At 34.2% G+C, this 122210-nt stretch overlaps 2 protein-coding genes across 2 annotated transcripts; both read left to right on the forward strand.

Annotated features, from left to right (window-relative positions):
- Nucleotides 1–5982: 5982 nt before the first annotated feature.
- LOC113502286 (QRFP-like peptide receptor) lies at nt 5983–117729 on the forward strand. Its single transcript, XM_026883794.1, has 9 exons — nt 5983–6743; nt 22139–22394; nt 82510–82652; nt 86031–86257; nt 104387–104492; nt 109800–109897; nt 113368–113536; nt 115279–115400; nt 116006–117729. Exons 2-9 carry the CDS (start codon nt 22195–22197, stop codon nt 116201–116203), a joined length of 1263 nt encoding a protein of 420 aa, XP_026739595.1. The 5' UTR covers nt 5983–6743; nt 22139–22194; the 3' UTR covers nt 116204–117729.
- On the forward strand, nt 32068–36506 carry LOC113502285. Its single transcript, XM_026883793.1, has one exon. It carries the CDS (start codon nt 32189–32191, stop codon nt 36494–36496), a length of 4308 nt encoding a protein of 1435 aa, XP_026739594.1. The 5' UTR covers nt 32068–32188; the 3' UTR covers nt 36497–36506.
- Nucleotides 117730–122210: the final 4481 nt, after the last annotated feature.

A 122210-nucleotide genomic window follows, 5' to 3' on the forward strand; every position in this document is an offset into this window, starting at 1 on the left:
AAACGTTAAAGTTTAAAAGTTCAGCACAAAGGGCTGATACGATTGCTGATATTAATGAGTTTAACCTTTATGGCAACATCCAGGGCAAGTAACGAGGTCTAATTAGAAGTCTTATCTCTTAAAAAATATATTTTTTTCGGCGCTTTTAAAGGAGTGTTATGATCACAGCCAGAACTTTTACATGCTCAGAGGAGAATGAGTTAATACTAGGACTAAGTTATATTTGAATTTTTTACGCAGACTGTTAATTTATTTGCAAATATTAAATATTCTATGATTTTTCGCAGAAACCTTTTCGACCTCCTTTTCTTTACACATAAATAAATGTAATGAAACTTAAAAGTTTAAAATTTCAGCACAAAGAGAGCTGTCATGATTTCTAAAATTAATGAGTTAATTAGTCTAACTGTCAAGAAACAAATTCAGGGTGGAGTAAAAAGGTCTAATTAAAAAGATTTATTTGAAATATTATTCCAATGTGTATATTTGTCTGAGTTTGGACGCCTACTAAGCGTGTTGAATTACGTATTTTCTACGCTAAGATTAAAGTTCTTAATCCGTTCTTAAATTGGACATGAAACTTCTTTACCAAAAAATATGTTGATAACACTTTTGTGATCGCTAGTACTCATGTACGAGACCTCATTAGCTCGGCATTAATTTTGACCCTGATAAAGTCACACGATATAATATCGAGAGGGCGGTATGATGAATCAATCGAGAAAAAGCTTTGTAAAATAATTTTAGTAGGTGTGCGTCAGAAAAATCTAGTCCTTGTTTTCAGAGTATTTAAAAGATAGTAATAATTAAAACAGTATCATTGATAAGTGACTGAAACTTGAGTAAATAGTTAAGGAAATATTACGATATTCAGTTTTATCACCGGGTACATACAGCCCTTCCATTCCCTGGGGAACGCAGGCGGGTATACCATCCTCTTACCGGTTAAACCACCGGAGTGCTTCGTTCCTTATACCAGAGCTCTCGAGAGGACCAACAGTCAACAACGATAACTACAGATGTTGTATCATAAACATAATATTAACATACTCTTAAGGCCGTCACACACGGGCCGCCGGCCACAACTATACAAAGTCTCCATCGGCATATTTCCAGCATTTCTTATAAAATTTATATAGAAAAGCAAGCAGCAACGCCTTGTAGCGTATGGCGACCACCAGTTTCGACTGTGTGTGGGACTGTGTGTTAAAGGGGCTCGCCCTTTAAAATGTATGATTCAACTGGAAATATGTCGATATACTTATGCCTATGCCTATGCATATGCCCCCCAAATATGTAGCGACGTTTTGTAGCTGTAGCCAGTGGTCCGTGCGCGGTTGCCATAGCAACCAATTAATTGTTTAAACATAACACCATATGAACGACCTTTAAATCAAAGACGTAGTGAAGCGTTGACGCGAGATGCAAAACAACTGTTTAACGCGACTGATTGATAGACTACAATTATATTTATACAATTAGAATTATTCAAGGTAAATACAACGTAGTTTCAGACTCAACTGTATATGTTACAGAATTAGTGTATTTATGTGTATGGATATCATGCTATTTATATCTAAGGTACATTCCAGAGTAAGATAGTGATTAGAAAGAGACGCCGCTTTACGTCGTGTATTCTGCCGTCACTTTTACACAACTGAACCAGTCCTACTTGAAGACCTAGTGGTAGGGTCCTGATCACAAACTAACGCATCGAATTTCAATTGTACAATTTCACCATCACCATGTTCCATCTCACCCAAGACAGAGAATCGTGGAAGGATTTGGGGGAGGGCTTGACCATCAATGGGACTCAGTGGGCTAGATTAAAAAAGTATTTTCATTAGGTAGTGCCTTAATTATGTTCATTGCAAATATATTTGACATTTCAGATTAGAATTTTGTAATTATCAAACTCGAAACAATGATAAAACCGTCCCTCTGGACGTCCATCGAACCGTCCATCTAATTTTAATTTGTAATTTCGGTGTAATTTGTAGCCCAAAATATGTTTACGAAATCCAATCGACACTATCGTATTTCGTAGGTATTTGTACAGAAAATCAGGTTGAATATGTTTCTATGAATAGGCGTAGAATATTTAATATATCTAGCAAATAAATTAATGTCTGTGTAGATTATTATAATATAACTTGGTCCTAGTATTAAGTCATTCCGTTAGTTTAGTGACTCAAAATATGTTATGTGCCGTCACCTCTGACACGAGAGCACACCATTTAGCTTTATCTTCGACAGTGGCTATCGAATTGCTATCTCTGAATGGCTAAAGGTCTGAAATAGGTTATTTTCTTCGGTTTTCGTTCGTGAGATAAAAAAACATATAACTATATTAAAAAGTTATCAAAAATAGTAAAAAAAATACGCAACCTTAATTCTAAACTCTTTTATACAAATTGACATCAGGCCCGACCATACAACGTGAAAACTTCAAAATCACTATTTAATATCTCCTATTGGATCCTCACTTAACTCTCTTCTTGGTCTCGTTTCAATTCGACGTGAGTTCTGTTCACGAATAGTCAATGTTTTACGTCACTACCTAAGGTCTGCCTTAGAACACAATTTATCGGCTGATTGGAACCGCATTTTGTTTTAAAGTTTGGCCTGTTTTCTTATTTTATTATTTAAAAAACTGGTCAAGTGCGAGCTGGGTTTGTGACACTAAAGGATTTGTATAAAAAATATTTTTGCAAACAAAATTATCCATAAAATTTATGACCGTACAAATTATACTGTCGCACCGATATTCATAATCGTTATTTGTTACTAAAATGCAACAGAAATACATCATTATCTAAAATTTCAACTGCCTACCAAACACAGTTTATAACATTCAACTTAGTGATACATGGACAGGTAGATGTCCAAACAGACAGGGAAGCCTAAGAAATAGAGTTCGATTTTCACCAGAAAATAGAGAACTCCATGTTTACAAATTGATACTTTGTATAGCTTCAGGAACTTCTTGAGGGGGTGGCAAATAAGAGAGCGCTCTTGAATAGTAACTATCGTGAGAATGATTAATTATTAAATGATATTTATCGGGATGACCCGACTAGTTTATCAGTTTAGTCAGCTATCGCGGAGGGGTGGAGCGATCGACTCATGATTAAGGACTGCTTTAGCGTCCGAAACTAACGCTTGAGTAAACCGTTGCATCAATATACAGAAAGCTCACATCTTTAATAACTGCAGAATGTACAACGTGACTGCTACACGAGACTTGAAGACGAAACACGAAATGTTTTGTATTCCTAATTAATAGTAGTTACGTCGTGACTTTGGAAATAGTTTGTTTTACTCGGAGAGGCTTCTTCATTAATTTCAGTTGTTGCCTAAAATAGTTTCAGTTATAATACCAGCTGTAACTAGTCACATTTTGAGTAATTTCAGTATATTTCAAAGTTTGTATATTGTCGATCAAATTTATAGAGTTATTGGTAAGTATAAGAAACGATATTTTTTTAGGGTTCCGTTCCGAAATAGCTAAGACGGAACCCTATTAACGACGCTCCACCCACCCTATTAACGCCTGACCGGAAAGCCGTTCGTAGAGAATGCCTCAGGCGTTAAATCCACCTTTGTACATAATTTCATGTAAAAGAAGCATGAATAAATAATTACAATAAAAATAATATACAACACCATAAAAACGCTACGAGTAATATAATATATATTTCGTATGTGTATGTTACGAAAATAAATCCCACAATAAAATTTTAAAATTCTTGGAAAATATAAACAGTCTTCTTTATTCGTATATCCTGGCTACAATAGTAACAATAAATAAAGTGGCCGACAAGTCTAGAGTTCTAGAAATTAAGTCTTCAAGTTGATGTTATTTTTGTGGCATTGTGCTCGTGAAGTGGTCCAACCTTGTTTCTATGCAAATGCTGAGATTGCAGAATGCAAAACTTTTTGCTGGTAAACGTGACTGAAAGAATTAGAACAATACTTTATGTATTTAGGGATCCGTTTCCATAGGGTCAAAGCAGAAACCTTTTACTAGACCGACCCTAATGAAGCATGTTAGAAAGGCTGATAAAAATTTCGATAGATTGATAATGTATTCACATTTTCCTTTAAATTATAATTGAGGTTAGGTTACGGTTGGAAGGGACATAAATGTGTATTACAGAATTTCTTTTTCAAAAAATATTTTCATTTACCTATACATACAGGACACTTAGTGTCGCGAATCCGTTTCGAATCTCGCACTTGACCGGTTTCGTATCCTCTTTGTATCTAACATTTTTTTGAAAATACGATTACTTCACGAGAAATAAGTCTAAATAAAAATCAGGATATAATCCAGTAGAAAATCTTTAATTCAGAGAGAATCTTGAAATTTAATTCCATTAAACGAACCTATGAAATTGCTGCACCTACGTGAGGTATCGGTACAGTCAGCAACAAAAAGTCATGAACACTATAAAATTTACACTTAAAACCAATGACTTAGTATTGGAAATTGAATTAAAATAGCTGTCTTTTCGTTTGGTTGACCTATAAAGTGGTGTCAGAATTTCGCCCTTTTGTGGTTTAACACCCCATTAAAACATTCTCGGATGTGCCGGTTTCCTTCATCAATTATAGCATGAGATAATTCCTTTGTAATATGTACATCAATTCTAAAAGATGCATAAGAGGTAAATAAGAAATAAAGGTACATAAAAGCTTGGCGGGATTTGAGACCACAACCTTTAACTTGGTAATCCAAAAAATCATACTGCAAGGCCGTCAAAATATGTTAAAGTTCACAAACACTAACATGCATGTTATAAAAAAAATGCAGTTTGAAAATCTGACTTTGTGTATCGAACTCCGTTGCTGACCATACCTGTAATTCAGGTATTGGTAAGGCACATCTAGGTTGTATTTCAAGTAGTTTCGAGCTATTTCACATGTGTGTTTCATCTCTATTCGTACAATACACGGTTCATAATATATCATTTATGCTGACCTTAGGGGTGCAAAACGTATAGAGAAGTATGACAGAAGTTTCACTACACGCAAACTTTTATAAAACTTAGATTCAAGCTTTTGGGATATAAATAAGTTAATATGCTATTTAAGCATTTGTTTTTGTCGATTTCCTTAAGTGGTCTAAGGAACAACATCGATTTATTTTTCTTAAGTAACAAACTACATCACTCTACAGATAAAATCATAGAACAAATAGGAAACAATCATTACGGTTATAAACCTACTTATTTTCTTAAAACCTGTAACTTGTAATTCAATACATTTTTTAACCTCAGATAGCTCTGCAATTCACTAAAAATATTCTCACTCAAACGTAATAAATGACTGAACTGCATAAACTCTCAACTCTTACACAATTTCCTATCTATGCATGCTATACCCGTTGTAAAGACCGTTCGGATAATGCCTCTCTGATCTGTACAGGAACCATGGCCTCGTAGATCTATTCAAGAGCAATGAATAGGAGAGGCCTATTGTGGTATTATGGCGTATTTTGATTAAAGAAGAATAGTAATAAATTGAATACTATATTTCCTGGACGTTGGAAGTTAGACGTTGAATATTGGACGTCGATTTAATAATAGTGTGTCAACCAATCTTTTATTTAATCAGTGCGATTCGAATGCAGATTTGAGGGTTGTTTTTGATATTGAGCTATATGGTTTGATTTACATGAAATTAATCTATGTGAATATTAAATGTTTGGCTTTTTTTAAGTGGGCTATGAACGTGCTTTTATTTTAAAATATTATTTTATACTTAAAATGTTCTCTAAGTGGGTACTACACTGCAAAACTACGAAAGCACAATTTAAAATGGATCATTGACACATGAATAAATCAGAAACAGCTTGTATTTGACTAGAACCCTATTGCCAGTGACTTGCTGAAAGTGGAACACAACTCGAATGAAAACGAAAGATCAGATTGAAAAAGTTCTTTTGACTGGATTATATCTCAAGCTCTCACTATAAAGTTATCTATTAAACTTTAAGAAGTTTGAACTTCGAATGCGACAGCACACAGCAAAGCGCGACTTTGAATTTTCTTTAAAAACCCGATAAAATTCCGTTCAAAAATCATCAAGCAAAACGTGTACTCAAAATTCTCAAAGTTATTTAATGCATGTGAAAAATATTTGTACACCATCAACAATGCTTTTACATCTGTTTGTAAGCGTCCACTCATCCTTTCCAAAACGCTACGAAAATCTTGCACTCACATTCCAAACAAAAAGAATTTAAAAGCAAGAAACGCGAGAACTCAAGTAAATATACACAGTGAACGTCCATTAAGAAGGAACATTCATAGAAATTTACAATGAACACAAAAATACATCATACATAAATAATATACACTTTGTGTAAACAAGTTTCAGATTCACAGCTTTCAGTCGCACGCGAACCAAGCGCCGGTGACGACGCACCGCCAGTATCCAGTGACGTCATAAAGTTTCACGTATTCACAAAAGAAAGTGATTTCGAAGAAAACTAAAAAGGAGTTTTTAGTGCTGTGTTTGTTCAAGGAAGTGTGTTTAAAAAAAATATAGTCACAATTTTAGACTTCGAATTGTAACTGACATTTTTTTTCGGGTTTATAATCTGTGTTGCATTGGACTTGTGAATAAAAAAGTGCAGAATTTTAATGGACAGAAAATTATACCTAGACGGTAAAAGTGACGGAAAATAACTTCAGTCGTAAACGCCTCAGACAGTGTTATCTAAAATACTTGATCCGGTAACTTTTTTAGTACTTTTTTAATAGTTTATTTAGCCGTCGCTTTGGGGTTAATGTCGCATTAACGGTATTGTACTCTCTTTTTAGGGCGTAAAAATATCAATTTTATTTTTCTCGACCTAGCTTCTTTACAAAGCCTTCTACAAAAAGAACGCGTGCTTTCTTTAATATTTAACTTTTTTTTCTGACAACTCGTATTATTTTATGGAAATAGTCCGACGACATCTTTATTTTTCTTATAAATTAAAAAAATCATGAAAAACTATCTGCCTTTGTTTAAAACGTGAGGCAAAGTGAGGCCATCTAAATAACGGTACATAAGCTTAATTTAACAAAAAGACAGACGTTCCAAAGAAAGTTATTTTATGTATGACTAGTACAAACAATTTTAAGATTATATTTTGTTATGTTATAGTCTGACGATCCGAATTGTATTTTGAACCTCAAAGAAAAAAAACCATTTAATTATCCTCTCATTAAAGATTTGGAACCATTGTTTTTAGTTATTTACGGTATGGTAGTACACTCATTCATAAATTTAAAGTATATTGTTGTCCACAATATACTTTAAATTTATGAATGAGTGGCCCAATGCTGGGTTAAAAATTGGACCAATCGAGGAATGTCGATATTATGACTATTTCTTTTGAATCTGCAAGGGACTAACATGAGAATTACAACTTAAATAAATAATTTATAATGACGATACTACTAGAAAACAATATGACAAAAAATTACAAACTCGTATACAGCACAACTCTCTTCACTATTTTTGGCATCGTAACGTTTTGTTTAAGTCTCAAGCCGACCCATAAATTCTATAAAAAATAATGTCGTACTTAATTTGAAAGTCTAGCCTGCGTCAATGCTAAGCAAACATCCATAGGCTTGGCTTCACGAAGTAGGTTCTACTAAAACTGTCTGTTGACGCCTTTACAAACCTCTTTGGGAGTATAGCAGTAAATATTTATGCAACTATTACGTTTAATGGAATGGTCAACATAGAAACTAGGAAATAGGGGGCTTGGGAGAGACATTACTGTGGAGTATAGGTAGTGGCAGTGGACTTCATAGTTTAAATGTATGGATGACGTGATGGCGGTAAAACCATTATTATTGAGCTTCACGGAGTCAAATTGTTTATAGTATGTAGTATTCCACAACTTTCAAACAACGCCATCTAGTCTCAAACTGAGGAAAGCTTGTTATAAATACTAGACAACTGATAAATATATATTTCTAAATACATCATAATAGAGAATTTACACCAAGACACAGAACGAATAATCATACTCATCACAACAACATTTGACTTAAGTGAGAATCGAACCCACGACCTGCTGTATAACAGTCAGGGTTACTAACCACTAGACCAACGGGCCAGTCAAGTATTAGTTAGTTACAACTGGGGACCTACACCTATCTCTTAAAATACTATTGTTGCAGTTGTGAGTGCTATGCAGTGGAATACACGATGTAAGGCGGCGTGTCACTTTGACAACTGAATCACGGTAATATTACTCAGTGACGTGGTTGGAAGCCCACAGCTGTGACGATTAAAAACTCATTTCTTCTTCATCGAGCTCGAAATGGCATTTATAAGAGATTGCATAAATCTTATTTACATATTAATAAATGAAAATTGATTTCATCGGTCACTTTTTTCCATTTTAATGTCTTCATGGGGAATGTCTTTTTTTTAATAGACAGTATGATTTTAAACAAACCTTTTCTTTTTTTCCGTTGAAAATGTACATTGGTCGCTTTTGTCTCTAACTGTGCATTTTTTTTGCAAATTTAATTAAATATTTAAACGAAATACCACCCAAAACGTAGCTATGGGTACAACACAACAATGTCAAAGTACAGCGAAGCTCATGACAATAATAAAAAGAACGCTCGAAAATTAACGTTAGATAGCAAACACGTTCGCATTGTTTTTAATCTTGTGACCATCGATTGTTTGGCGGACTGTACACATTTGGGAGATGTACCAAATTTCTTGTAAATCAATTTAATAGCTTCTGAATGTTTAATTACTTTCCCATATGCTGCCACGTAAAACAATCAAACATTGCCGATAAATTTAATGTCTGTAGTCGCTTAGTTCGCTATAGATTCTATACGAATACGTGTCTATACTGTTTTGCAAATGGCATATCTAGATAAATGAACATCAGCATGTGCCATTGTCGGTGACTTATTATTCATGCAGCGAAGGAATACGTATTAAATAGCACGTAATAAAATAAAATCCGGGACAAAAGAAGACACCATGTCACTTTCTTTTAGCACGCTATGATTTGAAATGAAAAATAATTGGAAATCAGTTACACAAGTAAGATGTAAGCGATTCTATTGACTTTTCGGTGCTGAGAAAAGCGAATGTGTACTGTATGTTAACTTAACTGTATCTTAGTACTGGGACGAGGGTCCCAGTTACCATTGATACATTTTTGACAGTTTTTATGGGTAGTTACAAGCTAGAAAGTCTAACAACATGCTTACTAAGTGGTGTCGCTCTTCGTAAAACACTAGTACATATACAGTTAGGAAAAGGCTAGGCTAATGATGATTATAAATGGCCAGTACACATTTCATGACATGTAGTCCAAACAGATTTATCATTCGCTTTATTTATCTACGACTAGTCATTAAGGGCAATCTATTTTCCTCTCTACTACTTAACTCTGAAACGTTTTTAACCAGTATCTTAGTTCTTCAGCCTAGCTTTTAAATACATTTTTATTGACTTTCATCTGTCTCTATATCTGAAATCTAATATTGCAAGTTAAACTTCGCCTTCTTTTGGGCTTCCGATTGAGCTGAATTTGTACATGCATAACTTAATGCGATATAATGATGATTAGGAAGTGATTTGATGCTGGAACTGGAATTATTGTAGGATCTCTACGATAAACGACGGGATTCTATCGATTTTGTATTCATTTGAATTAGCAAGTAAGGCAAGTACTATAAACCCAAAGCAAGAAGGCAAGCTTCAATGCTTTCTAAGCTTCTTTTATAATTCTTGTTTATTTTTATCCTTTATAGCACAGCGGTCATATGCATTTCAATAAACCACTCGCCTATCCGCATATTCGTATTTCCCTATGATTTCTGAGGTTAGGTTAGGTTATTCGATTTCCAGTTTCACCCGGATTTGGCAGAATACAGTGTTTAGAGACTGATCATTTTTCAGACCCCACAACATATTTTGATCGGTGTATCCCATAGCAACTTCACTGTATCCTTTATCTTAGTACGTTTTGTTGAATTTCTGTCCTAAAAAAGCAAAAGTTTTTATTTTAATAAAGCTTTGTATTTAGTTATGTCTGCTTTTGCTCGCTTACAGTTTTGGAATTTATGTATGAGTACACAAACGGTTGGCTGTTGATTGTATGCGTGACTAAGTTTTTGAATATATTTTGTCTAAACATAAATATTTGTCGAAAATGTGTTGTAAGCCTTTTACATGACTGTTATGAATATAATAATAGTCAAAATAGTCTCAAAAAGAATATGATAAAGAATATTGGTCAACTATCTAATTTATTAAATCTCAGATCCATTTGTTGCTGTTTTAGCAACGGATAAAATGTATTATCTGTAACAATGTCGACTGCCTAGCTAGCATGGTTCACGAGATACAGCCAGGTACAATAGGGATCCGTTTTTACCCTTTAAGTACGTAACCCTAAAAAGACAGCATGATTTTTCTTTCATATTTATTTAAAAGCTTCATCTAAGTATAATTTATTGGTCGCCATTATTATGATAATACTGTGGCGACGCTAAGACCAGCATAGTTAATACCTATTTACATTCTAGACTGCTAGCAGAATAATTAATTCCATTATTAATTAATGAGGACTAGGTGCCTTTGTTTACTTGTCTATTTGAGTTGTTATTAATCTTTGTGCGAATATTAGTGTAAATGGAAATCTCTGGGATGAGCTTTATTTGAGATTAAATTCTGAACTTCAGTTAAAAATAAAATGAGACAAGCTATGAAAAATGTAAAGGATTTTGTTTTAGTTTCGAAACTTGCAGTATTTACATTTTATACACCTTTTTTTTTTAGTTTGTTTATTTCTAAGCTTATATTAAATCGAGTTTTGTTTAGACAAGCTTCGTACATGTTTAAGACTTTTTAAAGTTGTGTCATTTTGAGTTCTAAATGTTCTTCCATGAGCTGTCACAACTTGTTCGTGTTATTGACATTATGGAGCAAAAAAGTAGAAAGAAATTAATCTTGAGAAACGCGTGCGTATCATTAATAGGACAATGAAATTCTTGTCCACCGCAAGACTGTCAAACTAGGCATAAAGATTTTTCATACTTATATCACAAGAGTCAAACAATTGATGCTTTATTTTAATTATTGTTTTTTGTTTTTTTATATACTACTTATTATAGTATTTAGTACTTATTTTAAGTGTATATATATCTAGATTGTAAATTTAGTAACAGTTGTAAATAAGAGTTATTATATTTTTCCATTTTTCCGGAAGAGTAGGGTACTTCCATTTACTTCTCTGTTCCATAAATATGACCGTAGCTCAAAGCTTCAAACAAAATGTTTAGCAAACAAGATGAGAACGCAATATGTAGATATAGATGTGTTTCACTTAAACATCGATATAGTAAGTCAATTTTTGGGCTGCGTCAGACTTTGATTGATTTGAGTGATCAATCAACGTCTTAACCCACGATACACTATATAAACAAGCTATTTGCCGCTACTTTATAGTAGTAGTAAATCTAAACTTTAATTAAACGAAGGTTCACGTTTATTTTGAAATGCGATGTTTATTATGTAACAAATTAAAAATCTGAGTACAGCTTGACGAATTAAAAACACGTCGGAAATAAAGGCTTAATACTCTTTTCACCCATTCAAGGAATTTATTTGAAGGGAAAAACTGAAGTTCTTGTTAAAAATAGCCCCAAAAGCCTGAGAGATATTCCACTTTTCGTCCCTTTCAAAAAAAGTTCCGTCCTTTTCTTGTAAGTGAGAAAAAAGAGCTTTGCTGTTAAAAAAAGAGAAAGCGTTATTCCACTTTTTACCCATTTTTGTACCCAGTACTACAACTCTGAATACCAGCAATATCAGCCATACCAGTTCTCGAAAGAAAGCTTCACGCATTCAAAGTTCACGGTCAAAGTGACACCAGGGTTGGTGCAAACATTTGTAAACTACGCCAATTTTGGTCACATGTATGACAATCCATCAGCTGTGGTGGCCGCTATTACATCATGCGGCCATCTGTACTGCTAAGCGTTACTCGTCCATGCATCATGTTACGTCTGGTCTTATCACTTAATATCTATATAACCTGGTGGTTTCTTAGGTTTACGCGAATGTTAGTCATTGAAATAAAACTACTTTTACGGATTTTATCGCCGTATAATTCGCGGTTTAATGTCAAAACACCTTTGTAGGTATCGTCAGTCTGCCCGTGACCATGATACCTGCAAAGGTGTCGAAACGTCGGGAACTAAAATCTAAAATTAAACCGCGATAAAATCCGTAAAAGTAGTTCTATATAACCTGGTTGAAAAATGTACGTGCAGCGTATTAACGCTGACAAAAAGTGCTCATATAGTTTGATGTACAACATATTTGAGATTCATTACGATCACAGGTTTGCTTTCATCTCAGACCAGATGTGTAAGATCATCGTAAAAGTGCTCTCGAGATAAACTTTTCTCCATTGATAAATATGTTGTGTATGTTTTATGTATATTGAGTTATTAAACTACCGGATTTTCGTTAGGGATCGAAATCTGAGATTTATTTGGGTTTAAAGAGTCTTTGATTATGCGATTTTAAGCGTTTTATTAGTAATTTAGGGTTCCTTATCCTATGGGGAAAAACGAATCCCTATTACTGGGGATCTGCTGTCTGTCCGGCCGTCTGCTCCCCATTAACACTAAAAATAAAGATTGAGGTTACGTTCATAAATTAGGTAAAATGGGAGAAAATGTATGAACCCGAATTATTTTATATCTACCTTTTTGAATGATGTCAAAATAAAAGCAATGTAAACATTCCCTGTAAAACATCCTCTTTTAAGTTATTGGGTCATCAAATGCTAATCTAAAGAAAACACGACTGCCTTGAGTAGCGAAGAAAATAAAATTATATAGCATTTTCAAGCTTATGTTCAAGGCATTTGGGATTAAATTCAAATGTAAAAAATAAACTTGTAGGCGAGTGCAATTCGCTCATCAGCATCAGCCATCTTATTACAAAGCATTAAAGTTGTTTTTGGTGATAATTTGCCATAATTTATAAGGTACTGACACAATTTGTATCCTACGCACTTTCTTTATAATTTTCCTGAAGTACACAAAGGCTCAAAGGTTATTATCACCTACTTAGTTGTGACTGAGCATATTAATAGGTTCTTTGCTGTTCATTAGACCTCATTTTCTTGTTTATAGACGAACTAAAAATATTATTAAAAAATATATTTAATTTTTATATTTAATTTTTCGCAATCTTCTTTAAATGAATTTTCCGTCAACTCTATTTCAAGGATTTAAGAAATTTAAATAACAAGGCGGTACATAGTTAGTATTAATTTGGTATTATAAAAGAAAAGGTTTTCGTACCCAAAGAGTAAAATGGAACCCTTTAATTAAGGCTTCGCTTTCTTACCATTTGTCACCAGGAAATTGTCACAGATGATGCATTCCAGTTTTTACTTGTAATGGAATAGAAATAATAATCGAGGTTAAGCGAGGGATAGGAATAGTCATAAATTTATTGGGTTACAAACCCCACACATTTTTTCACAATAATGGCTCTCCTTGTTTGAGCCTATTTGTACGGTTTTATTATTTATCAAATAACTTAAATTTACCTTAACTTCCTCTATTTATTTTTCTATTTTGTACTTATTTCTTTAAAATGTCTGTTGTTAGAAAACTTTTTCGTATCTCTCAGAGAGCCTTAGTCGTGTTATAGATATATATGCAAACGTCTTGTCTCGAAAAATTTATTGAGGTTTTTCCAAAAGTCCGGTTGGCAAGTAATAAATCTTGAGAAGTTAACTGCTGGAGACAGTTATAAAAATCTGACAAGGGAGAAAGGAAACGATTAGCTAAAAAATAAAACTGAAAGAAGGGAAAAAGTTTTTAATGATGTGCAAAGTGACCTCTTGAAATTTTTAGAAGCAGGAACTGGAATATCGTCAAATTTTCCCAGAGAGTCCAATTCATCAAAACTCTATTTTTTTCTACATTTTTTGTTCAGGATCTTGCACCTTCCTTTATTAGATTAACAATTACTGTGTAGCATCAAAGTGATTAAAAAGTAATCATATTATGCGAACTGGAGTAAAAGTCAACCCAGGAGGTACAATTGAAAATAGGTAACTCTGAAGAGAACTCCGTTTGCTATTACTGAATTTCTCCTTTTGATCATCTGATTTTGCTGTTGACTATATTGCTGCAGCTATTTGCAAAAGGAATTAAGTATATAGGAAATTGGCCAAAGTCTTTGCTTAGGTCGCTGTTCAAAATGTTGTAACAGCTGCTTCATTGGGCGAGGGTCCAATTGGGCAATTACCAAGTGGTTAAGGCGGTCGATTGCTTGACACGAAGTCACTTAGTATAATTTTATCTATTTATTATGAAATAAGGAAAAGTATTATCAAGAATAATATTATTTTTTTGGACAAAAAATATAACAGACGATTTAGTTATACGAGTACCTAAGAAGTGTCAACATAACTAGTCCCTAAAATTTATAGTGAATAATGCTTTCGACATAAAATTTGGCAATGCTATAAAAGTCGACACTAAGTGCTTATTATATAAATTGCTAATGAATGTATTAAACCACTCCCGCACTAAGGTTTTTAATTCCTGTATTTCGAGGGAATTCGAAACATCAAAATCATATGCAAAAAGACACCAAGATTTGGGACAGTTATTCCTAGATAACGTACATGCTCGTCCTGCTCGGCAAACGAACCCGAGACGTCGTGTGTAGTACCTGCGGTTTGGTGTGGTGACCTCAACCACTCGGCCATCCTTGCAGTTTTCAATTTTCTAATGAGAGACACAGTTTACTCGATACTAAGAAGTTTTGCATTGGTTCATACGTTTAAAACAGTGAGTAAAACTAGTTGAACATATTTCATAACACTTGAAATTAGACTGAACAAACCGTGGCTATAAAATGCATCGTAAACAATTTTTTGTTTTGAATCGACATGGAAACAAGACTAAATCGATCCGCTTACTAATCCATACGTCATTCATTTATAAAAATAGATTCCAAATTCATTTAGTTATCATTAAGAGTACATGGAAGAGAGGAAAGTAAAAGGAAATGATATTCAAGCTTCGCTCGCGTGTCACAATTGGATACGACGATCAATCTTATCATAAATAAATTTGACAGATTTGAAACGAGGTAAATTTTGTAAATTACCCAAGATTCTAATGTCGTATTTGCATGTTATTTAGTAGCTAGGATACAGAATCAAATTGGTATAATTTATAAAATGATAAATATGACGTAAAAAGAAAGGGCTACGACAATCAGACAACGCATTTCTTAGTTTGTATTGCTATTTGTAATATCAGAGCACTTAACTCAACTAGTCCTTCGTCCATGTGCAAAGTTAGGTATAGCGACTACATCCCGATTGAGTTAGGAATCACGAGATTCCTGTCACGACTCCCAAGGCCTTTTCCGTTACATTCAGAATTCCCTTCATAAGTAACATTGTCGAAGGATTTATTCATTTGGTCCCTCTTGTGCTATGCCAGGTTGTGGATGTATGTGTTGGTACAGATTTTTATGAATTCTGCAAGGTCAGCCAATAGCATAATCTACTGATATTTTTTAAATAAAAATGCAGTTTATGTGAAGTAAAGTTTAAGTATTTTAACATTTTCGGTAGGATGTTAAAACCAAAATAAACAAAACATCATTCAAATGAAAATGTTACCAGTAGCTTAGGTAAAGTCACCGACTTATTTATGATGGATTATGACAGACAACTCCAATCCGATACTAAAAATACACTGAATAAATATAAATTGAATACGGTGACGAGGCAGGGTCGTTTGTCGACCGTAATTCTTATCACCTCCATTCAGAAACATGACGTCATTGAGTAGTGACATCTGTTGGTGAGTTTACCGAAACTTGGCTCGTTTGTGTAAGGACTTTTTTTCAATTTTGTAATCTGGGACACTCTGGTGCTGTAACTCACAAAAGAGGTTGTTTAAATTGGAAATTCGACCCCTATTTGGATGAAGACTTGGAATTACATTTTCAATGACAATACTAAGTTTTTTTTCTGATTTACAATATGAAGAGTAATCCCCCTAAATTATTTAAATTAACAAATGAACGTAGCCTACCATGTTACATCGGCTATTTGGGAATCCGAAGCTCGTTAGTCTAACCTCAAAATTATCAACAAGAATCTCCCAATACAAATATTTGTCGTGACTTGACGTACACCCGACATAAACCATCCGTCCCTCAACACTCCTTCTAAGTGAATTTGTAAGTATTAACAAATACCTCGTATATTGTGCGCCGGAACCATTACCTGGTACTTCGACGTATTCCATTGTTCCCCTAATAGTTTCTCAATAGTTTGAGTAAATGGATTTCAAGCGGCTTCCTGTAGTTGAGTTATGACTGTTTATGTTACACTATTTTTCAATCGTTCAAAGAGTTATTATTATTGTTAAAGCCAGTTGAAGATGGTATGCCGTTATAGATCGGTTGCGGAAATTTCAACAATATGGGGACTATTGGGGACTTTTTGGCCTCCATAGTTACAAAAAAATGATTAATAATCATCATATTATTCCTTAGACATTTCTTTTGTTTTACATCAATGTAAGGTCAAACAAATTTTATCATTTTGGGAAAACAAGATGTTTTTTTTACATATAAGGGGAGGTAAAAAAAAGCAAAAGTGAAAGATATCCGACCTCTTTTATGGTTTTTAATCCGAGATACTTTCACAGTGGAGTACTTTCACCATAAAGAGAAAATACGCGTGAGAAAAGGTGGCACTTCATTTTTTTATGTTAAGGTACAGTGATAAGAATTTTACCGAACGTACGTAGATTTATTTATTTATTTATTTATTAATTAAAAGCATTATGCATTGACAAACCTTTAGCCTGAAATAAATAAAAGATTAATTATTTTACCTTACATTTTCGACATAAGCACAGATTACACTAACACGAAAGTATCAGGAATAAAAATATCGAAAGTAGCGATCTGTTCCGGGCTACGAAAACATTCACAATTAAATACTTTATGCTGGCCAGTGACCACGACATTGAGTATCATTCAAATTCAATAACTGCGTTCTTGAAATATTGTGCAAAGAATTTCTAACGGAAAATGGGATGGTCGTTAATCCTGTTACAAGCAGTTTTTCGAGATGGCAGCTATTTGCTCTGAAATTTGTGTAATTTTCGCGAACGGGTTATAAAAGCGTTGACTAAACTTTTTGCAGAGAGTGAATTATAATACTTCTTCGATTTAATTACGTAGAAAGTGATTTCTCTCATTGCATTATATTTACCAGAATTAATTCATTGATTGGAGAGTGGGTATACTTTCGTCGAACATCGTTTATTGTACCCTGCACGATAAAAGTATCTACAATCATTGGCCTAGCCTTTTCCCAACTATGTTGGGTTCGGCTACCAGTTCAACCGGTTTCAGCTAAGTACCAGTTTTTTACAAGGAGCGACTGCCCCTTTGACCTCCTCAACCCAGTTACCTGGGCAACACGATACCCCTTGGTTAGACTGGCTGTCAGACTTTTTCAAGCTTCTGGCTACCTGTAACGACTGTCAAAGATGTAGGAATAACAGCCGGGACCCACAATTTAACGTGCCTTCCGAAACACGGAAAGTATCTATAAAAGTATCTACAATATCAACAAGTTATTTAAATTTCAGCGGTCATTGTTTGCGAGTATACTAAATAATGTTTAGCTATAAGCAATATTTTCAAACAGTGTCACAGAGAAACATGTCTGTGGATTTAAATAGTGTTTTCTAAGGCGAATGTTATTAAATTATTTGTAAGATCCCTTTGATTTACTGTCGTTTTTTACTCAAGCTGTGTACCTATTAGTAAAAGGTAGTGTAAATTATTTAATTTACGTCCCTACTTGGGAAATAGCGCCGATACATTGTCGCATGTAATTAACGACGTCAAAGCTAATTACATCTTTAAAAGAATCCTCTCAGCTTAATACCCATGTTTGAGTTAGTTCCGCGAAGTTCTTAATCCAATTTAATTGGATCAACATGTGACGGGGAAAATTAAATTAATTGAAACAGAAGTTAACATTTTAAAATAAGCTTTCAGAGAATTTTATTATAGTCTAGTAATATTATAGTCGACATCATATTTATGAATTGACCCCACTACCCTAACTTATTATTGTTTAAACAGTGAAAATTGAAAATTTGTCAATGAAATCTACGAGTCAAAAATAATAGTACTATATGTGCAAGAAGTATTAAACAAATAAATAAATAAATAGTAGTTCACAATTTCGAATTATAAAATTGGATGTAATTGAAACTAATACTTGAATATCAGACATTGGCGATGAACCGTTTTCGATTTTGATTATTTCCATTAACATTTAAATCTCACTTTAAGACAATAGCAAAGGCACGTAAACTCCATAGTTACAACGATACCGGAACAGTGTATCGAACTACTAAACTACAGAGCGGAAGTTAATGTAAATACTCGGCCTTTAGCTTTCTTACTGAACTTTATGAACTCGACACTGTTTATATCAATACCTATTATATTTATCAACATGCCTATTTGTCTGGTACCAGCAGTAATCCATTGAATCACACCCACAAATAGTTCTAAATACGTTTTGGATGGTCACGTGGTCGAAAGTTCATCTGATTTAATGTATTTACGGACACGTGACTTAAAATCAATTTTAATAATTTAAAAATTTTTTTTTTTGAAGCTGACCTTTTTGGTTGACAAGTTGCCTTCCAAAAATTAGAATATTTATTTTTCATTTTATCAGATCATTTAAAAGTTTTGAAGATTAAAAGCACTTAATATGTAAAATGTATCGTAGTGGAGGCTAGTAACATCACTTTCTAGTAAAAAACATACTGGTAAGTGACGTCAAACGAAATTTTTATCGATTATATCCCCTTAATTATTTGCTTACGTCAAATCTGTATGACAAACTAAACAGTTATTTTTTGTCAATGTCTTACTGGTTATACTATTACCTGTCATGAAATTTAAAACGATAAATTGTGAGTCAAGCAAACGTTACATTAGAATATTGTAACATATCAATCAAACCTAATAATAACTGTTTAACGATTCAAAAAATTTATAACGATCGAATCATACTCGTAACTTCGTTCAAAAACATCATTTGATATTCATTTCTTGACAGATTTGTGACGTGGTGTTGAAAGATATAAAGACCTTGGCCTAGTGGCGAAAAGAAACTAGAAAAACATTTATAATCTTCATAACAAAATGTATGATTATAAAAGAAGATTTATTCTCAAATATAATTGCATCATTATTACAGACATTTCTTTTTTAGAATTGATACTTCAATACTGGTACCTACATAATGTTATGCCCTAAGATCTACTCTAGCCCAGGAGATGCATCTTGATCTTTAGAATTCCAGACACAATACATTTCTAACGTGAATGAAAGTTACAATGAAATCCGTTTTACGGGCGATTGGACATTATGAGAGCAAGGCTTGCAGTACTTTTTCTTCTCGTCTTAATTATTAGATTTGCTCTCGCTAACAAGTACCGTTTTATATTCTGTTTTTAAAGAAAAAACAATATTTTTTTTGTGGTATACGACTAAAATCCAATTCATTCGTCAGGTTGATTTGTAAAATAATATACGACTCCTTTTTTGATAAAGTAAAAAAAATCGAGGATTTAAGTAGAGACACGAACTTGAATACTCTTTCCTACAGTTATAAAAGGATATGTCTATGATAAGCTTTAAAGGACGCGATTGAAACCTAAGTTTCTGACTTATAAACGACTTTGTCTAAACCGATTTTTGTTAATCGATTTGTTGAAGTTAGATTTCAATTTCAGATATCTTAAGTGGTTAAGATAGTCTAGTATACACACTAGGTGCAATACCAATACTGGTTTAAGGGAGGATTTTATCAATCTATTTATTTGTGTTTATAAATACCGTGATTTGAATCAGAGAAGCGGATGCTGTTACATTTAATGGCTGCGAAGTCATTAATAAATATAATTAACGTAAACATTATCCGTGGATTGGTATCCTGACTCATGGACTAAGTATAGTGGGATCTAGGTGATGAGATAAGGTAATAAAATTGTTAAATTTGTACTATTTAAGTATCTAACTACGTATGTTGGTTTTACAATAAAGGCTAAAAGCGATGGTCCGCAGTCTGTCCGATCGTCTGTCTGTCCGACTGTGATCAGGCTGTATCTTATTAACCATAATAGTTTGAATTAAAAAAAACTGTTACTGCTATAAAAAAAAATACTGAGTATTATAAAGATGAAGGTTAAGTAGCGGATCGGTGGACGAACAGACGTACATTTAAAAATACCCATAGGCGAATAGGTTTCCGTTTTTACTCTTTGGGCGCAGAACCTTCATAAGGCGTATGAAGCCGAGAATAAAAAAATACAATAGTGAAGTATATTCTTCGAATCCTTTTCCCAAACTTACTCTGAGAGGACTCACTGTCTTAATAAATAATCGTTTCGTAGAAGATAATATAACAAGAAAAAACGTTACCCCTTTGTTATGATCATAACGAACCTCGTTTCCCTGAGCTCGTTAACTTTTGACATTACGTACCATAAATGTTTACAGCCTTCGACGGCTCTGCATACACATTTCCTGGATCTGAAAGCCAGTAGTAAACGCGAATGGATTCGGTTCCAATATTATTCGCGGGAGAAGGATGATTAGAATATGTACTGGGTCGAAATGCGAAATTTTAAACACTTTTAAATAGACGAGACTTTTTTTTAAATAGACGATAGTTTTGTTAGAGTGTTAAAATGTTTTATATTTCATGTTATACCAAAAGTCGTCCATATTAAGTTTTTTTTAGCTATGCTGCCGTACATATTTGGGATCAATAGATTTGGTATAAATTCGGCTTCGATTATACTCTTTCCTGAACTATTGCGCGCCGCCGTAAAGATATCACGAATTGTATTGTCAAATTAATTTTATCGTTGCCATTTATATCATTCAGACACTAAGGCGCCACCTTAAAAATTAAATTGGTTTTTGGCTTGATAAGGAATCGTAATTTCTTTTTGTAAGTTACTACCCACATGGACAGGCAAAAGCAGATTCCATTGAACCTGCTTTTGAAACAATTGGACTTTTATATGACTTCTATCATAAGTAATCATGGCACAGATACTGTTTTAATTAATCATTTTTGTTTTATTTAGATGAAACTATAATTTTGAAGTAATGTAGTGTGTGTTCCATTCGAAATGAGATAGGTATACACCACACTTTTTTTAAATAAGACAGTTGCAGTTGTGTAAGTGGGATGGCACATTATACGGCGTATCTCCCATCTCGCTTCCACTACTACAATCTCACTTAGATGGTCAAAGGCCTCCTGGTTCCGTTATCAGTGAGAATCGAATCATGTTTTATACTCGTACTAAGCTAGTGAAGTTGGATTTGGCCCGGGAAAGTGAATTGAGTGCCAAACGTTCTGTTTGAATTTATCCCAAATAAAACAGAATGCGTTCTGTTTTGGATTGCAAGTGATTCTTTCGTAGTTGCTTTTTTATTTTGTTGTGATTTTTTGCCTATGGGGCCCAGTAATATTTTCATGCATAGTTTTGATGGAACTCAATATCTGTGCTCTTTATACAGGTTTAATTCAATTTATCGTAAAAACAATACGTCATGTTTCGTAAAAAGGATACTTTGTGTCTAGACATCTTCAGCAGCGTTTTCCATTTAATTATAATTTGGATAATTCAATTTTAATAAAGCAAATTACTTTATCACGAGCTGTACGTAAGACGAAACTTTAATTTGGTTAGACTCTTTTTAGAACTTCATAAATCCGTATAACAAAGTTTTATAAAATAATATTGTTATTAAGTTCAACTTTAGAACTATAGGACATTTTACGATAAAGACTGAAAGAAAACCCTAGGTAAAGACTAAGCATTTTATTTCTAGCAAAATTGCTTTATAGCCGGTACCCACTGCACACGACACGCTATTTAAATGACCCATACTATAAACAAACCATTATTTAACCCCGAAGCGGCGATAAAACATTCGCAGATACAATACAATCATTTTATTTACATTACAGTTTCTAAAAATGGTCGAGAAATATTTCAACGTCAACACTTGAGTACAGTTGCGAACATGGCTTTGAAGAGCTTAAATACGAGTTTCGAAGTGGGTTGGAACGAATCTGAGGTGTGGGGTGTACCGCAGTTGGACTTGGACGTGTTCTATAGGCCCGATGTGGTGATCATAGTGTTGTATGTGGTGGTGCTGACGGCGTCGCTGTCGGCGAACACGCTGCTCATCTTCATCGTCATCAAGTTCCAGTATATGAGGAGGTGAGTCTAGGTTAAGTCTTAAGATCCATTATTGATTATAGAGTTCTTTACTGATTCTGCTGTATAGGAATGACATTTTGCTTGAATACTTTGCCAAAACTTTTAAAAGAGCCTGAAAAAGGTATCTTAGAAATTTTGATTTTTTATATTATTTATTCTACCTTGTTATTTATTCTATCTGTTTACTAAATTATATTACATCCGTGTTCCATGTAACAATATTATTAAAATAGTGTTTCACTGGTCTTAAATCCTATTTTTAGAAATTTAAAGAACACTTATTTTGTATCAGCTAATTTTCTACGTGCTTTGGAGCTTTCCACGAATCTGCCTCCAGTCTAACCGGATGCACCTAAATACCTGTGGTTTGAATGCTTTTCTGAATTTTTGAACTCAGTGACAAAGGCAACACAGTGCACCGATTATTCTGCATAAATGAAAGCAAAACTTTATACAAATTTTACTAGAAAATGTCCACTGCTTCAGTTTCCAGTGTTATTCATATGAATTTATAGTCTATTTAAATTGTATTTAATTTACTATACACAGGCACTCGTACAGTTTTATGTTCGAGACAATGATTTTAGTGAAATGTAATATGGATATCTAGTTAAATTTGTATATGTTGACGAAATCACAAAGATGGCAGAAAACCTTCGTATTTCTATTGCGTTAATACTTTGTTAACTCTATTAGGTAATAAGATTTTGGTTTATGAAAATCTGTCTGAAAAAGATATACAAAATACTGTAACCTAAATTCTGCGTAATACTCATGTTTACTATGATTACAAATTGAAGTCATAATTACATGCTACTATATTTTGAAAACTGTTTTTATAAGTTTCAAATCTTATAAGGTATTTTCACGTGAATATGCTTATATTAAGCCTACCTTATTTATCTATTAAGTAATGTAATAGTTCTAGTGTCGTATCAGTAAAGTTCTGCGGTTTTCAGGTCTCCTTATTTTGCTGAATAACCACACGTCCCTACTTAATATTCAATGAGCGTCCACTTACGTTTAATCAGCTTTCACCGATAACGACACTGGAACCATTGTAATGATAATTAATTATTAATTTCAGACTATTTTGTAACTTGCTGATATCAAAAACATGCATTCATTGTAAAAAATATGGTATAACGGTTTACTAGCTTACTTGAATATATCGGGATCGCCCGACTAGTTTGGTGAAAACGATTTCAATTGGGTTCGGAACTAGTTAGGCGATCCCATTCAATAAGTATGATATTTCTTACAAAAAAATGGAGGAAATATATCAATAAAATTTGAATTTTAGTACCGAACTTGATAGTAGTCTTGGAAAAAAAATATTTATTTCCATATGCAAAAACAGTATTCAGATCAAATACGACTGTTTTTGCTGAAATACGTGGAACCATTCTGAAACACAATTAATTATACTTTAAATTAACTAGAATAATTAATGATAACTGTTTATTTTAAGATATTTCGCTTTTGTTCATGGAATGGAATTACAAATAAATTCTATATGTATAGGTATATAGTTTTTATGAACATACATACAAACTATATGCCTATATATTCTCAGTAAATAATAATCTTCACATACTAATATACCATATATACAGTACAGTACACGTTTCCCAAACATAGTTATATTCGCTTCAATAACTCGGTTGTTACGAGTACATGACGGTCGGCGGTTGATCGATCAAATCATTGATTCCCTGAAATTCACTCGACTGTTAAAAGCTCCCAAAACTTTTATATTAATGTGGTTGACATGTTCGTTTTTATAATATCAAAGGATTGTCTGTTGTATTATGTTTTTTTTAAGGTTCGTTGAGGAGGGTAAAAACTTAAGCCTGTTATAAGGCTCCAATGTTTGCTCGTCCGTCTGTCCTAAGGCTGTTGGTCCTCATATTTGAGAATCGCTACAAAAATTCCTAACATACATATATCTTCTAACCACGCGGACAAAGTCGCAGGCAAGTGCCTCATATAGACGATGATGAAAATATCGTGCGAGCTGCATTACATTACTTTTGCTCATCGATCACTTATAATGTTGATTAATGATCAATTTGAATAATATTGACAACACCGATAGCCGACTTGTTTAGGTCATAACGCTAAATCCATTACCCGAGACGTGCCGCACGTTCGATCTCCGAGTAGGACAAGCATTTGTGTAAACCACGAATCATTGTTCTGAGTCTTGTGTGACTTGAATGATGGAGAAACCACTTGCAATACAAAACAGATCCTTTAGAGCAGGAGTGGTTTAAAAAATATAATAGTTACACTTCTCGGTAATATAACAACACGCAGGACATTTCTCACATCGTTGTTTAAAAGAGTCTTAAAACTATAAGAAACGCGACTGGCCACTAACAATCACGTGCTCGAAATCCAAACAACTCAATAAATCTAACAGTTCACTTGTTCACTGCACGTCACATCCGCTATCATTGGGAACTAATAAAGCTATTCATGATGATTTACTCGCTACACCCGAATAGGCGATGACGTCACACCAAACCATTGTAGAAATCTTAGATTATTACTTTTTGAAAGACACTGATGCATAATAATATTTGTAGGCTTACACAGCAATGTAAAGTAATAACGTCACCTTAAAAACAGTTACCTCTACTTAAAGATTAGGTACTAGGCCGTCTGCGTTTTGTCTAATTCATAAATGACAATTATCAATACAGTCAAAATACCTTTATATTGTGATAAAAGTATTTTCAAGAGTGTTGTCTATCAATGCCGCTATGGGATAATTCAGTGCAATTCATAAGCTTAAATTTAAATTCCTCTGTTTATAATAATTTTGGCAAATATTGTTGGCAAATAATTGAATGAATTATAATTTTTAGACAAACCACAGTAACTACATTCGTCTCATAAACCTAAGCTGTCTAATATGAATACGCCTAATCATTCCCTCATCAGTTTTAATGAACACAGGGAAGTTAATTAAATACTCTTTAGCCTAGGAAATAGGCTTGTAACATAATTACTTATCTTCATCAGTAATTAGGCTATAATGCAGATACTAATAACATTGCCTGTTACAAGCACATAAAAACGACAGAGATGATGAAAATGGAATTGATTTTCAGTTAAAATCCGTCGTTCCGTTTTTGTACTTGAATATAATATTTAGTACTACTACGATGCGAGATAAAACGTTAGAAGCAGTGACGGAAGACACCATGAGGATACCAGCTAACTTGAACTTGTTTCAAAGGTGTGTTAAAGGTCAAAGGTCTTCAGTCGATTTTAAAATCCTGACTCCAGGTAAACATTTACCTCTGCCGGGGCAGCGGGATTATCCGAAAGGGTTACCGTGGCCGTGGTACACGAAGAGCAAAGGAAAGAACATGGATGGGTTATAGTCAGTAGAAGTCTGACACTCCCTTCCGCTCAACCTAGATCGGAAGGAGTCATCTGATGACTTCACACCCAAAAAAAGAAAACTTCATCCTAAGGATAAAATGAAGAACAAGGCACTGAAGCAATTTAAACAGTCCCTTATCATCATAAAACTACAGGAGAAAATCAATTAAAATTTCAGACCAGAATTAATTAGTCTAAATACCTTTAAATAATGCGTAACTTCTTAACGATATTAATAACGAGAGGCCTTTCTAATTCGCCTGTCAAGAACAACAAGCAATTAACTTGAGTGCTTATTGAAAACTAATTTCATGAGATCTTCTGTGAAGATGATACTTAAAAATAATAATTATCTTACGTCGATTTGCGTTTGTTATAAAAAATGCTCATGTTTTAGTCTTGTTTCTGCTACCTTACAACAAAGGTGTATCAAAATTGGTCCAGTCGTTTAAGAGTGATGATGTTCATTATGTACCTACACATACTCACAAACCCTTGACTTTATAGCTTTATTGGAAATGACTCCTGCTTTATGTTTAAACACACAAATACCTGGAAGTCTATTGTTCTAAATTCTTTCCGCATTACGGATCCTGGGTTATTGATTTCACTATAAATTTCAAACTATCTATACTAACAATCGAAAGAAACACCTTTTTTGACGTTAATAAAGTTACTATAGAAATACAACGTACTCGAAACAAAGCAATTCATTTTAGAAATGTTTCCGTGAACACATTTTGAAGTCCGCCATGTTTACTTTGAGCAAACAACACGCCTGTCGAGATTGTGTTGTACATGTAAACTTAATTGACCCATTAATTTTGATTGATTGGTTCTCTTATGAAAGTTAATGTGATTTGGAAAAATATTTGTCGATTTTAATCGTATAGTAGGTACTATTGGTTGGTTTAAGTATGTTTGTCATAATATTTTTACTCAAAGGATGGATGGAGTTTGAAAAAAATGAAAGTCAAATGATCGTTTTTTATTACTACGACAAAGTTAAATGGACGGTGTGTATTTTAGTTACAAGGTCTCATAAAATGACCGATTGTAAGTCCACACGGGTGAAGTTACAAAATAACATAGGTACTCATACGTGGGTACCTACGACCCCCGGTGATTATCGTCGCTACATTTTGTGAACAGATCTATATCGGACTGAACAGCGTTTTAACTATTTCCAAATGACCATTAGACAGAAAGGTTGTCATTAAAAGTGTATTAGAATAACTTTTGAAATATTCGTTTTACTAAACAATACATTGGGAAGTAAAAGAGATGGCATGTGATAGACAGGGATGGAAACGCTACACCGATAAGTAGTCAGAACTAAAATTTTGATGAAAAAAGAAAAAAAATATATTCTATAACTTAAATCCAAGGCACAAAATCAACTTTACTTCTAAAAAATTTTAGTACTGCTAATAAGTACAGCATTGAAGCCTTTTTACGTCTCCTGTAGGCGTCAGAGACGCAGAGTAGAATACGGATGTCGAATTAGTCACACTAACCAACTAGTCTCTGACAACGGACTCAACCGGAGTCCTTAATCATGAGCTGACAGCGCAGCGGGTGAACGAGTCCAACTGACTTCTTAAATTACGAATACACCCACGAAAGTCTTCATGAGCTTTATAGCTTTTAAATTGAACAATTATTAGTATAGTCGTAATTTTTCTAAGGTGCTCTACCAACAAAAATACGTTTTTCTTCATCACGAAAACAGTAAGTAAAGTTTTTATTTTCCAAAAGTGAAATGACTCGATATACCAGCTTTGCTTTAACTACAAGTATAAGGCGTGGACCATATGAAACAAATAATGGGTTTTCTATGCAAATAGTTGGGATCTTTTATCTTTGTTTACTGGCAACATCTTCGCCCGCCATCTTAGTTCCGATGTCGTTTGAAACAGTGGGTGACTGTTTCTTGCGATTTAAGTCTGAACTTTAAAAACTATTTTCCCAGTTTTGCTATTTACTTGAAGACATGGGATTCGGAACTGGATCGTTATATTGTGTGTGTCTATTTATAAGATTCTTGCAATTGATTTTTGGTAATTAATGTTTCTTAATTTATCTACAGTGCGAGGAACTATACAAGATATCTTATGAAATAGACAACATTGTACATATGTTATTTTATGTGCTATTTAATCGGTTTGTGTTTATACAAACTTTTAAATACATAATTATAGATAACTGCCTTTCAATAGCCTAGTAGAAACTGTAGTACTCTAACATACTTTTTTTTTAATGTCATTATGATTCATTTATGAGGTAATTAATTACCTACCATGTAACAACCTACTTATAGTAGTATAGCTTCATGATCATTACAACCCACAACCAAAATAAACGTAATATTTCTTTACCTGCATTGCCCCCACTTCACTCGTACAAGAATTTGTAAATTCCTCCAGGCACCTTTATTCATGACATTAGAATGTGAGAGTTCGAAACGCACGACTTCCAATCCATAATCCCTCGGAATCTCGTCAGTAATCCTTGGGGCGATAATAATACAGATATATTGTCATGGCGTGGATTGCCAACTAGACCTTACCACCGACTCTTAACATAATACGACTTACGTTGTAAAAGCGAGATGGCGCATGATATTTCGTATAGCGCTTTCTCGCTTCGACAATTGCGACTGTCTTTATTTAACGTGCTGGGAGATCCTTTACTGAAACAAAGGGAAGCAGTACTAAACAAATCCGTTATGTGTTACAATTGAAATAGGATATCCAGTTCCTTATTTGCTCTTTACGTTAGCTTACTTTTGTGAAATGTTTTGTAAGATTTTTGGGTATTAGGCTGGTTATACAATAGGCAAAAAATATCTTTACTTGTACAAAGATAAATAGAAGTTTTTGCGCGTATAACGTGTTCTTCTGAGGTGCTTCTTGTCGTGTAAGTGACAAAAAGTGCTGTGGAACAACATCAAGGATACTATTCCATTATTTATCTTGGTCAACTACAAGGTGCAAATGTATTTGCTAATTTAATATTTTAATTTTTCTAGAACTAAGACAACATTTTACATTAAGTTCGTTTATTTTTATTTTTCTATTATTCACAATGAGTACGTGGGTTTATTTACTTTTAAAACACTCCCAATTACCTAATATTCCTGTAATCATATTATCCTTTGGCGTAAATATTAACTGGATTTAAGGAAACATTATATTTGCTAGTCCCTGTGTCCCGACTCTATAGACGTACGATGGCTTACGACGGGTCATGACGCACGTGGATGCCATATCAAAATAAAACACAAAAGGTCAATTGCCTTACACAAAACCACTAGCATTAGTTGTGCTTGGACATTTAGCAGTCAATACAATAAAATTCAAACTCTATTTACTCATAGTAAAACATTTTGAACGTTAAAGAAGATTAAAATGTTGCTTTATTCTGTAGATATAAGGGAGGTGTTGAAATTTAATACTTATAGCCTTTTTATTATTAACTAACAAGCTCTTGCCCGTGGGCACGCCCGCTACAATTGAAAATGATTTCACGGGAACATAAATGTGTTAATCCTGGTTATAAGCTATCCGTGTTCCTACTTACAAAGTTTCGTCTAAACCCGTTCAGTGGTTTTTGCGTGAAAGAAGACCAAGCACTGTGTATCTACGAAGTTTCGTCTAAATCGAAGTGTTTTTACGTGAAACAGGAAACAAAATTTCGCGTTTGTAGTATAAGGAGGATAGACATGTGACTCTTTTTGGTACTACTGCAATTACCACTTTACTGTGATCGCCATTAGTAATGTCACAGCATATACACCAGGTGGATTAATGAAGACCGAATAGTATTTTAATGTGAGATGAAGGGAAGGTAATGTGTAACTTAATGAAGATTGGGTATATTCTATATTGAATAACATAATATTATCACCTTATTAACGATCAAAGTAAATGCAACCGTGTGTGCAGAAAGGTATGGTTGATTTTGGTCTGTAGGGCTTGTAAGGATAAAATATTAGATATATATTGATTTATTGTAACGTGCATTAATATTAATGTTCGTCAACGTTCATTAGTGACTTTCACGGAAGTAATATTTATGTTTTATTGGTTAAGCATGAACAAACCTGCATGGATAGCCGATTTCTAGAGGTCTAAACCTTATCCTGAGTCTGCCCTAAGTCCTGAATGATAGTGACCCCCCCCCCTATACAAGGATTAGGTTCCTTAATGCGGGAGTCGTTTTTTTTTAAGAAAAAAGAGCAATAGTATTTCATACGTGATGTATATTTTGGGTGTGTGGTAAAAAGGCTGATTAATTCAAAACCATTATAAGATCAAAAAATATATACCTTAAAGGAATTAGGCATTAAAAAGTGCTACAAAGAATTATTCATGATAGAAACATCAATTATTAATTACAGGGTACTAATTCAACTTACTGAATATTAAAATTCGTAGAAATGCTTATTACGGTTTCCTAAATAAACCATCCCCTATAAAATATTCTGTTTCACTAAGCGGTACAATTATAATATCATGAGTAATCTTATCAACTTAACATGTAGGTGTATAATTTTCGTCTTTGTATAAAAACTTAGGCTGCCTTACATTATTAATAATGAATCAAAATCGATAATTGTACATAGACTATTGTCTAAATATTTTATCTCTTAGGTGTTACTCCTTTCAAACCTCCTTCGAGAATCGGACGTGTTTTTTTACACTTCCTTGAACAATTGTCTGGTGGTTCGTTTTCTCACATTAGTCCTTCTCTCGTCCAGACGATCGTTTACCAGTACCACCCAGTACCGGTTCCAGTAAAACCCAAATGGTAATACGCACATGAATGAACACCTTAGGAAATAGGATATAGAAAATGCAACAGTGTGTCAATAATTTGCAAAAAAAGCTCGTCCACCAACCAAATTTATGACCGTAGCAGTGCCTTGGCTTAACCCCGATTTTTATATTCATTATTTGTTGTTATAGTGGCAACTGATATAAAAATGTTATTTACGCAGCCTGGTGGTAGACGGGTGGATGACTTAGTGGTAGTATTCCGATTTTACACTTAGGTTATGTACCCAAAAGCCGTATAGGTAACAGAAAACATTACTTTTATTAAAAGTCTATTACAATGAGATTACTGGTCACATAATGTGAACATGACAAAGTGTCTCACTTGCTTGATACCAATTAATATGGTAATTTTTGTATGGGTTAATTTGATGCCGCCTATAATTACTTGGGTTTTTGTCAACACGGCGTAGTCTGCAAGAGATTGGCCTTGAGATAGGAAAATAATAAATTTAATTTGGAAAGTAAACAAATCATCATACTAAAAGGAAAAATGATTTAAAATTACAACTGAAATATGAAGGGACTATGGAATCTTCAGTAGGGTACTGTACCAATTATTAGACTCCTGGCGAAAAATGACGTACCTGTTAGCGACGATGACAACTACGTACACCTAAATTAAGTATGTTATAGTTTTTGCTTGATTAACGTTTCAAGTTTCTTAAAGTTAATGAGTTTGTTTACGTTTGCAATCAGTTATAGGTGTACGTAGGTATATATTGAAACACTGTTTATGTTATGTTAAGGTTTGTTCGCAAATGTTTAAGACTATATGATGTGTGCTAGGGACTTAGACTATGGTTAAGAACTAAGATTTAGTTACCTAAGTGTTGTCCATATACTATTTAACCCTGAAAAAACCTAGAAATAGGTTTTATTTAGAAACAATTATTGATAGGAGTTGTTTCATAAGTACCCGCAATTATTTAGAATTTGTTGTAACTAACTCTCGGTAGGTGGCGACGCACGTAGATTAGTTTTAAAAGTACCTACATAAAATTCACTTTTTAGTTACCGATTCTGTCACAGGGGGCAGCACCATGTTGTTGTCATGATTAAGGTGCGGGTTTTTGCAATTATCTTTATTTTAAGACATTATTTTATGTAAATAAAGGTATAAGGATAGGGTTAAATAGGGTAAAAAGGTCTATAACATTTGTAAGGGACGCCTAACTGCCGGGATAAGCCTCTGGAAGGGTTTCTTGCCGGCCAGCGCGGGAACGCGGCACGCCATGATTGGCTGGCGCCAAATACGCGCCCCCGTGATTGGTCGGCAGTCACTATAAATAGAGGGCCCTACCGGCGGTTAGGCATTCCACATCCAGTGAGCATCCGGAAAGGAACCTTGGAAGACTAGGAAGACTAGGAAGCCTAGAAATACTGGGGACAATAAAGAACTATGTAAGTACTGCACAAATTATCTTTTACTGCGTTGAACCCCTGCTTCTTTGTATCCCGCCAGTGCCCGGTCCGAACCCAACGGACCACCAACAAATACAGTCCACTCGCTGTAACATTTTGGTCCTTTGTCGAGCCGGATTGGGTTATAATACGAAGATGCCAAATACAAGATCGGGTTCGACGCAGTCTAAGACTGCAGGAAATAGTTCGTCGTCGGATTGGAGTATGAACACTCCGAGCGATACTGCAAGTATCGCAAGTAGGTCGACGCTCACGAAGAGAACGCCGACAACAAGCCTGAAGGGAAGTCAGGCTCCCGTACCCCAGTCCAAGGACGCCACCAGGAGGGAATCAACGTCAGCAGAGGCGGTGCGCCCCGCCCCCCTGACACACGCCGCCGCGAAAGAGGTTGAAGATTCAAAGCCCGCACGTCAAGAAGGCAGTCATACTACGCTACAGAATCCAAATCGAAGCGTTGGAATCAGGACGTCGTCGAGAGAAGGGACTCTGCAGCAGCCTGATCCTGGGAACCCGGCCCGGGACAGGGACACAATGTCTGCTCGCTCTTCGCATAGGAAGAGAGCAGAAGCGCAAGCAAGATTGACTGTGGCGTTACGGGAGCAAGAAATGGCGGAAGCACGACTAAGGGTGGCGCAAGCACAACTAGAGCTTGTCGCCGCTGAGTCGGAAGATGAAGATGGAGCTGGTGAAGAAATATACGAGCGAACTCATGAAGTGGAACAGTGGTTCATCCAAACCAGCGCCGGGTCAAGCAAGGAACAGAGGCCGGTCGAGTCACAAGATAAGAAGAGCGACATTCAGAAGCTGGCAGAAGCAATAGGCAAGCTGTCCGGGATTTCGCGTGACGTCATCGCGCCGAAGTACATCGAACTTCCTTACTTCAATGGAGCCTGTGAAGAATGGTTGGCGTTCAGAAGGACGTATGAAGATACGGCTGCATCCTTCAGCGCCGCACAGAACCTGGCTCGCCTCAGAAGAGCCATACAGGGGAAAGCGAAAGAAGCAGTTCAGAGTTTACTGTTTACCGCTGAGAAGCCACATGAAGTAATCAAGGGTTTGGAATCAAGATTTGGAAGACCTGGTGCACTGGCTTTAGCTGAGTTGGAAAAACTGAAGAACTTGTCGAAAGTGAGCGAAAGTCCTGGCGAGATCTGCGTGTTTGCAAGTCGAGTCAAGAACGCTATCGAGACAATCAAGGCATTGAAGAAACCTCAGTACCTCAGCTCGCCTGAAACATTGAAGGCTATTGTAGACAAGATGCCACCTACCATGAAGTTTCGTTGGTTCGCATATCATAGGGGTCGGAGAGATGAAGACATTCAGGAACTTTTACTCATTGAAGATTTCCTGGATATTGAAGCCGACATGTGTGGGGACTTTGCCCCGCCTGAAGTTCCATCTGATAAGAAGAGTTCAAGAAGACCTGTACACACTGTACAAGAAGAGTCTCAAGATAAGAAGTTTAAGAAGTCGTGTCCCGTTTGTGAAGAGGAACATTTTGCAACAGAGTGCAAGAAGTTCAAAGAAGCGTCGATTGATAAGAAATGGGACATCATCAAGAAAGCGAAGATTTGTTTCAAGTGTCTTCGCTTCAAGCACTTAAGAAGCAACTGTAAAGCGCCTGTCTGCAGGAAGTGTCGAAGATGGCATCACACTATCTTACACTCGGACAAGCCAGAAGTACAGAAGTCAAGCAAGGAAGGCGCATCAGAAGAGAAAGTCGCCTCAGTCCACAACAATAAGGATGAAGACAGAGCATATTTGAAGATTGTTCCGGTGCAACTCTACGGGCCCAAGGGTCAAGTTCGTGTGCTCGCGTTGTTGGACGAAGGGTCGACCGTCACTCTCTTAGACGCGTCGATAGCCGAGAAGATTGGAGCTGCAGGAAGTCGCGAAGCACTCACAATCGAAACCGTCGGCGGGAAGGTCATAAGGAAAGATAGCTCACAGAAGATCAACTTGAAGATTAAGGGGGTTCACAGAAGGGATAAGAAGACTATCACTGTTAGAACCATCGACGATCTGAAGCTATCTGAACAAAGGGTCAACAGGAGCACTGTAAAGAATTGCCTACACTTGAAGACAATTAAAAGGCAGTTGCTCTACGACGCAGAGCGACCGAAGTTGTTGATTGGGCAAGACAATTGGGGACTCATAGTCACAAGAAGACTGAAGAAGGGTAAGCCAACTGAACCCGTAGCCTCACTCACACACTTAGGGTGGGTGCTACATGGGTGTGAAACCGGATCGAACGCCGTAGTCAACTTCATGCACTACGGCAGGGCAACGTCAGAAGGTGAAGACATTGAAGAAGTCGTCCGGGAACATTTTCAGTTAGAGTCTCTGGGGATTCAAAATCGACTGCCATCAAACGACAGCGATAGAAGAGCATTGGAAACCTTAGAGAAAACAACGAAGCGATTACCAAGCGGTCAATTCGAAGCAGGCCTCTTGTGGAAGAAGGAAGGCGAGACCCTACCCAACAACTACAATCAAGCTTTTCGTCGCCTGGTCAACATAGAGAAGAAGCTGGATCGTGAAGAAGATGTCAAGGAATACTATGAGATGCAGATCCAGATAGAAAATGGTTACGCCGAGAAAGCCCCTGTAACCACCACTAAGGGGAAAACATTCTACTTACCTCACTTCGCCGTCGTACACCCGGTCAAGAGGAAGCCAAGAATTGTTTTCGACGCAGCAGCCAAGTACGAAGGAAGAAGCCTCAACGACGCATTGCTAGCAGGACCTGACTTGCTGCAGTCGCTATTTGGGGTGCTACTGCGCTTTAGAGAAGGCCCAGTGGCAGTCATGGCTGACATACAAGACATGTTTCTTCGTGTCAAAGTTAAGGAAGATGACCGGGATTGTTTAAGGTTCCTCTGGAGAAGATGCAGAGGAACAGGCAAACCGGAAGAGTACAGGATGTCGTCGATAATATTTGGAGCAGCGTCATCACCTGCGACAGCTATATACGTGATGAATAGGAACGCAGAAGACTTCAAGATCACGCACCCTGAAGCTGTGAAGGCAATAAGAAGAAATCATAACGTGGATGATTATCTTCAAAGTTTCTCGTCAACCATCGAAGCAAAGAAAATTTCAAGAGAAGTTAAAGAAATTAATTCAAACGCAAGAACTCCCCTTGAAAATGCAAGTAAATTGAAGAAAATAGACGTGTTCATCGGTGACGAAGGAAACGTAAAGCTACGAAGTAGAACTATGAAGTTTCGCGACGGAGGAGTAAGAAAAATGAACCCTGTCATCTTGGACGGAAGGCAGAGAATCGCGCAACTTACCATAAGAAGCTATCATGAGAAGTTTCTACACGGTAACACAGCGACCGTGATGAACGAGGTCCGACAGAAGTATTGGATTCTCGGTTTAAGGGCAACATTGAAGGCAGTAGCACACGGCTGCCAATGGTGCAAACTAAGGAAGAGTACACCCGCCATACCGCCGGCGGGCAACCTGCCTAGCGAGCGGCTGCAACACCATCAGTTCCCGTTCGCTTGTACGGCAGTCGACTATTTCGGGCCGATGCAAGTAACGATCGGTAGGAGAGTCGAGAAGCGGTGGGTGGCATTGTTCACCTGCCTCACCACCAGGGCTGTTCACCTGGAGTTGGCGCCATCTCTCAGTGCCAGCTCCATGATTATGGCCCTGCGACGGATGGCGGCAAGAAGAGGGACTCCAAGAACGTTGTTCAGCGACAATGGCACGAACTTCGTCGGGGCGAACAAAGAATTGGAGGCGGCCGCACTTGAAAAGGGAATCAAGTGGAAGTTTATTCCCCCGGGCAGCCCAAACATGGGAGGCGCCTGGGAGAGGCTCGTGCGCACCGTGAAGACAGCGTTGGCGGTGGTGCTCAACGAAAGGAGCCCACCAGAAGAGGTGCTCCACACGCTGATGACTGAGGTCGAACACATCGTGAACTCAAGACCTCTCACCCCAGTCAGCATGGACCCCAACGATGCAGAAAGTTTGACCCCAAATCACTTCCTGCTGGGGAGATCGTGCAGAGCAATGGCGCCGGGAGAGTTCGAGGACAACGAGCTGGTCGGCAAAGCAACCTGGAGAACAGCGCAAAGGCTCGCCGACCACTTTTGGAGACGGTGGGTGAAAGAGTACCTGCCGCTCCTCATGCCGCGGAAAATCGACGGGCGAACAACCGTCGACCCCAAAGAAGGCGACGTCGTATTGATAGTCGACGCCGCGCTACCCCGCAACTCGTGGCCTCGAGGTGAAGTTATCAAAGTCTACCCCGGGCCAGATGGAAGAACGAGAGTACTGGACGTGCGGACATCAGGAGGAGTGCTGCGCCGGCCAACCAGAAGGGTCGTCGTGCTCGTGCCTGCAGCAGCATCGTCGCATCCAGAGGAGGAGGTGCTACGCACCGCGGGGGAGAATGTTAGCGACGATGACAACTACGTACACCTAAATTAAGTATGTTATAGTTTTTGCTTGATTAACGTTTCAAGTTTCTTAAAGTTAATGAGTTTGTTTACGTTTGCAATCAGTTATAGGTGTACGTAGGTATATATTGAAACATTGTTTATGTTATGTTAAGGTTTGTTCGCAAATGTTTAAGACTATATGATGTGTGCTAGGGACTTAGACTATGGTTAAGAACTAAGATTTAGTTACCTAAGTGTTGTCCATATACTATTTAACCCTGAAAAAACCTAGAAATAGGTTTTATTTAGAAACAATTATTGATAGGAGTTGTTTCATAAGTACCCGCAATTATTTAGAATTTGTTGTAACTAACTCTCGGTAGGTGGCGACGCACGTAGATTAGTTTTAAAAGTACCTACATAAAATTCACTTTTTAGTTACCGATTCTGTCACAGGGGGCAGCACCATGTTGTTGTCATGATTAAGGTGCGGGTTTTTGCAATTATCTTTATTTTAAGACATTATTTTATGTAAATAAAGGTATAAGGATAGGGTTAAATAGGGTAAAAAGGTCTATAACATTTGTAAGGGACGCCTAACTGCCGGGATAAGCCTCTGGAAGGGTTTCTTGCCGGCCAGCGCGGGAACGCGGCACGCCATGATTGGCTGGCGCCAAATACGCGCCCCCGTGATTGGTCGGCAGTCACTATAAATAGAGGGCCCTACCGGCGGTTAGGCATTCCACATCCAGTGAGCATCCGGAAAGGAACCTTGGAAGACTAGGAAGACTAGGAAGCCTAGAAATACTGGGGACAATAAAGAACTATGTAAGTACTGCACAATTTCTTTTACTGCGTTGAACCCCTGCTTCTTTGTATCCCGCCAGTGCTCGGTCCGAACCCAACGGACCACCCAATAAATACAGTCCACTCGCTGTAACAGTACCGTATATCATATTATATAGCAGCCGTATCCTTTGACAAAATAAACATAGCCTTGGGTGACGCTGAATGATTTCCCATCCATCAAAATCGGATAAGGCGTTTACAAGACATGGTTGAGTAAATAAATTATATATTTTTCAGGGTTTAATGGAAACGTTACACATATATTTTTTTTATAGCAACTTTCGTGATAATTATTCATTATTAAATGATGCATCGGTTTAGTCAGGCGTAATTATCGGGATTGCCCGACTAGTTTCGGCCCAAGTAGTCGTTAACCATGAGCTGACACGGTGGAGTTTCGAGTTTTTTGGTCACTTTTGTAAAAAGATTAGGTAAAATTTCCGTATAACAATAATTTCTTCAAACAATTTTCATCCTTAGTCGTAGACGTCATTTCGGTCGTTCGCTACAGTCTACAGGTCAAAAGCATACATTAGCCTCCATTTATTTTCTATCATTAGGCGCTCTTTGTTTATGTACTAAACATTTTAACGGTCGCCGACTAAACATTAAGTGCGGTACTTAGAATATGTTAGATTTAAGTTTGTTTTACTTCTATTGTAGGTACTTGGGTTCTAATATATCGAGTTTCTTACTAAATATTTCTAGGGTTCCGTTACCAAGATTAAAAACGAACTCTGCTGTCTGCCAGAATGCAGTCAGTACTACAAAATCTTTAATACGATAAAAGATGGCAATTTAAATTCAATCTGAAGTACAATTAAAATAATTTCTCTCAAAACCGCTTACTGTTTAATTGCAAGGGGTGGTAATTGGTGATACAAAATAATGTTTATCGTTATAACGAGAATAAAGCACGATATTTAAATTTGACATTTAAAAATGTTTCCCATATAAATGTGTTGTGAGCTGATATAATAAATAGCAGTCTGTAGATGTAGGTATCATCCCATACAGGGAAGCATTGATCATTGATCACCACGCTAGCTCACTGCGGATTTTCGATCTCAGGTTGTAATATTTGGAATTCTGTGCCTTCTCAGATTGTTCTTCACCGTTTGTTGGAGCCATCTAGGAATTATTTAAAAAGTAAGACCAGCAACTTGTGCACCCATCCATAGTAAGGCCGCACTTCATAGTATTCTTAGATACTAATTATTACGATGAAACAAAAAAAAATGAATATCTTCAACAATCAATCAAAACCTTGAAAAGAACACATTGTTGTAACGAGTTTACCGCTTGGCATTGTTGCACAGTTACCTAGCTTTAGCGTTTCCCTGGCAAAAGATTATCTATCTAAATAAAGTAGCAAACCAGTCTGTTAAATAGAAATTCTGGAAAAGCTGACTGAACTCATCTGGCATTATTTCCGTCTCGCTCCAATTTAACTCGGAAAAGATTTTTGCATTAAAATTAATAGCAGCCAGCTGTGCTAAGAATTTTCGCGTCCACTTCTATTTTAGGAATAAAGGCTGTTTTCAAATCCATTTGGGTGATTGTGACATTTGAGGGCGAAAATTTTTATTGCTTAACAAGTTCTATTTTATCCTCAACATAAAGTTTTTTGATTTTAATTATTTATAAATGTAGAAAATCATGGGCGTAATAAGGTTTTATATGTATCCCTAAGCAGTAATTGAATCGTAAGACATGTTACAAGTTTCCCACTGGATCGTCAATTGTACTTCAGAATCATATTCCATATGAAATTATGTTTAGAATTGCATAAAACAACACAGTTACATAATTCAAAACAACTGCTTGAAGCGAAACACGGGTGGCCTTTTTATAGACGGACAAGGGAAGCTATTTATTTTCCATTTCGCAAATAAATTCCTGCAGCCAGCGACTTGCAACAAGTTAACAAGATTGTCGGCGACACTCGGCGGAGGAGGGTTATTATTAGCATATTATGTTTGTGTCGTAAGCCCCGGATGCATCGGCTTTCGATGTCAATGGGAAATCCGATAGCAGGGAATATCGGATGTCCATAGTTCTATGCGGTGGTCTACTAGGTATTTGCTGTTTTGTAGTTAATAGAGTTACATAAATCTGTACTAATATAATGCTAAGTAAAAGAGCTTTGGCTAAGGGCTAGTTTCAAGTACTACACAATTTTTTAAGCCTCTGTAATTTTGAATAATCTACTTTTAAAATGCTGGCGGAGAAATCGTTAATTTTCATAGTTATTTCAAGTTCGCAATACTTTTTTATGCGCATAGAAAACTTGCAAGATTCAGTTCAGGACTTCCTGTCTGATTGTTAGTTGTCCATGAAACGTCTTCAATTTTACTCGATCTCTTTTAATTCCTTATAATATAATGTTATCAGTTCTGCCCCTCCTTCTTAGAGCTGAGTGATGCCAAGTCTGATAATCTATCTAGTCTGACTAAATAATAAACCGACCTCAACTAAAATTAAAGTTATTTTTTTTGCACAAGTCGCAGGTATCTAGATAAAGCTATACCTAATATTTTGTCAACAATATTGAGCCGTAAATCAAACATGTAAAAGACATTCTAATATCCGTTCCAAGGATCCCCAGACACCTTTCAATACTAATTTGTACTCCAGACATATTTATGTTCTATTTAAATTGATAATAAAATTGATGTTTATAAGTCTGAAGACATTAATTTAAGAGAACATATTATAATTTACAATGTTGCCATTTGTGATATATATTTTGAATCTTCACTTGGAATTGAATGGCTATAAACAAAAATGGTAAATAAACGCTTATTAGGAATATACACCAATTAAATTTTTCCGTTTAAAAAAAAAATATAAGTAAGCTATTATACAGATAATAATTGAAATAAATGAATGGCCAAGTTAAAACATTGTAAACCACATGTTTCATTGATATGAACTGTAGTAATGGACTTTTACTAGTACTTCACGAACGCGATAGAGAACTTCACCTACCTATATTTAAACATTTCACCTACCTTAATTAGATAAACGTCAGATAATTTGAATCATCGAACTTCGCCAGTTTGGGTGCGGCGTGTTAATTTACAAAGAGGCTTTTTTATAACATTTTGATTAGTGGGAAATGTTGATTGAATTGACGTTTTGTTTTCCTAACGAAACAAATCAAAGAGGTTCTATACCTGTTGTCATATGCATGTATAATGTAGATCAATCTTTGTTAATCATGGTAACATTATGAACGAGAGGTTGAGTTCGCCACGCCAAACCTTCCAAATGCTTCTGAGCGGTTAAGTAAATCTGATATGGATTAACACACACTTTAAATATCTCAGTTGTGATGTTTTCTAATACTAGTTTGATTCAAACTCGCGCCCTTGGCGTTGCAACCCAACAGGCAAACCACGAGACCACGAGACCTATCACTGATATTTACAAAATCAAAATAATTCTTGACAGGGAAGAAAAAAGTAGCTACATCAACTAATTCTTTGTTCTTAATATATAGTATTCAAACCAGCAAACAGTTTTACAGAAAAGAGAAACAAATACCGATTGTAAAGTTGAAGAAACTGTTTGCATGGCCGGACTAATTGGCCAGATCAAAGGTTTCCATTCAATTCGAAACACAAACTTGAAACCGTTCGAAATAGAATACGTTTGTTTTGTGGATGTGAGCGAAACAAAAGATGGTATAATTGTTGTTTTGTTAGTGAGAGCAGACAAGAAACCTTGATAAGGGTGAATTATTAGTGGGGTTGGCTTGTGACGCCGAGAGAGTCACAACCTATTAATTAGATGCCTATAGTTGAGGGTATTTTGACGTGTCACTGACATTTTAGTAATTGTTTGTGTATTTTTACGAAGTAAAATTTTCCAACTTAATAACCGAATCCTCAACTAACTACCGTCCGATATTTTTCCATTGGTCGATCCTTCTACGAGTAAAAGACTTTCTTTCAAACAAATTTCAATACCATACGAACTTGCTGAAATTCGCATTTTTGAGGCTCCGCATCAGGCTGTATCTCATGGACCCTGATGGTTTCAGCTGAGAACTAGATGAAATTTCCAAAGATTATGTGTTTCGATTGAATAAGTCATATATTTTGTTACATACATATTTGGCTTATCGGTAACGTAACGTATTTGTACGTAACCCCTCAAAGTCACCAGTCCGACTCGCACTCAAACGGTTTTATTTATAATAAGTGGTTTCTTACGTAACGCAATAATAATTTCAACATACACTCTAGAAAAATATCTACAGGACATATTATAATCATAAAAGTTAAGATATTCTTGTCAGCCAGTAACGCAATCCTTTGGCAGACGAAATACTGGCAGCAATAGTGAGTACATTTTAATAATTCCGTGCTTAGAATATTTTGTTAGTCCTGTGGATACGAAAATATGTAGTTTTTAGTCATATTTCGATTGCGAATCGAATAATTTTTTTTCTTTAGCCCACTGTGTCCAACTGCTGGGCAAAGGCATCCCCCAAATCCTTCCACGATTCTCTATTCTGGGCCTAATGGAACCAGCCTGCGCAGTAAGCGTTAAGGTCCTCCCGTAGGTTATATATAGACGACATACTTAATTGAGTGTTAAAAAATACACTAGATTAAGAGAAAGACTGCGTAGTTTCTTATAAAGAACAATTTTCCTTTAATTTCTAAGTGATGTTAGCTTGATTGCTATTTGATACGTCAGTTCATATATGTTTTTTGTTGGTCTGTTACTTATATTAATTGAGTAATTATCTTTTGAACCAACTTCAATTCTTTCATCAGAGGCCACATTTTGGGTAATGGTACATGATATTTTTTTTCAAAATAATATTCCTCTTAATACAACTTATGAAATAAAAATAGTACTAAGTAGTGAATAGCAAGAAGTTAACTCAGTTTTTCAATTATTTTCAGCCCACACTTTTTTAAGATACTGCTTGTAGATAAATATATCTTAAAAGCCCTTTTAAATGACAAGCGATTAGCAGTTGGTTTAAAAAAAGACATGGCTTGAAATATTGACATTGAATAGTAAAAGCTTACATTTTATTTTTCAGCAATCATAACTGTTTTGAAACACCGCTTGTAGAAATGTTTATCTAAAAAGTCTGTGCGGTCTTATTCATGTTCTAAGATAGTTCACCAGCGACATTAAAAACAAAGTCTTTCCATTCTGTTTCGATAAGGTTCATTTCTCTTAACACTCAAAAGTGTAGTAAAGACACATTTGCTAATCTGTGAAAACTTAGCTAGATATAGTTAAGCTAATTAGTTCTTTTGCTTTTCTTTGGTTTTTATATCAAAAAGATTTTAACCCAAAGTGCATGACTGTGAATGTTCCTTGTTAATAGCTTCTTTAGCTCTGTATTATGAAGCTAAATAAGTTTTCAAATGTATCTTAATGCGACTAATTATTACGTTGTTCATGATACCGAAAGACCTATGCCGATTATCATTCAATTCATATTTTTTCAACAACAAAAACATACGACTGAATTCAAATAAAAATAATTAGAAAGACTTGATGATTTTTTTAGGATCAAAATGGTTATGAAAAATGAAAAAAGGATCGACAAGATCATTTCTTCCAGTCTGAAGTTATGAGGTAATAAATTTGACGGATTATGTTCGTTTGTCCATCTGTTGAAAGACGACTCGTGACACGTCTGCGGTTTACGAGCACTAACACATTATCAAAGAGCAGTAGAATGCAGTTACCCATTTCTAACCTTACGTAGGTACTGTCACCAATAGGGTCTAGATGATACAAAGAGATTTACAAAATAACTGTCCAATCAACAAGTTTAATCTCGTGATCAGTGACCTCGGCAGCTTGGCTTGTTGAGCGACTGGCGCGTTAGGAGGAGAGGAGACCCAGGTTTGAGTCCAGAGTGAGGTTGTTTTTTCATCATTTGTATTTAATTGCAAACTTTTTATGGTTAAATTAATACTACTTAGGACCAGTTTCTGTTTATTGCTAAAAAACCCTTCGTGAAAGGTATTGTGTCAACTTCCGTTGATGTTTGTACACAAGATGACAAAAAAAAGAAACTTTTACATCCTATACTGTTTCTGTGTTTTTATAAATAACTTTCGTTTTCTTTTGCACGAAATAACTATGCCTTTTGTCGTCCAAAATATGTTAGCTTTATTTTTTACTTTTGTTTTGTTAACAGGGAAACATAAATCATAAAATAACTTAAATTCTTGAATAAATGCGTTATATGCAGTATTCGGATCTTCTGATGTGTATACATCACAGAAACTTAAACGCGATATACAGGACCTAAATTTAATTATATTCTCTGGATGGTAATCTCTTCTAAAAATAAATTTTACTTTTTCTTCTGATTTAACGTTTTTATTAGTATGTATTAATTGGGCAGTGTGATCAGATATTTATAAGAGACATATCCAAAACATATCGGCGATTTACCTAAACTTGTTTAAAGAAGTTTTTACTTTCCGCTCTATCAAACCCAAAAAGGTTTTACACGTTTAGTCCAAGACCTGATAATTCGTGGAAGCTTCCTCTTAAGAGAGTAATCTGTCGTGCAATAAACTTATTTGTGTCTCTGAAGAGAAAAAAACGTTAAGAGGTCTTAGGAAAGACGTCCCTGCCATGGCTCTTAGCGCTTGTACAATATTAAAACTTTTACATTAACCTACACAGCTTGGTCGACGAAGCAACGCGTTTATACAGATAGAGGAGGGTAATGAAATGATCCTGAATTCAGTAAATAGATTATAGGACAGAGAAGAGAGAACAACGGAAAGTTAGATGCTCCAAAACTATTGGAAGCATGTCCCATACATGTCCAGATATACAAGTAAATTCAATAAAACAAATTTTTTAACAGGGTTTTGTCAAAAAAGTGTATTTTGGCAGTCAGATTGATTTACAAAATTATCGTATATTTGTAGTGCATTGTCTGAAAGTGGGGCTAATAGCGTCACTTGACAGAAGAAATGTACTGACAAGCGACATTTTATGCGATAAAATAAAAAATACTTGCGTGATGTCTTTCAGAAATGTACCGAAAGGCCTTATTAGATTTTTAATCAGATAACCCATATATTTAAAATTATTTCTATTGCTATAAAAAGAATTAACATTCAGGTCCTACAAAATGTCCTTAACGTCTGACACATCTTACCGCAAATTAGAAACAGAAAAGCATTGTCCATTTAAACTCGTTGAACCCTTTTTGGAGAAAGCTAATTATGACCGCAAACAGAAATTCTACTTGCAACCACTAATTAAGACCGATGCGGATCTATAACTATAAGGAATCTAGACCAAAATGAGACTTAATTAGAACTACACTTGTAATTACACTTGGACCCTTTTCACTCATTCTCATACATTAGACCCAAACGTTCCCAATATACGATCCTCCATCACAGTTTTGTGGTTTGGCAGCCCTAAAAATTTTAATTAATCAAAACTTTTACTCGACATCTGTGGTTCTATAAATAGAAAATATTGGCTTCCACGTTCAATATTTTTGATAAGAACATACGTATTTAATTAGATAAAAATATTAAGAACGATCTAATTAATCATACATAACGCATCATCAAACATAAAATCCAGGACCAGCTACTTCAAACAGGATACACAGATGGAAATTTCAATAATTTGCTACTGACGCTTTGTGTAAGGACAAAGTTATTTTCCTACCAACGGTTTACTCACGTGTATATGTCGGACCCTACCGGAGTCACAGCGTCAGCGTATGATGAACTTTTCGGGCGATTCCGGTAAATACGCGTGATTAACCTAGTATAAAATAAATAGTTATAAAACAGGACAAAATGCTGTATCAACAAGTATATGTAATAGTTACTCCCCTTTCCATACTCAGGGAGTATATTAGACAATTACTAACGATAACAGCTAGATATATCACACGCAATTTACACCGCAAACATGTTATTATAAATTTAGGCGTCGCTCGCTTGATATAGTGTAGTCTAGTGTAAATTAAATTTAATTTAATTTATGGACAAATACTTCAATATACGGTTTTCCAGTTATTTGAAAGAAAGCTAGCGTAATTATCACCTTTTCAATGCCTAGCATATTTAACTATTGCGTCTACTGGCGAGACAGAAAAATTTTACCTTCATTTTTTCGTTATCCGGAATAGGGCTGCCGGAATGGCTGTAATTGATCATTATAACTTTTATTAAAATTAAATATTCAACGTATAAAAATAATAAATAACAGCGTAATTAACAGCTTTCCAAGAATTTTGAAGTAATTCTAATTAGCTTACAACACTAGAATTTTGTTTGACCTGGAATAAACAAAATTTGAAAGGCAAAAATTTCAGTTACGACGGATTTTTCAGTGAAAACTGAAGTTTTTTCAAGTCTAAAACAACACTGAAAACAGCGCTGAAAATAATCTGGCAAAGTCAAAGCTCCAGTTTCCCAAAAATAAAACTACCATAGTAATATAATGAAACCGAAGAAAAAACAAATCAATGAAAATAAAGATTTCAACAGCAACAGTTGGGTCTAAAGAAGATACAGTGATGTAATGAAGACGTTGTGTGAACTAATTAAATGTTTACGAGCACTGTTGTAAAACTAAAACATTGCAGTACATAAAAATAACACAATTTTGCCAGATTCATGGAAAGCTTTGTGGGTAGATAAGTTCCTGTGCGAACAAGTCATTAACGAAACCATAGGAATAATAATGACTTTATTGAATCACAGTTTTGAAATAAAAACTCCTATATTTAGGAATTTAATGATTTTTTACCACGATTATACAAACAATCTAGTGATATGCACTCGATAGCTAGAGTCTAGATGAGACAAATGCGTGTCCATCGCGGTGTCTGAACGCGTGGCACGTGAATTGGCGTGGGTGTTACAACGTTGCTGTGCGTGCAGTCATGTTTAAAATTCTGGATTCTATCCTGGATTTTGCGGCTTGTAGACAAGTCTTAAATTTGAATGATAACGCTGATAGAATTTGTCAAATGTATTGAACTAAGAAGTCAGAGTCACGGTCAATGTCGAAAATGACGTTTCTAATCTTTAAGCTTTTTCTTCGTGACTACGTTACCTTCGCCCTAAAGACGATGTCAGTGTTGACATGTCCCATGTTATCTGCAGCAAACATTTATTTGTATGTATGTATACATATCTTTAACGTTTACCTGAAAAAGGACGTTTACTATTCATTCACAACACAAAGGGTACAATCTGTGTTTTGTTTGTTAATGGACAATTGTTTTCCGTTTGCATTTTTGAGGGATTTTTTTTCAAAGCGGAAACTACATCCTTTTACAATCACAAAACTCCTGTGCTAGTTAAATTAAATATTTTTCCACACGCGTATTTGAAATTCAAAATAAATTAGTGCTAAGAAATTGAGTAAATAAAAAATCAATATTGAAACATAAATAGATGAATAAAATTAAACATACCTATGTTTGTCACTTACCATTGCGCCGATAGTCTCTGTAAATTCAAGCTACAAAATACTAGATTTATAAACAATTCTTTAATCGGTGCCAAAAGCTTTTCTCTAAATGTACTGAAAAAGTTTCTAAAAATATCACAACGAAGATTGAACGAACAAAAACCTTTTAAAAATAAAAAGGCTGTAATCTTTGTACAGAAATAAATGCCATAGTCGCCCAAATATAAAACAAGTGTAAAAGTACAGGTCGCGACAAAATATATATTTACATTTAAAAATAATGTTGGAGTTGTCCATAGTAATATTTTTTCATTTTGAATAAAATCTACTTAGCACATAAACTTTTTAGTCATCAGATGATATTTACCCGTACCTCTTAATCCAATTGACATTGTCATTCGTAAATACTCAAAGGTATGAAAATTACGTTCGTCATCGCACATCACGTGACTTTAACCTGTCATCCCCAATCATTGGAACGGCTTCTATAAAAGCTAATAATCGTCCAAATTACTCTTAGGGGGCTCGCAGTGAGGCAATTGTTGCTGACTCTTCAGATTTATCACAAATGCCCTCGCTTCAAGCATAAACACACAGCGCAAGTATGGCCGATGCATATATTACACACGAGGTCCCTTAACTCAATCAAAAGTCACACTTCAGCATGCGAACTTAAGCTTTGCCGTTCTTCAGAAGTTTCACTCAGACCGAACTTTGGTATTCCAGCAATTCCAAGTTTGGCGTACATAACAAAGACTGGAGTTTATCTCATGGTGGTGATGGAAGGTAAACCTCTTTGTGTGGAAACTTTTTCTTTCAGTTTTTAAGTGGCTTGTGATTCTAGATTATCATAGTTTGTTTTGAGTTTATGCTAGTCTCTTTTAAATATCTGGATGAAATTACTGCACTTTCCTGAATAGGTATTTTCTTCATTTTCATAGCTAATTAGTTACATGATTAATTTATTATAATTTTAATTACATATGCTAGCTTTATGAATTCCCTACCGTACCGGGAAATCTTATAGCATTAATTGAAAATGGCATTTAATTTTGAAAATAAAACTAGGTTCATTTTTTTTCAATCCCCCACGCTGTCAGTTCCGAATTTAATTAAGTTTTCACAAACAAGTCACATAATCCAGTACACCCAGACTCACTACAAGGATTCGTAGATCACACAAACGTTTGTCCTAAGCGGTGATCGAACCCGCGAATCGTCGCGCTCAGTGGCACAACCTCAACCAGAACCAGAGGATTTTATAGTTATGTTCATAATGTGCAGGTTATTAATAACAGGTTCATGAACATAAGCATGGGTCATTCATCATAACACGTCACAGCCAAATCGTTTGATCAATACGCTTGCTCCTGATTATATTGATAACTAGCTGTTGCCCGCGACTTTGTCTGCGTGATTTTCAGGATGTGAAAAACTATGAAGTTTAATAATAAAGATCATCGCAAAAATGTCATGCAATATTGTAAATGAAACACTTTTTGTGATGCAATAAGCACTTATTGTTTTCTAAATAAATAAAAGACTCATTATAAATTTCTAAATTATAATGAATCTTGAGCGGCTCAAAGACTATCAAATGTTTGAATCAAACAGATTTCATCGTTTACGATACTATCCTGGTGTCAAATATTTCACAGCTGTTTTAATGACTTTATCTTATATAATCCCAAAAAGAGGGGTTTATAACTTTGACATATCTGCCTGCCTGTCTGTCTGTGACATCATAGCTTCCGAACGAATTGAACTATTTTAATTTAAACGTGAATTATGTGCGAGTGTTCGTTTAAACATGGTTTTAAATATTATGTTTGACAAATCGAGCCGTTTAAAAATAGGGGGTGCAAGTAGGAAAAATTAACAGAAGGCATATAACTCAGTCTTAGCAATTCTGCTAAAAATGTTTTACTTTCGAGGGTTTTCCATTTTGTAATTGGGTGGGTTATGATTTTCGAGCACGACTGTTCTTTGGCCCGCCTACACCTGAAATTGCTAGATGGATTATGACAGTGATTATGAGATATCATAAAACTATTATTGTACTGTAATCAAAGAGGTAAAACAGAACAATATTACTGAGGCCCCGGTGTCCGTTCGTCTGTCTGTCACCTGGCTTTCTCAGGAACAGTGATAGCCAGTTGTTATTTTCACACACGATGTTTTCTGACGATATAAAGAAGATGTCAAATTATTTTTGTGGACGGAGCTGGTGAAGTGAGAGTCGGGCTCGGTAACTGTGGATTTTACATAGTGTCATAAGATAAAAGATTTTGCAAAATTGCGCCCAGATAAACGGTCCTCACAAACATTTGGAATATTTCCAAAATAAAAAAGTTGGTAAACGTGTTATCTTGGCCCCCTGGTGTTTTGGTCATGATTTGCCTTTAAATTGGTGATAATAAAAAAAATATCAGACACCCCTTTTTTTTAAATTGTCATTGACAAAAATCTAAATATAGGATATGTGTAATTTGTGATGTTACGATAAAGCAAAATATGAACATAAAAGTGACTTCATGCGCATGAGATCTATTTACTGTACCAATTTACAAAGAAAAATTACGTATTTTATTCGTTAACCTACCTGACGATCATTAAAGTAAAATACCATCATCCCTACTGCATAAATGGAACTTAAATAAAGACTACATGAGGTTGGTTATGAGGTTACGTTGTCGATACCGACGGCCAAAATGAATTTTCCAGACATTGTATGACGGATGTAAGTGCTGATAGCTACACGCTATTATCAGCCTTATTGGTGAAATTTCCAAAAACATGATCCTAATCCTCGTCGGCTTAGGGATCTCAGAAACTCATTCAGTCTCGTTCCTTCCCCTGTTTTTACCAGGCTACGAAAGAAGAAAATTTTAAATAAATAGAGATTACCATAAATTGTTACAGGAATTTTTGGAAGGATCACGTGTGCGGTCTCTCTTATGGCGGATGTAGACCGATCAAATCATTAAAATATTGAAAAATCCCAGGTATCAGTAGACATTGTTCTATCAATAGACACATAATGTCAAAAACTGTATAGCGTACGCTCTTATTCATTGATAGCTTTGGTCTTATAGATCTTTCACATTGCATACCTATTATGCAGTTTTTATGCAAGTTCAGGGCTTTTTTATCCGAAATACTTTTGGCCTATGTAATGTTGCAAATTTAAGAAAACATTATTCCATTGTTTGAAATACTTTTTTTGTTTGAGAGTTTATATTTTTGTTGCTAGTTGTCACAGATGAACCAAGGTAATAATTAACTGTGTCGTTTAGTAATTTATGGTTATGCATAGTTATAGATGAGATCAATGTGAACTACATGCAACTTTGGGTTGAGTGTCACTACGAATGTTTTGATCTTGAAGATATAGGTATATACACCTATCGTAAATAAATACAAAATCATATTACGGCATTCCACATTTGAACTTGGGTCATTTTAGTACATCAATAAAAATAAAAATAATTTAAGTTCCTTTCTTTCAAGAATGTACTGATTACGGTAACAATTGCATTAAAAAAAAACGTATTAGTTAATGTTTCTTTTATTTTACTTGTGAGATAGTCGCGGTAGGCCTATATCAGACTTGAAATAGAATAAAATGACTAATTTTGTGAAAATGATTTATTTTCGAGAAATCCTATTATTGCTCTGCCAAAAGTCTTAAGATAAATAGCGTGATGTTTTTTTTTGTGTAAACTGATGACCGTGCTGCCTACTACTCAATGGGGAGAAAATACACCTCATAATTGTATTACACGATGTTACGGGTGAGTCCATAAATTTAAAACTTTACTGCTCATGCTCCTTGCATAGTAGCGTTATGGTTTTTATATATTTGTTGTATCATGTGTACGATAAGGTTCATGCAAAATTTGAACGAAATATATTCATTAGTTTATGAGATAATTTGATATTTCTTTATAGATAGAAAAGGCTCCTGCTCACCCTCTGTAACGAAAAGCGAGATAATAAGTAAAAAGTATGTTGACCGGACCTCTTGTTGATATTCTCTGAAAATTTGAATCAAATCTATCCAGTAGTTTCCGAGATCTTTCCGGACATACATACAGACAAACAGACAAACAGACAAAAATTCTAAAAATCATATTTTCGGCATCGGAATCGTTCGTAGACCACCCTGCAATTATTCTTTTAAAAAAATATTCAATGTACAGTTTTCACTTTTCTACAATTTTATTATCTGTATAGATAATTGTTTGCCCTAAAAACCTTATCGTCATAAAACTGTATTAAATAGATAAAATTGGGACATTGTGATAGATAAATATTATTTCTCCATAATTTCATGAGTTGATAGCAAAATTTATCTAAGAGTACGTCAAATAATAATATAATTGTATTATTCAAATCGACGCCTACATCAAAAAGCTCCTTCAGGCTTTACCTGCAATAATGAAATAGCGACTTCTTGAAAAAAACAACGTTTCTTTATCACGTCTCAAAATATGACGAGAAGTGTAGTAAGGTTCTCAGTTCATTCGTTAGAGGGAAGCACTATGTAAAAAGAAAATCCATAAAACTTTAAAAGAGATGAGATTAAGAACATCAATAAAAAATTTCAAAAGTACTTTTTGTCTTTTGGAAAAAAAATACGAACATATCACATATATTTTATATACTACATGCATGAGCATTATGTACGTGTTATTTTTTTTTCATTTTCTTTTTTACCAATTCCCCGATCTAAAACATGAATAGGATATTCATGTTTTAGATCACCAAAAAGGACCAAAATGTTTTGTTTTATTCCACATCTCTGATGGCAACAGTTTAGTGAACCCTGACTACGAGCCACCAACTTGACAGACATAAGCTTAAGCCATTTCAGCTTGATAGAGGTTGACAGTTTTCTTCCATTCCACTAAAATAAGCACCATAGGGACATTAACCACGTCTTGTAGTAAATAATAAAATATTGTTACTAGCCCGGAGTACGGTACTTATGCATATAAATCTGGACTGTGTACTGCGACCAATACGACACCTAGGTTATCAAGGGACAATTTGATTTGGTGATTCAAAGTCCTTTCCGGTTCGCTCTGTCCAGTTCCGCGTCAGTAGGAACGCATTCTTTGACGGGAGAAATCACAATTACTCAGTTCTTGTATATATTGTGTTTAATATTTCCCAACTTTCACACAACGCCAGCTAGTGTCAAGCTAGGCATAGCATATACTTTGTATATAGGAGTAAACACATTTATATCATACATAGATTACATCACGACAATTTTGTCGAGACATAAATTTCACGCTTTTTATGATAAAATTTCACTTCCTACCCTTTATTATTGCGAAACTGATCAATGGAATGATTCAACAGTTTCACACAAAAACATGTTTGTAAGGGAAATGGCGAGTCATTGATAAGTGTTATTAATTAAACGTAGACGATGTTAAAACAAACTGTTTTATTAAACAAATCTTGATAAATCTCTTTTTTAAAGATGATTTTACATTCATATGCTTACATAATTAACCAACTTAAATGAGGCTGTAACTTAGTTTCTAATAATCATAAAAAAGTAATATTGAATATAAGTGATTATACGTAATTTAAGTAAACAAAATAATTTATTTATAGTTTAATTAAATAATTTTAGTTCAATTAACAAAATCAATTTTCAAATCAAGTTTTAACGAAGGTAGAGCACGATTTTCAAATCATGATCTCGTTAAAATACAAACCGTTTCAATTTTTCCTCACTTCGTTAAAAGCTGAAGATCATAACTTTGTTTGCTTACGTTATGTGTAGCTTTAAGTGACTTGGCTCCAAAGCAGCGCCATTTGACAAAAGTATCTCCTGATGAAATGGATTTGACGGGTGCGTGCAGAAACATTGCAGGATTAAATTTAAGTATGTTGATATTTGCCATCGAAATTGAATTTTGAGATTTTTTGGAATTATTTCGAGAAAAAATTATTATTAGATTCTTTTTTAGTTTTAGCCATTGTTTGACTTGACTCCCACTAGAAAGCGTTCCTAATTTCGTGTTCCAAATCTCTCTGTCTTAGCGATATCTGGCAGAGCCTCTGTTTACCAGACTTGATTATCTAAGTTCCTTTGTTCACAGTTTTTCTCAACGATGTTTTCTTCCTTTAGGAGTCCAGTGGGCGATGACTTCTAAACTTCTACCTGTCAGACAAATTATTGCGCTAACTGCCACAACTTGAGATAATATTTTTGCTGTGGTGGAAGAGATAAACTGTTACAATACTTTAATGTTTTTATTACTGCGTCGGCTACGTCACTTACAGAATATTACGCGGTACTTCTAACACGCTTTACCAGTTCAAAGTATCAGCTACAATGGCACGGTTCAATAAAGCTACAAAAATAAAAGCACGACGAATAAATGACTAAGTAACAAGCCTTCTAAACAAAACACGGAACAATTTAAGTTGATTAGAAAACAATGGGCCAATTTATAAACAAAAGCATACTCAAAATGGAATCAGAGGGCGGGTATTACGATATAATGCGCACATAGACAGCGCTCCCTAATGTTTATAATAAGATAATTAAACCCTTTGGAAGGCATAGCGAACTGTTTAACTACGTTACGCAGTTAATTTGGTAGATAATTTCATAAATTCATGAAGTGGTCTGGTTCCGTGCTAAGATTGAGCCTGATTTGAGGCAGAACTGGTGGTTTCTAAACCACATAATATAAGAAATAGCACTGTTGTTCCTAAACCATAAACATTGCCTTTTATAGCTTAGAGCCAGTTAAGTCTCAGATTTGGTGAAAACCTCGCACTAGCCTACACGTGCTAGAGTATTATTTTTGCGGGTGTCGAACAGAGATGTCACTCTACGCCGTGTACTGCGCTGTTAAATTTCTTCAACCATAATTATATTTCTTAAGGATTTGTGGAGTAAGCGTGTGGATATATTGACTTGCACAAAAGACACTCTGGTGATAATTTTGCCGCAATTATAAAATAGCTTCAGCATATTATTCTGTAAACCATTGCATTTTTAACCGACTTCAAAAAAAGGAGGAGGTTCTCAATTCGACTGTATTTTTTTTTTTTTTTTATGTTTGTTACCTCGTAACTTGCGATTGGGTGAACCGATTTTCATGATTCTTTTTTTATTTGAAAGCTTGTGCTTCCCGTGTGGTCCCATTATCACCATTTCAATATCTGATGATGGGATCTTGTAGAAATCGGGGGAACTCTTCAATAAATAACAGCAGATTAACCGCAATTGTTGCTATAGCATATCTAAGCATTGTTTGCGCCATCACACAACATATTATCACGCCTGTACTCACTACAAAGGTTATAAAAACTATTTCGAAAAAAAAAAATGTTCGAGGTCACTTACAAAGTTTTACAAAAAACGCAATACTGAAACTAAAATAAACATAATTAGATGTTTGTTCTGATGAGATATTCGGTTATTCAAAATGGCCTCCATAATTAACATCACTCTCAAATGGTAACAGACTGGGTGGAGGCTTTCGAACAAATATCACTGGGAATTCTGGGCAGTTTCTCATTTGGGCAGCGCGTTTAGTAGGCCTACCCATACTAAAAATCACTAACTTTCCACTAAAAAGTGAAAAATAAAATTAATTTTGGAAAAAAATAAAAACCGACTTCAAGACTACACTAACAATATATACAATTGAACTAAAAAGTATAAAATAATATTTTAATTACAAGCCAAAGAACACTAAAGGAAAATCAACGAAATTATTGATACTTATGCATACTATTTACATTTTAAAATCAGTTATTTTTGGAGTCGGTGCCAGCCAAAACAAAAACAATATATTAATGACACAAAAAGAAATTACATAAATAATTGAAAAACAACCGATAATTGAAAAGAAGACAATAAAATAATTTATCTATTAATAACACAAAAAAGAAACATAAACTAATACCTACATACAAACATAAAACACAACCATCAGCGTCTTCTGCCCTCACGCGTCTGCCCGCATTTGGCACCGACCTCAAAAATAACTGATTTTAAAATGTAAATAGTATGCATAAGTATCAATAATTTCGTTGATTTTCCTTTAGTGTTCTTTGGCTTGTAATTAAAATATTATTTTATACTTTTTAGTTCAATTGTATATATTGTTAGTGTAGTCTTGAAGTCGGTTTTTATTTTTTTCCAAAATTAATTTTATAAAGTAATGTTATAATAGGTGAGCAAGCGTCACACCGCTCTACCTACACACGCCGTCTCACTCCCAAATCCCAGACAAGTTGGACTCCTGATCGATATAAGTGTCTTATAACTTATAAACAAAATGGATTCGGACACAATTAAATTAAAAATGATAAAGTGTTGCGTAGTTAGCCACATAGACAGCGATCGTTGGGCCAAAGTCCCCACACTATGGGAGCCAACGGATGGACGGCGTCGTCGTGGGCGACCTAGGAAGCGGTGGCGAGACGACATTAACGCTTACCACGCAGGCTGGTTCCATGCGGCCCAGAATAGACAGTCGTAGAAGTATTTTCTTTGCCCAGCAATGGGTCACAGTAGGCTAGGAAAAAAAAAGTGTTGCTTAGCAATACCAGCGCTTCATTAGTCTTAATATTTACTTAAATAAGCAAAGCTGTCTGTTAATGCTTCCAAATGTAAATACAAAAGATGTTTCCCGCGAATTAATTCCTTTCAACGTAAAAAAAATTTTTCTGTAAAATGTCATATTGGCTGAAAGATTGACTCGTGTCTCGTGCAAAACTGACGGGAAAATGTTTATTTTTAGATAAGTTGTGAAAGTATGCAAATATTGTTTTATTGATATAGAATCAGTCAATAAACTATTGGCGTGGGTGAATTAAATAACGAACGATTATTACTGCGTAGGCATTTGAAATGAACATCATTAAATGGTTTTTTTTTTATAGATCTGATAGGACGGCAAACCGAATGAAATTCGAAAGCTGTGATATTTATTTCTAAAACGCACATAACTTTCTAAAAGTCGGTGCGTGCCTTGGGATTGAACTCAAACCCTCTGACTTGACAGTCACATACTTAGGAATGTGATCCTCCTATTGCAGGGGTTTCCACAAAGATTCAAGTCACCTGTACAAAGACTCCAATGAATTGAAGTACGTTTTCTTCGCAAAATTCCATTAAACTTTTAAATGTTTACACAGCATTCGTCTATACGGTGAGGTAGAGTTTGTTACACTTTTTTAAATATTATTAAAAATACTCTGAAAGGCGACTAGGTCAAGGAGTTCGTAGGTGGTAGGCTGCTAGAGTGACCATGAATACGTTGATTACATGAAGCTTTTGGGATTAAAAAACAGCTTTGTTATTTTCTCGACTCCGACAAAACCGAGGAAAACTTAGCACCGAAGAACAAAATACTCGTTTGTTTACCTACACGCTTCTGTTCTTGTAAACAAAGACGAGGTTTAATTACCAACTAAGTTTCTTGGTCGCCTTAATATCACAGCGAAAACCACAAAGTTAGAATTCGAGCTAATTCACATTCACCATTTGAAAATAACATCCCAATTTTTCAGCAATATTTGCTTTGACAAACACAAAATTTCGGAACATAACACCCTACATAAACGTAACCCGTTGGATATTCTGAACAAAGCCCACCTTTGATGATTGACGCGTAAATTCAAACGGATTCGTTGGGAATATTTTCGTTTTAATGAAAATAATTGAGACCTACAGACTGTCGTATACGTTACAATCGGCTTTCTTTCTTTGAACTGTGTTGTATTGTGTGTCTTATTTGTGAATGATTAGACATGAGTGACAGCTATCGAAAAACAAAAGTGAAATGAAATATTTAGAAATTTACTTTAGTTTATATATTTTCTTTCTGTTTCTTCGTTTACACGTAAGAGTTGTGTTTTATTAATATGCTTGTCTTTTGCTCGTTATAACTTTTTTCTTGAAGTTCAAAAGAAAATGTTTGTTCGTTGATTTCATGACTTGTTTTTGTTAGAATTGAGTATTACAGACTTTATATTGTTTTAAACTTGAAACATATAATTAAATTAACTTTAATGGTTTTTTTTTGCACCATGAATCATGTCACACAACGTAACATTAATCAACACATTTAACACGAAAAACAGGCATGTTATTTTCGTTCTATCTAAAAACAGTATTGGGGTTGCTATAAGGACGCACAAATAATTATAATAGTTGATTCAGAGTCAGAATAGAGATGTTCCATATTGATCATAGATTTTAATGCAATTGCTTGTTTCACGAGCGAACGTCTCATAAATTATACGATGTAATGTAATGCCCTTAATTTGTAAACAATATTCCGTTAGCTATTGCCAAAATGTCTGTTAAATTACTCATATATTAGTAAACGTTTCCAAACAAATTTAATAATAAGAATATGATTCGTATACCCATTTCATATATAGAACTTTTTTTAATTTCATTGAGTTATAAACCTTTATAAGCCTTTATAATATTGTACTAATGAGTAACATTTTCCTGGAATTCCAATACTGTTTTTTTTTAATATTTTAACGTGAGCTTCTTTTGTGGCAAATAGACGGTGTATTAATGTACCTGTAGCTGCATATATCTTTGACTAGCTGTTGCCCGCGACTTTGTCCGGGTGGTTAGAAGATATAAGTTATGATTTATACCTGCCCAATTTTTGTCACATTTTCCATTGTATCTTCGCTCCTATTAGTCGCAACGTGATGCTATATAGCCTATAACCTTCCTCGATGAATGGTCTATTCAACACAAGAATTTTTCGATTTGGACCAGTAGTTCCTGAGATTAGCGCGTTCAAACAAACAAACAAAACAAACTCTTCAGCTTTATATATTAGTATAGATTACCGGAATGTTAAAAGTCATCAATCTATTTATATTTATCAATATCTCCTCATTTTAATAAAACATTTATGATAAAAATATGTTTTTCAAATTGTCAGATCATTGCTAAAACAATAAGTTTGAAGGAAATTTTCAAATTAAAAATTTATTCAGCTGATAGGTCAGTACCTAACAGTACGACCCAAACGACATGTGACATATTTTTTTTGTTAAAAAAGTATTCAGTAAATAATATAATGCTTATTGTAATCTTTACGAAGTTACCAATTAGACTCTACTTGAGTGCTTCACAGCCGACGAAGTCATTCATCTGTTCATGCGTTTCCTCGACAATCTCGAAAACCAGTGAAGCATTTACACTGAAAATATATATTACTGACGAATAAAACCTAATCTTTAAAAGACTTGAGTACAGCCAGGAACGCAGGTTCTTTATCAGGTTTGACGTAGAAGAAGGAACTAGTTAGGTGTAAATACGCAAAACTTCTTGGATGATTGTACATTGTGATTGCTATTGCTGAATATTAGTTACGTATTTATGAACTACATATGTTGATGCACCATTAACAATATTTTTTAAAGCGGATTTGTAAGCGGATCCTTATAATCCTATATCACTGGCTTCGTTCGAAAGTGGTAGTTCCTGAGTCTATAAATAATAAATTTTCACCTGTCCCTTTGTGTATGATCAAATCAATTTACCCAAAGAAATTCAAAACTTGCATATTATTTTCAATAAATTATATCTTTAAAAATAAATTGTTATATTCATAGCAGTATTCTTAATAAATCATTTAACTAAGCGAGGAATGTCCCTGTGTTACTCTTGTTGTTGTCAAAGCAATTTACTTTGACAAATTTAAGGTGATTTATCAACAAAATGTGTAAATTAAAAGGGATGCTTTCAATTGTTTCGAGTTCTGCGGTTGCTTTTAAATATACATTTGATATATTAGGCTATAATGTAACTCTTTTAGGACTGGATGCTTATTTATTTTTAAGTTTGAAATTCTTGGCCATTACATATTAGAGATTGATTTGGGTTCAATACCCGCGCAGTACAAACATTCGTGTAATCCAAGGATTAAATTCCCTAGCGGTTTAGCGTTAAAAAAAAAACAATATTTAGTAAAAGTAAAATAAAACATAATTAACACAATGACTTATGTCAAAACATCTACATTGATTGAAGTACTTTGGTTTGGTTAGAAAGTAATTCGTGTGTAGGACCATACGATATTGAATTCAAACATTTTAATTATGTAAGCTTCATACCTTTTCTTTCGAAGTTATTTTAAGACTAACCGCAAACTCAAAATAGAGCCAGATTAATGATTATAAGCTTTTCCCAGAATATTGCGTGTTTTCCTAAACAGGCATATTTCGAAAAATAAACTTTACTCAGATTGTACTAAAATGTAATCCAATTTACTAAGAGTGCTCTACATTAATAGAGTTTTCTTGGAAAATCAACGAATAATCAAATTCAGTTGACCTTTACTTTTTATACTTCAGTGGGATATTAAAAAATTGTATTTGACTTATTGGGATTTCTTTAATATAAGGATTGAATTTACTGTAGAGGCCTCAACTCGGAATTTAATAAATTTACGAATTGTCGTTGGTCGCAAGGGCCCTCGCTGTTTCAAATGATACTCACTGCGATCCGAATTTTATTTATTTTATTTTTAGATTGTGGTATGACAAAGTTACCGACATTCGAAATAGCTACCGCATTTGAGGACCGCGTACTAACCTCATTCCTAAAATTAGAAACTTTTTCAAAGTGTCTCTATGTAACCCATTCTGGCTTTACGAAAAACAATGCGTAGGCAAAAATGGTAAAATGTCATGTCATACTAAATAACTATTAACTTTTAAAAATATTTTTGAGAACCATTTGTGAGAAGAGAATAAAAGTTTTTTTTTATTAACGAAAAATTAAAGAAAACCTCAAGTACTTGTGATAGACCCTCGAACGTGTCCGTAAATTATGAGGAAATTTAAATAACGGTATTAGAAGGAGGCTATAAGTCGTTCATATTAATGGTAATGTGTATAAGGAGAATATTTGAGATTGAGGAAATAAAATATTTGAAAAAAAAGCTTTTTTCATTTGCCTAGTTTATTATGTTGACAAGCAGCAAGTACGAGACTTCAGTAGATTTCGATTCGATTTTGCTTTAGTACGAATCTTAACAAAGCAAACATATAGAGTGGCATGTGGTGTAGTAGTTAGTGACCGTCACTTCAAATCCGGGTACGATTTCTCCCACAGCTAACATTTGGGTAATGAGAATAGGTGTTTGTTGCATCTGATGGTTATCAATTCAGTTAGAATTGTACTCTAAATATATTTGTATGTTTACCAATTATCTTGTTACTATACAGACTCTGTCTATTTTGGGAACAGGCCGTGTGTGTTCGCAGAAATATAATATGAAAGTACTCCTAACAATCTTATGAACAGTCGTCAACAAACAACAAGTTAGCGCGTTATCACGTAACTGACAGTCTCGGCATTGTTGATTTCCTTTAATATAAATGCAAATAATTCTAAACGCCCGTCGCGCTGAACCGCTCTGAGCCGCTCTCAACCGCCGCGAACTGGTTTCAACCGCTTCAAATTGGATTTTCACCAGTGTGCTCTCTATTTTACATTTCGAGCGTTTTATTAAGTTTGGTTTGTGTCACCTTCGAAAGAAATTATGTCCTCAGGGCGGTTTTCAAATTGTTAGTCAAGTAAATATTATACTGTTATGTCTGGGTGTTATTTATCTTAATACATACATGTGGGTATGTATAAAACCTTATGTCTGTTTAACAGTACTCTGGTTACAGGCTCTGCTTGGTTTGGGATCAGAAATAAAAAAAATATATACTTGAATGCTTATCAAATAGCCGTAAAATTTCTTCTTTTAGATTGGCATATGAGACTTCCACGAAAATGAAAGAAAAACGGTGCAAAATGTACTGAGATATAAAAAAAAACAACCACGCATGCTTAGAAACAAGCTTTTTGGGTGAGGGTCATCCATGAGTCCCCTTGTTATACATGTGAATAATTCGACAAAGAGATTAATAGCCTACAGTAGGGTCGCAAAACAATTAACATTTCTTTCTAATGAAAAAAGGGGATTTTTATTCAAGTTAAATTACCATTTAATGAGATTTCGTACCAGTACTTATGTGATCTGTAAAATGGTTGAGTGAATGTTGAGTAGGGAAAGTAATTGATGAATTGTTAAAATACAGGTCGTCTATAACAAGTTAGGTAAGATTCGAGATTTCACTTGTATGGAGTAGGTTCCTCACAAATCAACGCGAAGAATGGAATACCTTATCTGTATCCTACATACCAATAATCCTCCTTTAAAGCGACCCTTACACGTTCAATCACGATCGGTACGATCATAGATCAGACAACAGAAGGGTCAGCAATATAATAAAAACTTTGTAGGTACATCTCTTTTAGATGTTTGTGTTTCTGTAAATTGTTAATGCATATTTAAACAAAATGTATACTTATACTTATGTAATAATATCATAATTATTAGTATTTAATAATTTGAAATTTTCATAGTAGCTTCACACTCGATGACAATGCTATATAATACTTTAAGAACGGTTGGACCAATTTTGATAAAATTTGAATGGAGTGACATTTTTTTTAAACTCCTCCCACACTAAGGTATTTAATCATTGTGTAGCGGGGACTTTCACAAACATACAATTCATATGCACGAAGACAGATTTAGAAAACGTGGGTTTTTTTTCAATCTATAAATTTTTATTACTAATTCTCCTTTTACATCAAAACATCTGCCAATCCCTTGAATAATACAAACGAGACATAATGTTTTAAGCTTGTACATGTATTATTTACCTCGTTGTACAGTTTCAAAGTTTCGAACATTGTTCTAAAGCGTCCATTCGTTACTAAGATAAAGTCCTAAGTCGTTGTGACCGAGTCTATTCCGGGACAATAAAACAGCCATATGTTATTATTAACTGCAATTCCCCGGACAATGTTAATAGCAGAACGGAATAATCTTATTATTTGTTACTGTAGAGACGTAAGACTTAGGCGTAAGACGGAAGATTCTTGTGGTTGTGGAAGTGAGAGGGTGCACTACGTGGCGTACATCGTTGTCTCTCTTCCTCATCTGCTTACGGTTTTACTAAAAGAGTTGTTAAACCAGGGAAATTTAAAAAAGGTACCTATCAATATTGATAATTTGCTGAATAATTGCAATATTATATGAATACTAGCTGACCCAGCAAACGTTGTTTTGCAATTGTATGTATTTTTCAATGCTATATTATAAAAAAAAAGTTCGTCCAAAAAATAAAAAATAAAATTTTAGTGTGGGCAACCCCTGTCACTTAGGGCTATGAAAAATAGATGTTGTCCTATTTTTAAACTTACCTAATATGTATACAAAATTTCAACAACACCAAGTACTTACCATCCAACCGCAAGTACGTACCATCTAACATCCAACCGCAAGTTCTTACATAAATAGTGTATTTTAAATAATAAATCTTATTTAAAATAAATTCATCATTGGCCTAGCCTTTTCCCAACTATGTTGGGGTCGGCTACCAGTCCAACCGGTTTTAGCTAAGTACCAGTGTTTTACAAGAAGCGACTGCCTATCTGACCTCCTCAACCCCTTGGTTAGACTAGCTGTCAGACTTTTTCAGCTTCTGACTACCTGTAACGACTGTCAAAGATGTAGGAATAACAGCCGGGACCGACAATTTAACGTGCCTTCCGAAACACGGAGGAACTCGTTATGACAAAGATGGTCACCCATCCAAGGACCAAACGCGTCAAGCATAGCTTAACCTGTGATCGAATCACTTATGCGGTTATAATATCAATAATAATGTAATATGTTATAATATAAATATAATTATCTAATTTATAATTACAATTACAGAGTAGTAGCACAAGTAATCAATAAATTGAACGCACCTAGAAATTTCTAATTAAGATGATTCATGGAATAAAAGGAAGACTACATTAAATATCAATTTATAAATTAATAAGGAGTTATTAATTTATAAATAAAGTCGGCCTATACATTAGCGAATAAACAACAACAAATAATTATGTTAAAAGCAAGTTGAAAAAACAAAAAGGAGTATTCCATAATTAATTTATTGAAAATCCCAAAAACGTCAGAACTTTTATTAATTAGAAGGCTTTTTGTGTTACGTGATGGAGCGAGGGCCCCAGTCGTGGAGTTATGAGATATTTTCGTATAATACCGTTATTGATAATAAGTATTCCATATTCAGCATGACGATGGGTTCATGACCATAAAACTTAGATAAGAAGGGGGAATGGTCGGCTTACTACTACGTTATAAAACCTACATTCTTCGCTTTTTTCGCCCGTCAAAAGTATTTAAGTAAATAAACATTTTTGGATAGATATATTTTTCCGTCTTAAATCATGCCATACTTTTCAAATGAGCCGATCATCGCGACCTCGGCAACTCCACTCGGTACACATAAGACTTACTATATTATTATTGACTGCTTATGTGTTCTTATCAATTTTTTGTTGAAGATCAAAAAATAATAATAAGTAAATAAAAGTTTTAAAAATGTATTTGAGACAGTTATCAGCATTTTAAAGCGCGTAGTATATTTGCATATTTTTACAATAAAATCTAAACAAATCATACATGACTGTGTTCTAATGATTATTTTGGCTTAACACACGTAAACATTTTCGCACACAATATGTAAATATAAGCAAATAAACGCTTTTATGGCCGTTCGGAAATTAATTCATTTATTACAAACTGACACGTGTATTTTATTTACCTGTCAATAATGTGTTTATTTTCAATTGAAACGAATTCAAATTTAGGTTAACGTGTTTGCGTCAATTTTTACAAGCTTTCGTTTAATTAGAAAGTTATTGCTTTTTTATTGCCGATATTTTTCGGCGTCTGTGTAATAGAATAAACATAAAAGTCAATCTGCAACATTATATGCATTGTTTTTATACGTTTAGCCTGTTTTTGATCCCAGTGCTGGGCAAAAGCCACCCTATACCTCTTCCAGACTTCTCTATCTTTAGCGATTTCTGGCCACTTACGCCCCTCGTATTTCTCTAGATCATCACACGAATTTCACCTCAGCGACGATGCCCGAATTTTCCTTTAATCAGGATATTGCAACAACTAAATAAATGAAGCGTAATTTGTTCTGATTTGCGGTGAACCTTGTGAACGAGAGATTGAATGGAACCTCAGGCAGAGTCATTTATTATCAGCCAATTACCCGTAGAAGATCGAAATGCATTTCTTTGATTTGCTAATGGAACATGGAGTTATAATATAATTGGACAATAGACTAACAACTTATCCTAAAATGTATGGAATGGATATAAATATGGAATGTTAAAAATATATTTTCTTGTACTTCACCAACAAAAGCAGGTTTCAGGCCAGCGCCGTACTACTTAACTAGAAAACGGTTTTCGATTTATGCCTTACTGGCTTCCAACAAATTTTGAAGATACAGTTAATAGATTTTAATAGAATGTATCTTAAGTATTGATTCTCTATGCGAATAATGTAAAGAAAAAAATATCATGTTTTTGTTTTACATACGAGTATATGTAAATATTAAAACACCTATGAGTTCCTGAAAAAGAAACTGGCTTTTTTCTCTCGCCCCTACTTAGTGTAGTTAGTAAGTTGCGTAATTTTTAATCGTCCATCAAATGCCATTTTCTAACGACTACCCCACTAAAGGAATAGCTAAAGCTTGTGTTGCAAGGTTTTCACAAACATTTAAATCACGAGAACAAAATTTAGTCCCACACTTAGGTCAGGCATGTGTGGATCACACAAAACCTTATCCTTCGCGGGAACCGAACCAGCAACTCGTCGCGCGCAGTAGGCTTAGCATGATGAACCCCAGCACTCAGCTATCCGTGCATTGGATTAAATGCCTTATTTTGCCTCGTGCTCAACCGATCACAATTCTAATCGCACGATTAGATAGTAGAATATGTTGATCAACGATATAAGAGTCAGAAAATTTTGTAACTTTTTTCATAAAATGTACCAGCCGCGTCAGATACGAAACGTTTTATATTAAAATGTTGTTTCGCCAAGTTTTGACATTTTCTTTAGTTCGGTAACTATCTAGAAATTTTCTTTCTTATGCGGAGACAGTATTATTAATACAAAAAAAATAGTTTAGTTTGTAACTTTTCGAGTACTACAGCGATGTGGTTTGTAAATGCTTCGTTTAAATTACTGAAACTTAACAAGTCTCCACTTTAAGCATTACATTAGTTCAATATTTGAAAACGTAGGTACAGGTCGGTAAAATACATGTAATGGAGCGTACAATATAACCTATAAATATTAAACAAATAAAACCGGTCAAGTGCGAGTCGGACTCGTGACCTTGAAAGTCTGTATATTGACATATAGGCTAGGAAAGACAAATCGGTTGGGTGACAGAAGGAACATCCCAATCTTTAAGTATTTATTGTTAGTGGCATCCGATATACATCTTTTGTGAAAATTTTAACTCTCGATCTATCACGTTTCATGAGATACAGCCTCATGACTATTCGTTACGTTTTTGCCCATCGAGTACAGAATCCTCAAAACAAACAAACATGGAACATAAATAAAACTTACGTCGGAATAACATCAAGCTTAGGTTTGACTAAGAATAGACATCACGAAGTTGACTCGCGAAGCCCTTCGAGGTCTACCCATCATTTAAAACTCGTCAAGACCCCATTAGACTGCAGCCTGTAACTTGACTTGAAACCAAGTTTCAATGAAACACGTTGTTGCGAACATCTGTTAGGTATTTACTTCAAAGATATTCTTATAAAATTACAGATGTTATAAAGATAACACAAGTTGAAGAAGTTTGAAGTAATTTTTATATTTGATATTCAAGCGGTATACAGCTGTTGGCAGACACAATTCTAGTTATTTTATCAATGGTTCAAAGTAGTGGTGGTGAAAAGCCTTTTAATCTTAAACCACTGTAAAAAAACTCTTTTGTTAATAGAAATCTTAATAGCCTTTGACAATGAAGAATATGTCTTCCACGGTAAAATGAACTGCATGTTCAACGTATCTACGAAACACCTCAACACGACCCATCCAACACTCACAAACTAACGGAAAATGTTCTCGAAACTTCTGGAAAAGTCCAGAACTTAACCTTAAATACCCTCTCGAGAGCTTTCATCCATCTCATTAATTACATACATGTGAAGAAAAATACATTAATCTTGTCTTTCTTCATACATAACACGAGTTATACGAACCCTCGCGATGCTATTAATCTTAATTTATTAGTCTTCAAGTTTCATAGCATTAGGTAGAATGAATCGGGGAATTTTCTGACCTATTTACTTAAGTTGTCTTGATTCACTTTCGTGATATGCTAGTACTAATGTTGTACACTTTATGTCTCTTATTAAACATTATTCTTCTTTTATGGGCGTTTTTGCTTGTTATTTATGAACATTATGGTGTTATTATGTTGTGAGTTTTTATGATTTCAATGATTATTTCTCGCTATAACTTATATTACACTGTATGATACTGGAGTTATTACATTTTTCGAAAACTTTTACTTATTGATATCTCTTTTCTGTAATATCTACGCAGTTAGACTAAGCGGAGGCTTGGACTACATCCAATTTCTAAGGTATCACATTGGTTATTCATAATGTTATTGAATACAATAAACTTTTAATTATTCATAGGCAGGGAGTATACGCAATTATTTTAAAACGACGAGAACACGAAAAAGTGATATTGTATCGTACAACCAAAACATCAAATAACTCTCTCAATATCTGAATGCCTTAAGCCAAGCTCTCGAAATCTCCATGGCAACAAGAAATATACAAAAGATGGATTTAATGGAACAAACCTCAAAGCATTCGTGAGCAGTGGGTTTAGTTGAGTCAATCCCAAACGTTTTCATCAAACATAAATCAAAGGTGAAATAAAAGAAAATGTGAATAAAACAGAAATAAAAGCAAAGCCTCAGGGATAAGTGGCCGAACGTCAATGACCGATGTGGTGTTGCTCCTAATGGATGTATATTTTTGTTCTTCATGTTTGGTCTTTAAAATGGAAATACCGGTCAAGTGCGACACTTGTGGCACGTGTGTAGTATTTCTTGTTATAGATACAATTTGATTAGTTTTGATTTTATATGGATTTTTTTGGTAAGGAAATCTAAAAATGTAAGACAAATATACCTCAATTACATTTTCTATTAAGATAATAATAATGCAGAGATTTAGGCGTAAACCATATCTGTTTACAGAGCGTTTAATTTGATATGATAGATTTCAATACGACAAGATGACGTCTTGTCAGAGTAGCATCTCACGATAGTGTAGGATTGCTGTCAAAACAGGCACGAGATCATAATTATAATACATACTTGGGGACGCCCCAGGTATCATCCCTAAGAGTAACGTTGCGTTGTCTGTGTTTCAAATATATTCAAGTCAAATGCATAAGGATTTCTAGACTATGGACAAACAGTCGTGGTTCATACAAATAGTTGTTTTGCGCGGGGATCGAACTCGCGAAACGTCACGCTCAGTGGTTTCGGCGTGTTTACTTTAACCACTCGGCTATTCTTACAGTCATATTTGATCGTCTGATCTCTGTCTCTGCCCTCTGTCAACATTAGTAAAATGAGGAGTGAAAGAAAGATATTAAACAGTTTACTTTTTCGCCTCGGGAATAGCTTGTAGACGGTCCAAGGTATGAGACGATCATTGACAGACACGTGTATGGTGACATCAATATATGAAATAACTTGAGTGTTTCCTTGATGTGACAATATTTGTAGATTAGAATATTCGTGTTACCCAGAATCGGAACAAAGCAGACTATTCCGAAATGTTTGCGGCTAAGGCTTGGGCTCGCTTGCATCAACAAATTTAATCTAAGAGGAATTTACGGCTTGATGTAGCCTTTGCCAGAAGTTCCTTAGTATTTGTACGTCTTTAGGGTAGTTATTGAAGAATCATTTAATTTTGAATGAAATCCCCAACAAAGTAATTAGCAGTGAGATACATCTTTAAGTCAAATGTGTCAATTAGCCTTCTATATTTCAACTATTACTGAGTTACGGCTGTCTGTCCGTCCGTCACAAGGCTGCACTTCATGAAAAATTACTAGGAATTTTCACACATGCGTGCCGCGAAACAATAAATGCTAAAAATAGAGATGACGTGATGCCACGTTGTTACACTGCACCAAATGTATTTGTCACCCAAGAATTTTTACTTTAGCCTATTTTTACGCTACCCTTCGTGTCACCAGTTCGACTCGCACTTACCCAATTTTTACATAACTGTCCGTAGCAGTACCCAATACTTGAAAGCTATAGTGGTAAATATATTTTTTAATTAGTAAAAGTACCTCGTTTCATTATTTTAATTATCATGTAACGTTATGTTGCTTACAAAACGCGATCTCACAAAGAAGCTTTCATAGTGATGACAAAATAAAAACAAACACCAAGATACAAGGGTCACCTGCGACCCTAGAAATTAACATATGTCCGACGCTCAGTTGATTAAATTAAAGGGGATTTAACCTTAGGTTATATTCTGTTAGTACGTTACAAAAGGAATTATTTTCATTACAACTATTTACGTATTCACTTGTTTTTCTAAGCTTGTGTTCTGGAATTTAATTTGGACTTACCTTTTAATGTTGTCCTTGTCTGTTCTTCAAATAGTATTTATGCAATCTAAATAAATAAACTCCTTGGATAAAATCCAGACTCATTTAAAATACTTCTATAAGTATTTATTTCAATGAAAGATTTTTGAATTTTGACTAAATTTTACTAAATTACTACGTTTACTATACTTATAGCACCTCTTTTTTTAAATAATTTCAAAGTACACTCATCGATAGCAGTGTTTAGAGAGTTGTAAGTATTTAATTAACAAGAGCTAAATGAGAATGTAGAGGGTATGTGCTGTTTAGTCTCACCGGGTGTGCAATTAGCGGTCTTGGAGGTAGTCGTAATATATTGTACTGCATAGTGGATACATGGAACCTACCATCACACCTTCTAGTAACATTGTTGCAATTGTTAAAGAGAGATACCGCTCTATGTCGTGTATTATAATGTCGTCTCTCTTCATCCAATAGAACAGTATTAATTTAAGAAGTCTCAAGAGATTCTCACCTGTTACTTATAGCCTTTAGGTGCAAGTTTTTAAGCTGGCTAAAGATTAGATAAATCTATACTAATATGTAAAGCTGAAGAGTTTGTTTGTTTGAACGCGCTAATCTCAGGAACTACTGGTTCAAATTGAAAAAATATTTTTGTGTCGAATAGACCATTCGTTAAGGAAGGTTTTAGGTTATATACCATCACGCTGCGAATAATAGGGTCGAAGATACAACAGAAAATGTGGATAAAACAGGGCAGGTATAAATCATAACTTATGTCTTCTTACCACGCGTACGAAGTCGCGGTTAACAGCTAGTCCTATATAGAGAACAACTGCCAAAAATGTTTTCCAGTTATATGGATATGAGTTTTCTTAATTTACTGTAATTTTTTAATGTCTAAATTGAACTTGATGTGTATTATTGGAATCTTTTAAACACTAATTTTCATTTGTTTTAAATATGAGATAAGTCATATTATAAATTTTTCCGACATAAAATTTCAAAGAACCATCATTCTAAATTTTATCAGCACTTACACGCGCCATTTACATTTTTAGGATAACGTTAATCAGAAATGACCGGTAAAAAGTGAAAACCCTCTTCTTTCAAAACCGAATCTTATGAGAACGATCTCCTTTTCATAAATATCTTGATAATGAGCTTGATCACTTAGTACAAACATTAAATGGAAATATGAAAGACTCTTAAACGATTTATAATGTTCTACTAAATGATGTTCAAAGTTCAACAACACTAAAATATTTAAGTACGCTAAGTGCTTGTTCATTACCTTAATAAGCTGGTACTATGTAACGTGAAAACAAAGTATAACGCCCTTTGTATACCAGGCAACACAAGTGTCCGTCACTCGGCAACTTTAGACTCCAAGCAACTGCTATCAAACAGACTTGAGGAGTTTGGTACATAAGGTCGCGTCGTTGGAAGCTAAAGTCGTCAAGCAATGCAAACTTGCGTTGCATCGTGTACGAGATCTTTCTTACACATTATTATAATGGTATTATAGTGTGTTTATATATTTCGTTCTTAGAGACCACATTATGGTTCTTGTTGTAATGGTTTTCAACTCACAGCTATGGAAGCCCTAAGGTATAGTTAAATGGAGAAACTTAACTTTCACTCTATACCAATGCGAAGTAACGTTAAGGTTTCATATTGTTATTCAAATTTCATATTGTTAGCATTGAGATAAATCTAAATCGCTCTAATGTATGAGCAACGACTTTATGGTTTTAATTCACGTAATCATCATTATCATATCCATGTTGCGGTCAACTATCTTATCCAGCCGTTCAATAAAAAGCTTAGGCTCTTTACTAGACGTTGTACAAGCAATAATAGCCTCTTGAGCTTTGAGATAGCTGTAACGATAATAAAAAAATATTAAAAATACAGAAGAAGTCGCATTTATAATAAATATACCTACTGGTCTTTGGTCAGTTAATTATTTAGGTAAGTGCCAGATTCCCTTATTTTATAAACATCGATCTATATAATATTAATAAGTAGATACTTATAACTGTTTGAACAAATTTCTGAATATGATTTAGGAAATCAGCTGAACGGCAAATTAGGTTAATTGGGTGCGACATCCATACATTTGAGCGTTTTTATTAAAGCTAATGATTGTGAAAACGTAATTTGGGTATATAGGTTGGTCCGTTAATGCCTTTGTAATAATTTGTATCAAAACCAGACTCTGAAATAAAATATTTTTTACCTTCGTTAAAACAATTTTATTTATTTCCAAAGCCAAAAGCAATTTACTCATCGAAAAATGTTCGCAAAACGAAGATGTTTTCGATAAGTACAAGTAATCTCATGAACTCGCTTCAATAATAACAAAATACCTTCCTGTAATAACGAGGTAAATTAAAGTTTATTTCTTTTCATTTATAAAGCGGTTTTTCGGATAAAGTTTTTAATGTAAAAAGTTCTGTTTTGCATTCCCTGAAAAGCGAGTGTTATTGGTTGTAATAAAAAGTAATTTTCATAAAGGTGGTAAAATGGAAAACTACATAAAATGGAAGAAAAACCAGTCAAGGAAGTGCTTGTACGGAAAAAACTTATGGTACTGGAAACAGTGTCTTCAAACTTACTTATTAGCGTTTCCATAATTCTGTTTTAATTGATCATTATTGTTGACTGACAAATGAATTGCATATTTTAATAGTACGATGCGACTATTCCAAATTTCCACTTCCCTTGTTTTTACTACAGCCTGTAGCCTGTAGCTGAGATTAGTACGGTTTATGCGCCCTCGCGTCTGAATCTGGATGGACCACTTTTCTGTCTGTACACTCGGTAACTCTTCAAACATTTTTGGAGCACCTGGGCATGTCACCCTGTACCCAATTCATTATTAGGCGTGTAATAGGTAACCCTTGTGTAAGGGTTTAATAAATGAAAGCCCTTCTGAATTCAATTTACACAAAACATGGATAACTAGCTACGTCTTGCGGTTTGTCCCGCGTGTTTTCCGTTTGAAACGGACGGTAAGGTATTTTTGACCTTAAATGAATTTATGTGTTTAGTGGCTAACCTTAGATAAATTAGACCTGATGCAATCAGTGATCTGTTTGAAATATCTGTCCTTTAATTTTTGAAGTTAAAAAAATCAGTCCCTAACAAATAGTATTGGGAATTAACTAAAAATTAAATTTAAAGACAACATTCAGCGTATCGCCCGTATCGCCTTTTACTGATTTCCAAGTGCTCTTGCAGTGGAGTAGAAGCAGCGCAAAAACACACAAACAGACATTTTAGTTTCATTTACTTGCAAAAATCTCGTTACAAAAGCTTAGAAAAAATCTTGAGCACGTAATCGCTATTTCTTTATTACGACTTTAAGCAATGCCGTCATACAAAAGAAATATTGCTTTCGAATATGAAAACTTGAAATTGATAAAATTACTAAGGTTTACTCCATTGAATTTGGTCTCATACAAAACGGATAAAAGCTGCTATAGAAAAGCAAAATTATGAAATAAATTTAACATGCAGACTAAGAATAAGAGAAGAACAATAAGAGGTTTTTAGGAGGCTTATTTCCAATGAATGCTGTTTAATACATTTTATTAAATATTGACATAATACATTGTACCTTATTAACACGAAAAGAGACCTGTGCTCAGTGACGGGCTGGTACTTTTTTAATGTTCATTTTATATTAGGCATGCATGTTTGACTAAAATTAATAAATAATTATTAAATGATGTAATGGTTTACTCACGCGTATTTATCGGGGTAGCCCGACTAGTTTCGGACCCAACTGGAGTCCTTAATCATGAGCAGACGCAGTCGGGCTACCCCGATAAATACGCGTGAGTAAACCGTTACATCTTTTAATAATGAATCATTCTCACGATAGTTACTATCATAATAAATAATTGTTTTTTTTTTTGTCAATACTCTATTATAAACAGGCCGCACTTACAACTGTCAGCGAGATCAAAAGATCCCTACAGTATAATATTGACTTTGTCACTTTGAAGTGACGTTAAGACAAGTAGTCATAAGGGAACGTCACTTAGTCAAAGTGTCGTTTATAGATAAATTATATAAATAGATATTTTGACAAGTATCAAGCGGGTTCGAGAGAAATAAATGTGATTGTATTTTTAGGCAAGATAGATTTTTTCGGTATGCGTATTTAAGTATACTCTCTACCTGTTAAATGTAACATGTTTTAGTCACAAACCAACTAATATGGTAAGATTTTATATTGACGAACTGATTTCGTAAATTGTAACCTCATAACTTTTATTTCTATTTCATATAAATTTATATAGTTCGAGACCAATACTTGTAAGGTCTCTCATTATTCAGTTTTATTTTATGAAAATCAATTTACAGGAGTTTTAAGTATTTTTATCTCAAACCCGGTGATGCGAGAGCGAGTAGGCATTAAGAGTCGAACTTTGGGATTCGAATTAATTGAGTGAAAGTAAATAAGTGTCTGGGGTCAAGAATCTTTGCTGAACTTCAAGCGCGCAGGAAATATTTGAACAAGATTTTTATTATATTTTTTGATAAATAATTAATAAGTAATTTGAATCGTTGGGTTTAGCATTTTGAATAAGATAGCTTATTACATTTTAGGTCACAGTTTTGTTATGGAAACGTAAGGACGTGTAAAATCGTAATGAAGTTAGATAATGTTAACCAATATCATAAGTGCATGTTTTTATAATAACTATCGTGGGACTGATTCATTATGAAATGATGTAGAGTTCGACTCGCGATCCCGCCGCGTCTGCTCATGATTAAGGACTCCGGTTGGGTACGAAACTAGTTGAGCTACCCCGATAAATACGCGTGAGTAAACCGTTACATCATTTAATAATAAGTGGATGTGTGATAACATTCCCATCTAAATAATAAGCAACTTCTGAAAGTACATTTATTGACTTTAAAGTATATTCTACTGTCTCTTTACTTCCATTAGTTCAAAGTTTCTTCATATATCATAATTACATAACATTGTAGGAATCAGGAAACAATCAACCAAAGCTTTAAGATAACTTTTGAGTTATGTTTGCAGACTTCATTACAATTATAACTAAACCCGATTTCCCTACTAATAGTATTGGGACACGTCATCGTTTTAATCGGTCACATGAATATCGATTTTAATCTTTATCTTAGGGTGAAAAGGTGCGTTTTCCTCTGCACCGCATCATCGATCAACCTTTCGCCCCAATGGGGTCACAATTAATTTATTGTTTCCTCGTAATCGGCAAGAAATTGTGCAAAATCCTTGTTCAATGTTTATGTTAAGTTTGCCTCGTTATTATTAATACCGAGAAGGTCGTTTTAGTGTTATGATTGAAGCTTTCATGCTCAAGGCAGAATTTATTTTACAAACAAATTACAATAATATAAATAAGTAAATAATTTTGTGAAATAAATGTTCATATTTTAATTAACTTGAAAATAAATAAAACAAATTAACGCTACAATGATTCCTTCATAATTTCGAATTAAAGTCAAATTAGAATTCCTGTACTTTTCATCAAAAACATTTACACGTTATCACGTTTAAATAACAATATAAATATTTATTCTCTTCTTCTAAATGTTGACTGTCCTTCACAACATACTGTCTGTCGTTTCAAACAGTGTGATTTAAATCTGTGTGAAAAATGAACAGAAATAGACCACTTTAACCAAGGAGGATGGAAAAAGCCGTGACAGGTCACAGGTGCCTCTGCCATTGGAAAATACCTCGTCGGTATAAAACTCTTTTGTCGTTATAGGAAGCCATTACTCGAACTAGGTTGCAAGGATTAAAATTCTAATTTGGATTTGGAAATTTCAGTTCCGAAGCGGATTAGAGATGAAGAGTAAAGGTCATCTTTGAAGTGGTATTGTTTGATGTTTTAAAGTCTTAAAAGTACAAGCATAATAAAATTTATATTTATAATATTTATAAAAGCGTTGTGAATATTTGGTATATCCACAAACGGCTAGTCCATTTCGTGGATTATAAAGAAAAATACGAAGATTTTTGTCAAATACATAATTTTCACAAAATGTGGGATATAAATAGTCGAAACTCTGAACAAACACAGGGTGCAGGTAGTTGTTACATGACTCACCCCGACATCTATATATAACTAAACAAATAATGTTTTATAGTGAACATTTAAATTAATAAAACTTACATGCAGTTTATGAAACCTATTAAACTTTATCCGCTAAACAATTGTAATGCACCCACACAAGCATGGCAATCACGCGACCTGTCACGAACATGAAATAGAAGTAAAGCTTAGATAAAACTCTAGTAGTCTGAAAATAAAGGTTTTAATGTGATTAGGGATCACAAAAAGTTAAAAAAGGTAAATTCTGTTTAATTACTTAACCATTATAATGCTTTATTGTTGAAGTAAAGGGGTTGGGTTGGGCGCCTTGCCTTTTTGCTTTTTGCTGCCCGGATAACCGAGTGGTCGAGGTCACGTGTCGTGGGTTCGATCCCCGCGTAGGACAAGCGTGTTATCCACGAGTGCTTGTCCTAAATCTATGTCTTTGTGCATGTGACTTGAATGTTTGTGAAACACCTGCGATAAAAGTTTGCCTTATGTACCACAATTGTACGTAAAAGCTTAAATAAATAAATAAGTACGGGATTCTTTAAAATTCAAAATTGAACACTCAAAATCTTGAAAATCTAAAATTAAATAAATATTAAAGCTTTATCACAAAAAAAAAACCATCTAAAACTACTTGGGCATGTTATGGTAATAATTAAATATGCTAATAACTGCATTTGAAACGTGTGTTTTTTATTATATTAATAGGTTCAGCACATGCAATGGTCCTAAATCATCTGGGCACATGCAAATATTATTTATTACAGTGTATATACTTATGTATATACACTGTAATAAAACTACTATTCTTTCTCTTGTACATAAAATGTACACTATAGTCATAGGACTATACATGTTATGTATTGAATACCTATAAAAAATAAAATAACCTTTATTGCAACCAAAACACACAAAAACAATAATCCCAATCCACCAATACAATTCCACAAGCACTGATCTGAGTGGACACCAATGTCTAAACTAGGCCGAGCCTCTATCTTATACGTCAGTTCATCCCCTGAAATAATAACACATGAACATGTGCATTACACCGTTATGTCAACAGTAATTAAGTTTTGATTTAACTGGATATACTTAAACAACGTTATCATGCGTAAAAACAAATGTAACAATACAATACGAAATTATAAAATTAACAATTTGTATTTGTAGCGCAAGTCTTAAAATGTATTGTCAGAAATAATTCTTACTCTTCTACTATTGAAATGGGTGAAAACGAAATCCTAATATAGTGCTATTTTACATTCTGTGCCTATTACCATCAGTCGTCACTTCGCTGTATAGCATAAACCATCATAGCTAGACAGATGAAATATATAAAGAAGATGTGGTTACCGTAATAACAATTAATAAAATCAGATTTGAGGTTCAGGCACAAATGTTGTTAAGGTCTTAAACTGAAAGGTTGGTGGGTGAATTAATAATTGCCAACCAATCGATTTTGTTTTGTTTATTCTGACTGAACCCTTAGTATTGCGAGAGTCGTTGGTAATAATTATAACGTTGTCATTTCCTTCCACATATGATGAAATAATATTTCTGTTTCAATGTTAAATATGACTGAATATGAAGCGACTGTTCCTGAGATACGTTGAATGAACTCGATAAACAAAGGCAAATTTACAAAATTCCACAAAATGTTCTTCAATCTTCACAATATTGGTATTCAAAACATTTTCAATGGATTTTCGATGTTAATATATTGTTTTTTGTTTGACTGTATTATTTAAATGAAATAGTCTTTGACTTAGTCTATTGCTATGGCGACGTTTAACCTTCGTCCGTGTGAAATTAAATACCAGTGGAAAAGTAGAACATTATCTAGACAGTTATAACGTTTCTCCTAGACAGATTGCGTCAGCTAGACAGTACTAAATAAATATATTATGTGTCTGAATAAAAAACTGTTTATCTAGCCAGACATATCAGATTCAATGTTTGAAATGAGATGACAGAGCGAAAAAAATTTAGTGGTTTTTCTACTCGTGTTTTGTTTTGAAATTCTATTTTCGATAAATAATTGTTAATTTAAAATGTATTGAAAAAGCATAGGCAAAGGTTTCAGACCCAATCGGAGTCGTGAATCAAATCCTTCACCAACCACAAAGTGGTATGTGTATCAAAAAAGCACTGATGATGGAACTCATGACTACTTGCAAAGAAAAATATTTATACTTCACAGAACTATGCTATACTTTTTCATAATTTATATTTTACAAAGTACTTATTACAGTCAAAAGTTGATATCTAATCTGATTAAAGTTTTTAAACTATTTCCAGCCTCTGATTTAAAGTGTAACTATAAGAAATTTCAATTATAGTTCCATGATAACTATTGTTATATTTCACAAAAAAGAACTCGTTTAAATCTAGTAGAACGTTATAAATGGTGATGTTAATTAATTCCTTTTTACATTTAATGCGCTACGAAGAATAATGTATACAAGCAATTATGGTCTTTAAAGCCATAACTATAAATCACATAATTCCTTCGAAATTTACCTCATAACGATCACGTGTGTTGCATTATAAGTACAGTAATTAAGACACATTAAGTCGCGTAAAATCCTTCTAAACTGGTGGGAATTTTGCTGGAAAATTGAAAATTAAAAAGGCATACCAAATATTTGTGGTAAATATTTAAACTTCTCGTACGTGAGAACACATATTTGAAGTCTCCAAATTATGACAAATTACAAGTAAAGTTTTGTTAAATGAAATGTCTAAAACATTTCAAATTACAGAAGTTATAATTAGGAGTTTACGTATTTAATAATTTCGACAATAAAGCTATATGTACGAATGAACAACGATATACTTTTACAATTAATTAATTATTAGATTTAAACCTTATTTGACTTCTACTTAAACTTATCAGTCGCTTTACCATTTACCATATATCTAAGATACTTATGTCACTAACCAAAAGTTTGAATTTGTCGCAAACGTCCGCCATGAGACAAGTCACGACACAATGGTCAAATTTTATTAATAAACTGTATGATTGCAACCTATAAATTAGAGTGGGATGAATTTGATGTTTTATTTGTAAATTAAAAAGAGGTGGCCCAAAAAAAATGCAAAGAGGAGAATTTCAGCTGTGGAACAAAAAAAGATTCATAAACAAATGTTAGAAAACTTGCGACAGAAATTTCTAGGATGTTCTTTAAGTTAAAAAGTCTTTAATAGTCACGGGTACAAAACTTTCTACGCTTAGAGATACTATAAAGTTATTAAACATCATTAACAGAACAAAATCGCTGCAGTAATATATTTCTAACACTAAACAATTTCCCAATGGAGGTCCATGTATAATCTTCTAATGGTGCGGTCATTCGCTTGCTACTAAAACGAATAACAAATATGAACCTTATTGCTTTACTACTAAAGGTGATATTATTAAATACTAAAATGCTTAACTATTTATCCGTACAGTCGGTAATAAAAGCCATTACAGAGAACTATTTTATGTAAATTATTTCAAACGTTATTATAGCGACATTCGGTTGCTTACAGACAAAGAACCTTTCATTTATTAATAATGTTCTAGGACCCGATATTATGTAAGTAATACCCCTTCATTATATGTATGTACGTAACTACGTACATAGTATGATGTGTGTCAGGTTTATGTTAACTCTAAACATATTTTAAATGTTGATCCTAATTAAAAAAAAAAAAAAAACAAACTAATGTGTTAAAGACAACGGGTGTATTTTTCAAAAATAATTTGTTCCTCCCATACAAATTGTCATGACCTATTATAACTATTTTTTTGATGGAGACAAAATCGGAAAAAAGTCAAGTTTTCTCTATCCCACGGGTACCTTGTTACTAAAGCTCAGTAACTTTTTTCTCGTAACGTCACCTCGATGTATCTATTCTCTTGAACCGTGAAAGCTAGACAGTTGATATTTTCACAGACGACGTATTACTAAAAGTAAACATCAAGATAACAACGATATTTTGGTCTTAATTTTGCAAAGTACTTTTTCTTTAGCCTTTTTTATGAACCAAAACCGTTCTATAAGGACTTGTTCCGCAACGGACTCAACCAGTATTTTTAAAAAAGGTTTTTGACATGAGACGGTAATCGTATCGTAGTAATTGGATTCAAATTAAAGTCCTATCATATAGATCCAGGTAATTTTGTAATTGTTTTCCTCGCGACAGTACTAAGTATTAAGAAATGGCGACGGTTCACGTACGGTGAGCTTGCATGTGGCAACAAGCCAACATTTATCTACCTCCAAGATTACATTCCTGCTTGACACTGTGATTTAATATGAGGCAAACAATTAGCATTTTCATAAAAACTTTATTTATGGTGGCGTCGGTGGAAAATCGCGGCAATCAGCAAGGAGGTTGTGCAGTATTGCTTTTTTTTGACAGCCTGGTGTTTTTAGTGAATCAGCCCTCACAAAAGGAGTTTAAAGAGGGATAGAGTGAGTAGAGTTAAATGAACGAAGTCAAAGTAGAAGATCGAATTATAAATTTTCTTTATAACTCAGGAACTGATGTCAGCTATTGACTTGATTATCTTGATGGTTAGTTCAACCGTTTAAATCATTTCAGTATAAATATTGCTTTCGCCTTTCAACTGAAATCGGTCTTTCTAAAGTTTTAACAACTGTTGTTTAAAATAAGTTACTTGTACATGCTTGTCGTAGATTATTTTTAAAATTACCATAAAAAAACATATAGCTTTCAGCGCTGAATTTCATGAAAATGAAAATGATTTAAAATATCACACATTTTAGAACAAGTTAAAATATATTTAATAAAATACACAAGCAACTTCTAATTTCGAGTCGAGTTACGAGCGGAGTTACGCCTCTGCAAGCGCGTTTTTTGCTGACCTTACCACGTACTCCAGTATTTATAAATGTAAGCTTTCACTTCTCGGTAAAAGTAAAATTTTTAACAGGATCGAGCACATTCATATTTAATTTAGGTTAGCCAAAATTAAATGTTTTTATACAGTCAGTTAAATTCTTCTACTAGGAAAGTAGGTACCATGAAAATATTTTTTTTTTACGAATCGTATCTTTCGAAATTTCGATCGATTTTGGCATCCATGGCGTCGCACAGCGCTGACTGGCTGCGTAGGACATGAAGTGCAAAAGCGAGGGTATAAGCATACAACTATTCGTTTATTAGCATATTCCGATGAGATGACAACCTTATAAGACTGTAGAAAGATCAGAAGTAGGCTCCAGACTTCTCTTGCCTTCCAAAAAAACCCCAGCTGATACGATAATAGGTATTTGAAAAGTTAGTGATTGCCTTTGAATCGAATCCAAGGCTTTGCAAGTAAAGGCATTATAGCGTAGTGGCAATATTTTACATTAAGAAAAATTAAACACAAAGAGGGAAACATTTGAACCTCCAACGGGAATTAAACCAGCAACTTAATGTCTCATAACTATCCAGCTAACGGGGTCCCTGACCGAGCGTTCAAATTCATCCATTGCGCCTTGTTCCATATTTTTTCCAAAATTTTAATAGAAAATTATTAGAATGCTCTTTCTCCATTCTTCTAAACTAGTAAATAATTAATTCCCCATTTCTAAACATAAAATAAAGGCTATTAACAGTAACAGCAGCTAACGTTTCCGTCGGATTGCGGCTAAAGCTATCTGCAGTAATTTATTTGGCATTGTTCGTGAGTTCATTAGTTTTAACGTGGATAAAATAACGTCTTAATTGAAGCATTATTAGAGATATTGTTGCGTACTAGTTGCTGCGTTTGCTTTTCTTCTTTTTTTTCCAATAAAAGTCCCAATGCTGGGAAAATATATTTTCTTACATAATCATGAGCTAGAGCAGTGGCGGGGTCGCGAGCAAGCCACATGGATAAACCGAATCATCAAAAGACAGATGACAAATTCCAACGCATATATTATAATTCCTTTTTTATATTGCCAGATTCTCAGTGTTCAGTGGTTGTCCAAAGAAATACACTTGTAGCCTAGATCAAGACTAATTCCTCACTTGGCTGAAGTTTTTATTTCATTTTGCTCTCGACGGCTAACTTTGTTTTTGTGGATTAATGTGGTTAGTGAAAACCGACTGTAATCGTGTAACATTAATATCTTGCATTAGTCCGTTGTTTTCCTCTAATTTATACTTTTTGACTCTCCGTTAATAGTGTTTTTGTTGGAATTAACATGTAGATTTCTGTACCTAAAGTTTATATATACATTTAAAGATGTGCAATATAATTTTATTTAAGAACTTTTATGTACCCATATTCGCAAATGATTTCATGTGATTTGATTTGAAAAATAACAAATTCTTTTTCTTTACCCTGTTTGTACAGAACCCTTAGTGTCACTAGTCAGACTCACACTTGACAGATTGTTTATATACCGCAGTAAGTTAAACATTTTTAAATTTAAACTCATATTGAGAAATGTATATAATTTTATTCGTTCATATCTATTCTGTGCCTTCTACATGTTTGTACCACAAGATTTAACTGTTTACACTTATTTCTTTCACCAAAATTGTTTAGGTAGTGATCCCAATAAGCTTATAACTTGCCAACTCGTATCAGCTGAGGGATTTTGTGCTTGGGAATTTCTAACATTATTTAAACCAAAATATTTTCTGGTACCTAAACTTTAATTCAACCACTTTGTGTTAGGTCATTCTCAAGGTTACTGTTCACGTAAGTTTTGTACAGACAGCTGTTAAAAGCAAGAGTTTAAGATGTAATGTACTGCAGATGCAACTTGTTCTCTTTTATGACACAACTCTGAAGGAAAATTATGTTTAAAAGACTCGGATTGCTCACATAACTTGAGATGAAAGCTTTTTAAGAAACATCACTTTACGTACTCTACATTTTTCTAATTTTCCACGTTCTTTTATAGTGAAACCTCCTTCGTAAAATAAACTCAAAACAAAAACAAAATTCAAGCTATGGGGCTAATAAACACTGCCGACATAGCCGACAATAACTTGAGGCCTGAATAAATGAAGAATGCGCAAGACAATTTACTTAACTCGTGCTTGAGTTAAACCGTACTTGTAAAGGTAGAGACTCACCAGGGACTGAATAGAGCCATGAAATTTATCGAGAGCAGTAAATCACACATTGCTTATAGGATATTTGTGTCTATTGAATTAAATTATTGTGTCCCGGGGTCGCCCAAACATTTAAGTCTCATGCCTAAATACACCCCTACAGGACAAGTATTTGTTATCACACAAACGCTCACTACGCTCACTAGGCGTGGATTGAACCCGCAACATTCCGCGAACACTCGGTTTGTTATAGCAGTTACTATTTGTTACTTTTAATGTGAAATCAAGAGACCAGGAAGTTACACCAGCTATTTAAAATAAAATTGACAATGTTTTTAAAGAGAGACACCGCTCTAGGCCTTTTAATTTACCGTCCCTTTCAATACTGCAACAGCCTTACTTTGTGAGGTGAAATTAAGCTCCAGGGGTCCGTAGTGCATTACGTAAGTGAGATCAGTTTGTCTCTAGCCTTATAGTTCTTGATAAGATTTTGCCAGTAAAGTACAATATTATGACAACCTATCCAATCTAAATTAACCCAAGATTGTTGAAGTTTATTTAGGGTCTCAAGCAATTTCACACTTTACATGGAAACTGACTGTTAATTAAGGCTCTGAAGTCATGAAACTTGATAATTCCTTGTAGATTAAACTAATAGTTGGACTGAGTTATGTCAATAATTATCTGTGACCCAAAATTCTAAAACGGCTTATTTTTTTAACCAGTCAGAGAACAAAAATCAATAAGTCAATCTCGTTTTCAAAATGATATTACATGGTTACAGGCAATGAGCAGTCATTACCCGGTATTATGTTTAACCTTTGATCTGTAAGTTGAGCAACTTTGAAATTTCATATATAGTACTAGGTAAATAGTAGGATAGGTACTTAATCAATTTGATTACCTTAATTTATTTTCGATGCTGAATACGAAAAAAAACTGAGCATAACAAAGTTTGACAAAATTTTCAGAATTGTCCTTAATAATGTTTTTCTTTGTTACAGCGTGACAAACATTTTCCTGGTGAACCTCTCCGTTGCTGATCTCCTGGTCACTTTGTTCTGCATGCCGGTGCAGATTGCCAAGTCTGTGACACTACTATGGTACTTCGGTGAAGTCATGTGCAAGACTGTTAATTTCTTGCAAGGTACGTACATTACCATATTCTTAAGCTTTTTTACATCGTTTAATTAATAAAAAGTGATAAGATAAGAAAATGAAACAAAGCAATCCGTTAACAATAGATGCGATGTTCTTTAATCTTAAAAAGAAAACAACGAAAGCGCAAAATTCTCCAAAAGCCTTAAAATAAGAATAGACTCTTTCAAAGTATTTCAATGTGAAGGTAGCACGCGAACAATGTTCAGAGCAATTTTCCTGCCAGAACAAAGATTGGGTGCTGACAACTCTACCACGTACCCAGCCAATTATTTTAATTGTCGTAAGGTTGCTGCAAAGTTGTTTATACGTAACTGGTTTGGCTCACAACACTGAAAATTCTTAGTGCTCCCAAAAGAATACCACCCTATTTCGAATTCGAGGAAATTGAATTTTGGAGAAGCAAGATTGTGCGCGCCTTTTGAGAAACTACTAAATAGTTTTGGAAAATCAGATTTTGGACTTTATTTATTGATTCAAAATATTTGGTAAAGTTGCAAGCAGTTTTGGGTCCTGGCTTCCTATCGTATAATTATATTTAACAAAACCGTTTCGATACTAGTGGTGCATTAATTTCCTAAAGTAGAACTTTAAACGATTTCTTCATAACATCTTCCTTTCGTCTAGCATGTGGAGGAAATTTTGGGTTCAAGTTCAAGAGAGCGTTAAGACCTTTCATGAACGTAACGTGATTTAAACCGACTGAGTATTTGGTGTATTAAGTTTTATTAAAAGGGTCAGCGACTTTGAAAGCAGTATTTTTCTCTTTAATTTACGGATTGAGTGACTCTAAATTTTTGTTGAGTGATACATGTTGCTGAAAATAATTTAGAATTATATTTTTTGTTTTCTGATCACAGTTATAAAATTAGTTATTAAAAGTTTGTGTGGATATTTAGGAATATTGGCTTAAATTAATTTCAATACTTAAAACAAGCATGCCACAAACTCCGTAAAATTCTAGTTTACTGATGTCACGACAAACAATGAAATCACTTCCAAAGCATTGTCTTTTGAAACTCCGTCGCCGAGATCAAATCAAGTTGTCAATTGTTTTAAACTCAAGAGGAGTAAGCTGACAAAAACGGATTTAATTAAGATTAACGGGTTGCTCCAAGTGACATTTGCAGGTTAAGGAGAAAAAGGTTCAGTCGGGGGTATTCTAAAAATACTTGAAGTAAAGGTTATTTAAATATTAATTCATGTTTTTACAAGCATGCCTGTTTAAAAGCAGTTTTATTACATAAATAGTTATTTGTTTTGCAGTCTTGTTCTTAAATTGATTCAAAAGATTAAAGCATCGGTTACGTGAGCCTTCTAAACTAATTTTCTTACCTATTTAGGGGTTCTTAACTTCTGAAATAACAGCTCAAGTACAAAACGCGGTTAATATCTAAGATCGGGTTGATTAAATTTGCAGATGTAATTGGGTCTGTCTTGAGATCATTGGTGAAAGTGAATTGTTAACTTATACAACACTTGACACAATTGTGGGAGGATCCTTGACGGATCAAATTAGATACATTTGGATCTCCAAGATTATGTACAAATTCAATCTGAAGAGATAGAATGCTGATCTAAATATACTCGTAGATTGAAAAGGTTAGTGTGAGAGAGAAAATTTTATTAGGACTATTAAACTTGGATGTAAACCGTGGTTATCGTAAATAATATAGCAAGCCTATATACATCCCACTGATGGGCACAGGCAAAGTCAGTGAATGGTGTCTTAGAATAATTAAAAAGTACTGTATAAATTTAAAAAAATCTCATCGGTACTTTGCTTGCCTTAAGATCGAACCTGCACCTTGTGCATACAAATCCACAGGCCACCACGTTATGTTGTTAACTTATCACCCACTCACGTAAGTTCAAGAAAGTAATAAATATATCCATCCTGCAATACAGTATTATTTACCTCAATACTGGAAAAACATGAGGATATCCTTTATATTGTGATGTCTTTGCTGATGAAAGTAACATGAGCTGGATACGGTATTTATTTGCCAGGTCTTTAGATAGATATTAACCGGTAACCACAAATAACGGTCCAGACCTCTTGAGGGAATAACAATAACTTATCGAGTTTACTTATAGGATCCAAAAAGAAGGTTATATTATTTTCTCTTATTGGTTGACTCCTTGCTTATGTTTGACATTAAATATAAATGATTGTTTTTTTTTTGCAAGGGAAGTATTTCCTTTTTTCCACGCTTTTATAAACGCACTTTCTTGTTTGTTTGTTGTTCCGGTTGGATTCTTGCAAGTCAATTTTGAGCCACATCCCGATAAGCTATCAATATGAAATTTTCAGGGGAGCCTCAAACCCAATCAATTTACAACTGTAAATTGGACAAACGGCTGGACCAATTTTGAGAAAATTAAATACGTGGGATTTTAGATTTTTAAATCTATCTTAAAAGTAAAGTCAATTAAGTTTGCTTGAATAGATAATTAGTTTCCACGAGACGGTGGATTTCAAGCTGCACTTTTTGCAGCTATTTCAGTGGTTAATGGACGCGACTTCATTAATGCCAAGAATTTTCTACAGGGTGGTCTTAATTTAGCTTTCTAAAAGGTTCTATGTGTACGGATGCTTGGTATATTTGTAAGATGTTTTTTTTGGATTTTGATATTAGACAGAGAATAAGTAAATTCGTAAGGCAAATACGTTTCTATGGGTTATAGCATGTGTTCAAGGGCAACAAACACTTGATTAAGTATGTTTTGACATTCGACATCCGACGCGTAATTTGTCAGTAGCTAAAGCGTGCGTGAATATCGTTGATTGTCAGCTATTTATAGATTTTGCGAAACAAGTTCATTAAGTGTGACGGTCCCTTAATACGTGTCAGCAACAACGGATGCTTAACATGTTAATAAATATATTATTTATTGGTCTTTTTAATGCGAGTTATGTAGATACCTTCCATTTTACACATTTTTATACCTCCTAATGGATTATTAATCAGTTTTAGCAAACCATCGTGACTATTTGATTTAAAACTAACGCCATAATTCATTATTCCCAAATTGGTAAGGTAATGAAAGTGTGAATTGGTTCTGTAAATATCAGGTAAATCTGAAAAGTTCTGTAGATTTAGAGACAGCCTAATTGGGTATTCATAGCGCTTTATAAATGTTTGGCAGCAATTTACTCTGATTGGGGTTAAAATCAGGGATGGTTGACTTGAATAAATCATCATCACTATAGAAAAACGGTGGAGTAATTAATACTGATGTTCTAAGTAGTAAGTTAAGCAATAACAGGTCATCAGAAAGAATCTGTACTCCAACCTTCTTTTTCAATCGACCCATCTCTATGACTTACTTTGTTTCAAGACGGTACTTTTTTTTATTCCCTCAGGGGTGGCAGTAGCTTCCAGCGTGTTCACAATCACGGCGATGTCGGTGGACCGGTACCTGGCTATCACGCAGTCGCTCCGCCAGCCCTGGATGCCGTCACGTCGCGGCGCGTGCAGCCTCCTTGCGGGGCTCTGGCTGGTAGCACTGGCGATATTCGCCCCACTACTGGCTGTGGCTACAGTAGAGAGAGAATACGTGCCGTCACTGTCCAGGACGAGAAATGGATCGGTGAGTTCATTTTTTTAGTTGTATATTTTTTTCCACTGATCTTAAGCTACGATAGTAGTAAACAAATTCTATCTCTAATTAAGAATAGTAATTTTTTTTAAATTACAAATTGATATTTTAAAACACCTCTATGGAATTTTGTTTTAAGTTAACAGAACGACGATGTTTCATTTCACTGAAGTCAAGAACGTATTTGTGACAGCGCTTCTCAGCTGTGACTTACCGTGTGTGCAAACGTATCTCTTGTCAAGTATTACTATACTTATTTACGACTTTTTTTTACCTATTTTAAAGTTAAACCTTCTCTCCCAGTTTTCTACAACTATTAGCATAGAATTAGAAAGCTCAGGTACCCGACGTAGTATATTTTAAATGAACAATTCTCTGTTTAAATCTCATTTGCTTAAACGTTGCACTCGGAGCGAATTTCGGGAGCGTACAACATTTGTTCTGCGAATAATAATAATATGAATGTTTTAGAGATAGGCGATTTTTTTATGATTAAAAGTTGTAAAATCAGTTTATTTAAATAGCTTTTTCTTTTTTATATATATTTTTTGGAAATTATTAAGCATTTTTTGGAAAGTGTATTTTTCAGCAAGTTTTGAAGCTCTTCCTGATTTTAAAAATTAATATACAATATTATGTTTATAACAAGAGTTTTGTTGATAGTGCTGATCCCTGAGCTTAAACTACTCGTAACACCTGAACGAGATAAATTTTGAGTAGAACGTACAAAGTCGAATTGGAACAGTGCCCAATAATAATGACGATTAGATTGTATCGCAGTCCTCTTTATGTAACGTTTATACTATCGTTGAACGGTCCAGGCGTGTCGGGTCGGACCGATAAAATCTTTGTATTTAGCCTCCTTCAATGCCCATCGAAAACTAAATGTTATCGGCAGCCCACCACCAAAAATAACAAACCATTGAAAAACTGTGAACAGCATTGTATTGTCATGTTACCATGGCAACAAAAACTACAAGCACTTCTGAAAGCCACCTGTCATTGTGACGTAGGTCAAGTTCAAATTTCGAAAGTTTTTGAAATAAAAATTGCTTTCGAACTCGTGACGAAATCACAAAAGTTTCTTTATAAAACGATTTATCGAAATCCGCCATGTTTAACTGACATCTATGGCTTTATGTAGGCGGCCGATGTAGAACATTTTTAAAGCGAAAGAAAATTAAAGTTGTTCAAAGTTCGGCTTTCTTACGACTGTTATAAACTTTCACAGATTTAGGATCATGCTTGCGTAGGCAAAATCCCAGTCCATTGTATGTGGGACTTGCGACATTGTGAGTTCGGTAGACATAGGCTAATGGAAAAAATCGTTTCGGTTACAATTTGTAACCAACACTCCTTTCCAAACTTCGAACTTTATTTATATTATTGTGGCCGTAATTGCAACAGAAATGCATCATCTGTTTAAATTTCGACTGTTTAGCTTTCACGGTTCATAGGCAGCCTGTTGACAGACAACGGATCCTCAGCAAAAGGGTCAAATGTGGTAAACATTCTTTCACATATTGGATGTGGAACCTTAAATATCATGACACCACAAAGCCAATATTATATTCTCCATAAATTTGTGAAAATGAACGCCTAAATAAATTAAAGTATTATTTTTTAACGATGTTCTAAAAATTCAAAGCTCCACGAAATTACGAATTTAATTACACTAAAAATTCCAAAAACTTGGAACTTGCCGACTTTACCACTTAATATTACATTAAAATTTGTTTTTTAAAATTTGTGAATTGTTTCTTTTGAAACTTATTTCTTATAAATGAGAGTCTCAAAAAGCGATAAACGTACATATTTTACTATCACTAGTCGTTATTCCTATACACAACTTAGTACTGTGCGTATGTTGGAAAATTTTCCGAGAATTTTCCACAATTTTTTTTGTTGGGAACACAAAACGGATTTGTCATTATGACTATCACATTTGTGCTTAACTTTTTAATCTCCGAAATGATTTTTTGAGTGATGGCTGAAAGTACTTTCAGTAATTTGTTTTATTTTTATTGCAATCTCTTGATGATTTCAGCAAAATTTGAGTAATGTAGATTAGTTTTGTTCGCAAATTATTTTCAGTTATACTATGGAGAAAAAATTTAAAAAATATTTTGTCTGAAATGTAATTGTTTATTTTATTTTAACCACATAATTGTATCATTATATTATGCAGTGTAGGCAACCAAATTATATCAAACTTTTTTTTATGTTTTTATTCACTTAGACCAGATTCTGAATATTATTTAGAACTATTTTTTTTATGAAATAGAAATGAGTTATGAAGTGAATCGTAAATTGGTCGTGCATTAACGCTAAAACCCTAACTAACAGAGCTCTGGCAGCTTTCCAGACAATTAATAAAAGATAGCGAGCCAATTAAAGCCTCTATAATGCCCACTCAATATATTTTGGTCACAATTACCAATGTCGAAGATTAGAGAAAATATTAGAGAGCTCTTAAAATAAAGTGAATCAAGTGTGTACTTAGGATATTTCAATAATTTTACAACATTTTTAATGAATTTTAATGAACATTATTGTTTTACAAATTTGTCGTTAACAGCAACATTTCCTGTCAGTTTATTGCTGTCGTTATAAATTTGTGTAGCAATACAGATTTTCAGCCCTTTTTTCACTAAATCGCTTCGACTAAAGACGAAGACAACAATTCTCCGTTAATAATACCAACAAATTGTTACCTCTTACGGAAAATGAAAATTGCTCTCCATTTCAAGAGCAATTTTCAATTTAAAATTGGAAACGTTAATATTTTAGGTTAAAACCTCCTTTGCGTGACCAGTTAATAAATGAGAATCAATTTGTGGTTCAGCCAGTAAGCTTTTTAAAATGAACTCAGCAATTTCTGGCCACTCGGTTTCGACCAGAAAATTAGGAGTTCGTGCAAACATATTGAAATTGGGACGATGTTTGCGAAAAGTTTTTAAATTAAGTTTCGTTTATCAATTCGTTTATTATAAGTATATTTAATTTTATATATTTTGCTAATCCCATGGGAAAATATTGTTTTTTATTTGAAATAAATATTCGCAAGTTCTGCAAAACCGAATTGATTCATTTCTAAATGTGTGAAGTAGTAACAAACACTAAGATATAAATCAATTTCTCTTATTTGATTAAATGTTATTGACTAATTATTTCTAGGCCCTCCGGAGAAATCTTGTGCTTAACTATGTTAAATTGTATCCGTAAACTTTGTCTGGCAACTGTACAAGTGTACAATCGACTATGTAACTGTGTATGTGTGTGTATCTATTGTGCATGTATGGGTAACATTTTCCCTCATCACATTACTCTTTCGTGTTTTAGTCGGCGGTAATCCGGATCGCAGGGCGAATTCTTCCTTAGTACGAAATTGCCAATTAAAGCCCAGACTACGGGTGCACCCTCCATCCTGCCCTTTAATTGGTCCTAAACCACCAATAAATGTTAGTTAAGCCATGTTGATACATTGTACCTCTTAATCTATATAAAAGTGCTTTTTGTCTTGTGTTTTATAAATAATGGATTAACACTCGTTGATATGCCTGACCTCCTTACATGAACTCTTTATTTTCTATTTTAAACAATACTGTTTTTGATTTATAAGTATGTTTTAAGTTTATTGCTCTATTGTATTTTTAACTTCAAGCTCATGTAACTTAGTTAATTTAGTTTTAGATTCTTTCTAACACTTATCACTTCTTTTGTGAATGCTGGTTAACCAGTAATTGGCGACTGTGTAAGTCTTAGACATAATTATCAATATACATAAGCATTGCTGTACACAGAAGCTGTTGGTAAACCTATATCAATAAATAAATATATTTTTCTGAGATATGTATATACGTAGATTCAGTCCATCATAGTCCAACTCCTCAACTAGATTCACAACAATATCACACTATTCCATTGTCTTCATTCGTATCTAAGAAAGGAACCCAACATGTTGTTTTCTACGTGATCGAAGTACCAAAATGTTAGACACAAACTCTCACGATCCGGGAAACTAAAAGCAAAACACTTGACAACCAGAAACAACTGAGACTCGACACTACACAGCTTCTTAAAACTTTACATCTTTGTAAAACAAAACTCGCAAATAGACGAACTTTATGAATTTAACAGTTTTGTTACCGTCGCCGCTAATTTTAGACCGAGTCACATTTCACTTAGTTTTATTTGACTAAACCCTTATGTAACGTGTGTTTTGTAGATTATTAGTAGTGTAGAGTATGAGTTTAATTTTTCTTTACTTGGGCATGTTACCCTCCTTAATAACTGTTATAAAAAGACAGTTTTAGTAGTGAACTGCATATGTAATTCTTTATTCGCAAAGTAGTACTTAGAGAGACAAACATACCTAGAACTTGACCTTTTTTACATAAAAAGTCTAAAGAAATTCACTATGATAAACCCTTTATAATATTTTATTATTTCATCAATGCATACAGATAATTTGATCAAAATATAATTTTTGATTTACTCTTCATACTTATTAAAATTGATAACAATTAATTTAAAACGCTTCGATTTCTCTTGTCCAAACTACCAAAAATACATTTAATACGAAATTATAAATAATCGATCTGTCAAAATGATTGGCGAAAATAAATGTTTGTATGTCGTTAAATAATTCCAAATATAATTTTAAGAAGGTGGTTTTATAAGAGTAATTACAGATCATTCAGCATCTAGTAAATTAGTCAATCAACTGATTGGTAAGAACATAATTGCGCAGACTGACTTTGTCCCCAACACAAAAGTTCAATGGCAGCCGATTTCTGATCGATTCTGTTCAAATATAGCTCCTAGCAGTCAATTATTATGGTTGTAATTAGAACTTAGGATAGACACAATCTTGTGATTTGTAGATCAATTTATTCCGAGTTATAATTTAATTTGTAACAGGGATTGTATTGAATATGAGATTGTTATGTTAAATTAAATGTGCTTTGTCAGATGGTACGTTAAAAATTAGGAGGGATGAATACAGGGTAAATGTAAAGAAATGATTTAAGAGGTTTTATACAATAAAGTATTTGCTTAGATACGAATAACTAACCATAACTAAATATTTTGTACTCTTCATGATCATCCCAGCCTTTTCCGAACTATGTTAGATTCGGATGCTAGTCTAACCAAATGCAGTTAAGTAGTAGGCAGTTGCCTATAAGCTCCTAAACCAGTGACCAAGGCAACTCGATACTCCTTAGCCAGACTGGTTCTCAGACTTTCTGGCTTCTGATTATCCGTAATGACTATCAAGATGTGTAAATAAAAGTCTTTTGTTTATTAAATACTTATCTACATAAAAATAAAAATGAATGCTAAATTCGTATGATACCTAATATAAAGCTTAATCCGAGCAACAGTTAACCCGTTGTTTTCTCATTGGTGAATTTATAACTGAGAATGTTATATTAGCCCGAGAGGAAAAACCGCAAGCGAGGTCACTTTTATTACTTTCCTTGCTACATTTATGTTAAAAATAACAACGAATAACATATTCGATTGTATTTAAATGCCATCAGGCGGTAAGTACTACATACCCATAAAACTGGAATAAATTTCATCCTGACTTAAATTTTCGCAATGATAATTATTAAACCTAATTAAAGTAACAAACTATATTATTATAACCTCTTTACATTAAAAACAAAAAGTACTTTCTCAATTCAAATTCAACCTACAACGTACTTCTCCAGACAAAAACAACGCCTCACAATCACGAAGGTCGTATACAACTGTCAGCTGACTATTATCCAGTGACCACAGATGTCGGAAAATCGTGATCCCGACAATCGTCCCCCATTCTATCGGCGACCGTATTTCAGGTCGGTCAACAACAGACGCTCCCTTTAAATGGTCCATCTGACATTTCCTTATACCGACGATAAATCAGTCCTTCGCACTGTCAGGGTCTGACCTGGCCGTTCGAATTGTAATTGTGATAATAGCGCGTCATTTCTTAATTGGGTTGTGCTTCACTTACTGATGGGATTTTGAATCTTAAGGCTATTGTTATAATGACCTAAATACAACTAAATTGCGAAAGAAGAATTTGGAACTTACGAGTAATTGCCTTTTATACACTTTAATGTAATTAATTAGGTGACTTTAAGCAATCATGGGATTCAAACTTTTATTTTTCGTTAAAGAAAAATCTTAAAGAAAATAGAACACTTGAATTTGTAATTTATTTTAAATCATTTCTATTTCGTAAGAATATTTGTAATAATAATTACAAGAAAATGTTTCGAACCTTTTTAAACAACTCCGAAACACTTAAATAGTTATAACTACTGGCATTAAGTCTAGAACTAGGTTTAGAATCTAATTTCAAGTGTTACTTAGCGCTTTGTGGTCCTCTGAGCGCACACTTAAAACATTAATGAACCTTAATGTTTAAGACAAGTTAAATATTGTTAAACAAAGTCACATTATAATCGTCACTAGCAGTTTTAATGCTAAACACAGTTTTTAGAGAACTTCATTATCTTTTATTAATCTTGAATATAATATTCAGTAGGTTCGACTTCTAATAAGTAGGTAACTAAGTAGTTGTTGAGAGTAGCAGATTAGTATCCAACTAAACTCCTTTGAGAATTATAAAGTTTCTATATTTAAATTGAGGTTAATCGCTTATGGTGGTAAAGGGGTTTTTAAAACCCCGCACTAAGGAGTATATTATAATCCTTTTGTCGAAGGTTTTACAGACATTTAAATACCATGCACAATGATATCTATTATCTGTACCAGGGTTTGTGGAAGGAGACAATTATTGTTCTATGTGGTTTTCTTATTAAAAAGTTGCCTATATTTTATTGATAGAAATAGGTAGGTACAGCCTTTTGATTAAGAACATATATTATGTTCTTTTCACTCATTCTAGCCCTGCAACGTAATCTCCAGAAAGCACGTACACAAAGTAAAAAAAACCGCACGTTTAGAGCTACTTTTACGATTTCATGCCTCGTTTTATTAAAAACTAGGCTGTCTGTATTTCACATCGGAATGTTCTATAAAAGTAATTGAAACAGAAAACCAATTTACATTATGAAATTTAGTTTAATATTAGACTAAGCTTTGTTCAAAACAGACTATTGGAGTTTATATTTAGAATGTTTCCAAACAAGTATTCTATTTACAAAATTAAGGTCGCCTAAACTTGTATTAGATCTCCGGTGGCCAGTAATCTTTGCGGTCAGAACGAACATCTGGACAAGCCGCAAAGTGCCGGCGAAGTGTAGTCTCCCACAAGCGTACTAAGAAACGAAGCCAGAAATTACGAAACAAGTTTATATAACCACAACCACTTACCTTAATAAATGAGCTCCCGAAACACACATAAAGATACCACAGACAAGATAAAAGAGCAAAAATATAGTTTTGTTGGACATCAAATATACAACTAAGCATAAACGTAATTCACAACAATAGTGATAAAATACTGTTCTCTCCATTTTTGGTCGAACTATTTGAAATTTATCGCTGAATTGCCAATGGCAAAACGAAGTTTCGCCAGCTCTCGCGTGATATGTGGACTAGCAAATTTTCTGTACAATAATCTGAATGTATGGTTCGAAATGGAAACGTGAAAGCTTGCATCTTTGACCGGAGTATAAACGGATATATAGATATTATTCTAAAAGAAGGAATGAGACATTTATTTGACAAACAGTGTTGCATTTATGTCATGAAATTTAACTTTATTGACATAAAACATCAATTTTAAGTTGATAAGTTAATCAATCTGTGACTGACTACGGCAAAGCCAAAACAAAGATTTTTTTGAACTGTATGCAAGTTTGTGTAATCCCTCATAATACATTTTTTTTGTTTGACTTCTACAATTATTTTAAGTAAATCTTATAATGGCTGTTCAGAGGAAGCGATAACTTCCTTTTCAAGCATTTGGACAAAGTGGTTTGAAATGTTCTTGATAAAATAATGAATTAACAACAAAGGAATTCCTTAGTACTTTTGGGGAAAATCCACGCGAATAGAACAACGGCCAGTAGCAGCTTAATATAACGTCAAATAATTTTGAATCTTATTTTTGTGAATATAAAGATCACAGTCATTTACAACCCGTGCAACCTAACGGCACAATTATTTGTTGTAATTATAAAGACGCTGCCGGCACTCTTTCGATTGCGATTGACCCTTATTGTGTAACGTATAATAAATTGACAGACCGAGTCTGTAGGTAACAGCTTATTTTATTGCTGTAGCTGTCATTTATATGACTTTTATATAGTTGTAAGAGGTTTTAAAATGTGTATTACTTACAATTTCATAGTTCGAAACTTGTGAGAGTTATAGACTGTAAAGAGTTATGTGGGTGGGTATCGTTTTAGGGCCTATTATGTTTAACGATTATTATCGAATGCGTGATACATTTTACGTAATGCTTACCAATAAAATAAATATTTCTCAAGTAATTCAAATTGAACATGAATTATCGGTAGTCATTTGTTTCGCTATGGGGATAATCAAATATGAAATTACCTCACGTCTCTTATTACTTCTACCAGTCCAGGTTTCCTGCAAAATAACGTAACAGTAATGTAAATTACTTACGTTTTTCCAAAACAACTAAATAATTTCCCCTCCAGGCTTTCGTCTCTCAAAATTTCAATCATAGTTCCCGACTAAAATATATACGAACAAGTTGAGAACTTCGGCTTTATTTTCAAACGTCCAATTTCCTCGAACCAAAGCAGAGCTCGGAGTTTCAACGATAAAACTAATTTATCATTCAACTTTAAAACCGTGAAACGGAATTTCAATACATTCTGTTCTGCCCTAAGGATGTGCGCTTGAAATACACAAGCATTTTCTGTTTCGAGCAAAAACTTTGAGAATGTTTTGAAAAATTAATGTTATTTACTTGGTCTCGGTGCGGTAACGTGAGATAGCACGTGCATTTATATTTTAACGTGTAACGGTCGCTTTATTAAGTTAGTTAGAAGGTTTTCCTCGCAGTTTTCGCACGCGTGGATGTCAGCTATAACTTAAAAGTTCTGTATTGCTAATCTTGTTTAAATAAGTCTTTATTAGCAATATAAAATACGTTAAGTCATGAATTCTTAACAGAAAAGAACCATCGCGACGAATTAAGACGCTAAAAGCATTTAAAAAGTAAGCAGGCCCAAGGCGGATGTCTGACATAGCAACGGGCATAATTATAGCATTGATTAAAAAACAAGGTAGCGCGTCTTTCGTCCATTTCAATTACGCCGTGATTAATGTAATTATGTGATTACTTTGCGTCATTTCTTCAAGACGCAGACAGATTACATCGTTATCAAGTTAAGGAAAGAAATTTAAGAAAATGTGGAAAATTCCGAACAGTTAAGTACTTAAATTTGGATTTTTTGCGAAAAAACCAGTCCAAACTGGCTCTCAAAAGTTCACTACAGCGTGTTGCATGAGTTATTGGACAATACCGAAATATAAATTACTAAAACAAAACGTTTCTTCTGTAATAAGTTAGGACACAAGAATTTGTTTATTATTCGCTGTAATATTTATATTAAATTAGCCTATTAATTTATCTGGTACTGTCACTTTAGATTAATGTCGACAACAATATTTAATTAAAACACACTTTACTTGTTGACAGGAATATTCAGGTCTCTGACAAAATTGACAGATATCCCAGCCCTCATAAACAAGTGACATTTCTACTAAAGTTAACGATGAAGAAGTCACTCAAATTAATCGGAATCGAATTATTTCTCGACTTGACTTGTACCCAAAATAGAAGTGATAAAATTGAATCAAAAGTCGAGAGCGAAAAATTCAATTCATCCAATCAATACGTCCATGCTTTTCGCTCAACAAACATGGAATGCATAAAATAGCTGCGAAAGAATAAACCGAGGTTTAACGCGTATTTTATCAAATCTCCTTTCCATAGGAGCGCCGGCAGGTGCAGGCAAACATCCGACGATCACGCAATGTTGAGCTTTACCACTCAATGTAAAATTCACTGCAACGGATACCGGAGTATTGGGAACAGTTCTCAGTAAATGAACATATTTGAAATTCTTATGTTGATTTTGAAGAGCAAAAAGGAGTATTGAAAGATTTTAACTTTCTTATCGTGAACGTTTTGATGTTAATAATATTAGTCAAGGTAACTACGAATATTGGTATTATGTATATGTAGATAATTTACTATATATATATACCCATAGGCAAACCACAGTGCGCAGGTCAGATCCCCACTTATGATAAATATTTGTGGGGTCCAAGAATACGTAACTGAGATTGGGTATCTTAAGCAGGTGATCGAAATATTTGAGAAACTCACAGGGATACAGGTATTAATAATTATAATTATTTTAATGCGGAAGTATTTTTTGCAAAATAGGAAAATCGTAAAGTATACACAATGCCAATGACATACCTAACTATTCACAATACGAACACAAGTATTCGCAAACGTAATATGGATTTTAATTTTAGCAATAGTCACGTTACCTGAAAGATGTACTAAACCACTTATTTAAGGTGTCTGCATGCAGGCAGCCTTATTCGATCGCTCGTGTGTATTGTTTTAGTTACAGTAACGCCTGACCTGGCTGACAAAGGGGCCATAGACCATGGAAATCGAATTACTTCGGTAAACGGCGCCTTGGGGGACCCCATTTCCATATCCACATGCATGTTAAAGGCTCTTGTTGTTTCCTTCCACGAATTTACTTGCACGTGTTCCAAGTGCAAATACCTTCTAGAGACGAATTGTTGGAACGTACAAGCAATCAGGACGAATAAACATACACATATAGTAGATAATGTTAGATATACTTTTGCGATTTGAAATGTAATTGTTTATAAAAATAATTTGTGTTAACGATGTGATCATGAAATGAAACTCTGCTGTTTTTTGTAAAGCTCATGGATAAAAATACTATCATTTATTTCGTGTATCAAAAAATATGAAGTCTGTCAAAAAGTACTAGAGCTCAAATAAAAGCCACAAAGCAAAATGCATGGATTTTATCGAAGCTTTTAGTAGTCAATATCGGCTGATATCAGCAATAAAATTCTAAAATGTTTCCACAAATTTTGTTCGGAAATGCTTCCTTAAAATAAAATGTTCCCGTTACAAGCTGAAATTTGTTTCATGACGCATCGCGGGTATGGTCTGTTAATGACCATACCCGCGATGCGATATTTAATCAGCTTTCAATTTTATTTGATAGTTATTTTTAGAATTGTTGATAGCACTGTTCTCTGTTTATATTATTACTCAGAAATTTGTAGTATGAGACATTCTTGTTTAAAGTAATCTTTGACACTGGGCATAAATTTATTTTCAGTTTCCTTTTTAGGGTTTGGTTATTTTGTGGCCCAAAATTATTTTTTTGATTTCGTTTCAAATTTAAATTGTTTCTGCTCTTTAGTTCTCAAAAAAATATGACGTCGAGCCGACTGACGTCGACTGAACTGACGTCGAATTGCAAGCGATTATTCTAATATACCAAACATAACATCTATATAAAAAAAACACAAAAACATTAAATCCAAGTATTTCTAAAGTCCCCTGAATTACGTCACTGAACTCCAGTCAAAAGACACTGAACTACATAAACTGGGCAATCCCACTGATATCCGGCGAGTACTTTTCCAAATCTCAGACTACTCTTAAATCACGGATAGCCCAATAAAACCTCGATTGCTCGTAGTCCCCGAGTTATTTGTTTTCACCCTCCAATGTACTTAGAGGAAGGGGACAACTACGTGAACTCGTAAACTATTTTTATATTGGTCTAAGTGTGAAACGGAATTGTGTTGCTATCTTCCCACGCAGACTGTAAAAGTCGATTGAGGGGAAAATTATGTCGTCCGTGCGTGAAAATAAAGTAGGATTGTTTTGAGCCTGACTGAAGACTATGTACATAAACTTGGAGCTAACGATTTAAGTTATCGTCTAAGTGAATAGCTGATGTTTTGGAAGGAGTGAAGTTTGAGAATATTATCGCAGGTTACACTGAATCCTAATCCTTTTGTTTTTTTTTGAGGAAGGTATTTTTGTATCATATTTTTGAGTGGGTTTTTTTACAAGTACTCACTTTCTTTTCTCCTTTTTTGAGAAAATACAAATATCTAATATCATCAGTCTGTGCCGCAGAATACTTTGGCTGTATTCATTGGACAGTAAAAATGAGCGTAAACTGTTTTAGCACTGTGATTATACAGTACATTATTTACTGTCAATAACAATATTTTCCAATCAATCTGCTGAATTACAAGCGATGTTTCTATTGGCAAAAAAAATATGTTCTTTGCTAATGGTAAAAAAATATATATTTTCAGTGGAACAAACGACACCCTCTAACTCAAAATATTTATTCGAATTTCTGATTCGTGTCGTCATCCTACCAAAATCTTCACTAAAAATATAAATATCGATAACACCGACGTTCAAAATTTGAACAAAACATTGTTCCCATGGACTTCTATTTGGGATTTCAATAACAGCTTCTTGAAAGGAATTAGTTACAAGAGCTTAGCAACAAAGTTGCAGATCAGATAAGTAACCACTTAGTTGTAAAGAGCTCAACAAATCTTAGTTCTAAAGTGTGTTTACTTGAGAAAATGTTTTTAACAATAGCGGCCCTAGATTTGTACTTCTTGCTTGTTACGCGGTATCTGCTTTGCGAATTGCAGAACTTCGAATTGAGTGTTGCTCGGATTATCTTTCTTGGGAATAAAGTTTTTTATTGCTCCTCAAAGGATAGGCTGTAGCTATACGGGTTATATAACAAGTGTCAATGCGTAGAGATTGATATATTCTGATCGGTCAATTTTAAATTTAATCATTTTAGACTTGATAGTTGTTTTTCTAGCTGAAAACATTTTGTTTAATTGACCCCATATATGTATATATAATAACATCATCCTCAACCAAGTCAGTAAAATTTTTTTGGAATTATTGTGCAAGGTTTAACTGGGCTGGCCAACATTTTTAATACTACTCTCACACTTGGGTTTCATAATAAATGCTGGTCCAGTTTTAAACAAAAAATATTCAGTTTATTATGCTGGCCCGTAATCCGTCTTAGTTCATTGCTGAAAAGCTGCATTCGCTTAAGAAGCCGTCAATACAATATAGTCAAAACATAAACATTGGATTTTTTTATATTGATAAAGTAATCGTAATCTTACAAAGGTCTAGGTAAAACTGCGTACAAAATTATTTTTGTCTGGTTTATTTCAATAACGCTTTCAAGTTACAATCGTATACGATTCCAAGGACGTATCGCCCTCACCCAAAACTTTATGTAAGAAAAAGATCAAGAAGATTTCCAAATTATTTGTGTCTTCAGACAAACCGACGTTTTCAATACACGGATTACGGGATGAGAATCAATTTAGGTTGAACGGCGAGTTGGCGTCTTTTTAGAGTTCCGTATATGTAACGGCCTTGTGGAGAAAGTAAAAAGCTTTGTACTGGTTATGTTTGTGTTAAATATAAATGAAATATTTTTTTTTGGAATTTAAGCTTCAGATATGAATACGTAATTATTGGCTGTAGATTATCAGTGATTCTGAACATTATCATTAGATGATGAAAAGTGTATTAGAAAACTGTTTTTAAAAGTGATTTGATTTTGACCTTTTATCTTCCTTTAATTCTTTTCCGCATAGATATCTGCAGGATATCTATCAAAGCCCACTCTACATCATATCAGAGTAAACTTGTCATGCAGAACCCATCTCAAACGAGTGTATTGTGTTTTGCTTTCTTCTGGTTTGTTTAAAAGCCTCACGTATTGTATTAATCATTGGCAAGCTTTGCCAAGCTAAGCCCAAAATAGATATAGAACTCTTTTTGTTCCAATGTCTTTTGCAGCTTACTGATTGTTATGGAAATAGGTTATTCATGATATGTCAATGCGAGTTTCCTTTCAGTCTAAAAAAAATACTTTTGATTTTCTATAAAACTATATATAAATTTTTTGCATATTTACATTACATTCTCTACATCAAATTTGATACGACATTAAATTTATCTAATTTTGTTTCTCATCTGGATTTTTGCAATCATATTTTTGCCCTATTTATTTCCTTGATATGAAGAGGAAAAACGCGTCAACAATTTGCTCACTCACTGTAAACAGCTAACTACGTGCAGGGCTTGTAACAAGCTCGGAATATGAAATTCAAAAGCTCGGGCACAAAATGTTTTGACATGAAACATGCACTCAACTCCCGACGCAGCCTTTACGCTGTTGACAAAGTCTAGACTTTTAAAATATGCTAAGTAATTTTGTATTCGTTCTTTATTTATACAGTCATGTGTCACTTCTATTTTTTTATCACTTACCAGGCACACGTGGCATACTTTCATACAAAAAGTGTTCCACAAACTGCAGTCATGATTTAAATAAAATACTGAATAGCTTGTCAAGTTCTGAATAAGATATTGTGTTATCCCAAAGAAATTTGCTCGTAGATCAGTAACTAACATTGGCTTATTCATACGACTAACTTTTTTGAAAATTTAAAGGAAGGTTATCCTGCAAATCATTTTCTTACAAACGTTCAAATTATGGACTACTATATGCTATGTGAAACTCGATGCTAAGTTCGCACTATAAAGTAATAAAAATGTGTTCTTGGAGAAAACCGTAGGAGAATCTTAATATTAAATCACATTGTTATCAAAATTGGTCAAATCATAACATTGTTTATGATAACTCTATGCTGGAGTTTTTCTGAGAAGGGATCGTTACTTGGATCGTTTCCTTATTAATAACAAAACCCTTGTCCTTATTGAGCGGAACTTTCCGCCTTTTTGCACACATATTGTTTTGTCCCTTCTGAGAAAATACACTTGACAAGTTATACCTAAGTATTGACACTCATAGGTTTGTTAAACGCGCTTCATCAAGTCTCTACAATTGTCATTTTGATATCCGTACAGCTCCAATCGCGTCTTTGCGAAAAGAAACTTGGGGATGTAAGCTGAAAGTAGTTTTATTATTTTTGTAAAGGATGGTTTTATTCTGATCACCCCTACTTGTGCACGGCAATGTGAAATGAGAAAGATACATTAAAATATAATATTATACTCTATATTCTCTGAACAATGATAAACCTATCCTATGTCACAGACAAACATTAGTAGTAATACTTAATCACAAAGACGACTCTTCAACGAATGCACAAATAGCCATTGGTGAAGGGGAAAAAACACGTTCTTTTAATTATCCTTGTACACGCTAAAGTCACGTGTGTACAATCAGTAATAAAATCGATAAACACAATTCGATTTACATAGTGTCGTTTTGAGTGCCATGTAGGATTTGGAGTTAAGTAAGGTCTAGCACATGTACTAGGTATGAAACTCATTTTGTTCCTTAGTTTACAATTGTTTTTAAAATAAAGTGGTGCTAAACAACTTCTGTTGCTGACTGTACAGGTGTCCTATTGCAAGTATTATTGGAGGATGCTCGTTACGTGAACGTCGAGGTCGTGACGTCAGACTTTTCTACCGACGTATCTTTGGAGAGATAGGATTGATTTGTTCTGTTTCCTTTTTAACGTTTTATCAGTCGTAACTTTATTTTTAAACTTTTCCCTTTTGCGTATTTTTTCGCTGTTCATTTTGTTGCAATACTTGGCACTTTTAGGAATTTTATTACTGAAGCAACGCTGGCTATCTGTCTGTCTGAAATAGAATTAATCCGGTACTGATTTGTTAAATGTTGGTTGACAAATGGTGTGTCAGAGACGCCTCAAAAGGAGACACATTAAAAATGTCACAAATTTCAAACAATCGATTTCCCACGTCTTAAATTATCTAACTGCTATTGCAAAGTTATCTTATCTAACCAAAGTGTCCGAATTGATTTCGTAAAAACTTCAAGCGCTCTCTTTTCTCGGTTTTTACCGCACTAAGTTTTAAAATCTTAGTTTAGGTTAATGCATTTATTCAAGTTCTCTGTTCAAAGGCAGTAGGTAGTCATTATCGTTGGTAGCGGTGGCAGCAGTTGTCGGCTGTAGTTAAGGAAAGATTTTCTTTTCGTTCATTCTCTTCTTTGTATTATTGCTTATAGTTTTAAGAATGTATCACAATCTTTTGCAAATTCTCGCTGAATTGTCATTGCAGACAACTTTTAATAGAATCGACTTTTTTATGAATTATTATCCATTAGTATCGTAATATGCTTTAACAACATTGCTTTGACTCATTGAAAAAAATAAGTGACATAAAATTTCAAACTTCAACGACGCAATAAATTTCATACATTTTTTTGAGCGTCATAGCTGTATTAGTCAGTTAAAAGAAAACTGTTTGGAAGGTCTCCAGCTCTGTATTGATCAGTCAATTATTTATGTATTCAATGTGCGATCTATTTTTGCAGTCACTTGCAGCACCTGCGTTAATCACATATCGGGTTAATCAGCTATTGCACGTATTTAAAAGCCTACTAAAAACTATAAGGGTTGAAACTTGTGTAGTTGTGTGGGTTTTGACAATTATAAAATTGTCCGAAACTGTAACCCCTTGGCTAAAATACTTGTAAAATGTTGCGAAATCCGGTCTTCGCGAAGGATTCCCATGGAGGCCACAATCTTGGCCAAATGCGTAAGCACTCTTCAGGTACCACTCGCGGGCAATTGTTTCACGCAAACTTGAACCCTAAATACATATAATTACGATAATACGATACATATTTACGATACCAAGCAAGTTCTTATACATGAAACTCGTAAGATATTTGGTAAAAATTATCTTTTTTCTACGAAATGAAATCATTTATTCTGTAAGTAGGATGTATGATTTCCTTTCATTTCGTTACATTCTATGAAAATAGCTCTAGGGTAGGTAGGGAAGATAAAACAATAATTCAAATTTTAATCTAATAATTGTTGTTATTGTGTTATTCTACTTTTCAGTAGGAAAATAAATATCATGTTAACTGTTTATTATGAGTTTTAATGACCACGTGTGTAGTTAACATTGAATCCTATCTCAATTGAGAATCAGTTTAAAACTTCTTACTTATAATGAAACTGACCATTAAGTAATTAGTCCTACACTTCACTACACAAGCTCAAATTGGGCTATTCATTCCTGTAATCTGTACTTAAACCTGTTGCCATCTCTGCCCTAATTTAATACCAAGTTTATCGCTCCTCGCATACATCAAGCTTGACCAGACATTACAGAGCCCTTATGGGCACAGAAATAGAGTTCAAAATAATCCGTTTTTATTTGCCGCTTGTACGATAACGAAAACTTTATTACGGGTAGTTTTCTTTGTGGTTTCGTTAAGTGAAGATGGCTTTTGTCCAAGAATTTTCTATTTCGTGGAAATTTATATATATAAATGCAATAAGAAAAAAGTTTAAAGCTTATTAGGTAAACAGAGATAAGGGTTCCGCCTTGTAAAATACAGTGGTATATTTTGGTTTGCCAAATTGTCCACAAGTTATGATAGTTATTGCGCTGTCTGTTTACAGAGAGAGACAAGGTTACGAGGTAAAGCGTGCGGTTATTGTATAATATTTAAGCCTTTACATGTGTTAAGCCATAATTTCAAACAAATTTTGAAATAAGAAGGTATAGCAGCATGTAATAAATCTTTCAATAGAGTTACGAGAAGTTCCTGTTTACCCTATTTCCCCCTCACTCGTTACAAACGGAAAACTTTTCTTTTTGGTACTTAGGAGGCTTTTGCAAGCCTTTCCTTATACATAATTACGATTTTTCGAGAACTCTGTACACCCAATACTAGCCGGTTTTCCTCCACTAATATAATAGACTGAGTTTTCTTTGAATTTCCTAATATATGTCAGGGGTGAAGCGAGACCTTGAGATGATCGTAAGAAGTTTATTTTAAATGGATTTGAATAATATAATGTACTCAAGCGATGTATTAATAGTTTGGTGTATACACAATCCTTCAAGTATTCGTACTAATTAAAAAGTACCAAAACATTAAGATTCTTAAGAAAAATAATCGTATTTTGTTTTCGTCGAGGTCAAGTTTAATTAAACCACTCTCTCCTTTCAACAAAAACTTTAATTTAGTTTGGGTACTCATTTTCCATTAAATTAATCTTATATTTTTTCAGGTATGGGTGGAGAGGAGTATCGAGTTTTGCACAGAGAAGTGGCCGGACTCTATAAAGAAAGAGCTGTTCGGAGCTTTCAGCTTCGTGCTCGTCTACGCCATACCTGGTAAGTAACGACTTCAAAAAGAATAACTTCCTGCTGCCCAGCTGTACTCAAGAACGATACTGAGTGCAAAATTGCCCTAGCCTGGCTTAGCTATAACTGCCCAGGTGAAGTGACGCTTAATACGGTTGATGCGTGTTTGAGTGACCCATGTCATAACGAATTCTTTCAGTTTTAGGATGGCACCTTTAAATGTGTGTCACGGACATTATGTAAACATATTTGACAGTATTTACGGGTTACGCTAACTAACTAACGTAATTGGGTTGAGGTGAGATAGGCAGTCACTCCTTCTAAAACACTGGTATCTAGCTGCATCTGGTTAGGCTAGAAGCTGACCAAAACATACTTGACAAAACGCTCGGCTAATATTTAAATATATTATGCAAAGAAATGATATGACGTCATCGTCGATGTTGGATATTAAGACGACAGTTACTCTAAACCTTACATACACAGATCCATCTGAGCTTTTAGTACTTTTTATAAAGCGTCACATGTGCACTTGTTTGTTAATACTTTTGACTCGGAATAGAGTTTTGTCAACCCGTCTGAAAAAAATGGACGCAATCACAATCTTATCGAATAACAAAGATTCTCTTACCCCCATTGCTGTCCAGTGTCAGTATTAGGTATTCAGCATATCATAGATTTTATCGTTACTTTCTTAAATATTTAACTTAAAAATACTTTATGCATAAAATTTATAAAATAAATCATAAAGTTATTAAGTTAACAGTTCACTCAATTCTCAAGCCACAAAGTACAAAAATTCAATGTTTACTTAAAATTAAGTTGTCACAAACTTTAACTGAAATTGAAAAGGACGATAAAAACGCTTATTAAATAAAATGTCTTCATAACTTTTTACATAGTAATGGCAAAACTATTTCTGATAATGATGTAGAATATTTATGAATGGAGAATACTTGTAACATGTACATCTTGGTTTGCTTAGTATGAACATCAACTCTTTTTGTCAATTAGCGGATTTTTTTTATACTTATTTCAAAACAATTTAAAACAAAAACCTCTTGTGTTGTCATAATTTTATAATAAACGCGATATTTTTTATATGTATTTAAATGCCTTTTGATGTCAAACTTGAAAAGCAATTTCAAAATAACGAATGATAAAGACACATGTTTGTCCACAAAACAGTCACCCACAGTACTTGTAACAAAAGCTTTGTGTGTTTCTGTGAAAATGTCTAAACTGACTCAATTTCAAGCCTCCAGGGCACTTTTGGGTAAACATGAAGTGGTTACATCGTTTTTCCGGAAAAATAAGAAGGGACACGAGGGCCATTTGTCACACGTTATATTTCACGGGCCGACGGCGCAAAATGTGGACAAACAAACCAGCCCTCTACAACGTCAAGAGGCAAAAGCAATTATGTGGTGATGACGTATTTTCAGAGGTAGAAATATTAAGCTCCACAAAATATATACAGTGTATTATATCTTATCCTTTTCCACATATTCATGAAAAAGTAAAACCAATTTTGTTTCGGTGTTAAGACACAGCCGTAGCTAAAATACTGTACACAACCTAATTTGTCTGATTCATTTAATTTGCTACGTGATTTCGTAGCGCGTAGCTTGTAGTCGGCGTAGACGTCTACGATTCACCAATATTTTGTAAAAGAAAAAAACGGTTATTCGTTTGAATAAGTGATGTATTGTGAATGTATTTACTTCGTTGCTGCTTCGAGATATGATATTAAAAATCATAAATCATCTTGCTAGATATCTAGTAAGACAAGTTTTTTTGTCACGTATGTTATGAATGTTTTTTTGAATCTTTGGCTGATCTAAGTTGACAGCAGATTGATACTGATTTATTATATTATGTACTGCTTGAAAACACATTTTTCGCTTAACCTAAAAAATCAGAATACTGAGTGTTCTAGAGAAAACTTTTCACTTATGTTTTTTGTGCTATTTTGAAATAGAATCAATCGAGTTATTATAATTTATTGATTTCACATGTTGACAATTCTTTATTGAAATATGTGGATCTAAAGAATATCTATGACACCGATATGTTGAGATATCATTAAACTTGATTTAATAGACTGTATTTACTCTTTATACGATCAAAGCAACTAAAAAAGCTCTAGAAGAAATAATAAAAAAACGTAAAATATTTTGAGGGTTCTTGAGACTAATATTTTGTGATAAATTGTAGATGCAATTAATTATTTAAGTATTTACTTATACTTATTTTTTGCCATGAACACTATAAATAAACTACTCATATATTGTAACCCACTATGAGTCTGGTTAACTAAGACCTGAAAATGTTAGTGCTTAGCGTTCAAGCTTTCTTCTAGACGTCTGAAGCGTGATAGATCGAGCTGAAGCTTAGCTTAATCGATTACACTCCGATACAAATAATTCAATGTACCATTAAGATCTCTTCTTCCAGTTCTTTCCTATTTATCGCTAAATGCATCCCCATTTTGAAATAGTTCAATGGAATTTTAGAGATATCACAGATTACGTTGAAACATTTCTCAGTAAATTATGAACTACATACAATAGTTAAGAGCTAGGGTAAGAATTAGTATTATCATAATTCAATCTCAATAACTTCTATCTTATTCATTTACATGCCGTATTATGTTACGAAATATGAACTGTTGTACTAATTCATAATATTTACATATTCTGACCCACATTTCGAGGAAATTAATGAATATGTTCTGAAATAGTTCAAATGCTAAAAATATTTAGTTAACATTTTTGAAGTTGCTAAAGTACCACCATTGAAATTTACTAAATATTAAAACAACCTAAAACTTCTGAAATCCAAATTTTCCAAAGATAATGCTCTTTCAAAATTTTCACATTAACATTTCCGACGAATTGTATATTTATTTATTCTATAGTACAGTAGGCATATCTTATCGGGTAATGGATGCTTGAAAGGTTCTCAAACTTTTAATTGCTATAAAAACTTAATTAGTTACTTAGGTAATGTTACTAAAGTATTATCTAACTCCAAATTGATCTGAGGGATTTTCCGTAGTCTGATAGCGAGGCCCGGCCTTATTGCGTTAGGATTTTTAATTAAAATGTTTTTCGCCACTTTGTTTCGCACTTTTTTGTATTTTGTTAATTTTAAACGAATCAAATATTTTTGTGAGCCTTTTTAACCGCCAACCCGCTAGAGAGTAATTATGGAGATCAATTGTTTCCTACTTTATATGCGAGAGGCCTTTGCTTGGTAATTTATTTGATGAAAATAAAAATTGAACGAATCCTACATTTATATCTAGAACAAATTTACTTGTAAACGATTTCGGGCTTATATTTATTTTTATGCGACCCGTCTTAGCAACATAGAGTTTTATACTATGTGCCAGCAATAGCGCAATTCCAGAGTTTTTTTAAAAAAGCCTACCAATATACAGGACAGGATACAGAAAATTTGAAAGTGAGTATCTATAAATTATTGAATACTCCTTAGTATTTAATTTATTATTGTAGCGGCAATAGAATTAAAAACCATATTCACTATTAACGAAATGGGTTTATTCAAATACATATTTTTGACGTAAGAAGATCGTTTGAAAGCGTTTCCAAATAATCTTCTAAATACAGAACTAGTTCAAAGTCAGACCTTTTCAATACCCCAAGGGCAGTTGAAAGCATACGTCTTTACAGAGCGGTCTCAAACGTAATTAAATTGTATACCAACTTTACTCCAGTTTAAATTTAACTAAAACTATTAATATTTACATCAAGTTATTGCTTTTGATAGGTTTTAAGATCGTAGTCCAAATAGTAATTTAAGAAGAGGTATGATTATGTTCAAGAAAATAAGAGGGAACAAACTCGTCTAAAATTATCCTTCAAAGTGGTAATACTTAAATTACAGAACAAGAAAGTAGGAATAGACGTGACATCACTACAAAGTTTTAAAAGAGAAAATGTTTAGATATCTTTTACAATGCTGTCTCATTTAATCGATAATGCTCCCTTATATTTATTAAACGCCATTGCTTTTCGAAACACGACGTGCTTTGTAGTTATCACTGTCATACAGTTTAGCACTTATGAAGGAAATAAATGTAACTTGCGTATGTGGATTTCCACACTTATTTTCAAATCAGTTTGCCTGGGATCACCTTGATTCATGGTAGTATTTTAGGTAAAACGGCTGCCTATCTGCAATCCACTCCACAGCTCGTAAGCCGGTTGGCAGGTTATTGGGGATTTAATAACGCTTTTTTATATTTGGCCAAACAATCTTGTTACAAAAGAATATCTTAAACAAATTATCTCAGTACATAACACGAAAACACGCCTTAACGAAATTAGGGTTCTGTTGTTTCTAAATACGAGTATAACAAAGAAATAAGGAAAATTTGTTGGACGAGCCTAAGAGGTAAGAAAAATAAAAAGAAATGTGGCCAACAAAATTATATGGAACATTTGTATTAATAAAAGTCCTGGCGTAAATGTTTGGGGAATGTATGAAAAAGGACTAAAATATAAGCCTCCATGCATTTTCCGGTTTAATCGGATATTTTTTTAAACTACCATAATGCTAAAATCTGTGACATCCCTGCGTATCGCTCAGTACAGCCAGTAAATTGGGCCTCGAGGTGAATATAAAAAGTGGTAACAACGTTTTTTTATTTCTTAATTAATTTTAAAATATAGACACGAATATCCGAGTAGTTGAGGTCACCACGACAAATCACTGTGCGCCTGGGACAGAGGTTTTTTTGATCCATGAATGCTTGTTGTCTGGGTGCTTTTGAGCATGTGACTTGAATGTTGGTACAAATCCCGTGATACAAGTACTAAATTATTTTTTTTAGTCGTCCTTTTTTTTTAACAAAATCTTTATTTTTTTTAATAGCATTTTGAGTTCCTTTAATTATGTGTGACATGCCAAATCTCCAAGGAATGCGACTTTACTCCAGTATTTTACTATGAAGTGTATGCATCGGAAATCGTTTGAGAAATCGTATTGCTTGGTCACGGGCGCAAATGGAGCTCTCGACGAACGGTTTTATGTCCTAATCTCTTTGATTACGTTCTTCATTCAGCGCTCGGTTTTTATTTGACTTTGACTGCGAGAACATTCCAAACGGGGCTGATTTACTATTCTCTTCGCAAATGGCATTGCCATCGTTATACAGCTAACCTGTACGACTGCTGTAATCAGTAAATCAATTTAATTGTTTTCGACCGGTATTAAATCAAGGCAAAATGTCAAATTCGATATGTATGGATTTTTAAAATAATATATAATGAACTATTTTTTTATAATGATACTACTGTCATATTCCAGGTTGCATAGTCGTCGTGTCGTACTCCCTGATGGGCAGGAGGCTGTGTTCGGTGTTGCCGCCCTTCGACCAGACCGAGGGTAGCGCGAATAGTCAACAGGTACGTTATACTTTTTTAAGGTCCTGATTTTCATGCAGATTACATTCTAACCTGCATCAAAACCGAGCAAGCAACTTTAGAGACTTTTAAGTTATATCTACACTTTTTAATCGATTTCCTTGTCCCATGAGTTACATAAAACACATTGTTTAACTATTGAGTCTATTGATGGGACAGCGAAGTTAATCTTACGAACGGTAATAAAAATCCAAGAGTAATCTCAAATCCCCAGTCATCCCCAGAGCAAACGTGGTCAATATTTTATAAACGGGAAGATTTTTCCCGTCATAGAACAATTATGGGCTGGTTTCTATCTTTTATCCACGCTCATTGATATGCCGATTCAGTTGAACTTTAATTAAACCCATGGTAAGTGCTTATATGACCGTATAACATATATTACATGTTATCGAAATTTTCATAAAATATTTTTTAAATAACAAGTATACATGTAAATAATTAACTTCACTAAAGTGTACATAATAATACGCAATACATAACTCTCATAATATTTTACACACGAGATTTTTTTTCGAGCAAAACCTGTACTTATGTTTGGTATACTAAACGATTGAACTAGTGCAAACAGCAACAGCTAGGTACGATAGCTCTCGCCGCGCCGCGGGATCGGATTATCGGATTTAATGGACAGCGGGTGGCAGCCCGGCTTATAGCAGGAGGACATGGATTTTTAGTATAAAATAAAATTGCAAAAAGTGTGTCCTATATTCTCCTCGCCGTATGAACAGAACAAAATCAGCGTTTGGCTGACGATAGGCAATTAGAGACTGATTTTATATGAATAAATCTTTTTTTTATATGCGGCTTTTCATCATTACTGGTTTCGAAATGATTTTAGTGTTAGGTTAGGTTACGTGTTAACGATGTGTTATAGATCTTGTTATACTAAGTAGCTATAAACACATAAAAGAAAATACGGTTACCTATTCATATTTTTCTTAGGTATGTACAGCCAAACAGACAAAGAAAAAAAGTACTTTTAACTGAACTTGTTTGTTATCAATCATTTAATTCGGAGAACTCGTTTCCAATCACGAAAGTATATATGTTTTGATGTACCAACTTTGTGATTATTAATGAAAATACATGGAAATAATTTATTGAATGTACAATTTAAAGGCTGAAAGGAAATATTATTATTTGGATTCGTGTGATTTAACGCAATTCTCGATAAGTAATTAAAACATTGAGTTAACATTCATGGAGGCGTGTCGCTGACGTTTCACGAATAAAAGTTTTTCATTTAAATATTAATTGTATTTTCATTGGCTTAGCGCTTTATCGTGATAATCATCAATGGGCCATTTTTTGCCGATTTTTCTCCAAAAAGGCGTACTTGAAAAAAAAACACGTTTTGATATTTTTTTAATTTAAGGTGACTATAGCACAAAGACAGGAGCAAAGCAAAGGAGGAGCTCGTGGCTAAGCTATAACCGCAGAAGTGAAACGATCACAGGTTTCAGCTTGACGCGGTTGGTCCGTAGATGGGTGACCATCTTTGTCATAAGGAGTTCCTCCGTGTTTCGGAAGGCACCTTAAATTGTGGGTCCCGGCTGTTATTCTTACATCTTTGACAGTCGTTACAGGTAGTCAGAAGCTTGAAAAGTCTGGCAACCAGTTTAACCAAGGGGTATCGTGTCGCCCAGGTAACTGGGTTGAGGAGGTCAGATAAGCAGTCACTCCTTGTAAAACACTGGTACTTAGCTAAAACCGGTTGGACTGGTAGCCGACCCCAACATAGTTGGGAAAAGGCTAGGCCAATGATATAGCACAAAGACAAGTAACAATAAATACAAAATTAGCCAAATAAAGAGAAAACAGCGTTCCGTTTACTTTTTGAACCTTATTATACAGTTATTACTTACAAATAAACTTGATCTTGTAATAAAGACCATTCGATCATAACCTCGTTATATTAAACACGATACTTTATATCCTCTACTTTTACGCCTGAGTTATTACCGGCGGTAAAACGTTGATGCCGCAACAGGTGAACGGAAGGCTGTATGGAAAGTATTTTGTAATCATCAGCCCAATGATTTTGGTTAGAATTAATCGAAAAGGAAAAGTAAATGACATGTCATCAGATTTTAAGGTTATGTTCAAATTATCGGAAACCCCTTACCACGAATATGAATTTTATATTGAAAACGTTGTTACAGAAATCGGTTCACGTACCATTACTGTATTTAGTTGTAAAGCAGATAATAGTCAAAAACCAGCCCATTAATGTACTACTGCTGGGCAAAATCTCTTGTCATGTAGTGGAAGCTTGAGATTTGATTCGTTAGATAACTTAGTCCAAGTATAGAGTATAACATTAGGTTAAGTTATTATTGTTGTACCAGAAATGATAGAATATTAGGATGTTTTTCACATAAGCAGTACCTATGAGTCCTTCTTTTAAAAATTGTGCAACAGTCGATTTTGGATTTAAGAGTAAAACTTTTTTATAAAAATCGGAAAATATTGCGCCCCAATTCCAAATGTTTTCGTTTACTTTACTGCCACACAACTCTACTTAATTTAGGTCTAAATCGGGAACATAAAACTTTTAGAACCAATTCAGCCTTTTCCCTTCCCAACATTATTGTTTACATCAAATCGTGTTTACAATCGTGTTACTCAGTAATCTTACGATGTATCAAAATCCCCGAAGAAATGAATCCAGATTTAAGAAGACTAATCTAGACCGTTGTTGTGTTGAGATGTGAAAGCGTTACGACTATTTTTACAACTCATAAATCTCTCGCTTCCAAACCGTATTGTAAATAGAGATTGTGCGAGAAATCAAAATTTAAATTTGTATTACGATGAGCGCAGTCGTAAAGTAATGTAATATGTTGTTGGTTTTGATTCAATTGTAAATAATATATTTTATGTGTTTTTATATACGTTTGTTGATCCCAGAAATATAAAAGAAGATATCTACAATGTTAGTTTTGATAATGTTATGGATGTATTTGAAAAACCAAAATACACAATTGTGAAAATGATAGTCATCAATAGAAACCCGCTTATTGACCTCTTTTACGACTTATCGAAAAGGACTATAATTTCCGCACTTTTATTGAATCGTTCATCGCTAACGATACAAATATTTTGAATCGTCTAACAGCAGCAGACAAAACATCAAAATACTTCATAATTCAAACTGCCAAAATGCTTTTTAAAGACCTAGCAAAGCGTCTCGTTGACACTTCTCGTGACCCAAAGGCTGGCTTTTAACTCGCTCAGAGGATTAGCATTGCCATTCAACGTGGCAATGCTGCCAGCCTTTTGGGCACACTCCCAGCCGGCAGCGACGCCGATGAATTTTTTGATGCTTTAATTTAATTTAATAATTTTTTGTTTTTTAACTTGTAAATATTTAACTCTGAAGACAAATAAATATTTATTCAAACTTAAACTACTATTTTAGAAACTAAGCCTTCTCTTTCCTATTCCAGCGTCTCCGCATCGTCCGGGAAAGGAAGCGCGTGGCCTGGATCCTGCTCCTCCTGGCCGTGCTATTCGCGCTGTGCTGGCTCCCCTACAACATCCTACAGCTGCTTATTGACGTGAACGCCGTCAACGTCGAGTCCGTGTCCGCCATGTTGCCGTATACACTGCTTCTAGGTACGTAGCTGTCAGTCTTTCAAATTGCCTTCTGACTGACGACTGACTGGTCATTACAAAAAATAAAAGGTTTCTATGTAAGACACGAAGGTTTAAACACATGGATAGATATGGTATTTTCTCGTGATTGACACTAGTTGTTGCCCACGGGCCCTCTCCCTAAAAATCGAAAACGATTCCACGGGAACATAAAATCGGGAAAAAAAACTTCGTCTAAGTCTGTCTAAATCTGATGCGTAATTTAGAAGTTCAAATAAAAAAAAAAACAATTACATTTTGACCAACCATCAACTAAACCTATAAAATATATTTACGGACCGGAGTTTTTAAATTTAATATTCTCGAAGACATGAAAGGCATTTCAGGAACGATAATCCTAAGTTCTATAAACTCGAACTGGAATTTATTAAAATCTATGAATAGTATATTTTCGGAGAACTATTTACTTAAAATTTTCAATTTAGTCTGTTGATATACGATTAAGTACGGAATAAACCAGATCATTATAAAGACAGTCGACGGCTTTAATCTCCAGTAACTATTAAAGTAGCCAACTTAAATATCTGTTTGAATTTATTGTAAAGACATGGATAAATATCTTTGGGAATTGGAGACTTACATTTTACTGTCTTGTATACCAGTGATCTCAGCCCTAATAAATGTAATAACTGCTGCAATATATTCAAAAACAGGTACTCAACATACAAAAGAACTAGTAATTTTTACTTAAAGCTCAACATAAATTATGTTCTGTAATAAACCTTTGTATTGTGAGTTTGTGTTAACAAACACATCCACAATACATTGAAGTTTGGCACAGTCAAATTTGCTTCGAATGAGAGTATCATTAGCTACGTACATATGTCAAATCACATTTGCTACGATTATCACGTTGCTACGAATACCAAGCAAATTTACCACGAGTCCTACTAGTGATGACTAGTCGCCTCGTGACCCCACCTCCGAGTCAGCTCATGGTTAAAAAATCTAGTTGGATTTGAAACTAGTCGGTCTATCCCTATTAATACGCGTGAGTAATATAATTATTGAACAAATAATATAATTATGAATTCGTCTCACGAATGATATTATAATAGTACATAGATTATAGTAAACTATTACATTGACGTTCAATTATATTTAATAGTATGCAAAGCGGATTATAGATGCATGAGCAAACAATACTATTGTGTTTCGAATTATATCTGAGACGTGCTGACGATGGTCGGTCCATAGGAATTAGAAAAATGTTGATGCGTTTTGCTGTATTCATAGTTTAGGAGTGCTACTGAGGAGCTGTGCAATGGAATTTAAACTTATTTAAGACAAAGTCAGAATGAAAATGATTTATATTATATATTTATTACTGCTTTTTTTTTTAAACACTTCATACATGAAACTGATTCGAATTAAGGATTGTCTACTAATTCATTCAATGACATAGTTCGAACAATTCGTGTGACTTATGAATTAATGAGTTGAGTCTACATGATCTTTAAGTATATCATAATTCAAATATATTAAAGTTTTAAACGACCAGTATAGACTGGTCGTTTTTAGTGGTATAATTCGTTAATAGTAACGAATTATATCACTAGATAAAAATAGCAGGTGATTTGATCCAAAAACATTTTTTTGCTAGCGATATTCAAAAAACATTACACTCCCTCACAAATATGGTACCTGAACACCTCCTGACCCGCTTAACAATATTAAATATAATTGTATTTTCAAATCTCCAGGACACACAAACTCAGCAATCAACCCGATAGTGTACTGCCTGATGACGCGCAACTTCCGCCGCTCCCTCCGAAAACTGATCTGCCACGATCCTGGTAACATACACTCTAGTACTCATTTCCATGTAAGTTTACCTCGAACCATCCAACAATATTGCATTCTACTAAACATCGTTTTAATATTACCTTACAATCTATGGAATGCAACTAAAGACTTACCTTTCAAATGCCTGAAAGAGGTTTACTTGAAATGATTTTGAATACGTTTGAATGGTGCATGTGTTTGTGTATTATTTTATGTTGTTGTACCAAATGAACGAAATTTTTGTACCTTTTTTCGAATATTGAAGTGTGCAAAACTGCATGCCTGTAATAGCACTTCTTAAGATTAAGTTACTTGTTTGCACATTGTTTCTGCAATTTAAGAACTTTTATTGTGTGTGTGAATTGATTATTTTTATCTCTTTTATAGATTAGTGATTTTAATTTTGTCTTTAACAGATGGTATTACTAACTTTATTAATCGTCAAATTTTAAAATTGATGATACTCGGCTCGTCGGTTTTTTTATGTAGCCTGTTTTAGATCCCACTGCTCGGCAAAGGCCTCCCCCTTTCTCTTTCAAACCTCTCTATCCTTTGCAATTTCCGGCCAATAAAATACCAGATATTATTGGAATGAGTACTAACCATAACCATTTACTATTTTTCTTATTTGATCTCCTCTTTCAGATGCAGGGCTTACGTCAAAAATCCAACACGTCTAGCATGCGGACGTGCACGACTGTCACCTTTAGGAGCAGCAACAACCAGCTCGGCAGGACCGGCACCGGTAACGCGAGCATGCTCTACGGCAGGAACAATAGGACCTCGTCCTTCAGGGACAACGGGTGGAAGGACCGGTATCAGAAGACCCCGCAGTTCTTATAAATTTGCCCTTGAAACGGGTGATAATATGACGTAGTGAGAGAAATTGTGATTGATGTGGATAAAGACGTTATTTGAAAAGTGACAGATAGTACGTAAGTAAGTATTTTAAGAGTTGTGGGTGTATTGTAGCTCTTCAAGAAATTGTTGTCGTTAAAAGATAGAGACGGCTCTACAAAGCACGAAGCTATGTCTCTCTTTTAAATTGACATCTTTTCTGCTTTAAGAGTGTTTAGGAGCCCTCGAAGCTTTTATTAAAATAGAGTAGAGGAATATATTATAAGAGCGTGCCTGGAGGTACCTAACAAAAAATATATTTATCTAAGTACAGGTCTTAATTAAAAAAAAAAGAAATGTCTACTTTTGAGGTAAACGTTTGTTATATTCTTGCAAGAATTTTTCAATTCTAGTCATTCGTATATGGTTACTTGCACGATATAATTTTGTAGTGATATAGTTGTCTCAGAGTAAATTTTGTTTTGTTGATCTTAAAGTTTGTTCAACATTATGAGAGATATGTCCCGTTGAAGTCATCTTTACGCTAGTTTATATATCTAATACTTTATTCGAAGAGTAAGTAAGATAAACTAAATTGTACAACCAAATAATATTTACCATTACAAAACGCCGAAATTATAAGCTTAATGATTGGACCAACCCTTAAGTTTGTTGAAAACAGCGCCATCTATTATTCATCGTGTTCATTAAGCGCTAGGCGTTCTCATTGAAGGCCTCATAGACAAATACAAGAGATGTCTCCACGTAGGTTTATACAAAGGTTTACCAAACAACAGTTAATTGTGTAGAGCGCTCTAGTCACAACTTCTACAATTTATTTAAATAAATAAGTCTAAAGGATCGGAAAGCTTTATTTATTAGTATTGATAACTATTTAATATACTAACGGTACGTAGTAATTAAACGATCTCATGAATGAGAAACTAACACTTTGTTGTAGTCTTATCAACAGATGTAGCTTTTCTCTATTATTGAGAAGAATATATAGAGCTTAATGCAACGCCATCTGTCGGTAGATGAGATACTATTTTTTTAATATATGCTTGTCATTTTAAATTAGTTTAAGATAAATTGTTTACATTTAATTTTACGAAAACCTAGAATTATTCAAGTTATAATTACTATAATTAAACTAATGTCATAATTATTATAAGATTGGTTTTATGTGTGATTGGCCTTTAAGGCTTAAGATATTATGGAGATTGTGTATTATTTCTAGAATTAGCTCCAGGATCCGCGTTGGGAAGTAAAAATAACGGCCCCATTTCATCCCCATCCCCAAAATTGCTCTAAATTTATTTTTCTTACTATTTATTATGAATTCTAGTCGTGTATAATCAAGCTGATCTACTTAGCATAGTTAAAAAATAGTTTGTTTATTCTAAAATAAATTATTGATATATTTTTATCGTTGTCATATATTAAATGATTTAGATATGTAACTAAGATTTCTATGTCAAATATAAATTTGTATAAATCATGATGTATATTAAGTGAAGTATAAGGTTCTGGTGTTTTATTTTGAATCCACTTGCCTCCTTTATTAGATGCTAACATCAAATCACTTTTAACAATGACATATTTAGAAAATTAGGCTTGGTTTTCAATTGTTTCTTTTAGTTTTGCAAACAGAACGATGCCACTGTGAAGGAGTAAAATGTTGGGGAACTTCTATAAAAGTATTGATTATAAAATTACTTATCAAAATTACTGGAAATACACAGTAAATCTCTTCAAGAAACTTTGTTTCTACAGTTGAAATCAGTCTTCCAATCCACGAAGTTTTGTTTCAATTCGAATCAGATTTCATTAAGGAAGTGAGTTCAAATGCAAATAGTAGTTTCTCACTGAAGTTGGAACACGAACATCCGACGCAAATGAAATCACTTGCATAATTCCACACCTTCCGTTCACAGAACTTGCTCAGAAGTTCAACTTGCAAACTAAATAGGAAAACGCATCAGATGTCTGTCACTGTAAGTGAAAGCGAGATAGCGCAAGACACTCCGGATAGTAACGTCTCGTTTCTTCAAATGCGAACTCAAGCTGGTATCTATCCGCAAATACTGAGTTTATCCTACCACCTAGACAAATGAGGACTAATGCCTTGAACTGGTTGAAGACAGAGCCCCAATCCGGCAAGTTACAATAAAATTACCTATGAATGAATGGGAATTGGATTATATTTGACTCGTATTCTCCTCAGCATTAACCAACGCGATAATTAGGAGTTCCTTGTATTGACAAATCCAAATGGTAGCTATTGGTCGACACGCTAAACCCCACTGTACATGATGTATCGCGAGTTCGATCTTCGCGAAGCAAAGCATTTGTGTGATCTACAAATACTTATCTGAGTGGAAAATTTCTGTGAAATATTACATTCTTTAGTTCAAAAAAAATATTTCAGAATTTCTTACTGGTGACATTAAGCTTACTGGAATTGCCTCCACTAAAGACTGCTATCGTGAAATCTGAGATTGTTGAAAGGTATTCCACATTTATATTTTAAACGAAGAATGGGAGAAGACATTTAAATTCCGGACTCGTCAAGAGATTTGTACAAAGCCGAGTGTTTATCTAAATTAGCATAATTACTTTTTGGCCCTTGTGGCCTTTGCGACGGTGCTTACAAGAATTGGTTTGTTTAAAGCATTTCATAACGGTTTGAGAATAAAATAATTGTATGTTGCTTATTTATTATATCCTTGAATTGTCTTTCGACTATCGTGATCTGGTAATTTAATTTTGTGCCGGTACTTATTGCACGAGTGACTTAATGTCAAATTACTTAATCTTTTCAGAGTTTTGACTTCTTTCGCCATAGCTTTGAGATCATTATTTGTTATGTATCACGCCAAAATGTTAAATCATTCACTGTGGCGTACGCTATAGTTATTTCGCGTAAAAATGAGAAAAGGTAAAAAGCTTTGTGAAGCGTTTTCAGCTTTAACAAGACCTTTTTCGTGTATGTTTTTTAAAGTAGTTTTAGATATTTTTCACAGGATTAAGCTTGTTATACGTAGATTTCTGCTTTGTCCTTTGACTATATTTATATGCTTATTATTTAAGTAAAAATAATAATAAAAAAGTCAATTTGAAAACAAGCCTCGAAACTGCGGCTTATGGCTAAAAGAGTAGGATTTATAAATGTATTCTCAATCAATTCTTATTGTTGTTCGTAAGACAGTTGCAAAATGTTCTGTAATTTTTCTTCAAATTTTCTTAGTCTAATCTATTTCCATGTTACTTCGATTCAAACCATCAGAACATTCATAGGACTAAATAATATTGAGGTCTTGAAGTTGTGTGAAAGAAGTTCTGGTAAACATATTTTACTGAACAAATTTAGGACTTGGATCGATAATATAAATATACCCATGGCGAAGTCTCAAAAACCAATTTCAGTATATTTTCTAGTTCCTAACTCAAAATCTCCCCGGGGTATCCGATCTGTGTATTGAACTTTATTATACGAACAGCTTATTCAATTTACCGAACTTTACTAAATCCTTTTAAAAACTTGAATAGAATATACTTAATTTTATATGAAAAGTTATAAATCCTCAGTGCTCTATGTTTGATTTGTGCATGTAGACGTTTGCAATAAATGCTTCTACGATGAAAAATGATTGATTTCAAAGCTATTGAAGGCCTGGGAGTCTACCACTGCCTCTTGAAGTAAGAATTTATAATGGTTGTTCTAGTGAGAGGGCATGATACCCGGTGTAGAGCACCGTCTCTTGTCCACAGTTCAACGAAGTTTACCTTCAGGAATAGTGGTAGTGCTCCAAGACTTTTAAGGGATATTTCTCTATTATTGGTATTCAACTTTTAATACATTATTGATATTCATGCATCATCCTTAGCCTTTTTCAATTGTAGTTTTCATTTTCGTTTTGAATTTACATGCTTTTCCACTTACTCGTATGACTAAAATCGTTCAAAATTTCCTATAACCTTTTACTGTTACCTTCTTGGTTTAGAATTTAACAAATCTGAAGTTAAGGTACTTAAACAGAGTTCGATTTTAGAAAAATAAATAAATGAATAAGGTTATATATCACTTGTTTTCTTTTACTACTACTGCAAGATAAAGACCTCCTTTGCTTTTCTATAATCTTCTTTAAATACAGTGAAAACAAAAACAGTTTCTCTACAGTACGAGTAGATGACCTCTCATCGGAGTCCACTATAATTGCAAACTAGCAACGGGTACAAAGATAAATACTGCAACAACTAATCAAAGGATTTCAAGCAGCTAAACTTTGTGAATGCAGTTGGAATAGTAATACAATTAGTGTAATTGATTGAGTAGAGTTCAGTCTACCAATATTATATACATAGTAAAGTATATAGATATATATGTATGTATTCTCTTTGCCAGTTCCTGCATGCTGGTTAGTCCTTTGTGCTGAACGCATTCGATTCAATGTGATGCCGCCAAAGACCCAGGGGAATGAAGGCGCACAGTCGGTGAAACAGTTTACGGATAGGACCGTGTTGACTATTTGAACACCGTTGAAATTGAATTTAGAAAAAGAGTTTTTGCCAGTTCTGTTGATGTTCGGGAATAAGTAAGTAAGACAAAGTTTTGTTTGTATTATCCGAATTAAGGATATCAAGAATAGCATTGAGCAGTACCTGTGCAAAGATGTCTGGAAAGTCATCTTAATTTTTTATTGAATGGTAACGAAATAACAATATTTTGTGGATTAATGCCTAAACCAGGAGACTTGTATGGAATTGTCTGTGATATGAATGGGTAATATGGTAATGTTTATTTTTGATATCGGTTTATTGAGGCGTAGTTTGAATAATAAATGGTGATGATCATTTATTTTTACGGTTTACTGAGGCGTAGTTTCAAGTTGTCTGACTGTTCGACTTCAGACTGATCCAAAACTGTAGCTCTACCAGTTAACTTCATCGATACAGAAGAAGCTTTTAGTCAAAGTAACATAACCCATTAACGTGATGCTTTGGAAATGAGTAAGCTTTATAGTCTAGTCCTAGTTATTGAAAGTTAGCTTTTGACGTTGAAATTCGTGCTAACGAGGTGAAGAGTATGTATATTTTTATTTTATTTTCCACATCCACTGCGTTTTGTTGCATTTGATTGTTGAGTTCTGATTTTGATAGATTCTGCTATTGTTTTTCTTTTGTTAGTTTCTCTCTGATATACTACTATGCATATTCATATTATATTTTCATTTTAAATTCATACATAGGCATAAAATAATTTGACAAAACGGTTAAATTCACGATAAATGGACGCACACACTCACAAAGTCCATTACGGCGGACGTTTTAGCGTGACGACGTCACTTTGTAGTAAATTGCACACGTCATTTATTATAATGAAAGTGATCAGAAGGTGAGCATTAATAGCTTCTCACTCAGAGTAATTAGCCAAAAGTTCGGATCAAACTCGTGAATAGTAATTAACTTAAGAGATAAGTGACTAATAACCACATGGATAATGTTAATTGAATATTTTAAGAGGGAGAAATAAAAGCGAAAGTCCCAACGAAAAACGTTTATTTTTAAAACTTTCCAATACGCTTCGTCACATCACGTACGAAACTCTGTGTAGGTTTAAGAAAATCTCGAGATAAAAGTACCCATTTAATCCATCAGACAGTGACGCAAATCCCACGCATATAAGGTTGATGGCCCTTCCTCGATGTCTCAAAGTAACTTGTAATGACAAGTTTTGAATATCTCACTTAATTCATTAAGAATACAAGCTTTATCAGTGTGTAAGCAAAAGCTAAGTTTGTAACTATTTGTACTAACAGCGTCTCCGAAGTTGTCAAGACAAATAGTGGCTCCACTTTAAGATTTATAGTAGCACTATTAAATTTCTGAAATTTTAATGTTGAGACTGAAACTTTAAGCGTGGGTCTGAAAATAGTATTTTTATCGCTTCAGGTGTATTGTATAATTCTGTGTCTTATCTTCTAAAACTCTTTGTAATGCAATGGTATAA

This window comes from Trichoplusia ni, chromosome 17 (assembly GCF_003590095.1).
Source record: "Trichoplusia ni isolate ovarian cell line Hi5 chromosome 17, tn1, whole genome shotgun sequence".
In the NCBI taxonomy this organism is placed as follows: Eukaryota; Metazoa; Arthropoda; class Insecta; order Lepidoptera; family Noctuidae; genus Trichoplusia; species Trichoplusia ni.

Bases quoted from the DNA above. Each gene is read 5' to 3' on its own strand.
- LOC113502286 (XM_026883794.1), top strand. From the start codon at position 22,195: ATGGCTTTGAAGAGCTTAAATACGAGTTTCGAAGTGGGTTGGAACGAA. The intron at 109,898-113,367 runs GTACGTTATACT...TTCCTATTCCAG, and splicing joins GTAGCGCGAATAGTCAACAG to CGTCTCCGCATCGTCCGGGA. The intron at 113,537-115,278 runs GTACGTAGCTGT...TCAAATCTCCAG, and splicing joins GCCGTATACACTGCTTCTAG to GACACACAAACTCAGCAATC.
- LOC113502285 (XM_026883793.1), top strand. From the start codon at position 32,189: ATGCCAAATACAAGATCGGGTTCGACGCAGTCTAAGACTGCAGGAAAT.